The 121896-nt window shown below is 35.4% G+C and overlaps 11 protein-coding genes across 16 annotated transcripts; 5 read left to right on the top strand and 6 right to left on the bottom strand.

The window, feature by feature from the left end:
- Positions 1-1087: 1087 nt before the first annotated feature.
- LOC133699370 (calpain-type cysteine protease DEK1-like) lies at positions 1088-16222 on the top strand. 2 transcript variants are annotated; one of them, XM_062122690.1, is made up of 32 exons: positions 1088-1386; positions 1661-1801; positions 2419-2669; positions 3968-4150; positions 4347-4482; positions 4803-4933; positions 5040-5154; positions 5251-6274; positions 6463-6573; positions 6796-6854; positions 7019-7181; positions 7368-7641; positions 7751-7901; positions 8031-8142; positions 8243-8408; positions 8536-8606; positions 8742-8833; positions 8983-9145; positions 9313-9384; positions 9845-10219; positions 10299-10414; positions 10509-10806; positions 11374-11693; positions 11897-12248; positions 12372-12692; positions 12772-12876; positions 12998-13126; positions 14035-14415; positions 14503-14640; positions 14823-15059; positions 15158-15609; positions 15792-16222. In XM_062122690.1, the coding sequence occupies exons 2-31, from the start codon at positions 1677-1679 to the stop codon at positions 15461-15463; spliced, it is 6477 nt and encodes a 2158-aa protein (XP_061978674.1). In that variant the 5' UTR covers positions 1088-1386; positions 1661-1676; the 3' UTR covers positions 15464-15609; positions 15792-16222. The 2 variants fall into 2 exon arrangements, with proteins under 2 accessions (XP_061978674.1, XP_061978617.1); XM_062122633.1 differs by having other exon boundaries at positions 1658-1801.
- Positions 16223-16849: 627 nt separating this feature from the next.
- On the bottom strand, positions 16850-19271 carry LOC133699504 (uncharacterized). 3 transcript variants are annotated; one of them, XM_062122886.1, is made up of 6 exons: positions 19000-19271; positions 18732-18785; positions 18223-18441; positions 17517-17784; positions 17324-17401; positions 16850-17127 (listed from the first exon to the last, which is right to left on the bottom strand). In XM_062122886.1, exons 3-6 carry the CDS (start codon positions 18423-18425, stop codon positions 17077-17079), a joined length of 600 nt encoding a protein of 199 aa, XP_061978870.1. In that variant the 5' UTR covers positions 18426-18441; positions 18732-18785; positions 19000-19271; the 3' UTR covers positions 16850-17076. The 3 variants fall into 3 exon arrangements, with proteins under 3 accessions (XP_061978870.1, XP_061978952.1, XP_061978792.1); XM_062122968.1 differs by having other exon boundaries at positions 19011-19271; XM_062122808.1 differs by having other exon boundaries at positions 18732-19271.
- A 7023-nt stretch (positions 19272-26294) lies between these two features.
- On the top strand, positions 26295-26934 carry LOC133683481 (arabinogalactan protein 13). The gene has a single exon (XM_062106776.1). The coding sequence runs from the start codon at positions 26443-26445 to the stop codon at positions 26620-26622; it is 180 nt and encodes a 59-aa protein (XP_061962760.1). The 5' UTR covers positions 26295-26442; the 3' UTR covers positions 26623-26934.
- Positions 26935-30100: 3166 nt separating this feature from the next.
- Positions 30101-46198, bottom strand: LOC133699068 (mediator of RNA polymerase II transcription subunit 13-like). The gene is made up of 23 exons (XM_062122237.1): positions 45993-46198; positions 45657-45698; positions 44194-44267; positions 43929-44068; positions 43688-43774; positions 43379-43466; positions 43222-43302; positions 42874-42951; positions 42696-42775; positions 41711-41789; positions 41286-41615; positions 41046-41105; positions 39666-39906; positions 37928-38179; positions 36155-37513; positions 35774-36038; positions 35553-35685; positions 34947-35034; positions 34727-34805; positions 33963-34258; positions 32413-33478; positions 31602-31973; positions 30101-31018 (listed from the first exon to the last, which is right to left on the bottom strand). Exons 2-23 carry the CDS (start codon positions 45678-45680, stop codon positions 30414-30416), a joined length of 5877 nt encoding a protein of 1958 aa, XP_061978221.1. The 5' UTR covers positions 45681-45698; positions 45993-46198; the 3' UTR covers positions 30101-30413.
- Positions 46199-46518: 320 nt separating this feature from the next.
- LOC133699158 (uncharacterized) lies at positions 46519-51030 on the top strand. Of its 2 annotated transcripts, XM_062122346.1 has the most exons (11): positions 46522-46813; positions 46906-46936; positions 47048-47061; positions 47147-47197; positions 47784-47853; positions 48394-48460; positions 48590-48657; positions 48999-49110; positions 49850-49889; positions 50317-50384; positions 50639-51030. In XM_062122346.1, the coding sequence occupies exons 1-11, from the start codon at positions 46601-46603 to the stop codon at positions 50649-50651; spliced, it is 747 nt and encodes a 248-aa protein (XP_061978330.1). In that variant the 5' UTR covers positions 46522-46600; the 3' UTR covers positions 50652-51030. The 2 variants fall into 2 exon arrangements, with proteins under 2 accessions (XP_061978403.1, XP_061978330.1); XM_062122419.1 differs by lacking the exon at positions 48999-49110 and having other exon boundaries at positions 46519-46813.
- Positions 51031-58823: 7793 nt separating this feature from the next.
- LOC133703647 (uncharacterized) lies at positions 58824-61536 on the bottom strand. 2 transcript variants are annotated; one of them, XR_009843915.1, is made up of 2 exons: positions 61074-61536; positions 58824-60318 (listed from the first exon to the last, which is right to left on the bottom strand). XR_009843915.1 is itself a non-coding variant. In XM_062128263.1 (2 exons), exons 1-2 carry the CDS (start codon positions 61320-61322, stop codon positions 59878-59880), a joined length of 384 nt encoding a protein of 127 aa, XP_061984247.1. In that variant the 5' UTR covers positions 61323-61536; the 3' UTR covers positions 58824-59877. The 2 variants fall into 2 exon arrangements, 1 of the variants encoding a protein (XP_061984247.1); XM_062128263.1 differs by having other exon boundaries at positions 58824-60012.
- A 2260-nt stretch (positions 61537-63796) lies between these two features.
- LOC133698978 (mitochondrial dicarboxylate/tricarboxylate transporter DTC-like) lies at positions 63797-66840 on the bottom strand. The gene is made up of 6 exons (XM_062122127.1): positions 66574-66840; positions 66265-66348; positions 65745-65806; positions 65282-65643; positions 64347-64561; positions 63797-64191 (listed from the first exon to the last, which is right to left on the bottom strand). Exons 1-6 carry the CDS (start codon positions 66691-66693, stop codon positions 64135-64137), a joined length of 900 nt encoding a protein of 299 aa, XP_061978111.1. The 5' UTR covers positions 66694-66840; the 3' UTR covers positions 63797-64134.
- Positions 66841-82618: 15778 nt separating this feature from the next.
- LOC133698664 (tubulin alpha-6 chain-like) lies at positions 82619-85345 on the top strand. Its single transcript, XM_062121712.1, has 5 exons — positions 82619-82922; positions 83481-83695; positions 83764-83963; positions 84102-84610; positions 84816-85345. The coding sequence occupies exons 1-5, from the start codon at positions 82810-82812 to the stop codon at positions 85129-85131; spliced, it is 1353 nt and encodes a 450-aa protein (XP_061977696.1). The 5' UTR covers positions 82619-82809; the 3' UTR covers positions 85132-85345.
- A 932-nt stretch (positions 85346-86277) lies between these two features.
- Positions 86278-87741, bottom strand: LOC133702237 (ethylene-responsive transcription factor ERN1-like). The gene has a single exon (XM_062126530.1). The coding sequence runs from the start codon at positions 87213-87215 to the stop codon at positions 86352-86354; it is 864 nt and encodes a 287-aa protein (XP_061982514.1). The 5' UTR covers positions 87216-87741; the 3' UTR covers positions 86278-86351.
- A 2408-nt stretch (positions 87742-90149) lies between these two features.
- Positions 90150-99938, bottom strand: LOC133698417 (uncharacterized). The gene is made up of 20 exons (XM_062121358.1): positions 98511-99938; positions 97725-97928; positions 96370-96474; positions 96192-96257; positions 95949-96113; positions 95615-95689; positions 95369-95523; positions 94968-95103; positions 94804-94873; positions 94579-94706; positions 94419-94475; positions 93994-94179; positions 93813-93905; positions 92717-92802; positions 92550-92616; positions 92404-92470; positions 92162-92298; positions 91766-91857; positions 91584-91650; positions 90150-90823 (listed from the first exon to the last, which is right to left on the bottom strand). The coding sequence occupies exons 1-20, from the start codon at positions 99735-99737 to the stop codon at positions 90662-90664; spliced, it is 3345 nt and encodes a 1114-aa protein (XP_061977342.1). The 5' UTR covers positions 99738-99938; the 3' UTR covers positions 90150-90661.
- Positions 99939-109847: 9909 nt separating this feature from the next.
- LOC133682838 (uncharacterized) lies at positions 109848-111341 on the top strand. The gene has a single exon (XM_062106374.1). It carries the CDS (start codon positions 109848-109850, stop codon positions 111339-111341), a length of 1494 nt encoding a protein of 497 aa, XP_061962358.1.
- Positions 111342-121896: the final 10555 nt, after the last annotated feature.

Raw genomic sequence — 121896 nt, 5'->3', positions numbered from 1 at the left:
ACAAAAAAATAGAAACAGCTTAACTTTTTACTGTGAATTGCTATAATGAAAGACTAAACAGTTTTAATATAATTCTAATTAAGTGGTGTGTACAACCAACTAATTAAGTAATGGAAGGAGAGTATAATAGAGATTTCATGAGATTCAAAAATTAAAATAGCTAAAACTATTGAAAACTATAGAATTTGCAGATTGATAGTTGCTGCAAAATCCTTTGTAATATCTTTGGAATAGTCAGTTAATACTTTGACAATAAAAAAAAAAGAAAAAATTAAATAACAATAAAAAAATAAAAATTATATTTTAAAAATATATATCAAGAAACATATAATAATAAAATAATATAATTAATAAAAAGTAAATAGAATATATAAGAATAATAGAGATTATGATGATGAAGAGAGAACACTTTTATTTCATATAAATTTATAGTTATATATATGATTATTATATTCTTTCGATAATGTTTCTATTTATAGATATATGTACATAAATACTTGTAAACTTAAAGGTCATAAGAAGACGTAGATTCAAATGAATTTTATGAAATTCAAATAAATTTGATGATGATGAATGAACATAATAATAAAGAGGTGCAAGAAAACACCTAAATATTCATATACAATGTATTATAATAGACTAAAATTAGTATAAAAATCAAATTAAATTGAATTTTAAGGGATTAAATTAAAAAAATTCAAATAAAATATATAACAATTAAAAAATGAAGAATCAAATTTGATATGATTAATATATAATAAGATATTTTTGAATATTTTACAACTCCTGAAAAGTTATTTATTATTCAAATAAAATATAGTTTTGAATATTTTTCACTTAAAAATAAAAAGTTATTTTTCCAAGAAACTAAGATAATTTTTTTTTAAATGAAAATATTTTGTTGATTAATGTTTTAAATAATAAATAAATACAAAAAAATTTAAAAAGTAATTGAAAAAAAAACCTTTCGAAACGAACGGGGACAAGGAAATATTCAGACAGAAACAAAGCTGTTAGTTTTTTAACCATCCCCCATCTTTACTCATGTTTTCCAGTCTTCTTGTCTCGTTCCTCTCTCTCTCTCTCTCTCTAAGAAAAGACCATCTTTTTTACTTCACAGTTCACACATAGCAATAGTTTTTTATTTTTTTGAACTTTACTCTTTCTCTCTGTTCTTCTCTGAAGCTGAAAATCCTCAAAGAAGATAAAACCTAACCAATCAAACACCAAACAAAACAAAACAAAGTCTAAAGTAGCTAACTTTTCCACCTTTTATCTTCTTTACTTGTATAGAAGCAACAAAACCCTAGATAAAGCTCAATTATTAGATGGCCCTTTTGAATTAAGGCTATGGTGCTGTTTCCCATCAAGTTCACTTCACTCTAGGTAAAAATCATATTTTTCTGTACCCTACATTGCTATTCTTTATGTGGATTTCAATTCTTTTCAGTAAGTGTCAGATGGATTTTTTCTTGTTCTTGTAATTTCTTTATGTTTTCACGTTTGTAGTTAAAACCCACTAAATTGCCCCTTTCATTACTGTTAATTTTGGACAATGTGTTTTAGTTTTAAATTTTAGTTTTTGGCTTTACAGTTCACTTTTGTTTGTATGTATTGTGAAAAATTGGTGTTGGTATTGATGCACGTGGGTGTGCAGTAGGTGGGATAGTGGAGCCATGGAAGGCGACCAGCATGGGATTGTACTGGCCTGTGCTATTTCAGGGACCCTTTTCGCGGTTTTGGGTTCCGCTTCGTACTCGATTCTATGGGCAGTGAATTGGAGGCCATGGAGGATTTATAGGTAATTCTGGATAAGCAACTTTGGAAATTTCTATTTATCTTGTTACCATACTTGCCAGAGTGATTGAAAGTACATAGATTTCATGTGGGGGTTTATAGCATGTGATAATTGATGGTTAATTATTAGGATTTGAGGTTGCATTGTCCTATATAGTAATATTCCTAAGTTTGTTAAATGTGTCATTAATTAATCATTAAGGCTTCATTTGTTGTGTGATTGAAAAACAGTTGGTTGTTTCCGATTATGCAGAGATGTATTATGGAACTGAAAGCTGGTTTAGCAGGTTATTTTAGTACAAGGTTTTTCTTTCATTTAAAAAATAGATTGTTTTTATAGGTTTTGGACAATATAAAAATAGAGAACTTCCCAGAGCTTTTCGCACCTTTTTCTTTTCTTTCTTTGACGTGATCAGTAAACTCTACATGTTCCTCTGTTATCCAGATTCTTTTTCCTTGTCTCCATGTTTAGGCTTAGCTTGTGTACTTTATTGGTTTCCCTACTTTCAGCATTCTTAATTATGAAGTCCATGTGTTATACTGTAAAACTATGTGTATTCTGATAATTGGATTCAGTCCTTTTCTCATCCTCTTGTTCTCGGTTGGCATTTCTCATTTCAGCTGGATCTTTGCCAGAAAATGGCCACATATCTTACAAGGTCCTCAGCTGGGCATATTGTGTCATTTTCTCTCTCTATCTGCATGGATGATTGTTGTATCTCCAGTTCTAATGCTTGTCATGTGGGGAAGCTGGTTAATTGTAATATTGAATCGGGATATAATTGGTCTGGCTGTAATCATGGCTGGAACTGCTCTTCTATTGGCATTCTATTCAATCATGCTCTGGTGGAGAACACAATGGCAAAGTTCAAGTATGTGTTTCCTTACCCTCTTTGTCTTCATTGTTTACCTAGAAAATGAACTCTTTTCTGTCTTATTATTTAATTTTTGTATGTCCATTGTGATATTTGTATAGCAAATCTGTCTTTGGTGCTAGAGATGTAACTTATTTTATTTGGCATTTAATTTCATGTTAAACATGCTATTCAGCATGCATTCCTCTATTTTACAAGTTTCCAAGTGGTTAAGAACTTCCTCAAGTCAATAACAAAGTCGTTCCTTTCTGTTTCTCATTGAAAACAACTAATTGGAGGATAGATCGTCCTATTGAGAATGGGTCCTGTTCCACTCTCCTAAATCTGAATTTAATATTCACGTTGAGATAAATCAATTCATGTTAGACAATGCAGATGCTTTGTTGGTGAGATTGAGGCGTGCGTGATAGAAATTGTGTAGTAATATAGAACGGGTTAGTGACAACAAGTTATAGGAATGAGGGATTGTCTGGTCAGCTAAGTTTTGTTAGACTGGGAGATGAGTTGCAATGCATTCACAAGACATTTTGGGAAAAATTCAACGATTGATTATCTTGCTGGAATTTGTGGAAAAAAGAAAAAAGAAAACCTTAAACTGTCATGAATGAGCCAAGGATTTGGTTTTAAGCAACTTGGCATCTATAAAAGTCGAAAACACAACTATTGACTATTTTGCCAAATTAGGAAAACTTTATTCCGGACCTCTAAAATGTCACTCGGTTAAACAGATTAATAATGAGATATAGAGGGAATGTGACGGTAAACTTGGTAAAGCATCAAAGAGTTGGGACTAAAGTAAATATGATTAAGTGGCAGAGGAAGCTACTTATGAAATGGGGAAAAAGAAAGATGTAAGAAGCTCAATAACAAACAGGAACATTATTATGACCAGCTAAGCTGCATACATTTACAGTATTCATGTTAAAGGTGCTGTAATAAAAAAACAAGTGGATGATAAATTAGAGCTGGTTTCATTACACTTGAACTCCATATATAGATGTAACTGTAGGCTGCTTTCTGGTCCATATGAATCTATTTGTGACGATCCCTCACTAAAGAGGGGCATTAAGACTGGGAAGCCTAACATGATAAAATTTCATTTTCATCATTTGTTAAATATCATGTTCTCATTGTCTTAATCTTGTTTATCTGGCACTGGTTTTGTCTTGTGCATGGTAATAATTGAAGTTTGCTTTTATCATTGCGTAACTTTGCCATTCATAATATTCATTGAGTTTTTCGTTGTTTTCTCTTGCTTTTGGTTTTGACCTAATTTCTTTGTTTTGGCTCTACAGGAGCAGTTGCTATTCTTCTTCTGCTGGCTGTTGCCTTGCTCTGTGCATATGAACTATGTGCTGTGTATGTTACTGCTGGTAAAAATGCATCTGAGCGATATTCACCCTCTGGTTTCTTTTTTGGTGTATCAGCAATTGCTTTGGCAATTAACATGCTCTTTATTTGCCGAATGGTCTTTAATGGTGAGTTTTGCTTTATCTTTTCATGTCAAGCGTTATTTTGCTTCATTATTTGTTCCAGAGATGTATTGCACTGTGATGATATGATTTCATGTTTTCCAGGCATGAGTCTTGATGATGCAATAAACTTTTGTTGCTGTTATCTGTTTTTGACGTAATAAATATTTTATTTTGTTTCCTGTTCCTTCAATGCCTGAAGGGAATGGCTTAGATGTGGATGAGTATGTGCGGAGGGCATACAAATTTGCTTATAGTGATTGTGTAGAAATGGGTCCAATTCCTTGCTCACCAGAGCCACCTGAACCCAATGAATTATACCCTCGGCAATCCAGTAGGTAAGCCATATGCTCAAGCTTTGTTTGTTTGGTATTTTGCATTATATCTTAGTGGTTAGTGTTGAATTGTCTTGTTTAGGCATAACTAGAGTGGGTGCAACCTTTTCAGGTGGTCCTGTTGATAACTGCATTTATTTTTTACTTGCTTAATGATAAGTAGGGAGTGTGTATGACTCTTGGTTATGAGGGTTAATTAAATCGGTTGAGCATCCTTTTGAGGTGTTAAATTATTAACTAGGCATTTTTTGCCTAGCCAGTCTAATTGTTTAGTTGCTTCTATAATAACTTCTTTTTCCTTTTTCTTCTCAATGTGTTTATAGGGCTTCACATCTTGGACTTCTATACTTTGGTTCGCTTGTGGTTCTGCTTGTGTATTCCATTTTATATGGTTTGACAGCAACAGAAGCACGCTGGCTTGGATTCATTACATCAGCTGCTGTCATTATTCTCGGTATCCTATTGATGACCATGGTTACTCATGTTTTGCATTTTTCATTGCCTTCTATGCAACCTTTGCTATACTTGGAGCTAATTTCATGTGATTAATTGTTATGCAGATTGGAACATGGGAGCATGCTTGTATGGGTTTCAGCTTCTTCAAAGCCGTGTGGGGGCACTTTTTGTTGCGGGCACATCCCGAGTTTTTCTTTTCTGCTTTGGGGTGCATTACTGGTTTGTTCTATAGACTTTTGCTCAAAATTATGTGTAAATTTGTTGGTTTCAGTCGCTGTCTTATGTCATAGTTAACATCCTTTTTCTTTGCTTCAGGTACTTGGGCCATTGCATTAGTTATGCTATTGTAGCATCTGTTCTGTTAGGTGCTGCTGTTTCTCGTCATTTGTCAGTCACAAATCCTTTAGCTGCTAGAAGAGATGCCTTACAGAGCACAGTGATTCGCCTTAGAGAGGGTTTTCGCAGAAAGGAACAGAACACTTCATCCAGCTCTTCTGAAGGTTGTGGCTCAAGTGTAAAACGTAGTAGTAGTATTGAACCAGGTCCACTTGGTAATATTGTTGACTCTGGTAACCAGTTGGCAGTGCAGTGCACAACTGATTCTAGTAACTGGAATAATGTTCTATGCCGAAATGCTAGTTGTCATGAGGGGATCAACAGTGATAAAAGCACAGACAGTGGAAGGCCGAGTTTAGCATTACATAGCAGTTCTTGTCGTTCAGTTGTCCAAGAGCCTGAAGCTGGGACATCTGGGGATAAAAAATTTGATCTGAATAGTTCCCCAGTGGTTTGCTCTAGCAGCGGTCTTGATAGCCAATGCTGTGAGTCTAGTGCATCGACTTCTGCAAATCAACAACTGTTAGATTTGAACCTTGCTCTTGCTTTTCAGGAAAGGTTGAATGATCCGAGGATTACCTCTATGCTGAAAAAGAGGGCAAGGCAAGGCAACAGAGAACTGGCTACTTTACTTCAGGATAAAGGACTGGATCCTAATTTTGCCATGATGTTGAAGGAGAAGAACTTGGACCACACTATTCTGGCGTTACTCCAGAGGAACAGTTTGGATGCAGATAGAGATCATCGTGACAATATTGACATCACAATTGTTGACTCAAATAGTGTTGACAATGTTATGCCCAATCAAATTTCTCTTTCAGAAGAACTAAGGCTTCAGGGGCGTGAAAAGTGGCTTCAGTTGTCTAGATTTGTTCTGCATCACATAGCAGGTACTCCTGAGCGAGCATGGGTTCTCTTTAGTTTCATCTTCATTGTGGAAACGACTATTCTGGCAATTGTTCGTCCCAAGATAATAAAAATTATAAATACTACACATCAACAGGTGAGTGGAGTTTGTAAGATTTTTCCTTAATTATATTGTTTTTGTTTTTGGTAAGATTTACGTCAGATTATTGATAGTAAACAAAAATAATGTTTAAATTTGGTGAAACAATTTATGTTGCAGTTTGAGCTTGACATTGCAGTGTTTCTACTATCTCTTGTTGTTTGCTGAAACAATTTATGTTGCAGTTTGAGCTTGGCATTGCAGTATTTCTTCTATCTCTTGTTGTTTGCTCAATCATGACTTTCCTTCGGTCACTTAAAGTAGAAGAAATGGCCATGACATCAAAACCTCGCAAGGTAGATACTGTTGAATGTTGTAATTTCTTTAATTTTTTTGTGTTGCATTAAAAATGGATTTTCTTTTTTGTTTATTTATGTGCATATGTACATAAATCCATATAAAATTTGCCTTTGCTTGTTCTTTCTGTTAGCCTATGTCTTTATACTATTTAAAGTTTGTGGGACTTCTATCTGAATGCTTGGCGTTCTTATGTCTCCTTGAACATCTTTGTTTTTCAGTATGGTGTTATTGCTTGGCTGCTCAGCACTGGTGTTGGATTGTTGCTTTCCTTCTTGAGGTATGGTGGATTTCATATTCATTTAATTACTTGTATCATTTTAGAATTTTCCAATCAAGGCAGTATTGTATGTAGCCTACTTCGTGGATGATTCTATGACATGTTATGGGTGACTCCGCACCACATTCCTCATTATGCATTAATTTCTATTTCCTCTTCTGCAGCAAATCGTCACTGCTTCTTGGATTGTCCTTGACTGTCCCACTCATGGTGGCTTGTCTTTCTGTTGCCATTCCTATTTGGATTCACAATGGCTACCAATTTTGGGTTCATCAAGTGCAGTCTGCAGGTCATACTGAAAACCATCGTCCTCCTGGGAGAAAGGAGGTTTGTTCCTTCTCGCTCTCCACCCTTCACCTTTGATTTTATGTAACTATTCAAGAATAAATCTATCATTTTGGAAGTCTATGGTTCAAAGGAGCTATCGCCTTTCCGCTTTTTGATATTTTTATATCATTTGGTTTGCTACATTAAACCTTTATTGATTCTAGTTGATTTTCTTGTCTTTTCTAGGGTATTGTTCTTATTGTTTGTGCAATAGTATTTATTGGATCTGTGTTAGCTCTGGGTGCAATTGTGTCTGCAAAGCCTCTGGATGATTTAGGATACAGGGCATTGACCAGTGGCCAAAAAAGCTTTAGTTCTCCTTATGCATCACCAGCATACCTTGGTTGGGTGATGGCATCTGCAATTGCCTTAATAGTCACTGGTGTGTTACCAATTATTTCATGGTTTGCTACATATCGGTTTTCCCTGTCTTCTGCTGTATGTGTTGGGATATTTGCAGGTAACTTGTCTATACCTGCATGGTCTTTAATATTTGCATTTTTGGTCTATCATAAATTGGCCGGGTCAGCATGTGGATTTATCTTACTTCATGTTGCCCGTTTTGGTAGTTGTTCTCGTGGCATTTTGTGGCACATCCTATTTGGAAGTAGTCCAATCCAGGGATGACCAGGTTCCAACAAAGGGTGATTTTCTTGCGGCCCTACTTCCTCTTGTGTGCATTCCAGCATTGCTATCACTTTGCTGTGGATTGCTTAAATGGTGAGAGTTATTGTACTAAACATTACTCCATGACAGAAGTTTACTTCTCAAACCATGACTGGATATTTGTGTACTGCTGCAAGTGGGTGTTTGTTCGGCCATTTAATGTGCTGTAAATTTTTTTTGCAGGAAAGATGATGACTGGAAACTTTCTCGAGGTGTATATATATTTGTTATTATTGGTCTTCTGCTGCTGCTTGGTGCAATATCTGCTGTTATAGTTGTGGTTAAGCCATGGACTGTAAGTGGGGTTTTTTATTCATCCCTGAATTTTCTTATCCTTGAGATTTTTGTGCAAAATCTGTTGACTTGTTTTTCTTTTGTCCTCTCAATTGCAACAGATAGGGGTGGCATTCCTCTTAATTCTTCTCCTGATCGTACTAGCTATTGGTGTTATCCATCACTGGGCTTCAAACAATTTCTATTTGACCAGGACACAGATGCTCTTTGTTTGTTTCCTCGCTTTTCTTTTGGGCTTGGCTGCATTTCTTGTTGGATGGTTTGAAGGTGAAAACAAATATCATAATTGACCCATACTACTTCCTAAGCACCCTAGTCTTGGACAGACTCTCTTCATGACTTTGTTGCATAATGACAACCAGCCAGTGACTTTAAATTTCACCTTTCTTTTCAGGCAAGCCTTTTGTGGGAGCATCTGTTGGTTATTTTTCATTTCTGTTTCTTCTTGCTGGACGAGCATTGACTGTAAGTTTCATCACATTAACTCCATTCAAGTTTTGATTGTAATATTTATTCTCTGTTTTTCATTTTACAAAATGGATTTTATTTTCTCATTTATTCTTGTCCTTTCCTTCTCTGCACACACGTGTGTCCCTGTAGGTCCTTCTGTCACCACCCATTGTAGTTTATTCACCACGAGTACTGCCTGTTTATGTTTATGATGCCCATGCAGATTGTGGAAAGAATGTCAGGTTTGTTTATCTAATCTATGTTCTTTTCTCTTATATAGTCATGGATTTCTAATTCTTTTGTCATTTATTTTCTATTATAATTTTTTATATCTATACTAGAGCTTCATTCTTTTTTCACATCTAATGCTTGTGCATCACCTCTCAAACAGCGGTGCATTTCTCATGCTTTATGGGATTGCTTTGGCAACCGAAGGATGGGGTGTTGTTGCCAGTTTGAATATTTATCCACCATTTGCTGGTGCTGCTGTATCTGCAATTACTCTTGTTGTATCCTTTGGGTTTGCAGTCTCTCGTCCATGCCTGACTCTAAAGGTCAGCATACTAATCATATCTGATTTCCTATGATTTGATTTGACTTGATGCCAGTCTGCAACTATTTTTTCTTATGCTGGTTTTAATATTATCTGAAAGGAGTTGCTTTGTATCTCCCTTTGCAATGCTTATCGGCTTCAGTTGATAACATTTGGTTGCATTTCCAGATGATGGAAGATGCAGTTCAATTTCTCAGCAAGGATATGATTGTTCAAGCAATTACACGATCTGCTACTAAGGTGTGTTTGATTTTGAATTTAAAATTGAACTTGAAGTTGATTCATTATCCAATTTATCTTGCATTGATGCCATAAGATCCCCCCTGCAAATAGTTAAATATGCAATATAAATGTTGATTGGTTTCTTGAATTTGGCATCAATGATGTGCGTGGTTAAGTATTTTGCTAAATCTAAATGAAAATTTGGGGCGGTGAAGTGCAGCAATCCTTGCACCTTCTTACAACTAAATTGAGTCCATGTGGTATATGATTTTCACTGGGTCATGCCCAAACTACTGTCTAAATATTTGTGAATGTATGTATGTGCACATGCTCCTACTGTAATGTGTTTATAGAGCATAATAAATCCACAATAGTTTTTAATTCCCTATATATTGCATGGTGAAAGGTTGTCCAAACTTATGCTCATATACTACTGCACTGCAACTAATGTGTTGCATTTTATTATGTTATCATGCAGACAAGAAATGCTTTGTCCGGAACATATTCAGCTCCTCAGCGGTCTGCTAGTTCAACAGCCCTTTTGGTTGGGGACCCTACTGCTACACGTGATAAGGCAGGAAAACTTGTGCTTCCTAGAGATGATGTCATGAAATTGCGAGATCGTCTAAGAAATGAGGAATTAGTAGTAGGATCTTTCCTCTGCAGGATGAGATACCAGACATTTCGCCATGAATCAGTCAGTGGTGTAGATTACAGAAGGGAAATGTGTGCACATGCTCGGATTTTGGCTTTAGAAGAGGCAATTGATACTGAATGGGTGTACATGTGGGATAGATTTGGTGGTTACCTGCTTCTTCTGCTTGGCTTGACTGCTCAGGCAGAAAGAGTACAGGTAAATCAGGGTTTTGTGATGATTACTATACTTGTTTTATCATTACTTAGAGTTCCTGACTATACTTCTGCCATGATAGGATGAGGTACGCTTGAGGCTTTTTCTTGACAGCATAGGTTTCTCTGACCTAAGTGCCAAGAAAATTAAAAAGTGGATGCCAGAGGACCATAGGCAATTTGAAATTATTCAGGAGAGGTGACAACTTTCTGACTCTTTTTTTTAATCCTTTTTCTACCATGCTAGGAATTACTCTTTCCATGTTTCTAAATCTTCATTCTGGATTTTGTAGCTATCTGAGAGAAAAGGAGATGGAAGAGGAAATCTTAATGCAAAGACGTGAAGAGGAGGGGAGAGGTAAAGAAAGAAGGAAGGCCCTTTTGGAGAAGGAAGAGCGCAAATGGAAGGAGATTGAAGCTTCTCTCATTTCCACTATTCCTAATGCTGGCAGCAGGGAGGCAGCAGCTATGACAGCTGCAGTGCGTGCTGTGGGAGGTGATTCTGTTCTCAGCGATTCCTTTGCACGAGAAAGGGTTTCAAGCATTGCACGTAGGATACGCACAGCTCAATTAGCTCGCCGAGCATTGCAGGTTGATAACCTTGTTCTGTAAATCAGTTCTCCTATGTTTCCATTTTGCTTTTTTTTCTTTTAATATCATATGATATGAAATGCTGGCATTTCTTCCATATTTGGATGATTTGCCTTCCCATAGATGATTAACGCTTATAGGTTAGCTGCAGTGCTTCAGCTGAAATAGGCGCGGGGATGGTGAAATGCATGGAATCTGGGTTGTGAAACCAAGACTGGTAAAGGAAAGACTGTATCTTTAACAACTGATGCAGCAGAAGATGTTCTGAAAATATTGTGCAGTTTTATGGGCTAGTTTTAATAACCTGATTGGTAGCCAGATAAGTAATATCCCAAATTGTATAAAGTAAGTCGGCACTCCAGCTCCTGGAATTTGTGGACTTTTCAGGTCTGGTTTTGCAGGGAGCAGGGACTGCACCTTTAAGAAACTATCCCAAACTGCCTTAAGCTTTCCTAGAATCACTTTGCTACTTCATGATCTATAATGCTAATATCTGAATTTGTGTGTAAAGATGTCACCAATTTTGTTGTGAAATATGAATCTATTAAATCTTAATGTTGTTGGCAGACCGGAGTTACAGGTGCTGTATGTCTTCTTGATGATGAACCAACCACAAGTGGCAGGCACTGTGGCGAGATCGATTCCAGTGTATGTCAAAGTCGAAAGGTCAGCTTTTCCATTGCAGTTTTGATCCAACCCGAGTCTGGACCAGTTTGCCTTTTGGGCACTGAATTTCAGAAGAAAGAATGCTGGGAAATTCTGGTGGCTGGTGCTGAGCAAGGTATTGAGGCTGGACAGGTTGGGCTTAGATTAATTACTAAAGGTGATAGGCAGACAACTGTTGCCAAGGAGTGGAGTATCAGTGCAACAAGTATTGCTGATGGAAGGTTAGGAAATTTTTTGCTGCAACTTCAAATCATAGTGCTTCCTTTGTAACTTTCCATGTATTCTTGCACTTGCTGTGGTATTTAATCTTTAATGAAGGATTGGAACTCCGAAATGTGTTATACTTGTATTTTACTTTTATTTTCAGCATATATCATTTCTATCTACAGTTTCAAGTTACTCGGGTCTTACAATTACTTTGCAGATGGCATATTGTGACAATGACAGTTGATGCTGATTTGGGTGAAGCAACTTGCTATTTGGATGGTGGCTTTGATGGCTTCCAAACTGGGCTACCATTGTCTGTGGGCAGTAGCATCTGGGAACAGGGGACAGAAGTTTGGGTCGGTGTTAGGCCACCAATAGATGTGGATGCATTTGGAAGATCAGATAGCGAAGGAGCTGAGTCTAAGATGCATATAATGGATGTTTTCTTATGGGGAAGGTGCTTAACTGAAGATGAGATTGCCTCTCTTCACACTGCTATAGGCTCAACGGAGTTTGGTATGATTGACTACCCTGAAGATAACTGGCAATGGGCAGATTCACCCCCCAGAGTATGTTTCTGCTGTCAAAATTTCTTATTATGGTGAACTGTGTGAAATTTCAAATAACAGAAACAACATTTTATATTTGAGGTTGAAGTCCTTGACTAATCTTTGTTTCTTGTGTTTACTTAGGTTGATGAGTGGGATAGTGATCCTGCAGATGTAGATCTTTATGATAGGGATGATGTAGACTGGGACGGGCAATATTCAAGTGGGAGGAAAAGGAGGTCAGATCGTGAAGGAGTTGCGATAGATGTTGATTCTTTTGCTAGGAGGTTTAGGAAACCTAGGATAGAAACACAAGAAGAAATTAATCAACGGATGCTTTCAGTTGAATTGGCTGTTAAGGAAGCCTTGTGTGCTAGAGGAGAAGCACATTTTACTGACCAGGAGTTTCCTCCAAATGATCAATCGTTATACATGGATCCTAGAAATCCCCCTTCAAAGTTGCAGGTTGTTTCTTATCTGTAATTACATGCAGCTTGGTGTATTTTATTGGTTTTTCTAACTTTGTCTTGGAGTTCAAACCTAGGTTGTCTCTGAGTGGATGCGGCCCGTGGAAATAGTCAAGGAAAGCCATCTAGACTCCCACCCGTGTTTGTTTTCTGGGGCAGCAAATCCCTCTGATGTTTGTCAGGTCTGGTCTCTCCTGGCTGCGTGACATGCAATTTTTCTTTACTGTACTGATCATGATATATTTTGAATCACCTTAATTTAATGGTTCAGAAATCTTAAAAATTGTCTTGCTCATGTTATAGGGTCATTTAGGTGATTGTTGGTTTCTAAGTGCTGTTGCTGTTCTAACGGAGGTATCACGAATATCAGAAGTGATTATTACCCCAGAGTATAATGAGGAAGGAATTTACACAGTTCGCTTTTGTATTCAGGTAACAGCTCATAATTTTTTTTTGGTATTAAGTACATCTTTCAATGTTTAATTCGTGTAAGGAAGCAAAAAGTTGGCCATTTGTCCTTTAATATATGATATATGGTTCAGCTGTGCTTTTGAAGGGGAAATTGAGACATTGTGATGTATTCTGGACTTTTTATCATCACTGTTGTATGGAAATAATTAGAAATAGTCCTCTGATGTTTGCAAGTTAAAAACCCCGAAGTTGTTGAAAGCACTCGATCTGCTGATGTGAATTTAATCTTTGATGGGTTAGGCTTGCCTTCCATATTCTGATGATTTGAGTGTGAGAAAACTTTTATCCAAAGCTATTCTTTTATAGACTTGGCTGTTGAAATAAGAAATTAGTCTGGAGAAAATTCCATTGTTTAGTGATAAAGTAACTCTAGTGCACCATTTAGCAGACAATTTTCGTGCTAGCGTCTTGGAAGTAGGAGAGGTGGCAACTTTCTTCTTCTTTAGATGATTTAGATGCCAACGCTACCAGACTTTTGTTGGAGCTATCTCCCTTTGATGTGACTATATCAAAGCAGTTGCCATTCTATTAGATATAGCCTCCCTGGGCTTCCCTTAAGAATTGGCAATGCTTTCCCTGGGACTTGGCCCAGGTGCGCTAGGGGTGAGGTGGTTCTGGGGATGGTCTTGGGAATCTTTATGGTCATGAACACTGGCGTTCGTTATGTACTCCATGAGTAGTGTACTATAATTACCTGATCTCTTAACTGGGTTGTGCTTTTCATTTCTGAATAAAATGTATGACCCTGTTTTTGCTCTATTGGTGCTTCATTTCATGTTAAATTAGCTAACAGATATAATTAGTAAGACCTCTTCCTGTTTGGTTATCATGTTCATAACAGTATTCTCTGTTTTGTGATCTCCTTGCAGGGTGACTGGGTCCCGGTTGTTGTTGATGATTGGATTCCATGTGAATCACCAGGTAAACCCGCATTTGCTACCAGCCGGAAGGGTAATGAACTCTGGGTTTCTATATTGGAGAAAGCATACGCCAAATTGCATGGTTCTTATGAGGCATTGGAAGGTGGGCTTGTTCAGGATGCTCTTGTGGATCTCACTGGAGGTGCTGGCGAGGAGATTGACATGAGGAGTGCTCAGGCCCAGATTGATCTGGCAAGTGGTAGACTGTGGTCTCAATTGTTGCGCTTTAAACAAGAAGGCTTTCTATTGGGTGCAGGGAGTCCATCAGGTTCTGATGTCCAGGTTTCCTCAAGTGGTATTGTGCAGGGCCATGCGTACTCTTTGCTGCAGGTAAGACCAACTTGTATCTTTCTACATTAATCGTGTACCAGCTGAAGAAATCTTGGTGGAAGTTTACACTCTTGTTAAATTATTCAGGTAAGAGAGGTGGATGGCCATAAGCTTGTTCAAATTCGAAATCCATGGGCTAATGAAGTTGAGTGGAATGGACCTTGGTCTGACTCATCTCCTGAATGGACTGATAGGATGAAGCACAAATTAAAGCATGTTCCACAGGTACTTGAGTACTATTTGTTAAGGCATGTTTTCCTTTTCTTCTCTTGGTGAGTAAAAAGTTATGCAACATGGTCCTTGAGTACTATTTGTTAAGGCATGCGTGATCAGATGATTTCATTTGTTCTGATTGCCATCTTGCAATGGGATATTATTTTCAAAAACTTAACAGTCTTGTTGAACAGTCCAAGGATGGTATATTCTGGATGTCCTGGCAAGACTTTCAAATCCACTTCCGGTCAATATATATATGCCGTGTCTACCCCCCTGAGATGCGGTATTCTGTCCATGGCCAATGGCGAGGCTACAGTGCTGGTGGATGCCAGGATTATGCTTCCTGGAATCAAAATCCACAGTTCCGATTGAGGGCCACTGGTCCAGATGCATCATTACCAATTCATGTGTTCATCACTTTAACTCAGGTATGCTTCCAGTGAAGGACATACAAGATTTTTTTTTTAATCCCTTGCACTTCACATCTTTACTGAGTTTATGAACTCAACTAATTTTCTGTGTTTAGGGTGTGAGTTTCTCTAGAACAGCAGCTGGTTTCAGAAATTACCAATCTAGTCATGATTCAATGATGTTCTACATTGGAATGAGGATTCTGAAAACACGTGGTCGTCGTGCTTCCTACAACATTTACCTACATGAATCAGTTGGCGGGACAGATTATGTCAATTCTCGAGAAATATCGTGTGAAATGGTTTTGGATCCTGATCCAAAAGGTTACACAATCGTACCTACAACTATACATCCCGGTGAAGAAGCACCATTTGTTCTCTCTGTTTTCACCAAAGCATCAGTTACCCTGGAAGCTTTGTAATAATCAGTGATAGCTTTCAGTTGTTTTCTTTGTCCTTTGGGCTGAGAGCTTACCTGCTAGATTTTGAGGTGCTTGGGTTGTTCATAGATCATGTACCACCCAAGGCAGATTTTGTTGAACCACAAATCAGTGTACAGAATCACAAGGTAAATTGTGTCACAAGTTTCTTCTATGTCTATCTTGCAATGCATCTTTCTACCCATCTGTTTCCCATTTGTTCTTCTCAAGGCATTTGGTAGAACTTTCTACATTCATCTTGTTTCGTTATTTTTTGTTTTGTATCTATGCTGAGCTACGAAGGACTGATCTAAACCTGTGAATTTGGCAGCCTGTGCACAATGTGGTTCTCAGCTGCCAGGATGGCCTGTGAAAAGCAAGCAAGCCATTCGACCAGTGCATTTTTTGACTTGATTCCTTGTACAAGATCCAGCACCAAATGAATTTGAGTGCACTTAGCTAGACATGAGAGCTTATTGCATGCTATCAGTGCTTCGGAGAGGGTTGTTGAGGTGGTTAATTGTACATGTGTAGGTATGTAATCTGTAGGAATTATAGGCCTAATCATGTAAATGAAGTGGCGAAAGAAAAAGGCTGAAAAGAAATAGGAAAATAACCACTAACGCTAGTTCTAGGTGAATACTGAAAAGCATGGTAGCTGGAGAAGGTTTCAGCTGCGGTTTTGTTGTGCTTTATATTCTGCACAATTTGTCACTTGTAAAAAAAGATTACCCTATTTTGCAATATAATCATCATTTGTCATTTGAGTTGGTAATTGTCAGTTTCTGTGTTTAATTTGTTTCCTTTGCATGTACGGCATGAACTACGATGGTAGTTCAAACTATAATCAGCAGGTCTTTTCTTCTCATCTTAACAGGAACATTCCTTTTCATATCTGAGATATAATGAGGTATGAAAAAAGATAAAACAATTGTATATAAATATAATAATAATCCTTTTTTTTATTAACATACCATTACCAACTGTCTCCCAAATTTTAAAAATGTGTCCATTTTGTTGTATTTGTATCCTGTATCCATATGCATATTTTCTCTGCAGAAACCCTAGACCTGGCCACATGTGGCCATGGAGAATATGGTTTTGTTTTGACCTTGTACTTGCCCGTCTATGGATAACTGCATGGAAAATCCATAAATAGAGTGAAACAATTCTGTGGTAACAGTCATCAGTTTCCTGACCAACTTGCAAGTCCTTGTATTCTTTTGATTGGTGTTCTTCGATCTTGTATAATCTACAAGCCTGAGGCCAGTATAAATGCAAAAGCAAATTACAACTGCAGAGAACCGATGAAATGAAAAAAAGAGAGCAAAAGAATCATAAAAGGCAGCCAAAAGCATCAATGAAGGAAGAAGAAAATATAACAAATGCTGAGATAAACATAATATTTTATTTTCCAAATATCAGGCTGGCGAAAGCCCCTTGCTACAAAAACAACAACGTGGAAAAAGACTCCAATACTGTTCCCTCCTCCTTTTCCTTTCTTTTTTCCTTTTCATAAAAGAAAGGAAAAGAAAAAAGAAAGGAAAAGAGAAAGGAGGGAAGTGGGAACTCTATATTTCTAGTTGTCTTTCCTAACTACCAATGGTCAAAATCACTCATTCTGAGTCACTTTCCATGCTTCCCATTGCCTTCAATCCTCTAGGTCTCTGCATCAAATAAAAACCAATCATGAATTTCAAGGAAAAGATGCTAAATCTTGATTATAGCTCATTCATTTTGAATTCAAAATTTAAACCAACTTCCTTAGCTTTTTCTGCATTTTCTGAGCAACCAGACAATCTGAAATAAATACCAGTAACTAAAAAACAAGGCATGGAAGGAAACGAAAGAACAAGTCAGTACCTTTTTGGAAGTCTTCTTCTCCCTCACTTCATACCTCTCTTGACACAAATCTGATAACCATGCACCTGGACTTACCAACTGCAAACACACGAGAATTAACAAAAGCTCCAATCAAAAGAAAAAGTTAAAGACTTCCTCCCTATTTTAACAGCCCCCAAATTCCCTTAATAGTGTATATATTGAGTTGACTTACAAGTAAGGTTCGTTGAATCAACTTGGCTCTTTTCTTAGGCCTTTGAGGAGGCTTGCACCCTTTCATAGCCATGAAATCCTCTTCCTTCTCTTTGTTTGACAGTGCTATGAACAGTCTAGGCCAAACAACCTTTTCTTCCTTGACACTATCCATTAAAATCTTGCTATTATCATCCAATCCCATTGATCCCCTTGTTGTGTAGTACCTATCTTCCTTATCCGGTGATAACACCGATGACTTCCTATTGTTCGATAACAAATCAGAATTCCTACATCCAACCACAACCCAAAAGTAAAATAAGAACTTTTTGACACATTTAGTCAAGAGATATTAATAATAAATGGGACAAGAAAGTAAAGAAAACTTGCAACAGCTAAAAATTCTTTCACAATTTTGATTTTCCCCCATATTCCTATATTTTCTTATCAACCAGGTCAGTCATATAGATCAAATAAAACTTCCTTCCTAATTCACATAAAACAAAAGATCCTAAAACAACAATGACTTATCATGCAAATGAAATATGCAAACAAGCTGCAGATTTGTTCACTTAAGCTGTTAAAGAATGAACACTTTCTTCAGTGCCTTGAATAGATACTCACTAGATACAACCAATAATAAATGTATTGAACTCAATTCATTCATGCATTCTCACAAATACGAAGCCTTTGGTAATTCAACTGTGGGAGATTTTTGGGGTTCTTACTTGATGGGGCGAGAAGGAAAGTTTTTCTCGGTAGCGACAGCACGAGAAGTGAGTTTCTTCTTGGGCAAAGAATCATTTAGTTTAGATTTGTTTCCCAAGTTTTGTGCTTTTTTCATTTTCACACATCTAAGCCTCTTTGTACTTCCCCATTGCAACACAAAATCTGTATCTCCAGCTGCTTCACTCTTCTTTTCCTCCTCCATTACTCTCGTCCTCTATCTAAACAGCAAAAGATTAACCCCACAAACTGTCAGAAGGGTATCACTCACTACAACTACAGAGACAAAAAAATAAAATAAAAAAAATCTTACAATCAAATAGACACCCTTAAAATCATAAACAATTTTTAGAGGAAATTTGGTTACACACAAGCACAACATTGTATAAAGAGCCAACCAAAAACCCATGCAGAGTTCTAAAACAGCAATTAAAGTGGAACCGAACAGAAAATACAGAAAACTCGGAGAAAATAAGCTCAACTTGTAGAGGAATTAAATAAGATGACTCACCTCGAGATCTCTAGTTAATGCAATGAAAACTGCTCAAAATTTTATCCTACTAACCTGCATTTCAAAACAGACAAAAATAATAACGCATCAATAAAATCAGAAAGCTAACACAACAAGAAAAAAACCATTTTTCTCAGTTTGTTTGCCGAGAAACCATAGAAACGAAACAATAGAAAAAAACTTTTGGAATCCTCCATCAAGAAATATCTTTTCACTTTCTAAGCAACCAAACAGACAGAGAAAGAGTGAAAGATAACAAGGCACTTAATTTCATTACACGGTTCCAGCAGCAGCAGGAGCAAAAACTTGAAGAGTCCTTTCGTTTGTTTGTGTGGTCACAGAGAGATGGGGAAAAAAAACCAAAATCTTCCGAGAAGATTGAGGAAGTGAAAGCTTTAAGGGTTTAGAATTGCGGGTCTGATTCAGATTTTCAATTTGATGGCCAACAAGTTCAAAGATCGGAGCTTTCTCTGTTATCTTCACCAAAAACTGATACTCTAGTTTACTTCTCTTTCACTCCGTGTTTCTGTTTCTCTGGCTCTTTATGTCTTTTAACATTTTTTTACTACTTCGTGTGGTTTCTTTTGGTTTGATCATGACCGTTGGATGTGAAATGGACGATCAGATGACTTTCCCTCCAATTGGGTGGCTTTGTTACTTGAAGATTGGTTAGGTCTTTTGTGGCACGTGGCATGGGCTTAAAGCAGGTGACCTGTAATGTGCATTATCTCTTCTCATAGTAAAACCCAACATGGATTTGGGCAATGACTTGTGATTCCCTATTCGAATCTATTCTAGCTTCTTGAGTTTGAAAAACAAGATGGATTAGGTATCATCTCTGATGTTTTTGAAAAAATTCAGTATAATAAAAGAAATTAAAATAGGCAAGAATTTATAAAACATGGCGAGAATCAAGGATTTTCATGATGTGTCAAAATTGAATTTGAAGTCAGAATCAGATAGGATTAGGATATTTTATTATTTCAAGGGTTTTGAGTTTTAAGAGAGTTGCTGTTGTTCATCTTAAATCATGTATTATGATTGTTTTTATCAGTGTTCCAATTTTCTTTTTATTAGAACTATTATATTAATGGAAGGCGTGATGAACTTTCAACGAGCAATAAGAAAATATCAAACACTTTTAGAAACTTTTCTAAATTATCCGAGTTTTTATCATCGAGAGGGCCAAGCATGGCGAAATGAAGCATTAGAGGCTACGTCTTCACCCTCCAAACTAGGACTCTTAGTTTGGATATGCAAGCTGGTTTTCAACCACAAGAAACACATGGATTGTCTAGAGGAGATGATCATGAAGGCCATGAAACGGGGCAACAAAAGCACGAATTCTCGTTCCAATTCGAGCTTTGAGGAATCTGATCGTGCAACGGTGTACTGTTCATGGAATACCTTACGACTCTCCAGAGAATACAGATTCATCTGTGGAGGCTTTGGCAGCAGCTATGCACTCCAAAGCTGTAATTGAAGCCAACAGAGCAGCAGCAACACTTCTCGTTCATCAGCTAACCAGCGGTTCACAAGGTGCAAAGACAGTAGCTGCTCGTGGGATACGTTTGTTAGCCCGTGCTTTCAACGCAGACGCTCGTGCAATTCCCTACCTTCGTAAACTGCTGTCTTGTACAAACTCCTTCGCACAAAAGATTCTGTACAGCAATACTCAATTTATCCGTTCATGACAAGAATAAAAGCCGAATTGTTGATGAAAAAAAATGGTGTCTGGGATCGGTTCTTGAAGTATTGAGAGATTTGGACTCACAACAGAGAGGCAAGGGAAAATGCAGCAGCGACATTAAAGCCTATCAGCAACTCATCTCTACCAGAAGAGTAGCAGGTGGCCATGCTGGCTACAAGGAGAAAATTTGGGATCATGCTCCCGGTGCTATTATCATTCAAGAAACTGCAGGGTAGGATGAGAATCAAGAGTTTTCATGACGTGGCATAATTCAATTTGAAATCAGAAGCTGACAGGATTAGGATATCTGACTTAAAAGAGTTTTGAGTTCCGGTTTTAATTATCTATCTTAGATTATGATCGGTTTAATTAGCGTTGCAATTATTTTTTTATTAGAACTCTAATTAATTAGATTATATTATAATGTAAGGCTATAAATAACGAAGATGTGATGAACTTTTAGTAAGCAATAAGAAAATATCGAAGAAACTTTTCTAAACCATCTTTCTTGAGTTTCCATCGAAATCATAACACTCTGGTGGCAGGCAAAACGGGTAATATTAACAGTTGCTGTGGCTCTACTGTTATTTTGATATAGTTATGAAAGTGTTTGGTTAATCATTAATATACATTACAGCAGTTTTGTTTTGTATGGGTTTTACTAAAAACTCTCTTATAGTTGGTGATGCATACCAACACCCGTACGAATATCTTGTGCTGTATAAACAACTAAAGCCCTTGTATCTTAACTGATATGGGATAATGATATCATTATAGCCTCTTAAACGAGAGAGGCTTGGATGAGACAACATATTGACGTTTCCACGAATGGCGCTAATGATGATGTGTGCTCATGCATGTACATGATATGTCTCCTAGAAGGTATTGTATATATTACTGGAACTATATAGTAAGTTTTGTCATTGGAAAGACACCTCCTGAGAAAATAGGTGACTCTTGTGTTATATAAACAACTAAGACCCTCATCTCTTGATTGGTGTAGCATAGTGGTATCATCAATAGTTTTTTTAAAATCTAGTCTTTTAAACTACAATCACAAAAGCTAACGCAATACTAGAGATACAATAAATGCACACCTTCGCATTTATCCAATAAATAGCCATTTAACCCGCGCTTCGTCGCAGGTCATAATTTTTTATTTTAAAAAACACAAGCCATGTAGGCTACTTCAATGTATTTTTTAACATAAAAAAACTTAAAATATAAATTGAAAAGTCTATACAAGTATCTCATTAAATAAATTTATAATCATTTATGTAAATAAACGGGAAAAAAATTGTTAACAATAACCAAAAGAGAAATTCATAAAATTAAGAGATAAATGTAAATCAAGATATTCAACCATATAAAATAGGACACTCACTTGATTGTATTTACTGAACTTGTTTATTAAAATCAATAAAAGATAAATCCATAACTTAAAAAACTTATGACTTAAAAGATAAAACACAAATTAAACTGACTAAATAAACTCAAGTAAAAAAACAATATTATGCAAGGCCAAACATATTAGCAATATTATTTAAAAATGAATATTTTTTTATTTCTAAAAATAAACTTCATTTGTATAAAACCCAAAAAAATAATCTAAATGAATTAGCATAACATCTTGAAAAATCAAACACAAACAAAACAACTCTAAAAACATTTATATTAAAAAATGACATGCAAACCCTGTGACTTGGATTATGAGATCGAGACAAATTCATAGAAAAAAAATTAAACATAATTACAAAACGAATATTAAAAAAAAACAAATGCAGAGCGATAAAATCGTATGAAGTTGAATCTCTAACAAATCAAATGTCAAAAGATCAAATAAAAAAAATCAATTACACAAAAAGATCTAAAAAATAAAAGTGAAAAAAAAACATTAATTAGAGGGCAAATAAAAATTTTATTTGACATGCGCTCCGTAGCGGATCGTAATTTTTCTTTCTTAAAAAAAAACTTGAATATAGACTATTTTGATATGTTTTTTTTTACATAATATAAATTATAAGTGTAAATCAAAAGGTTTATCCAAACATTTAATAATCATCTATTAATATTAAAAGAAAGAGCAAGGACGCCACCAACGTGCTGGCGCGTGAAAAACATGCACTAACAACTTTTCAGAATTTAATATTAAAAATAAATATTAAATCTGAAAATAATAAATAAATCAATGCAAAAATACCAAAATACCTATATTCAATCTTTTAATGACCATTAAATTAATATAAAAAGATCAAAATACCCTCGTAACCTTCCAACTTTTCCATCAAGCTATAACAATCTACAGTAAACTGCATCTATTGTTATAATGATTTCACCACGCGTTTGAGAGTTTTGTTTAAATTTCCTACTGCCCGGCTGATTGAAGTGAAATATTGTCATTGAAGGTTGTGGGGAGAAAGTGCATGAACAGCAGATGAGCACTCATCATCATTCACTTCATTTTATTCCTCACAATGGTTACTTGAAAGCTCAGACTGTAACTTATTCTATATATATATATATATATATATATATATATATATATATATTGATTCTTAGAGTTTGATCAGAAGCTCTCTTTTCGTTCGGGAGAAGTTAATTAAAGTGGGCTGTTCAGAAGTCTTCGACTAATAATTATTGTTTGCGCAATTAGATCACTTTCCTTCTTTCAAAGGAGCCCATCGAGTCTAATATTGGGTGACCTGCCTTGCTCTAACAACCACCACCTTAATTTCAAGACACAGATGATGCCCATTCTTTACATTACCGTAGTAGAGAAAGAAAATTAGAAAGTGAAGTGTGATTCATGCATAGGGTTTTAACTTGTGATGAAATTCACGGGTTTAAATCCTCTATATATTTCAAGCATAATTATAAAGCTCCTCAAACCGAGTTTTATTTTGTTTTAATCGGATCGACCGAGCTAACTTTTATTGTTAGGTTACACTGGAATACCAAACAGGTATTGATGGTGGGAATTACCAGAACCCTTCCTATCTACGATGAAGGAAAAGGAAAAGGAAAAGGAAAAGGAAAAGGAAAAGGTCTTTTGGCATTGCTTCTCATTGATTTAAAAGCAGAAAAGGGTCTCACCATCGTAACGTTACTCTTGCTCCAGTGCGCACTACTTTGATTGGTTTCTTGAGTCTTTTAAAATTTGAAAACGAACAGGTTGGTTTGGAAAGCAATACACCGAGAGGTTATGTGACCACCCACGCCTAGCTTCGATGATGTCGACGATGAATCATGAGCTCCATGCTGGAATTGACAATCACACACTGTCGACATTAATCCACTTGACTGGTTCTTTGTTGCTTTCTCTTTAGGGTGGCCAGCCAGCCAGCCAGCCAGCCACCTATTTGTTGATTCCGAGGTTGGGGCTAACAGCTTGTAGTATATTAATAGCATCCATGATTCCATCTCCTTCGAATTTAGGTCGCATCAACGAGCCCAAGCTTGGAAAGAAATTCATTAACACCCAATTAATTAAGCTTTATTAATTTCGAGTCGATCTCTAAGATGGTTATAAAAACTATATATAGTTATAACTACAAAGCATGCCATTGATCTCTTGCATTGCAGGACCAAACGTAACCTAAAGTACTACAGCCATACATCTAGCTAGAGAATTATTGTTCTCAAGTTTGAACCTGTAACATCATGGTTGCAACCAAAGATCCTTGAAGACTAGAGGTTTTGTATGGCCAGGCGAGCGATGCAAACTACGTTTTACATTTAGAAACATCTTTTTTTGTGCTTTTTTATTTCGAACGCAGTTTGCACCGTGTAGTCAACCTCGCTTTACAGCTTGATGTTCCATACTCCTCACGTTATTATTTCCAGTTGTTTGAATTTTATCATACAAATCGACCTGTTCCGGGCGATTAAAGGTAACAAAACACGAAGAAGGAGCTGTCAAGATGTGTAATAAGGAGGCATTGATCTTGACAAAGTACCTGCAAGTTAGGCAAGAAGTTGGTGCATATTTGAAGCATTCCCTCGTTTTTTCTCAACCTCATATATATAAATTGATGTACACATATCATAACAGTTAAGATATCCTTTTCTATTTGGAATTTAAGCAGAAACTTCTTTAGTGTTTGGCTTTTTCCAAAGTTGAATCTGACACATGAATTTCCTCAATTCCACTCATTTGAACAAGAACAACTTGCTATCATCATTCCTGGTGGGCATGGCACGGGATAATGAAAATGAAATCAACTCAAACTAATTACATTCATTGTTCTTTTGAAAAAAAAAAGATAGAAAATATAGCAGTCTTGTTAAGCCTTTATTAGCCCACGGGTAAATCTGATGGCCTGTTAATCCAAGATCTAGATAGATTTTAAAATTAAACTAGAATTAACTTGGTTAAATTTAAATTTAATAGACTTGCACCTCGATATATATTGTTTTGGATTCATCAATTAACCTAAGTTAACCCTTTTAACGTATAATACATGTCCTAGACGGAGTCGTGATTAATAATTTTGAAAACAAAAATTATATACTTTTCATTCAATATCTTTTATTTCCCTTCATATATATTTGTCGTAATTAAGTATTGTTGTTGTTGTTATACTGTCTATTGGGCTCTCAATTGCATATAATTTCCAATAGCTTCCAAAATGGTCCTAATGTATGAGGACAAATTATTTATTTTTTGATAAAAAAAATGTTAGGAAATTATGTTTTTTAGTTTTTATTTTAAATAGTTCATTCTTAACATGCAAAGCGGGATCATAATATATTTTATTTTTTCATGAAAATAGATTTTTTTGGAATAATAAATCAGTTTCAATTGTAATACGTATAAATAAAAATGGTAATATATACAAAGACGCAAAGAGAAGGGATATTTCACCCAACAACTTAGAATTTGAACTAATTTTTCTAGACAATTGGTGCTTAAACTTGAAACTTAATTATTGTATTTGTCAAAACTTGACAACCTAGACATGTTCATAACAATGTTTGTTTTTGCGGTGGTAGCATGTTTTAAAAAAATATTATTTTTTTAATTTTAAATTAAATTTTTAAATTTTTTTGAATTATTTTGATATGCTGATACTAAAAATAATAAAAAATATATATATTATTTTGATGCATTTTCAAGAAAAAAACACATTGAAAAGTAATTACTGCTACAATGCCAAACATTAACTTTGTACATTTGATATTGTGGTGGAGTATGCTTTTTTAAAAATATTTTTTTAATAGAAAATATATTAAAATAATATTTTTAGATTTTTTTATTTTTGACATCAACATATCAAAATTATCATAAAATACTAAAAAAAACATTAATTTGATTTTTTTTTCAAGCCAAATAAGCCAAATACACCCTGAAATAGTTTCAAGTGCAAAAACAACTATGATAATTTTTTTAAAAAAACAATACTCTTCAATTAAATATAAACTAATTAATTATTTGGGTTGTATCTTTTGTAAATTTATCTTAATTTTACCCTCTTCTTTTCATTTTTTCCCCTTTCTAGGAATCAAATACTTCCAATCAATGCTCTATTGTATAGCAATTTTCTTAACCTTTCCCCCATCTATAACTAAAAAAACAATGATTTAAGACCATGCAATGATTAAAACCATTCTAGCAAGCACATGACATGCTTCCAAACAACCAATGTACATACATTTCCACAAAGTAGTTGAAATAATTCACAACCCAACAAAAAAATTCTAGTTTTAAAATCCTTAAAATAGTGTAAAGAAAAAAAAGGGGAAAATTCTAATGGTAGGTAGAGGAAAGATGGTGGAGCCACAAAAGACCATTGGACAGCAGTATGGCAACCCTGTCTTCGCCACCCTGTTCTCACTCACCTTCCTCTTTACCCCTTTATATATACCCACCATCCACATTCCTACAATTCATTGTCTCCATTGTTTTTGTGCTTGCTTTGCTTGTTGCCTTGCCTCTCTACAATTTCTCTCTAAAGAAAACCCTTTTCAAAGAGGGATTTGTAGAGCCTTTCTTCTTTCTTTCTATATCTGTTGATCAAGAAAATGGAGGCAATGAAAATGAAGATCTTTGTTGTGTTGATGGTGGTCTTGATGGCCTTCTCAACCATGCAAAAGGCTGCAGCTGCCGATGCACCAGCACCAAGCCCAACATCTGATGCCACTATCTTTGTTCCCACGTTCTTGGCATCTCTTGTTGCTCTTGCTTTCGGGTTGCTCTTTTGAGCCAACTTATTAGGTGTTATAGCATGGTTTCTCTCATTTCTTTCCCTTCCCATTTTTCTTTCTTTCTCCCCTTAGGATCACTTTTCCATAGTCTTTTGTAATGTTGGATCTTTCATGCTTACAATATGGGAGTGACACAAGAAAGAAGGAGAGGAAATGGGTTGGGATTTCTCCCTTTCTTTTTTGTATTTATTTTATGTATTGATGTACTTGGGGTGTGATCGATATCTTTTGATGGCACTTGTGTTGTATTTTCTTGTATAATTCCTTTTCATTTATTCATGTATCTTACTCTGGCTTGAGCTTCTCTCACTTGTATTTGTGATTTTCTCTAGTAATAAATCCTTTCTCACCTTTTTTTTTTATAAAAAAAGTCTTGCTCTTTGTTTATGAATTTGATGTTTTTTTTTTATGAGAATAATCGATGTCCTTAACCATTTGATCACCTCATAACAAATTCTCTCGTTGAGGTTTAGAAGGGTCACTGAGAATAGATTCTTGTTAAACAAGTGAAGGACCAGGTTGAAAGCTTTTGCTGGAAGGATGGTAATGAGCTGTAGTTTGGCAGATTCCATCGGAGTTTATGTGGTGATTGGTGAAGGTGATGATTGTATACAGTAGTTGATGGGGCCTCCAATTATGATTGTGTTAGGCACAATGGCCAGGCCATTGAATTTGAAGGCATGGCATTGGCCTACCATGTGAAGGTAAAAAAGTGGTTACTATTTCCTGACATGTGAAGAAATATGGTCCAGAATCAAATGGCCTGGCAATGAAATGGAAGCCTAGAAGTTTTAGGAATTGTATTGCTACACGAATCTGGTAAAAGCATTTCCATGAAAAAACCAATGCTAATGAAGCACCGACCCATTGAAATGAAGCATGAGGCTTCCAAAATCAAATCAAACTTCCCCTTTTTTTAATGGGAAAACCAAACCCTAATCTCAAGCATTAGTGATGCTCTGATTCTATGGGCCAAATGTATCTCAAAACTTGGCCGGCACACCCCCATTCGGAATGCTGAACGGCTTGAAAAATAGTGCCTACTGCCCTGATGTGCCATAGCCACACAAGATGATATTTTTCCATTTGATAGTGACACCTGATTCTTCCTTTGTTCTCTTGAACTAATACCACCGCTAAAGTGATGGTCACCAAACTTTAAGGATGCCCTACAATGACATGCCATCAAAATCCTGCTTCGTGTTAAAAGAAACCTAGTACTAATTTTACTAACAAGGGCAGGCCATGGTCGTTGATGGAAGAACTGTGGTTAATGGAAAGAGCACTCAAATTCTGTCACAAAAAGGTTCCATTGTCATTAAACTTTGCCATCCTAGTGTTCCCCTTCGATTTCACCTCTAATTTTTATTATTTTTTTTAAACAAAATCACTCTTTGGGCCATCCAATCCCTAAACCACACCAACAATGTAATGAATTGTTAGACTTTGGACATTTTATGAATCAATATTATTAGAATTATGGGTGAGCAGCCAGGGTAGGAGTTAAGACCAGTTGATGATGTGAACATGTTAACAAATGGCACATGCTTGTTGGGACATAGAATGTAAGATTGCAGCCCCTTGTACAGCAGTTTTTGTTTAAAAGGAATCCATTTTATATTAAGCTTTCTTGGCCTAACTAGTGGCCTTAATCATAGAGAATTATGCTTGCTAATACATTGTTTAGTAAGGTGGCATCCAAGCACCTGCAGCCCAATTAAACACAAGGATAACCAAATTAGCACTGTCATTAAACTCGGCTCGGCCCGGCAGGTCGATCACGAACCCGGTCGACCCGGTGGCTGGACCGGTCTGAATTTAGTAAAAAACCGGCTGTGGCAACAGCCCGGCCAAATTCGGGCAACCCGGGACTCGGGCTACCCGGGTGAACCCGGACAAGACCTGATTTTTTTTTTCAAATGTGAAATTTGAAACCCATTGGTATATATACTCTATGTTCCCAAGAAAAAAGTCATGTTTTTTCAATGTGGGATAAAAAACCTTTTGGTTTAAATACTTCAACTTAAAAAGATAATATAGTATCTTTTCAATGTGGGATTTGAAGCCCTTTCATATATATACTCTATGTTCCCATGAAAAAAGTTATGTTTTTTCGATGTGGGATTTGAAACCCATTAATATATATACTCTATGTTCCCAAGAAAAAAATCATGTTTTTTCGATGTGGGATAAAAAAATCTTTTGGTTTAAATACTTCAACTTAAAATGATAATATAGTATCTTTTCAACGTGGGATTTAAAGCCCTTTCATATATATATATACTCCATGTTCCCATGAAAAAAGTTATGTTTTTTTAATGTGGGATTTGAAACCTATTAGTATATGTACTCTATGTTTTCAAGGAAGAAGTTATGTTTTTTCAATGTAGGATAAAAAAAACTTTTTAAAATATTCTTTTAAACTTCATAATATGTATAATCTATATTTATATGGATTTTTTATATTAAATATTAAAATTTTAATTTTTTTTAATTTTTCTGGGTTAATCCGGGTTGACCCGAATTGATCCGGGTTGACCCATAAAACTCGGGATCCGATCCCTTAACCGGATCAACCCTGAACCGCGTTTAATAACTATCCAAATTAGAACTCAAAAAAAGAAGAAGAAGTAGTTTGATAGCTACGGAGATTTGTCATTAATTTTGATTAACTCACTGATCATCTATTAATTAATGAGAAGATGAGAATAGAAAGCTTGCAAAGGTGACATGTGGAATCTCACATCATATGTGCTATGCACACGAGGCCTGTGAAAGTGACCAAATGCAGTGGTCACCAGGCAGAAGTGGTGGGTTGGGGTCAGCTTTGTCTGGACGCTAAGACTTTGCATAAAAAAACATGGGTTTCTAGCATTTAGTGCCATCCATGTCCTTTCTTTTCTTACTTTTTGGCTTGTTGAGAATCCATTTGGTTTAATCATCAGGTATTTTCACGCCAGTTTTCAGGCATTGAAATAAAATCCTGATCTGGTCAGGTTTTCTTCCATATCTGCACTAAAAATTTGTGTTTCGTTGTTTTTTATTGGATTCAAACCAAGATAGCAGACAGACCTCCAAGGATAAAGAGTTCACCAACGCTGATCGTAGCTGCTCATGCCATCGTGTTCCTCTTTATTTTATTTTCTTGTGTTCTGGGATAGAAAAAACAAGATAGTTGTAACATTCTATACATGTCTCATTTGCATTTCTTGTTTTGAAAAGATAAGAATTTACTTCAAAGTTATCCTATAAATATTTATTTTTGTGTCTCTGTCTTTCTATACATTCTTTATCCATCTTATTTATTCTTATACACTAACCAAACACAACTTGATAACTTGACAACCTTTCACTCTCTGTATTCTTGAATCTGCTCCAATAACCAATCAACTATAATGAAATTTTTTTCAGAAAGTGCTATACGTGCACATGCACATAAACGAAGAAAAACTTCCATCTCAGAGGCAAAAATCGATAAAGAAATTTGAAATGTGAGATAAATAAAAAGGGCATCTATTACAAGGGTGGTGGTTATGTTTCACATCAACAAAATCTACAAACATGTTGTGCCTAGAGAAACAATGAACTGCCTATTCATTTACATTTTTGGCACCTGCTGTCAAAACCTATATCTGTTAGATCTAACTATTTCTTCCCAAACATTTCATTTCTTTCTAGGACTTCAAAAAGGAGGGCTATGCATCAGCAGGCTACAGTTACATTTACACGTTACAGTTTATTGTACATAGGAGCAACAACGCAGGGGGCAGGTCATTGTTGCTTGTGTCTTATACCTGTGACCGACCAGGCTGTGAAGAGAGCTCTTTATCAGCAAAATGAAGCAGTCTTCTGAGTCTTAAAACCATGTCACAATGAAATGGAAGTGCGGTTCGTCGCTCCAAATATGCTGGGCTCACAGTCATCCATGATAGGGCTTGAAGTTCTGCTGCGACACTCTCAAGAATTACCTGGGTCCTGATTTCAAAATCTTTACCATCTACACCTAAAGTCCGTCCCCCTTGCTTCATAATCCTTCGAAACATTTTATCTTGGGTCATATTATTGCCTCCATAATAATCAATGAGACTCACAGAAAGAACAGAAGGCCATTCTTCTCTTGAATTGCTCTTATAATCTCTCCTCACGGAAGGTACAGCCTTTGAAACCACGAAACCAGTGGAGAGCGGAATTGCAGATCCCTTACTATGAAGGAGATGTGCAAGTGGTGGGGATTCAGCAGTGAGGCATGTGGGGTGCTGCAGGGGTGTTGACGGAAGGAAGCGCATGCTGGGTGATGGAATTAAAATGTAAGATGCTGATGTTGAACCGAGAGACTTTACAGGAGTGATACCTTCCAGATACATTGACGTCCCAACACCACTGCCACTTCCTCCTACACAACTTTTGCTATTAGAACTCAAGGCAATAAAGTTATGAACTCCAACCCTAATTAGTGGAGGAAACGATGTTCCAAGAAATCTCAACATAAACCTGATTACATGGATATGATCTTATGTGCCAAAATATTTCCAACTCCTCTAAACAGGCCACACCAAAACTATTTCACATGTTCCTAAAGGTTACAAAGTATGCTTGCTTGTGTTAATTGTACATGCATGTCCAGGAAAGGAAAACCATGCCCAATGAGTGAGCAAAGTGGCAACATAACGTGTGCTTTTAATATGTTTATTGTTGTGTATCTTCATCATCACACCAACATAACAATATTGTCTGAAGTCATTTGAAAGATTTCCCAAAAGGATACCAAGTCTATGCCAAGGTTACAGTCCATCTACATCCAAGAAAATGAGACTGGTGGTAAAACGTAGCTACTGTGGCATCACCACAGAAAACCAGGTGCAGCGAACAATAGATGAAGAATGTGACCTTTCTTTAACAAGAGTATCAAATGTTTTTAATATGAATGCACTGAGGGGAAATAAAGAATGAGAGTGGAGGAGAGAACATCAACTTACCAGGAGATGGTGTATCAGCCTGAAGCAATAGATGTAAAGAATGGTCAATTGAAATTGTGACAAAACTGATGCTCTGCATCCACTGAAGCATCCCCCTTGAGTTGTCAACTGCTGCGTGCCCACCCATAAGCTGTTTTCTTGAAGAAGTTTGCCCCAAACCACCCTTCATATAGCCAGATGCTTTTGAGTGAGGGCTATACAACGGACTAGGTGAGGAAGGCAAGGTTCTTTCTTGAATTAAACCCATCTCCTGTTGCTGCAAGGAAGCCCCATTAGCGCTTCCAGCCATCCCATCAGGCATGGATCGCCGTAGTTGCAGTGGCCATTTCTTCACCTCAGAACCCCCAACTGAATAAATGGCTTTCTGCCACTCTGTTTAATCACACAGTAGAAGAGAAATAACAAAGTTAATGCCAAAAGAATAGAACAAAAATAGAGGTCAAAAGTCATAATCACAACACCAAAAATCCTTCAATCCACAGGCTAAATGGGTAATAGTTGCAGGCAACTGATAAATTACTGGCAACTTAGCAAAAGGTTCCAAACACACTAAACCATATAAAGGCACCCCAAGACTGCAGCAAAACTTCCGTTACTGGTAATTGGTAAGAGAATCACAATGGAAGACATCTTCTTTTATTTAAACTGAATTCATAAACCATTTACTTGTTGCACATAAACAATAAAATAGTTGTGAAGCAGCCAATCTAAATAATGACAGCAGACAGGAAAACCTTAGACATGACAAGGCAATTGATTGTAACATCAAACAGAGAACAATGGAGGACTTTCATGAAAGAAACTTGTATACCTATGTACTCAAGCTCAAAGAAGTTTCCAATTCGAGTAATCACAAAATCTCTAGGCTTTACACCACCAGTGTCAGGAGAGGAGCAAGCCTGAAGTATCTGACATCCTTGCTGCAAAACTTGTACAAAAAGGCATTGCAAACCTTTTGTATCCTGGCGACTACTAATTCCACCAAAAGGGAATATATGGCTGTCAAGCAATTCTCCTCTTGCATCTGTCCAGATGCAAACAAGCCAACGCCAGTCCTCTGTCCATCCATAGCAGCAATGCAGGCTTGGAAGAGTCTTTTGATAACTAGATCCATAGCCATCGGGCTCAGATCCATCATGTTGTGAGCTAGATCCAGAATCCACACTCCCTGCTGAGCTTGCACTTTGCATGAAGCTTCCACCAGTATCATCAGATTGCAGTTTTGAAGATTCAGAGACCATATTACCAATAATTGTAGGTGCAACTGCGTGGTCCAGAGATCCGGGCTCTGAAAGAATAAAAAGTGGTTCAAACATGTAGCGGATCTCATCTTGAAGAGAAAAATCTCCATTTCGGTTTGGATCACAGGTCGAGCCTCCAGCCCTTGCTGTTTGCCAGGAGTTATCCCAAGTGCCAGATCTCAATCTAGAATCAATGTCGGTCTCTCTTGGTAACGAATTCCACATTGCTGGAACAGAACTCATTTGTGTTAAATGAGATCTACTTGATGTTGATGGCTGAACATCATTTGAAGAGCCTTTTGAAATTCGCCGGGCCTTATTGTATACAGTGAAAGCAGTCTCCTTAAGAATGATGAGCTCATTAAGAGCTGGACTAGTGACCCTAAAAATGGCATCAACTGTCACAATTTGCAATACCAATTTAGGAATGCTAAACCCAGAAAGTACTAGAACATTTGATGCTGACGCTTCATCCACAGCTGCCAAGCTGCTTAATGCTTTGCCAACCTGAGCCAGCAACATAGACCTCCTCTCTCTATTTGCTGGGGGAATGATTGACCCAATAGAAACAGAGGATTCAATGACAGTTTGTAGAACTGCAGCAGGTTCAGGAAAGGGGCACACTACATAGATAACCTAGATACCAAGAATCATCACAGATGTATTCAGTTACACAACAATAAACTAATACAACGTTATATGCTTGACACAAGATGCAGGCATGCAAACTTTGGTCGCTAAAAAAAATATATCATTGCCTGCTCAAGAAACAAGAGCACAGCATAAACACTACACAGCATGGATTGAGTTCAACAGATTCTGGAATTCAAAACTAGCAGATAGCAACAACAAACTCATCCAGATTACCCGCAAGCACATAAAGAAAATGATTTTAAGAAGTAATTCCCAAATATAACAGAGTTCACAAGTAAAATCAAAATCAAAAGATACTGATATCATCCATTAAACATGGAGAACATGTCATTAATAGTGGTGGATAAAAGTGAAAGAAAAAAACGCCACAATACTAATGCCATTTTGGGATACAAGAAGCAAACCAGTTGGAGAAAAAAACTCAAACTACGTTCTTCATTTAAGGAAAATAGAACTCGCTACTTACCATACAAGGGCTGCTATTGCCTTCTTTTGGGTTTGTTGATAAGGATGGACCAATTTTCAAAGCCTTGACAGCCTTCGAAAGAGACTTAAGATAGCTTGCCAGGTCCCAACCATTGGAGAGCGAGAGAAAATAATCGCTTATCGATCCCACAAGGGAAGCATTACTGCTTTCTATCTTCATTGACTGAGGGCAATCAAGTAGTACAAAACCAGAAGACAAAGATTTCCCTGCATCCATCTCCATTTGGTTTCCCAAACTCTGAGGTGAATGAGTTCCCAGTTTGCACGTTTCATAGACTGAAAGATGAAAAAGCATTCATAAGACTGAACCAATTTACATAATGACATGGAGCCATAGAACTCAAATAGATTACTCAAACAGCACATGCATGCGAAAAACACATGATTGCACACACATTGATTAGCCTAGGAAAATTTCATGAAGAATGCGCTTTACAAATTAAAAATAGAAACATGAGTGAAATGAATAAGTCAATAGCAGAGGCTTTTTCCCCTCAGGGCTAGGAATTCTTAAACAAAAGAAAAATCACTTCCCTAAAAGACTGGGATCACAGAATTTTATCCAGCACAATACTCATCTGGTTGTTAGCAAATCTTGAACAAAACCTAGAAATTACTTTTTTCCTCCAAGAGAAAAGTATGTAGGATCCTTTCCCTAAAATTGGAATGGTTGGGTAAATTTTTTGAACATGACCACAGTTTTATAGACACATTACCAGGGCAAGAATATAAAATCACACTCACCAGTTCCAAGTTGTTGGAAAAAATCTGCAGCTGCAGAAGTAAGGGGATCAATGTCTGGACATACAACACAATAAGTTATCTGCAAAAGTTAACGAACAATAAAGCTTCAGTATCATAAAAAATGGACACAACAAAAAATCTCATCAAGAAACAAACAAAACAGGGATGCAAAACAGACAGCAAGAGTATCCAAAGAAGGCACTGGTTTCCAGGATCTTACTGGTTTTGGTGAAGCATATGGTTCCAAAGGAGCCTTTTCCCAGAGTTGTAAAGAGCTTGCCGATGTCTTAAGCCAATCGTCCTGGTACCTATTTCATAAACAATTCATTTGCACATTTCATACACAATGATACCAAATAATAAAGGTAACGGAAAAACTGAAATTATAGAGTTATCAAATAATGGGGGTAAGGCTTGGTCTACTTGAGTTATCTACACAAAAAGAGCAAGTAACATTATGTCTGGAAGTCTCTGAAGTTATAAATAGCAATGAGATCTGCAGGATATCCTCTTAAAAACTCTGTATAAAGTGTTACAAACATTGCAACAAATTCTCTGATTTGTTTGATACACAGATCCATAGACCAACCAGCCAGAGAAAAACAACATGCAATTTGATGAACTCAAAAAGTTTTGAGATCCACATATTCTTTCCTAGATCTGATTTTTGAATAAAGTGCATTCTCTAGATGTCTTGTGCATTTTCTTAGCAATCAGCTTTGCATTCACCACAAAAGAGAAAATGCAATGCTCATCTACATACGTTAAATTTCTTTCTTAATTTATCAACTGTTGACATGAAAACAAAACCAATTATGATACATACCCAACAAGAATTGCAGGCAAAGGAAGAACAAAAGCCGTTGGCTTTATCCTGGGAAGTAGCTCTGGCTCTATTTCTTGATTTGATTTCCTTTGGGATGTCTCATCCACTTTAGCTCCATCTGGTGTGCTGGATGCTGCAGCAATTGAGAAACTGTAAAGTAACCGTAAATTCAAGAACCCAACATGCACCTGGATGTGCATGTGAACACAGCATTACCATACCTTTGAGGGAAGATGATCCAGCAGCTGAAGAGAGGGCTGGGCTCATTGGTTCTCCAACAGACAGTGTCACAGTACTTGAATCTTTGCATTCGCTTAAAGTGGACTCCCCAGAGGATCCATCGCATGTGGTTGCTCCATCACCTGACTGAATGTGGCCTTTGCACCAATCAGTGACACATAAAGGACCTTCCAAATTCCCAAAAGCAGATTTTAAGGCTATTTTGATTTCAGACTGCAGCAAGGTGGTCACTGCAGAAGAATGAATCTGAGGAAGAGGAAGAGGTTCCCATCACAATACAGTAAAGATGCATAGATGCAGAATTATGTTAAGTTTGAATATTATCCCACAATAAATCGTACTCATGAAAAACAAATGCTTACATCAGCAGAAAGTGGGTCTACTAGTTCCACGCCAGCAATGTCCAGAAAATGACAAGAAGCCAAAGTCCCTCCACAACCTGCATGGATCATGGAAGGCCCGCAAGAAAATCCACGCCTCCAATGTTCTTGTAATGCAAGCCAACCATAAGGACCATCACCACAATCAGCATCCAGAGCCACATCAACAAATGAAGTAGCTTGTTGGACAAGCAATGCCATGCCATCCAAAAGCTCCTGCAGTGGCTGCTGCCTTTGCCTATATGAGAGCACTCCTTCCTCGCTGAATGAATGGTGTGGCAAGGACACACTAACTTCAATATTCGATGAACTAGTATGTTTTGTTAATTTAGGAACTCCAACAGAGCGCCAAACACCTACAGGTGAATGAAGATGCCCATCTAGTACTCCACCATCCAGATCCCCAGCTATTCTAACTGGTATAGATTCTTTTTTCTTCACTTCATGCCTGCCAGATATGTTGTCTGTCATGGTACTTGCATCACCATGCACCTGATTCAAACCAGTGCTTCCACTTAACCTATGCAAATTTACAGATGTAGGGTTACCAGGAGACAACAGTGTGTGTCGCATTCTACACATGGAAGCTTGAAACATAATGCATTCTACTTCAGTTGCCAGAACAGTCTTCATAGAAAATAAGAAACTTTCTGCTCCTAGTGTGCCATCATTCATTTTCCTCTGGGCAGATTTGACAGTATTTGATGAATTAGAATTCAATAATGGAGATGGCATCATCGCCTCACTTGTAGGACGGCTTTCATTAGATGTTAATGTTCTTCTATCAAGTGGTACTTTCCCACCTTCCACAAGAGTGTAATATTTCTTTGTGTCATTCCTTCCAGGACCTGTTTTCAGATTCACCTGTATGCCAGTTTTCTCATTTGATCCTTCAAAGCAAGGAGAAGATGGCGGTGTTGCACCATATGCATAATTATTTGAACTCGAATTTGAGCTCTCCACTTGGCGAGATTTTGGACAATATGGACTCCTGAAAATCGACGAGGAGAATTCGCTTGTAGGGGTTTCAACTGCCCCATATTCTGGGGCAAAGGTCATCAAAGCTTCGGCTTTGATTAAATGATCAAACTCGCCTGAAGAAGATGATGGAGTGCAGTTCACTGGAATTAATGCCAGAGTACCATGTGTGTCTTCTTGGCTTTTGCTGGCACTTTCATCTATGACTACTGCAGGAGACGGATTAAAACTTTCAAATGATGGAAAAGCTACTGGCGGAAGCATCTGATCCACAACATCCATTACCCCAATAGGACTGTTAGCAACTTCACCACAATCAGGACCAGAAAACATAAGAGCCTGTGACTCTGCTGTTCCAGGAGGCTTCACAAAACAAAGGGAAAAACTTAAAACTTAATTTTGTTTAATTATAAAAAGACTATAAAGCAATTATAGACCTTCCAAGCTCCTAAGGGGAAACAATTGTTAAGAAACATCAACAAAACATCTAGATTCTAGTGCTATTCCGCAATTGATGAGAGTTTCTACATCAGGGTCTATCAGATGAAAGAGATGTCTTCCAGGTTCATAAAGAAAAAATAATAATAATAATAATTATCGAGTGTCAAATTTTCCCATGTCACAGAATGTTTTCCCATTGACAAATATGCAAATCTTATACATTCCTTTTCATCAAATAAACAATCAAAATCTGCATGCACTAGCACAAGCATGCATACAAATGAGTATCTCCCATATCGTGCACTGTGTTACGCTTGCAGTTGTATAGGAGATTACCTCTCCAAAAGGCAGATCATCATTCTCAAAGAAGTCCCCAAAATCACCAAATTCAGAGAGAAGAGCTTGGATATCCATGCCCGCACCTCTGTCATCGTCCCAATCCCAACGAGATCCAATCTGCTCATTTGCAATTCCTGTGATAGCTGAATCATTAACTTCTACTGAACCAAAATCTTGCATGTGAACATTTTTAACCATGCCCGCTTGACCAAATGGCTCAGTCATCCCTGTTCTAGGACGCTTAGAACCCTGCATAAGAAATACCAGCAAAGTCATCAGTCTGAATCCCACAAAATGCCTAAAATGAACATATACAAAGACAGGTTCAAGCGCTGTTCCCATTCATCATCCATAAAGACAATTTTCCAGTATCCCTTAATAAATGACAACCCATTTGAACTAAGTCCAGAAAATCATGAAAAAGAAACTCATCCTACATAATAAAAATTGTAAAGCAACAGCATCAAAGGCTCATACCTAGATCATATTGATGGGGCATCTATGAATGAAATGAACATAATCACCAAGAACTTCCGGTGAGGAGTCATTAAGTGCAGTTATAGTCAACAAAAAGAAGCTGGCTTCTTTACCTTTACATTCCTTCTTTGCAGGATAAAACTCAGTCAAGAACGTATATTGTACAAGAGGAGATCACATGAGAGTCAATTATAAGAGCAATCTAGCAAGCAGACCATGGAATTGCACTAAGAACCCTCGGTTCAGGTAATTTATAGTTTAGTTGTAGGGGGAAATGAGGCAACAATATCAAATGTTCACACCTAGATCATATTCAGGGGACCTTTAGGAATGGAAGTCTTTAATATTAATCAAAACAGTATAAATCATACAGAAATCCCTGCTAGAGGCCACAGGCAACATAACAGCAGTAACATGTCTAGTCTTCCCTAGTCTCTTATCACTTTGGAACTGGTTTGACATTGGGCAGACATGCATTTAGGCAGAATCATGGATTATTAGGATTGCTCAAGTACCATAAAGGTCCTAGACATCCCTTTTGGAAATCACAAAAGAAGAATAAGATCAAGAATCAAGGATTTTGCGATCAGAATGACTAGTAGTTTGCAATAAGTATAATTTTGCTGGATTGCTGTATATGTGCACGTGTGTACCAATACATTCCTGCTTACAGTATGCCTGCTGGACAGTTTCTAACATGAACTGACAATTAATCTACTTTGCTAAATTCAGCAATGTAAAGAATACACTGATCTATGTAGTGGCTCTTTCTCTACAATAAATGATTGCCATATAAGAGTTACTAAAAAGCATTATGTTGTAAGATATTAGGCCAACAAAGTCTAGTACTTGAGGCTTCTACAAGATTTCTATATTCTAAATTGTTTATTCTATCTAGTTTATGTAACAAGAAAGTCTCGATCCCAAACTACATAGGGTCACTTTAATGGATCTTCTAGCGACATTCCTCACGATCATATACCATTCCATCTAGTGTATGCACACTTATTTTAAAAATTCAAGCCACCAAGATAAACTCAAAAAAGGTAAAAGATGCTTGTCCCTTGGATAAACTCAAAAAAAAGGCAAAAGATGCTTGTCCCTTGTGAGCATGTCATTATATTTAGACTTTCGTAAACTTTAGTGTCTACAGCACCATCTCCATCTTCAGCTCAAACATTGGTATCCTTGTCTACAGATAATGAATAATTCAAGGATTGTAAGAGTCAAAACTATGAATGTGGATAAAATGGAGTACCAATTTGAGGCCATCATTTTCCATCTGATCATTGGAAGATAAACCAGATTGTCTGCATGACAATGAATCAGCATCAGCCTCAAGCTCACCAGTGGTCATCTTGTAATCACTGTCACTAGAGCCGCTGCTTATGGAGCTGATGCTGCTACTATTACTATTGCTACTGCTGTTATATCCGTGCTGCATACGTACTCCATTAGATTCAATCCAAGATCCTTCCAGAAAATCTGTATCACCACCACTGAAGAAAGAAGAAAAATGCAAGAGCCAAAATGAAGATTCAAGACCAACTCTCAACATTGATAGTTAATTATGACACTTAGCATGACCATTAAAAGATCTCATGCATACTCCCTCTGCCCCATAATTCCTGTGAGTTTTCTTTTCTTTTCCAAAACTATTTTATCAGTTATTGAAGCAGAGAAATTCAAAAGAAAGTACATGCAAAACTAAAAGAAAAAATGAGAAGACAATATAATTTTTTAAAGATTATTCACATTGATGACAAGAACTTAAGAATAATGGTGTGCTCAGTCCATAATATGAGATAGGCAGTATCTATCCAAGTCTTGCTTGTTCTACTAAACCATATTAAACCTAATCACCTTTTGCCAAAGGGAATTTGCTTCCATGGGAATTACCATAACCATTTCCCACCACTACAGTAAGTTTAGAACAATTTCTCATTCACATTTCCAACCTCAAACAACCTTCAAACAAGCAACATGAAATTTAGTTAATGACTGTTTTGTACATAATGGGATTTTCACTTCCCGTTACTGTTTTTCACTGTTATAACGGTGTTTTCTCAGATGACAACCAGAAATTACATACTGTTGGCGACTGCTAACAGTTTTAAAAAAAGTCTACCAACAGTTCAATTTCATTTTCCCCCCATCATTTTCACCTAGATCAAGCATTAAACTCCAAACATTTGCTTCAATATTCAAGATCCAACTATCTTTTTTTGAAGATTTGAGGTAAATACCTCAATAAAAGGAATGTTTTGTAGATGGATATTTTATGACATCAAGGCAAATAGCATTTTTTATGATATGTAAACAGTCAAAGTGTTGCTCGTGTTCATTAAGACACAATATTAAAATACTTGTGTTACTAAAAATTTGCTAAAAGTTGCTAATGATGCACAACGAAGGTGGCCAAGATAGTCATGGTGTCACTGGGACCGTGATTTGAAAGCATGGCAAACACAAGCTAAGGTGGCACATGCATGACTAAAAATACCTGAGTACATGGATAATTAGATAAAGCATGTGATGGACTAGATTTATAAGCTTACTAAAAAATTGAGATCTTTAACAGCATAATTTCTCAAGTAATATCAGCAATTTTCATTCGAAAAGCATGAGCATAACTAACCAATGCATAAAGAATGATGAACCAGGCAGTGATGGCCCTATCCAGTTTTGCAGCCAAAATCTGCAAGTACAAAACCGATGTTAGCTTAAGCCACATATAACAATATTTATGAACAAAGAGAAATAAGCTTATTGATCATCCCAACTCTGAAACTAGTGAATAAAAAAGTATACCCAGAACCTTGAAAAGTATAACCCTCCCTCCAAACCTAGAAAATAATTAGCACAGAATTCAATTTACCTTTTCAAAGAAGACCTAGCAAAAGATTTTTGTAAGACTGGAACAACAACTGCTTCAGCAGGATAAATAAATGCTTTCTCATGAGCTGATAAGTGATCTGGCGATACCTTCTGATCACCTCTCCTTGCTGCAATAGACTCTGCAATATAATTCTTGGATGAATTCTTAGTTGACTGTGAGTTTGTTTGCAATGCCTTGTCACTATCAGACCTTGGGCAGCCTAGTGTAATTTCAACATAGCAATTTTGCCCCCTCAGCTGACAGCCAGGTCCTTGAGAAACATGATATGGCAGGTCAATATATCCATTTAATGTCCTAAACTTGCCAGAGCTGTTGAGGAAAGCATAAGTTGGCAATGGAAAATATTAACCCGAACTCCAAAAGAAAAAGAACTGTGAACATACAGATTTCTACAAAAAAACTACCTCAAATACACTTGCTTGACAAGATCACTTGGACAACATCCTGTCAGCGAACCACGAATTCCATGAGGAGAAGCAATCACTACAAGATGAAAACATAAAACACAAATTAGAGATCCTGATACAGAAAATACACGCATAATTGTCATTGTCACATGACAAGCAATCCAGCTATTCATAAAGAAAGTGAAAAAACAGTCCATGGATCGACCTTGCCACCACCAATGGTAGGCGGTTTGTGGGATGTGGAACATTTTACAGGTTAAGCAAATGTAGAAATGCTGGATAAACAAATGCCCAGACAAATCAGAACCATATATTTGCAAATACATGTTGCTCTCTAGAATTCGAGAAAAGATATTGCCCAGTAATATGGCAAAGATATTTTTAGTTGACCATGTGGCGCAACCCCGAATACAAAGAACAAAGTTTGCTTGAATGCTGAAATGGGCATCCAATGTACCAATATGCTCATGCATCAACAAACTACCTTCTCTACACTCTACAATGAAAAGTGATATCAGCTTGAGTCAGAGTCAATTGCACCTTATTTTTATTTACATTTTCTTCCAGTGATAACCTTGTCTTATAACAATCATAAATAGTCATTCAAGTTCAAACTCAGACAAAACATTTTTTCTTTTATGTTTCTCAAAACACATCCACATGTTAAGACACTCTTTTTCATAGATGTCCAGATTCTGACACCATCCAGAAGCTATGATTCAAGATTGAAAAACACAACTAGATGGGGGTGTTTCTTATGTTATTATACTCATGTTAACTAGCAAAACCCTCGAGTGTATCCCTGAAACAAGGGTAAATTCAAAGAGACTACAACATAATGCGGAAAAAATGCAGCTTAAAGCTCAAATCCTAAACAATAGAGAGGGGGGGGGGGGTTTGTGAATTCGAGAAGTCCTAATATTCTTGTAAAATATGTGATGAGATCATTCCTAAGAAATCCCAACATATAACATTCACCAACCTGGAAGCCTATAACTGGAATTTGTAGAAGAATGTTTTAACACTCTTTCCACATCACCATTTGAAAGTGCTCGGATATGCCTGAAAACAAATAAAGACAGGTTATTTAAACACGTACATTAGGGAAAGTTATTGATGCAATAATCATAACTAGAAACAAACTATGAAATTTCACCAACTTTGCAGATATTATCACGTGCACAAAGATCGTCTCTTCAGAGGCAGAAAAGATGAACTCAACTGTGGGCTGTCCTTTACTGCAAAACACCCACCAAAAAAAAAACTACTGAATACAAGCAAATTATGTTATCAAAAAGAAACATAAGTTCGACTGTGTAACACAATATTACAGCTTTTTACTTGGTCAAGAACTGGATTGAAAATGAATGACTATTAGGAAACAGAAACATCAAGGACCAAAAGAATGCAGAAGCCATAAAATCATTGTTTGATATCATGATTTTGGTGATGAAAATTGTCAACATTATAATATCATTACAAGTAATCAAGAAATAATTATGTTCGACCTGGAAAGTCCTTCACTTTGAGATGGATGGTACTTTAAAAACACATCTCCAAACCGCATGTATGAATGCCTGGCCAATGCTCTGTAAATATCAATAATTTTAGTTAAAATAATTCAAAGAGAAAATATGATGAATGGGAAAAGTAGGATAAGTTTACCTCTCTATGTAATTCCTCAAAGATTGAGAAAGGGCTGCTGCAACCTCTTCAGAGTCCCCAGGAGCCACCCAAATTCCAGATGCAACAACTACAAAAGAAAGATACATAGGAATAAGACATAACAATTTAATTATACACCATTAGTGCAAATTCCATAAAAATGTTGCAAAAAGCAAACAACAAAGAGGGAGAAAGAACAATTGGGTAAAGAAGATAGCAGACATTCATAATCTACCAGAATCATAAAATATGAATTTCAGAAAAAAAAAATAGGAACAGCAGTAGCAGAGACTCAAAAACAAATTTTACCTCTTAATCTAGACACTGCAGCTTGAGCCTTATCAACAACAGATGAATAACGTCCAGGAAGAAAAAGCCAGAGCTTTATTTTCTCATCTGTTAAACAGTTATGCAGTCAACATGGTCAGAACTCGAACACAGCATATCCCATGCATGATCACACGATCAAATTCATTTATTTGTTCTTCTCCTTCCTACATGGGAGTAAGGACCACGTGGTTGGTAGATGACCACAGATTGTAATTCTTACCAGGATTATGTAGACCTTGTGATGGATCCCAAGGTCCAACAAAGGAATTGGTCCAAGTGCTTAGAAATCCCTCTTTCTGCAACTGCAAATGAGCCAAAATCACGAGACATGTAGCAACATCTTTCTGCTCTACCTTCACACTGTCCACCATAAAAAAAATCTATTGGTGATTTTTAAGCACATAACTGTGAGTACGATTCCCAATATTTTAGATGGCCTTGAGTTCAAATCACAGGCAATGATAAGGGATGCAAATGATTCTTGCCTCTTATCAGGTAAAGAGTTCAAATCAGATTCATTTGGGAGAAACTGGAACCATGATATATGATGAAGACCAGCCTGTAGAAATGGTTGATAAAGTTAAAAAAAAGAGAAATGGAGCAAAAGTATGATAGATATTAATAAAAGACTCAAAGATGACATGCATAAAAACTAAATATTCAGTTCAAGGTGTTATATTATGGAACTCAAATACTGTGGGAAACTTCATCAGGCATTCAGGCAGAATAAAAATCTTATATGAATAAGAACATTACATGTAAGAGAAAATGTGACCACAGCTAAAAAGAAAAGCAATAACAAAGATCGAAACCAATAAGAACAAAAAAGCCACTTTAAAATAGTTGTTAGCCAAACATGTGCCAAGATTTTCTGATATTTTACTACCATTTAGGGAAAATGAGCCTTCCATAAAAGAATCGACGCAAAGTTAAGAGCAGAAGGGAAAATGGAGAATCTATTCTCTTGCACTACTCTGTGGCATGAAGCTGTAGAATAGCTAGGTAGGGTATTTTTCATCTCCAAAAAGCATTAAGTTTGTCCCACTAACCGAGAAGAGTTGTTATTAATGCATGAAGAGGATTTTGAGAGAGTTGAGTGAAGTAAGATACTTTGGAATTGCTTGATAGGCGCAAAGGTTTAGCATATTTGAATGGAGTTTAATTTTGGATCTTTGAGTACCAGCGCTTGCTTATAGATAAAAAGGTTTGGTTGGCATCACTTTAACACTCCGCCTCGTGCATCATTACAGGAGTATCTTTAGTGGACATGCAATTCTTGTTTTACGTTGTTAAGTTTTTTAATCTCCAAAAGGATGCCTCATTTTCCACCTTGCATCGCATTTTTCTCTCTTGACAAAATCCCTCTTGATCACTAACCAGAAAAAAAATCACATCCCGAAGAACATAATTCTACCTTCCTAAACCGGTCGCTAAACCAGTAAAATTTAACATCCACCACAAAACCTAACACCCATTAACCAAACACCACCACGATCTTAATAGCCAACTCCATATTCAGCAATCCTTTCATGCAAAGCAGTTTCCTTTTAAACTAAGAGAATAATACACCACGACCGACACAAATCCGTACTAAATACAATGCCACATGACTTTTCAGTTAGTTCTGTCAGAAACTTTAAATCCTCAATCTGATCATACTATACGCTTAAAAAAAAACAACCTACAGCAAACAATCAAAGTCGAAAGTCCAATACATAAACTAACACACAAATCTTCAATAACATCAACCCCAGCATTTCCCTAAATAAACTTCAAATTCAATCACTCATCCTCGCATAAATTCCGAACAACCGCATCACCAACAATGTTTATACCACTATAATAACAAAGAATTCATTAGCTAACTACGACTAGACAATAAAGTATTCAATAATAAATAAATAAATAGTAACAGAACTGAAGTAAAAAAGAAGAGAAAAATACATACAATTTTGAATACATTAGTCCACATCTTTTCTCTTTCTTCAACCTGTTAAAGCTCCCAAAAAATAAAAATTAAAAAGCTTTACGCTACAAAGCACGCGCGCACGCGCATATATCTCCATGCAAGAATCAAAGAGCAACACTTAAGCAGTGAAGTGCTTGATATCGATAGCTATAACAATTCGCACAAATCGACGCCGTTTAGTGAAATTTGAAAAGGAAAAACCCTAATTGACAGATTCGGAAGAAAGAAACATAAGGGAGTTTGACTTGTCTACGTAAATCACCAAACAGAAAATAAAAAAGAGGAATGAGACATAGAGAGATTTGGTTGGCTTACCCTGTAAGGAAGAAGAAGAAGAAGAAGAAGAAGAAGAAGAGGAAGCTGAAGCTGACGAGATAATTAATTAATAATAATAATTCAGTAAATGAATAAAAATTGAAGCTTTTATGGAAGTTTTTGAAGAGGTTGGATTGCTTTCCAGGCCCAGCCAAAGCCAGCAAGCCAGGTGTGTACTCTCTGGGTGAAACCACTGTTGGGGACTCTCTCACGAGGAGATGCTGACTATTATGACGGTTTTCAGGGACTAAATACACACCAGTCCTACAATTATCATTAATGTCTCAATCGAGTTAACTTACTATCAATTCTTGCAATTTAGGCATTATCATTTATCAATGATTAAGTACTTCACCATTGCCTTGCCTGTTGCATCACGGTCCTTGCCCTTCCACTTTTATTTGTCGATTACTTTTTCATACATCAAGTTATAATATTTTTCTATTTAGGACCAAACTGAAACTTGGGTAATACATTAAGGATTGCTTACTTGGGATTTCACATTTTTTGTCTTCCTAGCATCAATCAAAGTCCATCATCAGCTTTCAGTTTCGAAAAACAAAAACAAGGATCTATAGAGCTTAAAAGATCAGAGAAAAACAAAAAAGATGCGAGCTTTACTGCAACTTAGCAAGAGACTCTCTCGCACTTTTGTCTTCTCTTCCTCCTCCTACTCCTCTCTTACTTCTTCTAGAACTTTCGCTACACTCACTCTATTCTCACCTGACTGCCACGGTGCTGCCATCACCACCAACGGCAATGTTTACGCCAGGCCTTGGTTCGCAATCCAACACCGCGGCGTTAAAGTCAATGCTATTCATGTAAAGCTTCAGTCTTTTTATATTTAAATTGAAATTATTAGTGATTTTATGAGATAATATAAGAAAAATAAAAACTTGATTTTGTATTGCAGTTAAGACCTGGAAATGTAATTGAAAAATCAGGTAAGTTTTGTGGTTTTTATATGAATTTGTTTTTTTTTTTATTGTTGTTTTTGGATGTGACTTGCTAAAGGTTTTGCCTTTGTTACTGTGAATCTGGTGAATACATATCAGGAAGAATTTTCGAGGTAATTGAATTTTAATATGTTTACTATAATGGATTATTGTGTGATTTGAATTGGAGTTTATGATAATGGAAGTTGATTAATGTAGGTGGTGGATGCGGAGCATAAACAGCGAGGAAGAGGAGGAGCGATTTTGACGGTGTTATTATTGTTTTTTTTTTTATCAATTTTTAACCCCAATTATCATAAATTTTTTCATTGTTTGATAATGTGCGAAGTGACTGTAAATAGTGAGTGCTGCTTTTGAAGTATCTGCTTTTTGGATTGTTTTAGGGTTTAGTAAAGGTGGTATTTTGTCGGATTCACGCTATAGCATGGAGTTGAGTTTGAACGTTTGGTTCATGCTCTATATTTGATGTTTACTATGTGTTTAAATTTGTTGACGGGAATTTAAACATTGTTTAGTTTTATTTGCATGCTATTGTGATCACCCTTGCAGTGATAAGATACATTTCTATGTTAGTTATGTCAGCGAATTGTTGCTTATTTTTGGTCTATCTGACTTACAGAGTGGCTGGCTTCGTTGGCAATTTTTCTTCTGCACGTAGCGACTTTATTGTTAAATAACTAATTGTCATTTGAATTTATTTTGCTCATATTTGTGAATGTGAAATAATTGGATTGCAAATAAAAGGCATTGTCATTCTCTGACATGGCTGACCTTATCTTGGTTGAATTGTCTGAATCAGTTGCATTTGTTTTTTATTTGCTATTTTATGCCATAGTTGGAGCTTCGAGATGTTGACAGTGGAAACAAGCAAACCTTTCGCTTTGGTGCAGAGGAGGCTGTTGAAAGTATGTTTATCAACTTTAAATTCTTGATCCCTATGTTGTTTGATGATGCATTTTTGTACATATTGAAATATAAGGCATTGACATCCACTCTTTTATGTAATCAAAATCTTGGTCGTTTTGGATGGCAAATATCTTTTTTTTTTCCTTCCTGCCTAAATTGCTAGTAGCGGGTTGGTGCTCTGTATCAGGCATTGTTTGCTTCAGCTATTTTAGGGGTTGCAAGTTCAGAAATTAATGTTTAACACCCTAGAACAGTGATGGCAGTTGAAATAACCTCATGGATATTCTGGGAAAAGTATCAGTTTTGAATGAAACTTGAACACGTAGACTTGGTGTTTTCTCATTTGTATTTCATAACTGTATGACACGTCAATTTATTCAACAAATGTATTGTTAATGTAGGCTATTTTTTTTTCTGTAAGCATAAAATCATATGGAATCATTTTATTTTGAAAGGTCAAAAGTTTATTCAACAGTTTTCCATTTCAAGGTGTTATTCATATATTGAAATCTAGATTAATCCTATTTAACTTGCTTTAGGGGTTTTTGTTGAGGAGAGGTCTTTCACATGTTTGTACACAGAACATGAATCAGTATATCTAATGGAGTAAGTAATATCATCACTTCTCCCTGCTCCCAAGACAGGCTATTCCTTTCTTTTGAAATATCTTTTGTTTTAGTCACGGATATGTATCTATTATAAATTGCAAAATGATGTCTGTTTTTATAATGTTAGCCTTGAGAAATTTGAGCAACTTGAAGTGCCGCTGATCTTGTTTGGCCAAGCTGCTGCATATCTAAAAGGTTGGTAAAATTCCAAATTTGATATTTCAAAAAGCATCCTGCCTTTTTTAAGATTTCCAGTTATATGTGCAGATCTTCTATGATTTTCCTTACTTTCGCATGCACTTTGTTTAAGGTTTTGAGGGATTTTCTGCTTCTTGTAACTCTTAAAGATGATGTTTATGGATGCTGTTAATTGTCATTTCTGCTTCATTCTTTTAAAGTTGCTCCTATGGGAAAATCTTGCCTTTTCTTAATTGCACTGCTCATCATCAACTGCTGCAATTAATAATCTACTTGACCATTAAGGAATTGCATGGTGAACTTTCTTTCTAACTATTACAAAATTTCATGATGAACAGAGGAAATGAAAGTTAAAATGCAGTTATTTGATGGAAGACCTTTGTCTGGATCAATTCCAAAACAAGTAACATGTGTTATTAAGGAGACACAAGATCATGCAGCTACACCTCGGTTTGCTCCACAACTTGCCAGATACTCATTCATGTGTTCTCATAAGTTCTTGTCATGTGCCTGATCTTACTTGTGTGGCTTTTACATGCTTTTGATTGCCATCTTACATGTTTGAATTTTTTTATTATTGATTTGTTCCCACTACAATGAAGTATACTTGCTTCAAATATAGTAAGGCAAAATGCATGAACTAATTTACCCTTTGGGGATATCTTTCATGAAGCAGATAGATAATTCTGGCCAAATGACACATTTCATGGTGGATAACAATTATAAAACCTTGCTCTGCCTTTTCTTCAGTCTGTAGTTTGGTCATCATTTTGGTTTAAGTTACTCACAAATAGGCCCGGATCTATCCATGTAGTGATTTTTACAAGTTGTAATTGGCAATATATTTTAGTGATTAGTGAATGCTGTTTATAATGGTAATGAGGTACTTATCCCACATAGATGTAGCCTGCCAATTGGGTAGTCACTAGCACTATAGATTGTATGAATTAATTTGGCATTTCAGCTTTCTGCGGTCCATGTGTTTTCCATGATCAGTTTTCTCCCCATCTTATATCTCTTCATTATTAATTATGACTGCACACCAGAATTCAATTAAAAAATATTTATGTAATTGATAACTGAACTTCATATTCATGTATTATGTTTCATAAAAAGCTTTTCACCTACTTGATTATTTGTATGCTTGTCACTGTAAACTCTGTTGTCAACACTTCCCCCTTTGATGTAGGTACAAAAAGGCTGTGCTGGACAATGGTCTCATTGTTCAAGTAAGACTTTTTTTTTCCTGGTTCAGGTTATTGTAAACTAATTCTGTACTATGAGCAAGTAGAAACCTGCAATTAAGGGTTACAGTGTGTCTAAACAGATAATGGTTTAGGTGCAAACATTTATCGAGTAAAATGGACGCTTAAGGCTATAAAATTTTGAATTAATGTAGCCATTCGGATAGAAGTGCTTGCTTGTTAATTGATTTAACATTTACTTTTTCCTGGAAGTAAATAATTGTATTTTGGATTATCAAAAAGGAAAATGTACTTTGGATTTATTTTGAAGTTTAAGGGTGCATTGGATCTCGTGTGTGTATGTCTTGAGTCTTTGAATACACTCAAGTGCCGATTCTTAAACAGCCACAATAGGTTTGGTAAGAACTTTTAAAAGCTTCATTATTATCTTATCTATCTTCTGAAACACCAGGTGCCTACATACATTGAGACTGGAGAAGCAGTTGTTGTCAATACTGAAGATGGCTCGTTTGTTACCAGGTAAATTAACATCTCTTTCAAATTTGGGAATTGCTAGTTCTGGTCTTTGTTTCTTTTAATTACTTGGCATGTCTAAGGTCTTTTAAGTTTTCTCATTTCTTTTACACGCACCCAATAATAATGTACAGATAAACATGCTTGCCCTTTCCTAATTTGGCTGGCCCTGCTTGCTTAAATACTTAGAAACGATTTGTAAAAGATTGTTATTAGTATCATTTTGTTGCGTTGTTGATTTATTTTGTTCTTTTACTCAGGGCCAACAGATAACCTTAGCCCACGGCTACTTTCCGGAGGGGAAAATTGAAAATACAAAATCTTTTATTTCGCATTGGAGCCAGGCACTGCAGCTTACTGCATACCGTTCTGCTTGGTTCTTTTCTATCAATGCATGCTTTTTTTGGTACTTTTCACTAGATCTTAAAGTACGAGGGTCTCTTTAGAAATTATGAGGCATATGGTATTCTTTTCAACTTCTTTCCTAAACAAGAGGATATGTTTTGCATGCAGAATTGGAAAATGTAGGGCTAGCTTTTAGAGCCGTCGAAACCTACCATCAGTCTAGAAATTTTGTCAACAAGAGTACTTCAACATTGTATTGAAGCATTTTCCTTTCAATGTCAGACCTAATCTCCAAAATTCTTGAACAGATTACCATTTTCTTATTAACTGGTTGTTTTATAGTAAAATGACTAAAATAATCCAAATGCTGCACCATTGCTGCTAGATCCAAGGCTAAATTTGATGTTATTCCGTTATAAATGAAATCAAATTGTTGAAGCAGACGTGAAATAGTGTGATTGCCATCATGATGTGTTGTGGAAAAGTAAGTGAAGTACTGATTTATAGAAATCAAAACAAAAACTGATGTCACCCTGCTAACAACAGCCTTGAATTTTTCATGGATGGATACCAAGCATTTGGAGTGCTTCGCTACGAAATCCTTGCTATATTCTGCAACCACCAAGAAACACCCGATGATGAAGCAATATTTATAGCACGGTGCTTCACCTCCTCTTCTTAGTTATAAAACCTGGCTATTCAATGATTGCATCAACCCCACCAGAACAATCACTTGGCAGAGACTGATCATTCTTCAGGCTACCTTCCCTCTTACTCAACTATATAGCCAGCCTCCTCAAGAAAACCTCAACGATGACCGTGTTTATATATATATAAACAAATAAAAGTTTGAGAAGTCAATTTCTTAGCAAGGTTGCTTTCATGTATGAAGTAGGTAGGTACTGTGTGTATTGTGATGCAGACACACTTCAATCTTCATGTTTGAGTCCTGATGGGAGGGCAAGAATGGCGTGTCTGGGTTTTGGTATAATTATGGTCCCATGCAAATTGAAATGGGTTGGTTGGTGACCCCCAAGTTTCTTCTCCATTTCTTTTTCGTCATGTAGATTTTCGTTTCTGGTTTTTCCATAAGATTTTAGAGTACAGTAATTTTGAATGTATGCTACCACATCCTAGTGCAAGCTCAGTTCATTGATTGCAATTTGTTACCCTTCTAGCTTATTTCTTTTTAATCTGCAAGAAACTTTACCTGCCCTCTACCATTACCAATCTGTGTAGCTTCTGCTAACATAAAGTGGTTAAGTAACTTATTTACCTTGAGTGTATGTAATTTATATTTGCATAAAATTATGTTAGTACTCGAGGCCAAGGAAACATTACCTAAAGGATTCAAATTGTAGTTTCTGCAAGGTAGCATTTGTTATTTTCTCGAGATAATAAAAAAAAAAACAGAAATAATAGATATAGAAATCTGTTTTATATTTTTTTTCTAACCATACATGTTTTTATTTTTTTATGTATATATTATTTTAATCGCTGGACACTGACCAAACAAACATGAATACACGCTTTGTTTTCATTTTCATGTACTAACGACACAAAACTAACCTTAAAGCAAGCCTTGATTCTTAGAAAAAAAAAACAAAAAAAAATTTTCACTTCCGTCCAAGATGTAAGCTTTCATCTATATATAAAGCTTTATTGCGCCGCTAAAGCAAGGTACAAAAGCTGCCATGCCCGTAAGCTTTGACTAGTCATTTAACAAGGCAACAAGAGGAAATGTAAAATAGTAGGACAGGGTAGTCATATTGGTATATGAAGTCAATGTGATTTTTGAGGAATAAAAAAGAGAAAAAGAAGTAGTTTCCACAGGTGGAAACTCTCGGCTTTCAAACCTCTAATCTTTTGTATTTCTTGAGATAAAGGGATGCTTTAATTAAATTTTTTAGGGAGGCAGCTAAATTGTTGAGAATATGATAATGATCGGTTGCACTAGTTCTTAGCTTTTATTCTATAGTTTAATTTATTTTAAATTTTTTAAATTTTGTGGATGGTAAATAACTTATTTGAAGCTAACAATTAAACACTTAAACCAATATCTTATTAGCTTTTATTATATGTGAACAAAATATATACTTATCAATCACAAAATCTATAGCCATCCAACATTTTTTAGTATGTTTTTAGTGTTTATCTTTCCAAAAAATTTCTCTACTCAATTGATGTCATTTTACATTTTGCAGTTTAGTGTTTATCTTTCCAAAACTAACACCAAGTTGACTATTTTAACTATCATATGTGCAGTCGAAGACTCGAAGGCTGGAGGAAGCTTCTGCAAGGCATAGTGTTTGTCAGACTGGATAGTGGATAAATGTATGAGTTGCACAGTTCTCTGTTGTCTTTATGATATATAAGTATATTTGTCAAAGTAAAAAGATGGATGGAGCTTGCTAGCAGCTTATCACGAAGATAGAGGAGCTTCATATGGACATCAATGTGAATTCTAATCTGTATGCAATGCAGCTTCTATTATTTTATATTAGATTTTGTTTTTTAACATTTAAGAATTCTATTTTTATCAAGTTACATATTTTGACTTGTTTCCTTCCTGTGAGCTGCCTGCTAGCCATAGTCCGAAAAGTGTAATCACAGTATGAAATAAGAATGGATGGAGGGGATGAAGAAGTGAGGAGGTAGTTCTATTTCCGCGGTTCGGCTGGGCATGGCATGAGGCGGTTAGAGTTGGTTCACATAAGTTCTGATTTGAGTCATTATATTTCATGTAAATTAGTTAGCATACAAACAATGTTTGGTTGAGATTAAAAAGAAAAACTTCATTGTTAACCATCTTATGTTGGCCCAAGGCATCACAGTTATAGTGCTTTCAGCTACTAGAACAATGTGTTTTCTTGACAAGTTAAAACCTTGCTTGCAAATACTACAATTATGAGTAGGATCAAGGGAGCAGCTCCTCCTTGGATACTCTTGAGCTACTACAATCCAGCAAATTCCTCGAAGTTCCGGATATCTTCTAACATCATCCATGTGATTTGCAGCCATGCCCAACCCAATCGGCAAAGTTTGAATGAAGAAATTAAAAGATGACTTCCCATATGAACAAATACATCCAACAACTTGTTAGGAAAACTAGGGACAAATAACCGGATCAATTCAGTGGAATACAATTCACAATTATCAAGTCCTAATCCTTTTCCCTCTTTGTGCAGTAAAAAAACAGAATTAAACAATGAACAAATATAATGCAACAATCACACAAATCAACACCAAGATTTTTACGTGGAAAACCCGATGCGGGAAAAACCACGGGACCGAAGTCCACCTAAAAACTTCCACTATCAACAAATAATGGGTTCACAATTGTTCTTCCTCAGATTCAACTAAGGGCTACAACATATATATCATCAAGAACTACTTATTTTCGGATTACAACAAGATTAAAGGAGAATTATTTGAGAAAAACTCACAATACTGATAGCCCCGTTTTTTGTCAAAACGGCCAGCTTCCACACCACCAATCTTTGATCCAACCGTCCAGAATAAAGAGGAACGTGTCTAGAAGCTGCTGTCAAAATCTCAGCCCGATCCAACGGTGAACGAGCTGGAAATCAAAGAAAGAACGCAGGCTGCTCTGCTGCCTCTTCTTCTCTTTTCTCTCGTTTTTCTCTGCTCTCTTTTCTCCCATTTTTGCTACTGTCATCTACAGTGGCAGCTCATTTAATTTAAAGAGACAGCAAGGATGTCTCTTACTAATTAATGTGATGGTCCCCCCATCACATGGTGCGGGACCACACAACAAATCTCCCCCTCACACACCATGTGAGGAATTCGCTATACTGGCGATCAACATGTAAGCTTCAATTTAGGAGGCTCTGACAAGCCTGCTTCCCTTCTGCAAAACTCAAACTTCTCTCTCGATAAAGGTTTGGTCATTATGTCTGACACGTTGTCATCGGTATGGATCTTCTCAACAACAAATGACTTCATCACCATAGCATCTCGAATCCATTGATATTTAACCTCAATGTGCTTTGACCGAGAGTGAAAAGTAGGATGCTTACTGAGATGGATTGCACTTTGACTATCACAGTGCAACACAAAGTTCTCTTGAACTAGACCAAGTTCATGTAAGAACTTCTTCATCCATAACAACTCTTTTCCCCCTTCAATAAGAGCAATATATTCAGCCTCTGTAGTGGATAATGCCACACATTTTTGCAACCTTGATTGCCATGAGACTGCTCCCCCTGCAAACTTCATCAAGTATCATGATGTGGACTTTCTAGAATCAACATCACCAGTCATATCTGCATCTGTGTATCCATCCAACACAGGTTTATCATTACCAAAATATAAGCTGAAACTAGAAATACCTTTGAGATACTTGAGTATCCATTTTACTGCTGACCAGTGTTCTTTACCAGGATTAGAGAGGAACCGACTAACCACACCAACTGCATGAGCTATATCCGGCCTTGTGCAAACCATGGCATACATCAAGCTACCAACTGCGGATGCATAAGGAACCTTTTTCATCTCATCTCTTTCTTCATCACTTGAAGGACACTGCTTAGAACTTAGTTTAAAATGGCTTGCAAGTGGAGAACAAACCGGTTTGGAGTTGCTCATGTTGAATCTCTCAAGTATCTTTTGAACATATCTCTCTTGAGATAGCCAAAGTTTCTCCTTCTTCCTGTCACATGTGATCTTCATGCCAAGAATCTGTTTTGTTGGTCCTAAGTCTTTCATTGCAAAAGACTTGCTTAACTCTTCCTTCAACATCTGAATCTTCTTAGCATCATGACCAATAATCAACATATCATCCACATACAACAAGAGAATAATAAAGTTTCCATCTGGAAACCTTTTCATAAATACACAATGATCAGAAGTGGTCCTGTCATAACCATGATCCATCATGAAAGAATCAAACTTCTTGTACCATTGTCTTGGAGCTTGCTTTAACCCATATAGGCTCTTTTTCAACTTGCAAACTAACTACTCTTTACCTTTTGCTTCAAACCCTTCAGGTTGTTCCATGTAGATCTCCTCATCTAAATCACCATGGAGAAAGGCAGTTTTCACATCAAGTTGCTCAACTTCAAGGTTCAAACTAGCAGCTAAGCCAAGCACAACTCGGATTGAAGACATCTTGACCACTGGTGAAAAGATTTCTTCAAAATCAATACCCTTCTTCTGACCGAAACCTTTCACAACCAATCTTGCCTTGTACCTTGGTTGTGAGCAATGTTCATCAATTTTCAAACTAAACACCCATTTGTTCTTGAGTGCTCTCTTACCTTTAGGAAGCTTCACTAACTCAAAGGTATGGTTTTCATGCAAGGATTTCATCTCTTCTTGCATTGATTTCAACCACTCACTTTTCTTCTCATGTGACATAGCTTCATCAAAGCATTCTGGCTCTCCCCTGTCAGTAACCAGCACATACTCATGAGGTGAGTATTTGGTGGAAGGTTGGCGAGGTCTAGTTGACCTCCTCAATTGTGGCTCATCTGGAGCTTCCTCCATAACCTGTTCAGGAATAACATCAATATCATCATTAGCTGATACAGGATCACCAACTAATGGCTCATTAAGAAAACCACCATTTTCATTATTTTGCAAGTCTCCCCCATGATTAGCAGGCATCAAAGATAACTGTGGAGTAGGTGCTGGATTTGAATTAGATGGAATAAAAGTAGTAGACTCTGTTTTCTTCTTCAGTTCAAAGTCTTCAATGGTTTGATCTTCAAAGAAGATAACATCTCTGCTTCTCACAATTTTCTTCTCCTTTGGATCCCACAACCTATAACCAAACTCATCATCTTCAGAGCCCAAGAAAATACAGTGTTTTGTCTTGCTGTCAAGCTTAGACCTTTCATCCCTTGGAACATGTACAAATGCTCTGCATCCAAACACTCTTAAGTGTGCATAGGAAACATCCTTTCCTTTCCAAACTCTATCTGGAACATCAAACTCAAGAGGAACTGATGGAGAAAGGTTGATCATGGTAACTGTAGTCTTCATTGCCTCACCCCAAAAGGACTTAGGCAGCTTTGCATGAGAGAGCATACATCTAATTCTTTCAACAATGGTTCTATTCATTCTCTCAGCCACTTCATTCTGCTGTGGAGTCTTAGGAACTGTCTTCTCCAACTTGATGCCATGTTCCCTGCAGTACTTCTCAAAATGACCCCTGTATTCACCACCATTGTCTGCTCGAACACATTTCAGCTTTCTACCAGTTTCTCTTTCAACTCTGGTATGGAAATCCTTAAAGACATCAAGCACCTGATCTTTGGATTTCAAACAAATGGCCCAAATCTTCCTGGAGTGATCATCAATAAAACTAACAAAGTACAATGCACCTCTAAGAGACTTATCAATCATAGAGCAAACATCAGTATGAACTAAATCAAGAACATGTGACCTTCTATGTGAAGGTGATCTTTGAAATGCAACTCTATGTTGTTTACCAACTAAACAATGAGTACATGTGTTCAAGTTCATACCTTTTAAAGGAAGGTAATTCTTCTTGGCAAGGATGTTAAGGCCTTTCTCACTCAAATGTCTAAGCCGCTTATGCCATAAATTAGTAGAGCAATCTTCAATTGCATTTACCTCCCCTTTGATCACCTTGGCTTGTGACATGTAAAGACCCATCTTCTTCCCTTTAGCAATAATTAGGGAATTTCTGGAGAGCTTCCATTTACCATCTCTAAAGTAACTATGATAGCCTTCTTCATCAAGAGTACCAGTAGAGATCAAATGTAGGCGTATATCAGGTACATGCCTAACATCTTTGAGTAGCAACTTGCACCCAGTATTGGTTTCCAACCAAATGTCTCCAATGCCCACAACACTGGCCATCCCTTGATTTCCCATCCTAACTTGACCAAAGTCACCAGCAGTGTAGGATGTGTAAAAAACACGTCAAGGTGTAACATGGTAAGAAGCTGCTGAATCTGCAACCCAGGTGGTATCTTGACATGCAAAATTAACACAGCCATCATCACACACAATGGCAACATCACCATCAGATACAACTGCAGTTGTACCATTCTCTTCATTCTTATCTTCATCTCTACCCTTTTTATCTCTCTTATACTTTCTGCAATCTTTTTGCATATGCCCAGGCTTGTCACAATAATAACACTTGAAACCCTTCATTGACTGAGATCTTTCTCTTGGCTTCCATTTGCCTTTTCTATTGCTGGATTCTCCATCTTGCTTGCCGTGAGAGAACCTATTTTGACTTCTCCCTCGACTTTCTGTAACAAGTGCATAAGACTCGGAAGTGCTTGTCCCTTTCCTCCTCTTCTCTTCATTGAGGATACAATCCTTCACTGTTTTCAAAGTGAGCTTTCCATTCGGAGTAGAATTGCTAAGTGACACTACCAAAGTCTCCCAACTATCCGGCAATGAACTCAATAGGATTAAGCTTGCATTTCATCGGCTAACTCAAGGTTCATCAATGACAGCTGATTCAAGAACCCTTGAAATACATTTATATGTACTGAAGCATCTTCACCATCTCTATACTTCAAATTCACAAGGTCTCTAATTACAAAAACCTTGTTTTGTGCACTCTCCTTGGCAAATGTTTCTTCCAACATCTTCCAAACTTTATAGCAATCATGTTCTTGAGAAATATGATTAATGGACTTAGAAGATACCCATTTTCTAACATTAGCGGTAGCCTTTCTATTAAGTCCATTTCATTTTGCATCATCCATATCATCGGGCTTTATTCCTTTACATTCAATCGGCAAAGCCAAATCATTGCAATATAAGTGATCATCCATCATTGTTTTTCATAGAAAATAATTTGAGGAAGTGAGCTTTATCATACCCGAATCTTCCTTTTCCATTTTAACTGCACAAGAATTCAATCTACACAACCAAATGCTCTGATACCACTTTGTTGGGAAAACTAGGGACAAATAACCGGATCAATTCAGCGGAATACAATTCACAATTCACAAGTCCCAATCCTTTTCCCTCTTTGTGCAGTAAAAAAACAGAATTAAACAATGAACAAATATAATGCAACAATCACACAAATCAACACCAAGATTTTTACGTGGAAAACCCGATGAGGGAAAAACCACAGGACCGAAGTCCACCTAAAAACTTCCACTATCAACAAATAATGGGTTCACAATTGTTCTTCCTCAGATTCAACTAAGGGCTACAACATATATATCATCAAGAACTACTTATTTTCGGATTACAACAAGATTAAAGGAGAATTATTTGAGAAAAACTCACAATACTGACAGCCCCGTTTTTTGTCAAAACGGCCAGCTTTCACACCACCAATCTTCGATCCAACCGTCCAGAATGAAGAGGAACGTGTCTAGAAGCTACTGTCAAAATCTCAGCCCGATCCAACGGTGAACGAGCTGGAAATCGAAGAAAGAACGCAGGCTGCTCTGCTGCCTCTTCTTCTCTTTTCTCTCGTTTTTCTCTGCTCTCTTTTCTCCCGTTTTTGCTACTGCCATCTACAGTGGCAGCTCATTTAATTTAAAGAGATAGAAAGGCTGTCTCTTACTAATTAATGTGACGGTCCCCCATCATATGGTGCGGGACCACACAACACAACTCTTAGAATTGAAATGTGGACATGAATGCGTGGATGAGCTTGTGTGCGGAGAAAGAGGGAGTACCGTGGTAGCAGGTAAACTCCTGCAAAGAAACAGTGGAAATCCTTTGTAGAGCCCCACAAGCTCTCTAGCTTTCAGGACTTTCCATCAGCATTGGGTCTCATAGCTTACATATATGATCGAACATTCTTGACCGGTACACAACAGGCTGAGGCAGCAAATGCTGAAACAGCACCTGCACCTGAAACAAAAGATATCAAATGTGTGTGATGAAATTTGCTATATGATCTTACACGCACACAACCAATCCTAGTCATCAAACAAACCACAAATTCTTTCTGAAAGAAGAGAACTTGCTCATTTGAGTTTGAAATTCACCAAAACCACGGGAACCTTGAAATAATGGTAACTTTGATTATATGGAGCGAGCATGCCTGCATAAAATGCTGTGAAATTCCAAAATAATCCATGTTTCCATAATGCTGAAAGCCCTTGATTTGTACTGATACGGTATAAATTAAGCTCTGAAGACATCCCCACAAGTCAGCTTTTTTGCCCCTGGTACTATCTTAGTCCCCGCATGATAGAAGGCTGTAGCTATTGGAGCAGCCACGCATGCTCCAACAGTTCCGGCAAATACAGGCTTCCTGATGAATGCTTGAGGTATACCATGATTGGCAGCAATGGCCTTTCTGGTCAAAATCCTAGTAAAACCAAAGACATCATTGACTGTTAACAGAAAGTTCCAGTTCAACACCATGCATAAACATATGAGAGAAAAGAAGCAATTGATGATTGTATCTATTTGCTTATATTCTCAAAAACCCTTTCTAACCAACCAAATCACTACAAACATTTATATTGTGGTCATGTAGCCAATACTAATCATTTTCTTTTCCTGCAGGTTGCATAGATTGGTACTCGTGGAACAAAGACTCTTAGTCACTTGCTCGACTGATCCGAATGTCATAGCACCGATGGTAGCTCCAAGGGAATGTAAACTTCCTTTTCTGTAAGTTTGAAGTAATGTTAGATCAATGCTGTTGTATGTTCATCCAAGCTAATGCTAATTAATCCAATGGAAACGGTAGAGTTTGACATTTTGATGAGCGCTTTTGATTAAGGAAAGCAGTGATGTGTAAAGGGCTTTGGATGGAAAAACCCTCCTCTTAAACAATGGAATATAGTGAACAAGATCAAAGTTACTAAGAAATAAGTTTGCAGAGGAAAACCAGATCAAATTCCTAGTTCAACCCCTAGAGAACTGATGAAAAACTTTCCGGTCTAGCATAGCAATGTGTATAGATATCATACACTTCATTATCTACGGTCAAGTGAAAATCAGATGATATATGTGAATCTAGAAATGAAATGATAAAATCTAGGATAGGTCCTGCTATGTAAGGCAAATCCATTAATGACTACATGATTAGCACAAATTAATTAATGAAAATCCCAACTAGAAAGAAGATCCCCATGGAAGAATGGTAATGGTTTTCCTTAATGTACTTTTTTTTCTCAAGAAAATGAAAGTGAAAATCTCAACTCAATAATACACAAATGCTTGCCTTCCTACACATTCACTGATTTTCAATGTAAAGTTAGAGCCTTGCTTGTCTTCCTCTCTTTGAAACCAACCATAAATTTTAAACAATATGCCTACTCTACATAAAGGAAGTTCCTTTCCTCTCTTTTCCTTCACACACACACACACACATATATAAAGGAGAAAACTTGGATAAATGAAAGGAAAACACAGGCCAACCTTGAGATTTTGAAGGTGAGGCAGCTGCTTAAAGGCCTTTGCCGCAGATTCCTTTTCATAACTTCGAAGGTAATAGATAGCAGATTCCACCAAGAGAAACTGTAGTTCTGTTAGTAATGCTGCTGATCCACCACTCACAAATGGCTTCACATTTTGCCACCACCAAGAACCACCCATTAAAGAAGCTTTGGTATTGCTTCCCATGGATAGAGAGTGATTCTCTTCTTCCTTCTCTGAAACAAAACCCATTTCTTGATTCTTTTCACTTGAATAACCACTTGGTATTGACTGGCTCTCCTTATTTCTAAGACAAAAGATTAGTCTCTCTCAAAAAAAAATCTCTTTCTCTCAAAGAAATCTCTTTCGTACAAAAGATTGGAGAGAAAGCAGAGAGTTTCCACCTAAGGTAGCTCCAAAGTGAGCATTATGTAAGAGAGAAAAATTAGAATGACAGTTGATGAGGAAAGACTTTGGTTTTGTTTTTCTCGGATAAAATTTATTTTTATTAATATGAATGTTTGGGTTAGTTTGCACGTATCTCGATTAATTTTACGGGTCTTTAAGTTAATGACCATGTAAATCTTCAGTAGCTCTGAAAGAACTCAAACTTCTAACCATTAAAAAACATGAACAAATTTAAAATCTAACTAGTTAAGTTATTCTTCAGGTTATTACATTGCTTGTTATATAAATAAAACGAGTAATTATTGACTTTCCATAGCTATAGGATTCAAAATATCCTTCCATAGTTACAGAATTCTTTATTTATGGAGGCTGATTTGTCTTGATCTGCATCCTGCATCCAGCTATAGTTTCCATGTATAGTGAGTTACCATCTTGAAGTGAAGTAGCTGTTGGACTCTCTGGAGTAGCCGTTGGGGTGTTTTCCCTACAATCTTAGATGTTGGCGTAATAGGTGTTGATGAAGATTGCTGGCGGGGATGAAGAAGCTGTGATGTCTCCTGCTGCTGCTGCATAGGTTTTGCTTGTTGCTGTGGAGCTGCGGCTGGAGTCTGCTGAAGCTGCTGTATAATTGCTAATAGTAAGAAGGTGAATACTATCTATTTTTGGATATAAATACTTTAACTTCTGTGTTTTGCATGATGGTTTGCAAAAATGGTGCCACTGACTCATGGTTGAGTGAATGATAGGCTCATGAAGGAGGTGAATGATAGGCTCCCAGGACTATGATCTGGTCCAAGACTGGGGTTAAGGATTAAACATGTTAAAATTACATGGTTTTGATATTTTAAAAAAATAAATTAAAATTGTGTCATTTTAATTTTTTTAAAAAAATAATTAAAGTAGATTGTTTTCTTTAAATTTTAACCAAATCAACTACATTTAACCAAATTAATTTTTATAAACTCAACTCAAATCGAATTAAATTCTGAATTGACAACTTAGTGGATTGACTCATCGTACTAGATTATATTCAAAACAATATAAAAATAAATTATTTTTAGATGTTTTTGTTATCTATAATAGTCTCTCTCATTTTTAAGTGTTGATGCCCTGAAAAAGATATGCTAATAATTGATGATTCTTACTTCTTTCATTTTCTTATAACTCATTGATTTTAATGTATTATTAGCACAAATAAGATATGTCACATATTCTGCACTTTTTGTTATCTAAAATATTTGTCATTCAATGTTAATTATAGTTTAATAAATTTATTTGTGATGATTAGCCTGCAACATTCTTTTTTATATATATAATATAATGTATAAGAATTATCTAAACATAGTTAAGAGAAATTGACATGCTTAAATTGAGATATTGAAGAATATTAAAATTTATTTTTAAAAAAAATGTTAAGGAAATAATCAGGTAAATATTATTAATTATTTTATAATTAATAATAATGAAAAAAATAAGGATTTAATGATAAACAAGGTAGATATTATTAATTAAGGGAAGGATGTAAGAAGCTTTTTTTCTGGAGGTGATCCATAGCATTTTGTATAATTCATTTCATTATATTTTTTGAAAATCTATCAATAACAATACCTTTATCTTTCTAAAAACATCATAATAAGTAGAATTATGTGAATTAAGTTTAAATAGATGAGGGTTTGAAATGTTGGTATGAATTTGAAGATGTACAAGTAACTAATTATTGTTAAGTGATTATACTCTATTAGGTTAAGAAAAGCCATTGCAAGTGACTGCTCTTTGGCTTAATGATTTGGCTCCTGATTTTTTAAGATTTTAATTTAAGTATGGATAAGGAACTGTCATTTATCAGAAAACTTGTCACTTTTTTTCAACTTTCTTCATCTCCACAAGCCATTACTTTCATCCTCAGTCTCCATCAACAATGCAATGCTGAGCGGCCTCAACCTCACCCTAAAAGCATTCTTTTGTAGCAATCCAGTTAAGTTACTGAAAGCAGCACTCCATGGTTTACAACAACAGTGAAACTGTGGAAGGGACTGCTATCCAGTATCCAGTTACTGAATGGCAGCACTCCATGATTTACAACAACAGTGAAACTGTGAAAGAGACGTGAAAAAGCACCAAGGCATTGCCAATTTGGAGAGCTGGCAACAATAATAATGCCAAATTGCAGCAAGAACTTTATCCACACCCAATTCATATCATGGCTTGTGACAGCAACATGCTTCCTAATTGGTAGATTCTAACCACCACCCTTAAACACCCCTCACCCTCTCTAAAAAGAAAGAAAATTCCGAGTGAAAACAAATACAAGGCCAGCATGGAAAACCTTCAGAGCACAGACAGGGGTCAATCTTATTCTGAGATTTATGTTTCATGAAAGGTATAAAAATTTATCCAAAATACTTGTTTATCAAGTAAACAATTTATTTTACTCTCTCTTGCCGAACTCTATTGAATTCAAAAGGGGTTTATGTAAAATCCAAATCCTTCTCCACCCTAAAAGGTGCTAATAAGCATAAAATTCGGAAATCCTACTTAAAATTGACTTAAAGTCTAACAGAGTGTGAACTGCCAAAAACCAGACAGAAACTACAACTCAACCAAATTCTGTTATTTTGATTGCCTGACTTGACACCAATCCCATCTCCACAGAAAACTACAACCCAGCAGATTTCTCCAGCTTTTGAATCTGGTTAAGGAATATCCAGGTCATCTGCACATGCAAACATTCAGCAATAAGAACTCTATGCATAGATCTAAAAACATTAAACTAATACGCCCGTATCTAATCAGACAAGATGCACTGAAAGAAAGACAAACACACACATGGAGGGAGGGAGGGAGGGAGGGAGGGGTAGAGAGATGTACCATAACATGAGGCGCAATTCTAACACAATAGACAGGGAATCCAGAGTAAAACTTGAATGGTCCTCCTAACTTGAGTGTCTTAAGGGCACAATCCATGGAGCCAGTGTATGGATACTTTCCTTGGGCATCAGGTTGCATTTTCTGAATTTGAGTTTTGACATAATCAAATGGAAGACTACAAGCTGCAGCGAAAAATCCTGAAACAGTACTTGCACCTGGGAATAGAGAGGATAAAAGAAGCTGTTAGTCATTGTAACACATCATGCTTGATGGTTAAGACAAAATATTTGCCACATGGTGTTAGGAATGTCAGAATTCAATCAATCAACATGCCTAACTTATACAGCAGAAAACAAAATCCACATGTTATCAACAAAAAGGAAAAAACATGCTTGAATAAGACCAACTTTTCAAAGCTTTGACTAACTCAATGCAAGGCCTGAACTACAGCATAGCTGGGGCATGCACCTCCAAAGTCTGACAAAGTTTAAATTTTAGTTACAAAATTTTAATATATTTTAAATATACAATTGAATTTAAGGCTTATTTCCTAAGAAACATGCATTTTGTCCCCCCCCCCCAAAAAAAAAAAAAAAGAATTAAATTCTATAGCCCTTATTTGTTTATATTATTTTCAAGTTTATTCTAATATATTTTGTTTTGACACTTCCATACCTAAAATCCTAGCTCTGCCCTTGTATCTATGTAATATGCACACCAGATGATTGTTTATGCCATACTCATGTTACGAAAATGAATGCGTGCATAACTAGAAAAAGGATCTCGTTACATAAAAAAAGTTGAGTTCAACAGAATAGTTATGAAGTAACAATATTTCTAACTAAACGAGACAATGTACAAAATCACCATAAAAAACATAAAAATAACATACTAATTAATACAAGTACAAAAATCATGCACGCAAAGAATATTACCTATCACAGTGGACATTTCACCAAAACCAAGTGAATCCTTGCAAAACTCAACACTTTGATCATAAGAAGCAAGCATCCCCATGTTCAATGCCATTGCTCTTACAACAGTAGGGCCTGCACCTTTCCATAGTGCCAAAACCCCTTCATCGGAAACAATGCGGAAGAGGGCATTGAAAGCATTTGAATAATTTCTGCGCTGAGCAGCTGGTAAAGTGGCATCAGCCTGCATACGGATAAGTGCTAAATCTGCTGGGCTGCCAACAGATGCTCCAATCGCACCAGCAGTTAGCCCACACAAAGCCTTCTGATATAGAGGTAAGGGCTTCCCATCATTGGCTTCAATTGCTTTGCTGGTCAAAATCCTAACAAAAACAGAGAATAGAATTCAAAAGCTTGATAACAATAGAAGTTAAAAGATGCAAACCATATTATAGTTTGATAACAAATATTTTCAAACACTCACTTGAATGTTCCAAGTCGGGCAGTTGTATAAGTGGCTTGCCTCAGTAATCCAGCAGAGAGCCCCTGATTATTGACATTAAATATGGTAATGAGATACAGTGCACGCGTAACACGCACTGTATTTATATTCAATAACAACAAAACACATTTGAATTCAAAAGACACTAAGAATTTCATTGGTCAAGTTAAATGCTTCTCATTGATGCCATTTCTGTAGCGATCTCCTAAATTAAGACACGAACAAGTGGCCAGTATCAAATCTTACAAATTTGTTTTAATCTCAAAATTAAAGGTCAGATTAGATCAAATTTATCAATGTACTATCAAAATAGCACAAACCACACCTCATTTCAAAGCATTCAAATTGGCAACCTTCAATTGTTTCCCAGCGAGATTAATGCTGAACTTCAAATTAAACAGCAATAAAGTTCCATACTGTAGCACGGATTTTAAAACCAGAAACTAAATCAACATTACACACAACTACAAATCCAGAATTTAACAAGTTAACAGAATCGAACCTTGTACAAAGCACCAAAACCCTCATTCTTTAACATATTCTTCGTCACCTCAGTAGCTGATCCTTGACCCAATTGAATCCTCACCTACACCAAACACCAAAACCCATCAAAACACAGACATCAATAAACCACTTTACACCACGAAAGCAAACAAGATATTTCTAAAAACCCATCAAATCCCAGATCTAAAAGACCCATTTTAGCTCAAAAGATTCAAACTTTACCTCACAAATAATACAAAACCCAGAAATTGATAAACATCAAGCCTCAGCAAATCTCCAAAAGCCAAAAACACAAACATTTATGTACCTTAATCATATCAATAGGCTGGATAACACAGGTGGCAAGCATACCCGAGGCACCACCATTAACAAAAGGTTTGACAGTAGGCCATACACCACGTGATTGAGGTTTCTTCACCTCTCCCATTCCTTCCCTTCTTTTTTGTGGATTCAAAAAAGCCTCAAGGTAGACAGGAATCTGGGATTTGCCAGAGAGAAGCAACGAGAGAGAGAGGGAGAATACACACGTGAAGGAGGCGATATAAATATACCACAGCTAACACAGTAATAAGCGAAAGAAACCAATAGGTGTTCGCGAGTGTGTTTAAAATTGGTTTTGAAAGTTTTTTAAAAATACATTTAGTATAAGAAAATATTAAATATTTTTGTTTAAAAATATTAATATTTTTTACATGTGTTTTTTAATGTTTTTATGAACTGATATTAAAATTAAAAAAATATAAAAAAATTAATATATTTAAAAAAAAAACAAAACCTATTTTAAAAATCACAGTATACCAATCTTGAATATTCACCAGAAAAACCTTCACTTTCCTTTTTCTATTATTATATTATTTTTCTTTCAATTTTTTATGATGTATTTTTTTCATATCTTAGCCATTTACTTTCTTTTATTATTGGGTGCGCGTGTGACACGAGGGGTGGAGTTTTGAGTTTGGTGGAATTGATATATATTGACTATACTGCCATTTTTGTAATTAAATATGACACGTCGAAGTATACTTGTAATCAAATAGAGAGATAATGATACCTAGAATTCACCGCTGCATGAGGTTGACTTGAGGGTGAATTCATAAATATTATTTTAAAATATTTATTCGATAAAATCTAATTTAATTCTTAAATATTATTTTTACTTTTAAAAAAATAAATTAATAAACTCAGGTTAATTTATAATCATATATATGAACCAGCTCAAATGTAGTTTAATTGTGATGCACGAGAACCTCAGGTCGCCCAGCTACTCGGTTTGCCCAACCACCTAGGATCGGCAGATTCTTAAATATTCGAATTACGGTCGATGATGTCCTTCCATTTTTTTTTTTTTTTTTCTTTAAATGCAGGAATGCTTGGACAGAGAAACTCAAAAAGAAAATGGTTGCAAAATTGTTTTTATTCACGAGATACTATTTATTTAGTGTTTGTTTTTATATTATAATATGTTTTTTAAATTATTTTTAATCTAAAAACTAAATGAATGATCTTCCAAGCGAAACACAATTTAAAAATAAATAAATTAATATTCTTTTAGATAAACAATTTAAAAACAAGGTTATAACGTAAAGACAAACACTCACCGGTCTTCTATAAATCATGAACTGATTTTTTCAAGTTTTTTTATAATTTTAATGTATTAATGTTAAAAATATAAAAAAAATTCAAAAAACTTATTTTAATATATTTTCAATTAAAATACATATTTAAAAAGCACTCTGTATTATAATATCAAACTAAAATATATAATTACTTATACAATGAAATGAGGAAGCCACCCATGAGTGCAGACTACGACTGTGTTTGGTATTGCGGTAACTGTTGTGGTTGTGGTTTGAAAAAAGTTGTTTTAAAAAAAGTACTTTTAAGTGTGGTTGGTTTGAAAAAATAGATGTTTGGTTCAAACTGTGGTTGAAATTGAGGCTAAATAAAAAGTAGTTTAATGTGTTTGGTTAAGAATGATTTTAAAATTAAGGTTATAAAATAATTTTAAAAAATATATATTAATATTGATGGTTTTAAATTTAAATATTGTAGAATTAATTACTCCTATTACATCATGAAATAAATAATACTTTATATAAAATATTTTTTATTATTCCATTGAATTATTTATAATTCCATTACGTACAAAATTTATCAGATAAGAACTACAGTTTTCATAATATTTTGAGTGTGTAATAAAATTAGATAAAATATTACCAGGTATAAAATTGATATTATAGTGCGAGTGAATTTAATTCACTATATACTAGTATTTCAGGAAAAAAAATATTGTTCACATAGTGCGAATGAATTTAATTTACTCTAAAACTAATTTCTTTTTTAAATGTAAATGTAAATGTAAATGTTAAATAAAAAAAAAGTGTGTGAACAGTGCAAGTGAATTGCACTGTTCCGTATTTTTCAAGTGAACAGTGCAAATCTCTTGCACTGTTCACTGAACAGTGTGTTCTACACTGTTCATGCTAATTAAATTTAGCGTGAACAGTGTCCACAAAAGCAGCAATTTGCTGCTTCTTCTTTTCCTGCGTCTCGGACGCGAAAAAACGTGGGGCCCATACACAGTAAAATGTGTTTTTTTTTTTACCAAACGAGTTGCATCTGCGTTTTAAACAAAACGCAGACGCAACCTCGTTAACAAACGGGTTCTACATTTCAAGTTGCATGTTAGAGATTTTTTAAGAAAATAAAGGAGTCGTTTTGTATAAAAACAACACAACATTCTTAAGAAATTCATTTACCTCTATCGAGGGACATTATTTTAATAATTTTGAAAGCAAAAACCCTAATGTAGAAAAACATACATGTTAGTTTATAATAGTTAAAGCGGTTATTTAGTTTTTTAATCTTTTTGAATCCAAGATTTAAGATCAAATTTTATATAAAAAAAAGATATTTTATTAAATTTATTAGATTGATGTGCATATTATTATTATTTTCATGTAAAAGGGTTATTAATTAGATCAACTCTTTTTCATTTTTCATGTCTACATATATATATATATATATATATATATATATATATATATATATGACTTGTTCAAATTGCTAAGAAACACTATTGTATACCTTAGATCACATGCAATTGTATATATCTCATCAAGGGGGGTCTTTGCACCTCATCGTAAATCAAAGAACAAAAAATAAAGATCGTGGCATGCTGCATGCCCATGCATGCAGGAGCTGTCGCGATACGTAAAAGGAGAAGAAATCAAAAAAAAAAAGAGTTCCAAAACACACATCATTTCTTTCATTCTGATGGATCTCCTTTTTAGCTAGTCAAACTAACTAATATTGTCATGTGTGTGTGTGTGTGTGTGGGGGGGTGGTATTTCCTTGTAATTAAGAGAGAGAAAAGACCCTATAGAACTACGCACTAGCAAAGGATTTTAGCTTTGATAAAGGGAGTGAGGTCGAGGGAAATAGAGATGGTGATTGGTGGAGGTAGAGCAGGATATTGATGACACTAGTTAAAAAAATATTAAAAAAAAGTTAAGATCTAAAAATATTAGATTTTTTTGCAAAGCTATATTCAAGAGTTTTAGATTTGACTGCAACACCTGATCCAATAGTAATATTTATAATAACAATAAACTTGAAAGATTCAAGTTTAGGTGGGTCTGACTGCAATACTACACCGAATAGTTTTGGATATGAGTCTGGTTACAAGGTTGTGTCATAAAAGTGTGATACTTAAATAAATAAATTAAAAAAAACAAAGAAAAAAAACCAACATTAAGAAAAAAAAAAACTAATGAAGAAAAAGAAAAAAAAATCTAAATTAACTGGGTTAACCCGTCAAACCTGAGATCCGTGTCATGAAAGTCTAAAAACTAAATAGAAAAGAAATTAATATCAACAAATTAAATAAAAAAAAGTTAATTAAAAAAAGACATTAATCTTTTCACCGTGAACTGGACTGCGCAGTTCACAGTGAAAGGCATAAAAAGAAAAAAAAAGCAAAAAAAAAACTAAAAGCATCAGCCTGGACTGTGCAGTTCACAGTGAAATGCATAAAAAGAAAAAAAACTAAAGGCATCAGCCTTTTCACCGTAGACTGCATACAATTTAAAAGATGAAATCGGAAGAACAAAACTAACTAGGAAAAAGAAAAACAATTTGAATCAACTGGGTTAACCCGTCAAACCTGGCATCCGTGTTATGAAAGTCTAATAATTAAACATAAAAAATTTAATATTAAGAAACTAAAATAAAAGAATAATTACAAAAGAAGAAAAAAAGACAAAAAAAAAACTAAAGGCAACAGCTTTTTCATTGTGGACTGCACTGTGCAGTCCACAGTAAAGGGCTTAAAAAAGAAAAGAAAAAAAAACAAAGGCATACACCACGGGTTTTTTTTCTTGCATAAAAAATATCAAAAAAGGCTAAGATCTAAGAATGTTATGTCTTTCTGCAAAGATATACCCAAGAGCCTTTGGTCTAACTACAACACTTGACCCAATAGTAATATTTATAATAATATTAAACTTACATGACTCAAGTTTAAGTGAGTCTGGTTGCAACACCGGACCCAAGAGCCTTAGATGTGGGTCTGGCTATAAGGTCGTGTCATAAAAATATGATAATTAAATAGATTAATAAAAAGAAAAAAACAAAGAAAAAAATCAACGGGAAGAAAAGAACTAATGAAGAAAAAGAAAAAGAAATCTGAATTAACTGGGTTAACTCTTCAAACCAGGTTAACTCATCAAACCTTTGATTCATGTCATGAAAGTTTGATAACTAAATAGAAAAAAAAAATTTAACGGGTTAACCCATAATTAACTGGGTTAACCTGTCAAGCTCGGGATACGTGTCATGAAAGTCTGATAATTAAATAAAAAAAAATTTAACATTAACAAACTAAACTAAATGAAAAAAATTAATTCAAAAGAAAAAAAATAAAAATCCAAGACTCGTCAAACCAAGTTAACCCGTCAAACTCGAGATCTGTATCATAAAAGTCTAATAATTAAATAAAAAAAATTACCATTAACAAACTAAATTAAACAAAAACATTCATTAAAAGAAAAAAACACAAAAAAAAAGCAAAAAAAAAACCTATAAAGGAATAAAAAACAAAAAAAAAATGAAAACGAATATATATATATATATATATATATATATATATATATATTATAATATAATTATAATTATAATTGTAATTGTAATTGTAATTATAATAATTATTATATATAAGTATAATTAAAAGGCGTGGGGAAGCTACAATGCTTTCCCCACGCCTTTTAGTATATTGTTAATTGTCAGACAAACAAAATGAGTCTCTTTTCGAGCAAAGGCATTTGGCAAAGCAAGTACTTCAGGTGATGACGAGGCGAGTTGATATTGGAGTAGCTTGCGACTGAAGATTCGAAAAGTTGTGTATTAACTGGGCATGCGATAAAATGATAGATTATCGTATATATATTGAAGAAAAAACTTTATAATATTAAAACTATAAGTATCATTTATTGTAGAAAGATTGATGAATAAAACAAAAATCACTATAAGATTTCATAGTTTTACTGACGGACAGATTCTATCGGTATGAGATTCAGAGTTCATCGGTAATTTTTTTACCGATTAAATCGCCGACGGAAAACGTCCGTCTGCATGGCGTTCGTCGGTAATACCGAATTCTTTCTCTAAATCTGTCGGAAAAAAAAAAATTATCGATGGTTTTACAGACGAAAATTGCGCGCAAAAAAAAAAAATCTCGCTTGAAATATACCGACAGATTTATTCCGTTAGTGATAGTGGTATATCCAGTAAATATTTTTCATCTCCTGGTTAAATGCCGATGAACGGTATCCCTCTATAAATTTATCGGTGAGTGTGGCATTTCCACCACTCTGTGAAATGCCGACAGACTTTATCTGTCTATAAATTCGTCGATAATTGTGGCATTTGCATTAAGCTATTGTGAAATGCCAACGGACGTTATCCGTATGTAAATTCATTGGTGATGGTGGCATTTTCTGCTCTCTGTCATATGCTGACGGATACATTCCGTCTGTAAATACCTCGCTGGGTATTTTTAAATTTTTTTTTAAAAAAACTTATTTAGAATAAATAATATAACAAAAATAAAATTTTATTAAACATCAAAAACCAAAAAATAAAGTTAAATAATATTCATTACAAATTGAATGTGTTTCAAAAAAAATATTAAATTAGCACAATGACGGAGCTAGAGGAGGAGGCTGGTTGTTATACGGCAAAAAAGGGGACGCACATGTATCACCACTCTGTGATGCCATGTTCATGACCATTTGGCGAAGTTGTTCATAATTCGTCGAGAGTTGCTTGTATTTTTCGGTGAGATGAACCGTGTGTTGTTCATAATTCGCCGATAGTTGCTCGTATTTTTCGATGAGATGAGTCGTGTGTTGCTGCAAGGCCACGAGCTCCTTAGTTTGGGTGTTCGATACTGATTGGGAGCTCCCAACGGTTGAGACACTACGAGCCGCCCGCAAGTTCTCGGCCGCAGTGTTGGAGAGCCCGTACACCCGATTTTTATCGGGACCACCGGACAATCCAACCTCCATCCACAAATCCAGATCGAAATCTGGATGGGTCGAAGGATCATCCCCATATCTCTCCCTCAACCTGTTATTATAGGTCTCCTGAAAATGAAAAAAGAAATCATCATATTTAATTCAATAAAAATAATAACTTACGAAATAAAATGGTTGAACGAACATACCACAAAGTGTTGAGCGCGATTGTCAACGAACTATTGCGCCTTCTTTTGGGGGTCTTCACTCCGCACGTGCGTCTCAACAAACAGCTCCATTGGGCTTGGCTCACGTCCAAGAGACGTAGCCTGTAAGGAAAAAAATTAATTAAGTAACAACAATATATTTCATTTAAATTAATCTTACCATCCGTTTCGCATGTGTAGCAAACGAAATGGAGTCGTCGGTATGCGTTGTCACCGAACCATGAATTGGCCGATTCCAGTTGCCAGCACCAGACTGTGAGCATCGTGTGAACCGCTCAAACATCACGTGCTCAAGATATTGCGGCCATATATCTGCCCGGATGTATAGCGGTTTGAAATCCCTTCAAACCGCCACGTCGCTCCAGCCTTAAAGACCGTTATCTCTCGCGTTTGTTTTTTTTGCTTTTTTTTGTGCTTCATACCAAAAATCACGCAGCCTGCTTCCATAGCGATAAATTAGATTTTGAAACATAATTTTTTAAAAAAAATATATTATTTTTTATATGCCACTAGAGTATTTTCCTTGTTAGTTCTGGGTTTGTAATGAGAATGCCCACATGTCATACACTCGGTCAGCTCAGCATTTTCAAGGTAGTATAACATACAGAAGTTAGGGCAAATGTCAATTTTCTGGTATCCTAAACTGAGGGGTTTCATCATGGACTTCGCAACATAGAAGTTCTCTTTCAGCTTGTTCCCTTTAGGTAAAATACTTCTCGCCCATTTAATAAATTTGTCATACCCAGTCTCATTCAACCTGTGATCTAACTTGATGGTGAACACATGTGCTACGCCCGATAATTTACTGTGGTTCGTGCGGCCATCCTATAATGGTTCGTCAGAATCTTTCAACAAATCAAAAAACTTAGCTGCATCTGCATTAGGTTCTTCTTCTATGATTGGACATTGACTGACATTAACTTAATTCATTCTCATTACATCCATAACCATATTCATATAATGATTAATATTGTCATTTGCAACTTTATGCACGTTGCTAGCGCTAGAAGTTGACCCAACCACCCTTTCTCCCATGCTCTTATTATGAATAAATACTTCTCCGTGTGCATACCAACACCGGTAATTCTTCATAAACCATTTGTGTAGAAGATGCATCATTACAACATCTAGATGCAGATACTCTTTTTTTTTACACTTCCTGCATGGACACCTAATACCGCCTCCAGTAAAATTTCTGGGAATAGATGTTGTGAAATTAATAAAACCCTGAACCCCGTTACAATAATCCATCCTCCGTAATCCTTGAGGTGAATCTCGATACATCCATGAACGATCATCCATAACTTCTATCGAATCTCTATAAAATTATGATGTTAGGTAAATAAATTTGCAAAAATATTGGTTTACCTCGAGATTATCCAACAAACTAATTACAACTTTTCATAAATATTAAATATTCATTATTAATTATCAATGTCCATACAAATTTATACATATAAATTTAAGGAAATTACAACTCCGCAATAGCATTGATAAAAATTAAAACAGACCCGTTAAACAAGCTATTAATTATTTCACCACAACACATGTAATTCAGTAATTCAACAAAGTTTCAACAATTTACAAACAAATACAATTTTATAAAATCTAAAACAAACCATAACAAGTAAAAAATTATACATTCATATACTACAAGTTTGTTTGAGAAATAACAATAAAACATGTACATATACTAACAAAATACATACACTAAAAAAATAATAAAATTGACATTAAATGTTAAAATTAAAAAAAATAGAATTACTTACAAAAGATGATAAAATCCATAATAAATCAGAACACGGATGTCGTGACCACAAAACTTAAAGAAATATGACTTGTGCTGAGAAGAGGGAGTTTGTTTTTTGGGGGGCTGGTTGTTTGCAATTTGGAAGGGAAGAGTTGGGATGGGGAAGAAGAAGGAGAAATGGGGAGGAGAGGATTGGCAAAGTGGTGATATATAAACTTTTACAGATAGAATCACTGACAGAATCATTCTGTCGATGATTTCATCGGCAATTCTGACGATGAATCGGTCACGTCACTGTACGGAGATCCCAGTTTGAATTCCTCGGTAATTCTGTTGGTAAAATCGCCCGCAAAAACTTCCGCGTTAGCGAACCAGCTTTTTTTTTTTAATTCTGAATATTCCGTCGGTATATACTGACCGAAGTATTATGTCGGTATATACCAACTGAATTACATACAGAAAAGATTCCGTCGGTAATTATGACCGCAAATTACCGACAGAATTATCCCGCTTGTAATTTCATTTGTATTAAGCGAAATCCTAGAAGTGAATCATATTAATTCACTCTCGCTAAAAAAGTATAAGAATTCTTATTTTTTATTTCTCTTTCCCGTGTCGACAAATAATGAATTAAGATGATGAAAGATGAAGCAAACAGAAAATTTATTTACATCGATGGTATATTTTCTCAGTGTAAAAACTGTATTTTTTTTTTTTTTGTATAAAAATCACCAAGATATTTACTCATTGAAATGTGTTGCTAGCGAGTGTCTAATCGGGAGTTTTAGATTTATCAATAATTCAATTAGCAATTTAAAAGCGGATGGATAAATCAATATAATAATTACATTGATGATAAAAATAGACTCTAACTATTTTTTGTCAGCCTATTCATCGTTGAAATTTATCATAGATATTTTTCTTTGTTATTTTAATCATTGATATTTTTCATTGTTATTTTTATTGGAAATTAATGACTTTCCAGTAGCATGGAAAGATGCGTTTCTTTCTCCAGTATTTTTTATATGTAACGTGCATCATATTAACTATCTAGATAACAATTAATAAAATAATCCTTTTAATTATCTATCGTCGTAATCATAAGAATTAATCTTTAATTTAACTAGTAATCTCACTATTTTTCTTCCAATATTGATTCGTTTCATATTTTATAATTACTGACGTCCAACAAAATGATATTTAAATATAGGTTAATTCCCAGCAGGTTGTCTGTATCAAGCTTTTCTGCAAGAGTAAGGTTTTGAATAAAACTTACAATATGTTAATTAGGCCTATATATGCTCCATTTTCTTTTCATGCTTTATTTTTTATATATAGTTTTCTGCTCCATTATATAGTTTGATATATATATATAGTGTATTTAAAAAATTACCTTATAACTACTCTAAAAGACTTGGCTGCACACACCTTCAATTCTTCATCCTTCGTATCAACAGTGAAGGGCTGTTATTCTTTTTATATTTTTTTTCATCTTATTTTCTTCATTTCTTTTAAAAAAAATTTGTATTTTCTTAACAAATACCCTACTATTTAGTTTATATTTGATTTTACAAGTATTTATTTTTTATTATCGTATAATTAAGTAAAAAATAATTTTAAAAAAATGGAATGGAGTCCATCATCCGAACCGTGGATTTGATGGATTAAGCCGCGAAGCTTACGTCAATCAAGAATTTGCACTGTCTTAATTTAAAAAAATTATCATCTTATTTTTTAAAAAAAAATCAAATTAATTATATTTTATATCGGTCATCTAGATTACTTTCAAATCCCAAATTAATTAAATTATATTGGAATAATTATCTCATCATTTAATTTTAAACTTAAACTACATAAAAAGTTATATCAGAAAATTTTATAGATATATTTTTTTTTTAATTCAAGCGGCAGAGAATAGCTCGACGCTATAATTAATTGTGGAGTTTGCAGGCACTCGGATCTGTCTCTGGGCCTTAATGTTGGTGAACAGTGAACACCCAAAAAGAATGTTGCCAGGAGGCCCAGCCTGTTGTGTGCACCGCAATGTTTTTGTTGATGGTCCCAGCAGCCTGTTGTCTGCGGAATGGGCTCTGTAATAAAGCCCTCGATGACCGTTCCAGATAGATTTTCACGTCAAGGAGTTGGTTTCTTGGTTAAAAGGAGTTTGCTTTTCTTTTCTTTTTCTTTTTTTAATTTCTCGGGTCCAAATCTTGAAGTTAATATTCCAAAAACAAAAATATTTGATTTTTTAAATGTACCATGTGGATGTGAGGCGTCTTCTTAAGATAATTCGAGAGAAACTCGATCTTAATTAATACATAAATTCTATCCAAAAATGCAAATGATATGTTCAAAGAAGTTTATGAGACGTGTTTGTTTGATAATTTCTTATTGCTTATTGTTTGCTGAAACTTCAATGTATTTATAGCATTACAGTAGGGCTTTAAAATGTGTTCTAATTGTTTAAACACACATTATTAGACCTTTTATTTCTTTACTTTCACTTTCCTTTTCCTTTTCTTTGTTGGGGTACTTCCTATTCCAAGAAAAACATATGTGATATAAGATTAAAAAAATACAGTAAGATTAAAAAAATACAGTAATGCAGAGTTAAAAACTTGAGAACAAGAAGAAAGTTGGGAGTAAAGTGTGCTTTTATCAAGTATTTCTCTCTAAACTCTCTTAGACTATGTTTGTTTTCTGGAATTTATTTTCTGGAAAATCACTTTTCAAACTTTCCTGTGTTTGTTTGCCATTAGAAAAGTTGGTCAACGAAAAACACTTTTCAGTCAAAGAAAATTTTGGCTTGATTTCCAAGAAAGTATTTTCTTGGAAAATTTGAGCGGAAAACACTTTCCGGAAATTGTGAAAAATTTAGAAATGTCATATTATTTGCTGATTATATCAAATTTGATCCTCAAACTTTTGATTGATATATATATTTTGTTTTGAATATTTATTTTTCAATTTCATCTTTTAAAATTTAATTTTTATATTAACTTTGGTCCTTATTTTTATAATTGTTATTTGTCTTTTCCTAATCATTTTTTTATTGAAATTTTTTATCTATCAAATTTGGTCCTCATTCTTTTGATTGTTACTTATTTTATTTGAAATAATTTATGAAATGTTAATTATTATTACTATTTTAATTTCTTCATCTTTTTTTTTACTTTTTAGATTTGATCTCTATTATTTTGATTATTATTTATTTTATTTGAGATAATTTATGAAATTATATTTTTTTTCAATTTCATTCTCATTCAATTTTTTAATTTGTAAGATTTGTTCCTCAATATTTTAATAAACTTGAGAAAAATAAAACATTAATAAGTTATTTTCCATCTCATTTTCCATGACATAACTAAACACTGGAAAGTGTTTTCCAACTTATTTTCCATCACACTACCAAACATTAGAAAATAATTCACTTTCCCGGAATTCACTTTCTAACCATGTTTGTTTTCCAGAAAGTAGTTTCCGGGAAATCACTTTCAAAACTTTCCTGTGTTTGTTTGCCTTTAGAAAAGTTGGTCAACGGAAAACACTTTCCAGTCAAAGAAAAATTTGGCTTGGTTTTCAGGAAAGTGTTTTCCTAGAAAATTTGGGCGGAAAACACTTTCCGGAAGCTGTGAAAAAATTAGAAATGTCATTATTTGCTGATTATATCAAATTTGATCTTCAAACTTTTGATTGCTATATATAATTTGTTTTAAATATTTATTTTTCAATTTCATCTCTTAATTTCATTTTTATATTAACTTTGATCCTTATTTTTATAATTGCTATTTGCTTTTTCCTTATCATTTTTTTATTGAAATTTTTTATCTATCAAATTTGGTCCTCATTCTTTTGATTGTTACTTATTTTATTTGAAATAATTTATGAAATGTTAATTATTATTATTTTAATTTCTTCATCTTTCATTTTTTTTTTAATTTTTTAGATTTGATCTTTATTATTTTGATTATTATTTATTTTTATATTAACTTTGGTCCTTATTTTTATAATTGCTATTTGCTTTTTCCTTATCATTTTTTTATTGAAATTTTTTATCTATCAAATTTGGTCTTCATTCTTTTGATTGTTACTTATTTTATTTGAAATAATTTATGAAATGTTTATTATTATTTTTTTAATTTCTTCATCTCTCATTTTTTTTTAATTTTTTAGATTTGATCTTTATTATTTTGATTATTATTTATTTTATTTGAGATAATTTATGAAATTATATTTTTTTTCAATTTCATTCTCATTCAACGTTTTAATTTGTAATATTTGTTCCTCATTATTTTAATAAACTTGAGAAAAATAAAATATTAATTAGTTATTTTCCAGCTCATTTTCCATGACATAACCAAACACTAGAAAGTGTTTTTCAACTTATTTTCTATTACACTACCAAATATCGAAAAATACTTTCCCGGAATTCACTTTCCAAAAGAAAACTACTTTCCAGCAAACAAACGGGACCTAAAAGAAAACTACTTTCCAACAAATAAATAGGACCTTAGTTATTCTTTCTCCTTTTGTACTGCTTAATAATACTAAATTACAAGTCTTTTTATATAAATAAAGTCCTAAATAATCAAAGAATTAAACTAATACAAAAAAATCCAATGAAATAAGAGATTATAATTAATGAGTGAAATATTTTTTATGAGTCAAAATATTTGGTTAAGATTTTTATAAATAGAAAAAGTCTTAACCAAATAAAATTGGTCTGGTAAACACGCCAAGCTCAAAAACTTGGGCTTAACAATCAGTTAAGTCTAAGGTATCATGGGTTTGAAAAACATACTAGACTTAAAGAACTTTAACTTGTCAGTCAACCAAATCCAAGATAGTGTAGATTTAACAAACACGCTGGACCCAAATGACTTGGGCTTAATAGTCAATCAAACCCAAGATAACACGAGTCTGGAAAACATACTAAACCTAAAAAACTTTAATTTGATAGTCGACCAAGCCCAAGATAGCATGAGTCTAACAAACACGTCAGACCCAAAGAACTTAGGCTTGACAGTAAGCCAAGGTCGGGGTAGCGCAAGTTTGACAAACATGCCAAATCCAAAGAATTTGGACTTAACAGTCAGCCAAGTCTAGAGTAACGTGGATCTGACAAACATGTTGCATTGGGAATAAGTTGGAAAAAAAACATTAAAAGCTTGTTGAATTTGGGGGGGGCACAATGGTACAATAAAGAAAATATATTATATCTTAAATAACTTATGTAATTAGTTTTTATAGGCATGTAAGAGGTTTTTGAGGTATATTTTATCTGCATCCATAAGAAACACAATCTATACTTTAAATAAGAAAGAGAATCATAATACTCAGACAGTGAACAGTGAAGACAAATGATATATGGATACAAGAGGGGACAAATTACATACATGTCCATGTTCTGCTTGTCCTCATCCGCCATGTACTGCACTGGATATACACACACTTGTTGTTGCTGATTAATGCCAGCAAATTTATGGGACCTTGATGATGCCCTGCTGTCTTCTTCTTTTTTCATCTTTTTCTGGTCGAAACCAATTTAATTTCCATTTACAACAAATTTAAAAGCATGTTTCTACTCTCTGTCGTGGAATGTTGTCATTCTATATATAAATGAGAGTGGGAGAAGAACAGCATTCTCTCTGTAAACTTGCCAAACCCTCATAACTTAAGTAGCCAGCCTCTTCCTTTACTGCTATATATATGAACTCAGTAAAGCATGCAAAAAATTGATTAATTATTATGGTGAAAATTACCTATATTAGATTTTGATAATTGAGGTTGAGTTTTATTTTAAAGATCTAAGGCTTGAATTGATTATGTGAGTGCTGCTATGGTATGGTTGCACCTGCATTTCTAAACTAAAAACATTTAACTGCGCACATGTTTTCAAATGTATACTAAATCTAATAGTGAAAAACTTATTTTCAACCTTTTATGTTCTTGTAATTTAATTAATGCATATTGCACTGGTGTTTATTAATGGTAATTAGCTATGAGTTATTGCACAAGCTACTAATTAGGTGAGAAAAGATGGAGACGAGATGGTGATAAGAAGAACACTTGATTAGATGCATCTTTGATTTTGTGGCAGAAATGATAGTTTTTAAATAGAGTTGAATTTTTTTTATTAAAATTATTTGTTTATATTGATTTCACGTGATCATATTAAAAATAAATTTTAAAAAATAAAAAAGATATTATTTATAAAAAAAAAAAAACAATTTAAATGCCAAGCAGACAATAATTACACTCCCTCTCTCTGGTGGCTATTCTTGAAGGGACTGTTAGAAGGAATATTGTAGCCATGTGAAGGCCACCTGAGTAAAGGCATTAATAAATGTGGTAAGCAACTCTGTTGGTCCAACGCCCGGCAAGAAAACAGAGCCACCTCTGGACTTCGAAGCTTCATCTCAAGACTTGCATATGATTGATCATCTCGGTGATTAATTGATCTGAAATCTGATCTGAATTTTTAGTTAAATCCGATTGAAATTAACTCCATTTTAATTAAATAAAAATTAAAATAATATTGTTTTGTTTTTATTTTTTTTTAAATCTTGAAACAACACCGTCTTGAATTGGCTTTAATTAATCTATCAAACTAATAACTCTCTTCTCTTCCTGGGCCGAGCGGGTGATGACCTGAGTAGCATGTGGGAACTTAGTTTTATACAATAGCAAGTGGAATTAAGAGAGAGAATGAGTTCTTTGTGCAAGAAGAATACAGCAGTTTTGGGTCAGTCCCCAAGAGAGTGTTTTTTTTTATTGTATATTGAAAGCAGACAACATCAAAAAAAAAAAAAAAAACAAGGGATCCATGTTAATTAGAGGGAAAAGAACAATGTTGAAATCGTCAAAGGGTGAACCTAGCTAGGTCACAATTCCTAGGCTATGATATTAAAATCCAGGCCATCAAATATACCAATTAACTCAAATCAATTAAAATCATTTTATAAGTTAAAATAATATTCATTTGAAATTAACTTTGAATTGTTTTTCTTTTTTACTCCGTCTTCTGTCAAAAACTAGATCTTGAATCCATCAAATATACCCGATCTGATTTAGACAATGTTCCAGAATGATGTTGAAATTGTATTTTTTAAAAATTAAATTTTTTTCATATTTTCGGATTATTTTGATGTGCTGAGGTTAAAAATAATTTTTTTAAATTTTTTTTTATTATTTTAATATATTTTAAATAATAATCAATATTATAATTTTGAACACTGTATTAATCGATAAATGTGTCACAAACATCTTAGCAATAAATATTTGTATATGGTATTTTACAACCACAGCTCACAACATCTGCAAATGCACATGACACCCACCTCCCGAGCGGTCCTCAATTTTCCACCTATGTCCAATATTACCCCAAGGAACTTCTCTTATCTCCCATTTTCTCCATTAATCCCAACAAAATCCACGGTCAATAAGACAGCAAGTTTGAAGTGGGCCCCAAGCAAGGCTGGCGCCAAATTGTGGGGACCGTTTTTATTTTTTTTTATCGGATTCCAAATCTTCTATCGAATTTCATTTATGTCTCCTTCAAATCTTGCTGTCCAATTAAAAAAAAAAAATAAACGGAAAGAAAAGTGGATGGCTATAATTGTAGTCCCTATAAATTCAAAAATGTTTCATTCTTGACCCTTTGTTTTAGATTCTCCAACATTAACCATAGTTTGTTCTTGTTTTCTGTGTACATAATGCAAAGTTACTTACTGTTGATTTCCATTAGCTATTAGCAGCCAGGGACTACATTGAAACATTTTGGAAACAATGAGACTAACATCATCTATATGTTTTTTAAAGTACATAAACCGGAATGAAATGTTCTGAATCTATAGAGGTGGAAATATAGTTTACCCAAGAAGGCAACTTTGTATAGAGATAGAGAGAGACTGAGATCCAAGAAAAAATCTTGCATCCTTCTCTCGATCTATAACAACGTCAAAGAAACACAGATAGGGAGACTTTGAGTGTCTAAACAGAGAGAGAGAGAGAGACAAGAGACTGTGAGTGCTTAGAGTCAAGGAAAAAAGATGAGAGAAATAATAAGCATTCACATAGGACAAGCGGGGATTCAAGTAGGCAATGCTTGTTGGGAGCTTTATTGTCTTGAACATGACATCCAACCTGATGGAATGATGCCTAGGTATCTTTCTTTTCTGGGTTTTCAATTTTGTTTATCAAGTTTTAAGCTTTTTAGTGATCGATGATCAAGCAGCCAAGTGTTTCGCTCTTTCTTTCTTTACTGTTCTATTCTTGTTTCTGTTTTCTTTGATCTTTTGCTGTTTTTTCTGTATGTTTATGCTAATAGAATTTAGTGGGGTAGTTTTTATATATATGCTTTTTTGTAATGGCGTATTGAAGTATGCTTTTTGATGGGATCAAGATTGTTTATTTTGAGTGTTCAAATCACCAGATCAAGCATCTTTTTTTTGTTGAACAATTACATGGTTGGTCTTCATAGATTTTGATTCCAACTTTTTTGCACTTATCATCTGTAGATAAACCATTTTTTCTCAAGAATCTGTGATGATTTGACACTTTAAGAAGGTGCATTGAAAGCTATGGTCTTTTGATAAATGGGTGAATCTTTAGACATCCATAGTTGTACTTAGAGTATTACGTGTGTTTTTGCCCTGTTTGTGGTCTTGATTAGAGTCGTGGCGTGGTGTGCTAACAAAAAAAAGCTAATATCTTTTGGCAGTGATACTTCACCGGGTGCTGCACATGATGCATTCAATACCTTCTTCAGTGAGACTAGCTCTGGAAAACATGTGCCTAGAGCTATTTTTGTTGACTTGGAACCAACTGTTATTGACGAAGTTAGGACTGGAACTTATCGGCAACTTTTCCACCCTGAGCAACTTATGTCTGGAAAGGAAGATGCTGCTAATAATTTTGCTAGAGGACACTATACAGGTAAAGTAATTAACTCTTTTGCCTTGTAAATGGTTGCGGGATTAAACTGATGTAGTTGTGGTTTGTAGTTGGGAAGGAAATTGTGGATCTCTGTGTTGATCGAGTGAGGAAGTTGGCTGATAACTGCACTGGCTTACAAGGGTTTTTGGTGTTTAATGCTGTTGGTGGTGGAACGGGGTCTGGTTTGGGGTCTTTGTTGTTAGAACGCTTGTCTGTAGATTATGGAAAGAAGTCAAAGCTTGGATTCACCATTTATCCTTCTCCTCAGGTACTTACTGTTTAAAGAAGTTAAAAGCTTGGCTTCCTTTTTCATTACGAGGGATTGCCACAGGAAGCATGATTCCAATAATGGCTAGGTTGTAACTCTTATGGAACTCGGTTATAATGTGTCTCTCTTTGGTTGCAGGTCTCAACAGCAGTTGTGGAGCCTTACAACAGTGTACTCTCTACTCATTCCCTTCTTGAGCACACAGATGTGGCAGTACTCTTGGACAATGAAGCTATTTATGACATTTGTCGAAGATCCTTGGATATTGAAAGACCAACATACACAAATTTGAACCGATTGATATCTCAAACCATATCATCCTTGACAACTTCATTAAGGTTTGATGGGGCCATAAACGTGGATGTTACAGAGTTTCAGACCAACCTTGTGCCATATCCCCGTATCCATTTCATGCTTTCTTCATACGCCCCTGTTATATCAGCTGAAAAGGCGTACCATGAGCAATTGTCAATTCCAGAGATCACAAATGCTGTCTTTGAGCCTGCAAGCATGATGGCTAAGTGTGATCCTAGACATGGGAAATACATGGCCTGCTGTTTGATGTACCGAGGAGATGTTGTTCCAAAGGATGTCAATGCTGCTGTGGCTACTATCAAAAGCAAAAGGACTGTTCAGTTTGTTGACTGGTGAGAAAATACACAACTGGAAGGAAAAAAAAACAACGAATGGTCGTTTTAAAGATACACGAGCATCATTTTCACTATTAGTCTTGAATTTTTCACTTCTATTTTTGTTTTTTCAGTGCCTGATAGTATAAAATCTTAAGCTGACATTTTCCCACTGCTTAACTTATCATTAATCTTGAAATGTTGTTTTACTTGTAATCCGCAGGTGTCCAACTGGCTTCAAATGTGGGATCAACTATCAGCCACCTACTGTAGTACCTGGGGGTGATCTTGCCAAGGTTCAGCGTGCTGTATGCATGATCAGCAACAACACAGCTGTGGCCGAGGTGTTTTCTCGCATTGACCACAAATTTGATCTCATGTACTCCAAGAGGGCTTTTGTCCACTGGTATGTTGGTGAAGGCATGGAAGAAGGGGAATTCTCAGAAGCTCGTGAAGATCTGGCTGCCCTTGAGAAGGATTACGAGGAAGTTGGTGCTGAAGGTGTAGATGATGAAGAGGAAGGTGATGACTATCAATAAGTTATTGCCACTTGCAATAGAATTCATCTGGGAAATGGTTAAGCGTGTGAGGGTTTGGCCACCAACCCGCCCGTCTTACGTTGCCGTTGTTATGTTTGTGATGTGTCGCACCACTATCCTTCTTCTGTAAAATAGTCAAGACTATGTCTGTCTTCGTATTTGAAGTGTATTTTATTGTTTCCAGTTTGATATTTCAGAATTAAGTTTCTCATCATTTCTATGTTTCCCTTCTCGTATTTCTGCCTCCTCTATTCTTTTCATACCGCCGTATGCCATGCAAATTGGCATCTGATAAAATCGTAGGTTCTTTTCCAAGCAGTTACTAAATTGGTTCTGGCAGATCAACTTAGTGGATCATTTTTTGAATCAGTTTAAACATTGACATGATCAAATTACCTGGTTGATTTCTTTCAAATCAGTTCACATTGATCTAATCAACATTAAGTGATATTCTAAGTTAACTTCCAACCTGGTTTATTAGCCAAACGATACGTGAATGAGTTAATTTTAAGGAAATGTTTTTTTTTTTTGTCTAAAACTATGTTGTTTCATTAAAAAAAACCCTGAATTAATTGTAATTTCAGTAACATGTGTCTTAAATCGGATCAAATCATGGACCAGATTTGACAAGTATTCTTTCCCATTGTCCATGCCTGCTGCAACATCCCTTCGAAAGGAAGGGTGTGAAAGTACAGGCCATCTGTGATTACGGAATGCCTAGCTCCCGTTTGCTTGTTAAGTGAATAAATTTGCTTATTGGGTCTCGCTAGATGTTCTGGAAGCATCGAACAAGTGCTCAAATATATGAAGAACTGACAGCCACATAAAACTTAGATAAAACCACAGCTCGCTGTAAGGTGTTAGCTATGTTGTGCAAGTAGGGTTTTTTTTTCTCTTGATCGGAAAAGAATGTAAGCACTTGAATTTTAATCATCACGAGGTTTAGACTTGATAGAAAAGCAAAATGTACAGCAGGCAAGGCAGGCTGAAAGAATTTCCAATCTCTGACTCAAACCTAGGTTTCCTAAAGCCCTAGTGTAAACAAATTGTTGGGAGTAATGAGAAGAAGATGGTGAGAAATGCACGACACTAATTGTATGACAAGCTGTGTCAATGCCTTGTAATAACAAAGGATAACATTCATCGTTGAATGGATCAAAACTTAAATAATATTTGATATCAAAACATAGTTGCTGCCTACATTCATGAAATTGAGAGAATCAACTAGAACAGAACAATTGGCAGAGTGCAGGGAGATCCCAGAGAGCATCACTTGAATCATTAGCATTCTCAAGGTACTCATTCCCTCCATTCATGGCATATAATGATGCTGATATCTGCCTTTCCACCTTCATGCGTTCGAATTCGGCCAACTCTGGACCAGATGATGTATCAGACAACAAACCAACATTCTTCGGCAGCCACATTCCTTCTTGAACAAATTGAAGTTGAGGATCAAACCCAGACGGGAGTAAGCACGAGGGATGGAATTGGGATGTAACCGGTTCAAGCCCTCCAATGCAGCAGCCACTCAAGTCTGGCCTATATGCATTATCAAACACTTGGTTTTCTTGTTTGATGCCATTAAAACAACTACTATGGTTATCGATGGATGATGAAAAACTATCAATGTTGCTATCATTAGGTTGAAAACTATTAATGCTTCTATTGAAACTACTCTTACTGCTAACTATTGTGCTGGTTTTAATGGTAGATTTTGTGGTGGAAGTCGCGGAAGAGTTCTGTTTCAAACTCTTTTTGTGTTTGAGAAGGTTTCTAATTTTCATAGAAACAGGAGAGTTGGAGGGGACATGAGTGTTAAAGTTGGTTCGAGTATTCGAACCACGAAGAAGACAGGCAGCTTCATCATAAGCTCGCGCAGCTTCTTCAGCTGTCGCAAAGGTCCCAAGCCACATTCTGATCTTCTGTGACTGTGTGGTGTCTTTGATCTCTGCCACCCATTTTCCAGAAGGCCTTTGTCTAACTCCAACAAACTTGTTCTTGGAGGTGTTGCTTAAGCATCTCTCCTTGAATTTACTGTGTGAGACTCCTCTTGGCTGCTTTTGGAATTGATGGTATTCCATTTTGCTTTGCAAGTGTTGGGAGAGGAATGGGTGAGAAAAACTAGAGAGAGGGTGGATTTATACAGAGAGAAGGAGTGGTTTAATCTTAGTGGGTGTCTCGTCTTTTTTTACTTGCCAGCATTTTCCATTGAATTTGTTCTGTTTTAAGCATGACTCAGATATCAAAGTTGAAGTTAAGACCCACTTGTCAACACATCTCTGAGGGACTTGCAAGCCATGTCTAGAAGAGAACACCTGAGAAACAATAGTCAGCATTTTCTTATTGGTTTAAGGTTCAAGTTGCCGTCCTCTCCTTCATCTGGTCAACGAAAGAACAAAGCAGGAATCGTGCAAGGCACCAAGGCAAGACACCTGGAGCCCTAGCCTTCAAAGAAGAGCATGATTGGGCCCTTGCATCGCAGATTTTGGTGGCATCTGATTTTGCCTCCCCTCGGAGGAATCTTCACTCACATTATCAGACAAACAAGTGACAAGAGGAACTCGTGAAATGCAATGGTCGTCTACCAGTGATTGCAAGTGCCGCCACTCCTTTGCCCACCTAGGCACCTAGAGTCATCATAGAGACAAGACAGCAGTGACCACCACCCACTTTCCTTCAAGCCCACAACATAACTAGAGATAGTATTAGACTATTCCATTAAACCTAGAATAGATTGCGCTTGTAGAACCACCACAAATTACCATAGCTATAAATCCCCATCCGGCAGTCGACTCATGGCATAGTTAAAAGGCATGGTTAGTCAATTGAGGAAAAAATAAAAGTAATCTAGATGAAAAACTACTCATTCAATTCAAGGTAAAACTTAAAAAATTATAAATCCAGGTTGATTATCCCAACATATAACCTAAATAGTTCAGGATCAAAACCGAATCCGGTTTTATAAGCATGGCTTCTAGTTAAAGGTTTGATGGTATCATTGGGATATTGGTGAGGGTTATTATTGACAATTGATGCATTTCCATCAGTCAAAAATATCTAATAAAACATCAGCAAAGTGCCAAAAATATTTGTATTCGCAGAGTAGCCATTGTCCCATTCAAGTACGGTTCAAAGTTGTGTTTGTTAATTCTCAAAACAAAAAGAACAATTTTGTGTAGTAAGCGACTCCATACACGCTGCAGAGTTTTGTCTCCCTTCCTTTCTTTCTACACATGATAAATTACTACTCTTTTCAAATAATATATTTAAAAAATTCAAAAGAATTACCTAGAAAAAAAAAAAACAAGTTCAACAAAAAAACACTTTAAAAAAAACTTGAGTTAACCTGAGTTAATTTTAATAACTCATCATCATAATAATAAAAAAAAAAACTCAAGAAAAAATTATTCCATGCAAAATGATGAAATTGAAAAGAAAAAACTCATAAAAAAACCTACGAAAAAAAATCATACTTCCAAAAGAAACACTTGGTAAAAAATATCAAAGTTAAATAAAAAAACTTAATATGAAAATGCAAGCTAATTCGGGTTAGATTTACCACCTCACACTTGGGATAACCCATCACATGCTGACACATGCATTTGTTTTTAAATAATATTTAATAAAACCAGCTCAAGGGTCAATAATTAAATGACAAGCATGAAAAAAAATTCAACCCATAAAAAAATTAAAATAATAAAAATTAAAACAATAAGGACTACAAAATGCACAAAAATAATTGAAATGAACTAATTAGAAACAAAATTGAAAAACAAAATAAATAAAAAAAAAGAGCAATAAGAAAATAAGAAACAAAATTGAAAACCAAATAAAATTAAATTAAACTTCCAAGGACAAAATAAAAGGTAAAAAAAGAAATTAATAATCAAAATAATAATAACTAAACCCAAAATAAAATACAAACTCAAGGACACAATTGTATTTGTTAAAGCTCTACATGTATACCAAGTTTAGAAGAAAAAAAAAATCAGATAGTTGCTCAAATGACAAAACACGCCATCTTAAAAGATGTGCTATCACTTTCTATATCGGGTGAGTAGATGATTAGTTTTTTGTAGCTACTATATGTGCCCCTACACGCCATTATAATGACATGATTACACATGTGGTATGCATAGGCCGGCCTATTTTATTGATTTTTAATACTATAATAATACAAATTACTAAAAAAGCAGCATACAAATATTATGAAAAAAATTTGATGCAAATTAAAAAATACACTCCCCAGACTGCCTTTAATTTTTCAAAGTTCAATGGTAAATATAAAATTTTACCATACATAAAATATACGAAAGCTAATTGTTTGAGCTCTGGGCAATGTAATATTTTTTCTGCACATAAAATACATAAAACAACAACCTTACCCTAATCATTTGTCAAGTAACATTTCAATTTCATAAAAAATACAATTTTACTCTCAATATCAAGGCAATTGTTAAGAATAATAAAAGACAAAATTATCATTACACTGATTAAATTACCAAGGCAATTGTTAAGAATAATAAAAGAAAATCATTATTACTGTTTAAATCCACAATAATTCTCCTCATGCTAAAGTTATTGACTGGGTCCTTTTAGTTTTTTTTTTTTTTTTGTTAAAGAGATTCCCTTTGAAAATAAATTATAAATCTATATTCTTACGAGAGAAAATAGTACAATTCTTTTTGAATATAATAATAATAACTTATAACTTTGTCTGGAAAAAAAAACACAAAAGGGCAGACATGAGAATTCTTCTTTCCGATCGCCACAAACACGAAGTACTGTCCAGGTTCCGAAGTTTCCACTTTCAAAAAAGTAATATACGAGAGAAAAGGTAAAAAAGAAAAAAAAGGAAAAAACGAGAGGCACTGCTCGCTAAATTATGAGGCCATGCACAGTATCTATCATGAGCTAATTAAGAAAAGGGTGTAAAATCTACTAGTAACTTACCTTAGCAGTCTTCCAGCACGAGATCTCATTGAGTAGAGTGTAGTATCAAGACTTCAAAGAACTTAAAACAATTAATCCACTATTGCAATTATAATGAAAGAATCACCATTTCAAAATTTCAGTGCATACAACTGATCAAAATCTCAGATGTTATTTGTATGAAACCCAGAAATAGCATCACAATGGGGGACAAAACTGTGACAAGAATTGCCTCACTGACAACCCTCAGACTGGACGGACGCACCAACCAACAAAAAAAGAAGAAAAACAGGCAAACAAAAACATTACCTACACTCTTTTGTTTTTCTTTTTCCTCCTTGACTCGATCTTGATGGATGCAGTATAAAATAGTACTTATAAATCATATACACATTCTACAAAAAAAAAAATTCAATGGCAGTGACTTTCACACTCAATCAAACTGACGCCAGGTGGTTGTAGAGCGCCATGCAAAAAACAAATGATGGGAACCGATACCATCTTATCTAAAGAATGGGTAATGAATAATATTCCAACAACAGACCGGGGTTTGATTGCATCTTCCCCAGAGCCATCGCTTCCACAGCTCAAGAGACTAAGTTGAGAGGATGGATTGCAATGCCAACTGTTGTTGTGGATGCAACAGTGATAAGGTTGAGGCCAAGGTAGCTGGTGGTAGGGTTTGTTGAAGGTGTCTCAGCAGATTAACCATTCGGCTTAGAGTTTGTTCAGTCGCTAGATCCTTACCACATAAAACCTACAGGAACAGTAGCATTCCCTCCATGAGAAAAACTAAAATTGCAAACATAACCCACATCAACCAAGCAAGATGTATTTGATCATTTCCATCATTGCTCATCTAACTATACAAATTCCTTTTAAAATCAGAGGGGGATTTTAAACCAAAATCTAATTTATGTGTTGAGTTCATATCAAATTTCAAGCATAGCTGTAGGTGTATGTGTTGAGTTTCCATCATTGCTTATCTAACCATACAAATTCCTTTTAAAATCAAAGGGAAATTATAAACCAAAATCTAATGTATGTGTTAAGTTCGTATCAAACTCAAGCACAGCTGTAAGTGTTAGCATGCTGGGTAAAGGGAGGGACTTAACTTGGAGTATAGAGACAGATGAGAGAATCAATTACTAATTAGCATGTACTTGAATCAATGACAATATAGGTAATCACTAATCAGGAGTTGGTTCAGGATACACATCTATATTGCAATAAAATACATAACCATAAAGTCAATGTTGCCAGATGTCAGACACTGGTGTTCAAGAAGGATACAGCTCCCAAGTTAAGTTGGAAGCAAAGTTGGGAGGGAGTTCTAACATGTCATTGTTTCACTTCATTACGATGCTTGTCAAAGGGATACAAAAATTGACTATTAGATCAGATCAACCAAGCACAAAAAAAATCTAGACTTTTGAGTAATAAAAACGAGTTCAAAACAAAATATTAGAAATTTAATCGAGTTGTAAGTTAGGTGGAAGCATAAATTATAAACTAACCTCAGCAAATACTGAAACAATCTTAGGAAGATACTGATTGTTGGGTCCCAAAAGTTCAATGTCTGACCTGTAAATGAATGATAGGTACAAGTTCATTATTAATGGATGGTAATTGGTCAAAGCAAGGCATACTAAAGTTTGAGTAAACCAAAACAAGAAATGAGGGGGATGCTACTCCTAACCTCTCCACCATTGAACAAAGTTGTTCGTGAACAACTTTTGCCTCAATCAAATCGCCTGTTATTGGCAAACAGTTTAACCATGCAGGAACAACCTGCCAAACAAGACAAGTGTCAACCAACAAGAATGCTGAAAGAAATACCAAACTCAGTAGCAAATCAAATCATGGAAAACCTCTACAGTTATTTTTAATAATTCATAAAAATGAGCCCTACACCTACAAGATGCAGCCATAAATTTTTCAGTGAGCTCTCTTTGAAAAGACAATTTCCAAGTGCAGACTATCCTTCACTTTCTACTAGAAAGCATACAGCACCCTCAGAAGCTCATCACACATAAAAGGATGGGAAGAGGCTTGAACAATGCAATATACTTAATGACAGACAGAGATCAAATACCTGAGCTGAATCAATACTGTCACGATGAAACTGGCAAATTTTCCCTAAAGCAGAAACAGCATTATCATATGCCATGACATTGTCTGGTTGCTTAGCATTAGGATGCCTTATGACAACATTAAGTCTTGATAGAGCCTCTGGAAAGAACTAATAAATGTTACTTGCAAGTACAAAAAAAAATCAATGCTTTTACTCCCACTAGAGTAAAAAATCAACTCCTTTAGGACATGGACAAAAATTACCTCCAATTAAGGATTTAAACACGGACCCACCAAATTCTGCACAAACACCAAGTCCATATACAGCTGCCTGAAAAATAAACACACAACTTGGATGGGAATATTGCAAAATTGAGTCAAACAACTACCAGAGCATAAATAGCACAGACCTGCCGAACATCTGGGTTTTCATCGTTGCATGCCTCCAGTAAGAAAGGAAGATATGTGTCATAATATCTGGCCATCCACATTGTAAAAGTAGCATCAAACAATGGTTCTAGATAATGAAAACCAGTACGTAAGAATGTGTGTGTGTGTGTGTTCTCTAGAAGCTTACTTAAGAGCTGCCTCACGACACTGCTCTGCAACATCATCAAAAATGCAAATTGCAATCCTTCTCTCTTCAGCAGTCTTATCCTTGCCCTACATTCATGAAACATGTCAGGCAAATAACACGAATAAAACTAGCAAAACTATTCATAGCATTGTTGTCCATCAATGGCTAAGGATCAGAATTGTGCTTTCAATGCATTGAACTTTTTAGTTGATGATCTTGTCCACTCTTTCTCACAAATGAGAAATTCTATTTCTGAATATTGGTCGCAACCCTTGGTGCTCTTTGGTAAAAAAATTTGCTCATAGGGATGGAAACAATTTAGCATACACCAAGAGAAAACAACTATCTTTAGAATGTATGCTAATGTGAAATGGAAATGTCAAAATCAATTATATGCACAGATTTCAACAAGTTCATGCCACCTTAAATCATGCAGTGTGGATGTTAATTAGTACCAATTAGTTTTAGACACGTAAATAGTCTGCAATTTACACCATAAAATACAAAAAAGTTAAAGCCAATTTATTAGAGCATTTCTCTACCCCATTATCATCCATTAAACAGCTACAGTGGCCACCATAACTGGCATATTTGCAAATAAACACCACCATTCCAATCCCTAGATGGAATGCAAAAATATTATCTACATAAAATTAGCCTTTCTATATTTTCTAAACTATAGTTGCTGGAAATAAATATTTAAACCAACAAATCCATGTTAACACCAGTTACAGCCTTGCATAAGAGCAATGTAAACAACACATTTAAGATAGGAGCTCAAACAGAACTCAGATACCAGAAATTTGATAGCTTTCAGGCAACATTAACACATCAAAACGAACCAAAAGAGAAGTTACACTGTATCATCCATTAAGATGACTGAGACAGAAAATAAGTACAACAGCAATAAAAACTTAATGATATACAAAAATCAAATAGGTAACAAGGAAACTAAAAAAAAATCCAGAATCAGGAGCTACTAACACACAATCAACCTTCTCATTGAAAAAAACAATGAAAAAATATAATAGTAACTATAAGATTCCTCAAGGTGACAAAGCTCAGAAAAGACTTGTAATCGTGGATGAAGACTTACCCACATAGGAGTCAGGTAGGATGATAGTTCCTCAAATAAAGGCAAGAAAGAGGCTTTGAATGTTTTAATCAGAGTTCCCAAGATTTCACCGACCTGAAACCAGAAATTATACAACTATGGAACATGAACTTCAAAGTTTATGAAGAAGAAATCAGTCCATGTTATTGTGATATATACTGACTTGGTCAAAAACATCCTCCTCTTGCTCATTTTCCTCCTTGATCAACTCGCTCTCCTCCGCATCAAAGTCTTCAGCTTTGGCTCTATCCGCTCTCTCTCTTTTTCGACTGGAGCTGGCAGTGATGACCAGTTTTATCTCATCTACAATGGATCGCACTTGGTTTTCATCAACAAATGTCCCAGATATCTGAAAGAAGAAACAGAAGATTGCAAAAAACATTCAGGGATTTCACATTGATTGCAGCACAGATTGGGCAAGAACACAAGATTCCAAAAAAAAAAAAATCAATTCCTAGTTTTCTCTTCACATGTAAGATGAATTCCAACTTTTATCCAGAATTTGATGCAGGATGAATTACAAACACAAAACACAGTGGGAAAGCAAAGAAATTGACATAAATAAGTTCATTAAGGAATACAACAAACCTGTAAGCATTCATTTAATGCATCCAACATGTTTGCACAGATCTCAGTATCAGGTTCCTGCAATCAATTTAATAGTCAAGAATTTCATCACTTCAAAGGGACATTAAATTAAAAGTAAGATTATACCAACACAGGAAAAAAGAAAAGAAACGCAGGTGACCTTGTGCAATGCTTCAACCAGAGCGGGAATAATATAATCAGACAGCTGCTTTATATAAGACTCATTGCGACCTTGCGCAAGTCCTTTCTCTACAGCTAATTTTGCAGAGCGCAGAAGTTCTGGCATGGCTGGAGAAGAAAGTAAATGACTCCAGTGAGTATTGTCGAATTTCAAATAAGGACCGGGAAACCAAAGGAAAAGAGATCCACATTATCAATTCAATACCTGAAACAGCTGCTTTCCTAACCTCTTCATGGAAATAAAATTTAAGAAGAGGTACTAAAGTTGGAGCAACCTGTGTGTAAAATGTCATTATATCAGCATCATGGAACTGAAAAGTTACGACGAGTATAAATTATAACAGTTGTTAATATGTTTCACTGACAAACCTGATCGATCCATGGAAAGAATCCTTCCTTCAACTCATCAGCATAGCAACATAACATATTACAAGCAGTAGCTTTTTCTTCCAGAACACTAGTCTTGATCCCTATTCTTTTGTCACCAAGGGTGATGGTTTCCATACTGTAACAGAAATACACATCTTAGCAAGACACAAGACACCAAACATGAGTTCATCTGTGTCTAGATGCATGTGATCACAAGCAATCATGCACATGTGTGTCCGAGAGAGAGGGAGGGGGTGCCCTAGTTACAGTCATATAAATATAGTAACTTACATATGCGTTCATCTTGAACTATTGCTCTAGGTAAATGAACTTGACAAAGTGTTCTGCCAATAAATTACATAAAAAATTGATGAAATCAGGTTCAAGGAAAATATATACACCTTTCATCATCAGTATCATCAATGTCATTATCTGAATCTGCAGATGTAATAGTTACATCAGGCTTGAGTTGAGCAGACTGAAGCAAAGGTGGCATGACAACACTCATATAAGGAAGAAAATCTTGTCCCAAACATTTGCAAAGTCTGGCCCATGCCTATGACAGCAAAGAATAAAAGATCATGAGACAAGAAAATAACAAAATGATTTTAAGATTTTCTGCACATTTTTTAGTGATCAAAGTATACTTGGAGCATGTAACTTGTTGTTGGATCATCCGACTCCATCTGAGATCCTTGCAATGACATAAGTACATCCATAACCTGGACAAAAACAGGAAAGATAAAAAGACATGCCAAAATATAAGAACCAGACTTCTCAATTTATGGGTGAGTATTTTAGTACATAGTGATAAGAATAAGGATGTCAAAAGAAACCAAGGGCAGATCATTGATAAATTCTCCCCTATCCCAGGGTCAAAAAAAGTTTCCACATTTTAAAGGTATTCCATGAAAGACGTGATAAACTCAAGGAACCACTCCTTAAAAAAGAAAAGGAGTTGTGTTATGCAATGAAACCTACCTGCTTGGCATCATCCCTGAACTTATCCTTCCCCACAGCCATCCCAACTAGACTAATGCACTCCATAGATTTGGCACGAAGCATGCAGTTAGCCTTGTCATTTGCATTCACCAAGATGGTCTTCAAGTAAGGCATAACTGCATCATAGTATTTTTGGAAGTGCTCCTATGAAACTAGAGACTGTTAGACCAAATCTTCCATAAGACGAACTAAATAAGAAACCAAGCAGATATTATACATTACCTGAGAGGAATCAGCAACTGATGCCAAAGCAGTCAATGCTCCCTCTTGCACCATTTGTTTTCCATTCTGCAACACATATATGCCATATAATGACATAATAAGAAATTTGTGTCTGTGCTAAAAGGTGTAATCAGAAAAATTATTTAAAATTTTATTTCCTACTCTCTTGTGAATATACCTGTAGAAGAACAAGCAATTTGCTCACTACTCCATCCAAGTAAGGTGTCAAAATTTCTGGAGTGCAGTTCTCACTGAAGTTAAGAACTGCTGAAGCAGCATGTGCCTGTCACAAAAGAATACGATGACTAATCAGTTACTGGATAGAACAGCAGCATAATCTTTGACTGCGTCTCTGCCATATAAACACTAACCCCACCCATTAAAAAAAAAGTAATAATATAGAATAATGCAAATTGATAGTGGGAACGAACATGAAAATAGGTACCAAATAAGTGAAATGAGCTGTGATCCCTGCATGATCACTTTCCAGATTCTCATCCCGTCATATAAGAAATCCAACACCAGCATAAAAGAGGAAAAAAAAATGAAGAGCATGCCATAACATCATTTAAGTAATCTAAAACCAATGCTAGATACATATTGTTATTTCTGACACTTTTTGTGTGCATGTCTGCATGACAGAAATTTATTGACAATCAACATTTGTTCTTGATTTCTATCCCCTCAAAATTAACTGAAAAGGTGAAAGAAAAAACATCAACAAACCCATTAATGTTTTCCAACAGATTCAGGGGAAATGCTTCATATAGCTGACCATTGTTTAGACACAACTTCTTTTATGCAGACCACCCATTCCCAACAAAAGACTTAATTCAGTCATCACTGCAGTGAGCTAGAATAGATGCAACAGGAGATAATCATATAATCCATGCCAGTTAGAGCAGTCAACACCAGCCCCCTGTCTTCTAGCAATAAAAATAAAATGTCTCAACCACAAAAACTTAGGGCCACAAAAAGCAATTTACATTCTAGCTCAAAACAATCAAATGGCCATGAAAGTTACCCTCTTACTCTACCATTGTGAGGGTGTTTATTTCAAAATCAGATACTGACATCAAATACTTGCTAACATCATTAGCTATTCTTGGGCAACTTAGAGATTCCAAGTATTCTCTACTCCTAATCAATTGAGACAGTCATCAAATCAGATGAATAGATAATAAACGGGTAAAATCCCATTCTATTAACAAATCTTTCAAGTCCAATAAACAAGTCAAATGGTTTGGGTACAAACAGATGCAATGTATGAAAGGAAGCAATCAATATAGGTGCTGGAAAGTGACATGAGATTTACTTGATCATAAGTCCACAATTAGAAGCTTATTGCAAGTGTTTTATATAGTTACTATTCACCAAACTGAAAGAATCAAGATCAATCACAACAAGAGCTACTTTAACAAACAATCAGCTTTAATCAAAATCACATGAAGCAAATATATTCTAATCGAGATACTGTCTACCAAATTTAGAATTGGTAACTTGAAAAAACACAAAGCAATGAGCACGGCTAACCTGAACTCGAGGATTCTGAAAATCATCCATGGCAGCTGCTAATGCAGGCAAAACCCTTTGATGGTATTGGTTTTGCAAATCTGGACCCAAATCCGTGGACAACTGCCCAATTGCATTAATAGCTGCCCATCTCACACGGGGATGTGGATCATAAAATGAATTTAGGACCATTGTAACTACTTGTTCCAGATTTTTTAGCATTACCTATATCAGCAAAACAATAAGAGCATAAATAACAAGAGAAATCAAAACCTTTCTAAAAACAATTCCTGGATATGTTATGGTACAAACCAATACAATTCCATTTCAAACTTTTCCACAACAAATCACTTCAAGACTTTGAAGATTGAAACAACAATAGTCAGAATATTCAGTGACATTAACTGAGTGGTTCTCACCAACATCCAATACATTCTGACATAAAGAAAGCAAACGCATGCAAACAGCATTACAGAATAGCATAATGAAACTTAAAACAGCTTATTATTAACGATATGACTACACATTACTGAGAAACAAAAAACCTGGACATCATTTGTAAATGCAATTCATTCCAAAATGACAATCAAATGCATAATGCAATAGTTAACATTAAAAATATAACTTCACAGCAACTGTCTATATAACTAGGCATTACAACTATACGAAAAAACAACATATTTCTATATCTTGGAGTACCCTTCAAAAGCATATATACATAACCAAACTTGAACAGCATATCATCAAGACATTAATCACAACCCGCAAAAAAAAAAGAGAATATAGTCGTCGGTTATTTCTATATACCTTAGAGCAACCTTCAGCAATCTGAGCTAATGCAATAAGAGCAGCATGATGTTTCTGCCACTCAGGAGCCGCCAAATAGGCAGGCAATTGTTCCGAAGCAACTGGAACAATAGTATTCCCACCCAAAGAAATCGCCAACCTATCCAAACACTCTTGTCCCATGCTATAATTACTCGATTCCCCTGCATCTTCATCCTCGTTCTCTGCACTGTGCCATGCTGGATCATCCTCAATATCCAACAGCATGCTCATCAATATCGCAAACAATCTACTAATAAACTGAGGTAACTTTCTCATCATCCCTGGTGCCCTCTCCCTAGCTTCCGCCAACGTGATCACAAACTCGATAGCCAAATGCCTAGTCCCTTCCTCCAAACCCTCTGCCTCGGCAATCTGCAACATTGACCCCACAACATCCACCAGCTGCCTCCGCAAGAACCTGGGCTCCGCCCCTGCCAATTCAATCAACAACTCCAACGCCTCCTGTGCTGTCGCCTCATTCCCATTATTCAACGCCTCCGTTAAAGTCCTAATCATGGACGGCAACAAATCCTGAAACCGGTCCCTCTCAGACGTATTATTCAAACACTGGATAAAGTTAATCACAGCATTCAAAGCCGCGATTTTCACATCGAAGTTCGTGCTGGATCCCAAACACTGTAGAAAAACCCCGTGCAGCTCCTTGATATAGGGAACCAAACTCTCTCCAATATACTGCGACAGCTGTGCGAAAATCAAAAAAGCAGATTCCTGCAACTTAACAGAATCTGACGTCACACACTGAAACATAAACGGCAAAAGCTCTGGCCATCCATTATCAGGCAAAATCCCGGAAGCAAGCTCCGAAACGGTGTCGCACAACTTCTTGGTGATCGATTTAACAGATTCCTGCTGGAGACAGGCAAGCAGGATCGATTTGAGAGAGGACTGAGTTTGTAACGAGAGGCGCGGCCAGAGGTAGGAGTCGTCTCGAGTGAGGAGTTTACGGAGGAGGACGGCTGACATGGCACGAGCATCAAGGTGAGGAGAGAATTGAAGGAGCTGAGCGAGTTTGAGAGAGAGTGAGTTAGGATCGTGTTGTTTGGCGAGGTTGAACAGAAGCTCGGCTTGAGATCGGGTTTCATTAGAGGAAGACATAAGGGAAGAGATTAAGATTTCGAATTGAGAAGGATCGCCGGCGAGGATGGCAGCGAGTTGAGATTGCTGGAATTGAGTTGACTCGTCCATGGTGGTGAAGAATTAGAGATTGTGGTGGTGGTGGTGGTGGTGGTGGCGGTGGCGGTGGCGGTGGCGGTGGAGGCAGCTAGGTTTCTTTTGGGGGGGTTTAGGGATTAGAGGGAGTGAGAAAGCGAGAGAGAGAGATTTTTTTTTTTTTTTTCCTCTCTTAGGGTATTATTGGGGGAGAGAGGGAAATAAGGAGGAAGGGGGGGAGTGTGGAAGGAAGGGGAGGGGATTAGGGCAAAGTAAGAAAGAGAGAAGGGTAAGATTGGATTAGCTGGAATCTGTGTGTTATGATTAAAGAGTTTTTTTTTTCCAAATATATGTTTGTTTGCTGAATATTAGTTATTTTTAAAGTAATTTTTAAAATTAAATTAATTTCTGTATTTTATAGAATTATAAAAAATAACATGAAAAATACTTTTTAGTACTTTGATACATTATATAAAATAAATTGAAAAATAACTTATTAATATTTTATTTTTTAAAATTTACATAATATATATAACATTAAATATAAATATTTGACCACATAGATAATGAAACATAAAAAGTGTAATAGTAAATTTTTTAATTATATTATATATTTATGTATATTTTATTTTATAAAATATAACTATATATATAATGTAAATATTGTAAATATAATATAATAAATATATAACCTTGTTAAATATAATAAGATATAAAAAGTGTATTTTTAATTATATTATATATTTATACATGTCTTATTTTATAAAATATAATTATATATATAATATAAATATTGTAAATATAATATAATAGATATATAACCTTGTTAAATATAATAAGATATAAAAAGTGCATTTTTAATTATATTATATATTTATACATATCTTATTTTATAAAATATAATTATATATATAATATAAATATTGTAAATATAATATAATAGATATATAACCTTGTTAAATATAATAAGATATAAAAAGTGTATTTTTTATTATATCAAATATTTATAAATAGCTTCTTTTGTAAAATATAATTATATATATAACATAAATATTGTAAATATAATATAATAGATATATAACCTTGTTAAATATATGTTTACAAGAACTACAATTTTTTTTATGAGGTGTTTTTTTAAAAGAAAATTAAGTGTTTTTCAAAGAAAAAAAACACTTTTCTAGAATAAAAGGCTAATTGTTTTTTATTATAAAATCATTTCCTTCTACTAACTTTCTATAAATTCATAAAATATGTAAAAAAAAAAGGAGTTTTTTGTGTTTCTTTTTGAATGAAAAAATAAAGATATTCCATTTTTATCAGGATTTGAAATACTTTTATCTCGATACATGTAAATTATTTCAATGATACATTCGTATAAATCTAAATGTCTATTATATTTTTTAATTAATATATGTATTCGGGTCGGTTTGTATATATCTCAACTAATCTCACGGGGTTTGAAGTTAACGACTATATAAACTTCCAATGGTTCTGAAGTTTATGAGACTCGAATTAGTGATCTCTGGAAAGCAAATTTAATATCTAATCAGTTGAACTATACCTCTCATAATTAGAACCTAAATGTCTATTAATCTCAAGAGTGAATGTATTCTATGATAAAATTTCTAAACGAAGATAAAGTATCTTCTCATTGATTTTTAACAAATATTTCACACTTGCTAAATTTGTTTCAAAAGTAGGGATGATTATTTTTTGTTCGGTTTGGTTTTTATAAAAAAAAAGCAACCAAATCGAATATTTTTTTTAAAAAACCGAAACTAGTTCAAACCGACCGGTTTCTGTATGTTTTTTAGAACAAAAACCGGTTTGGCTCGGGTTTTCCGGTCTAGCTCGGTTTTTTTTGTTTGGCTCGATTTTTTATTTTGTTTTTTTTAGTTTCGGTTCGATTCGGCTTTTTCGGTTTTAAGTTTATAAAACCAAACCGATCGGTTTTTTCAAAATTATAATCGATTTAATCGGTTTTTTTCATGATTCGATTTTTCCAATTATTTTTTTATAATTTTCTCAGTTTAATTAGTTTTTTAGTTTTTTACTCACTCAACCTATCTAAAAGCATCGGATAAAATACTTACCTTTAATCTAAACTTTAATTTATAGACCGTAATGATAATCATCCAACTCAATTATTTGTATGGGAGTCCACGTAGAACAGTATGATAATGTAGACCTAGCCTGCCTCAATTATTTGCTGAGTCTTTTGTCTTCAGAGAGTTTATGAGTTATGACGTGTGAAGATGATGGTAGCACCATGACATAGAGAGATGGTGACCCACCATGGATTTCAAAATCATCCAGCTCATTTCATTCCCTTGTTGTTAGGGTTCATATATAGATTGAAGAGGGTGCTTATTGATATTATTACATTACAATAATTATTACCAGAAGGTAAAAAGAAATATTGACTCGTAATTAAACTACCATGAAAGTCAAGTAATTTCACTATTAACACAACTTTTCTGCCATTCCTAGGGTTTGGCTTCCTAAGCTACGTAACTTTACCATAATCCATATAGTTTGAGATTTGACTTGTACTTCAATCTGTAAATGGATTTATTCATCACATTATTATTTTTTATTTAGTAGCATATGCTTCGATTTGTTCCCGTGCTTGTTCGTGGGTCAGAAAAAAAAAATTGACGCAAAATAATACCAGGTTAAAAAAAATATAAGATCCAAGACATTGGATAAAGTGATAATTTAAATATTATAAACAAAAAAACATAGCAACAATAAATAAACTCACCAAAAAAATAACAAAAAAAGTAAAAAGAACAAGATCTTAGCCCATTTAGATTGGCTCCGCAAACTTAATATTAAAGGGTGAAACTGTAAAATAACATTTTTTTTTATTAAAAAACCATATCAAATCAGGTAAACTCGCAAACTCCGCGACCATAAATATAAGATTTGGATAATATCATAGAAAGAATAACAGAAAAAAAAAGTTTAAATGATAAAATTAAAATAAATTTATTAAAAAAAAAGATAAAAAACAAAAATGAACTCGTGTTAACTTTTGAAATCAGTGATCCTAGGAATGAACTTGTAGCTACTTTCATAGAAGGCAAACCTTAAAAAATAACAAAGCAAAACTTAAAAAAATAAAAAATTATTAAAACACCAGCTTAAAAAAAAAAGGGCAAAATCGAGTGAACCTTCTAAATATGGTCTAATTCCTAGAACTTGTAATCCTTAAAATTCTAAACCCGAGTTCAATAAAGAAACTTAATTTTTAAGCAATTTCATTTTGAAGTAGGAAGCCATGGAAAAATATTAAGAAAAAAAACTTGTAAAAGCAAAAAAGATAGCAACAAAAAAGAATGTGGATAAAATTTGATAGAAAAGAATCCGAGGAGGATGAAATTGTAAAAATTAAAAAATAATCCCAAACAAAAAATAAATAGCAATTACTTTTTTTTTTATAACTCCTGAAAAATTAATTAATTTTTATTTCTCATAATTTTATAATAAAATGTAAATTAAATATATATATATATATATATATAGCACAGTTCACGGAATTAATACATGTTTTTCCTCCTCTTGATATATATATATATATATATATATATATATATATCAACTGCAATGTGAATTCAATACTCTCTCCCTCAATTTCTAATAAACTGCTGCTGCTGCTGCTGCTGAGGATCTACATATGGTGTAAAATGAAAATGACACATATATATATAATTGAGGGAGAGAGTATTGAATTCACATTGCAGTTGATATATATATATATATATATATATATATATATATATAAAATCGTGAATGGGCTGGTATGGTGGCAATTAAAAGAAGCTCCTACACTCCAGTCTCCATTGCCATTTCTTTATGTGGATAAAACACGCTTTACTCATCTTATTTTATACAACAGTACTGATCCAGTCCCTCGACAATGTAAGTTGCCATGCAGGCATGCACATCAATCAATTACTGTTTTTTTTTTGTCATGATCAACGTAATCCCTTAATTAGCTTAAGGTCAGTACTTTTAGTAATTAATATTCCAATCTGTTTTCTATTCCTTTCCTTTGATTATAAGAAAATTATACCCTCTAATATTGATTAGAAGCAATGAAGTGGCAATTGCATGTATAAATAACTACCAGAAAATTGATAAATATAAACAGAAATATCGAGAAAATTACCATGGAAAAAAAATTAAAATAAAACAAAAAAATTGATGACTTGTCATTTTTACCAACAAAATTACCAATAGAATTTATTCCATCGGTAAATTTGTTGGTAAACTGTGAGCATTGTTCATCATGTCAATTACAAAGGGAATCATCGACGGAATTTTCCGTTGGTATTTTCCAGAGAGCTCCAGAACTGCTCACTTTCCACTTGCACTGTTAATTGTTGTTCTTTACGGACAAAATCACCGACGGATTGAAAAGTCGTTGGTGTTATTTGGCGGTTTTCTGAAAAAATTCAATTAATTTAAAATTTTCATTTAAATATTACAGACGGAATCACCGATGGATTGAAAAATCGTCGGTAATTTTTTGACAGTTTCTGAAAAAATTTTACGAAATTAAAAATTTAAATTAAATATTACTGATAAAGTGTCCCAATAAAAAGCCCGAATGCCCTTATTTCACAAAAGACAGACCCGTTTCTTCTTATTCTTCTTCTTCTTCACTATACGTAAAAAAACATCATTAAGGTATGTCTTCTTCTTCTTCTTCATTATATGTAAAAAACATCATTTCTTATCTATTTCTTTCTCTTCTTTTCTCTCCTCATCTCCTTCTCTTTTCCTCCATGCTTGGGTTTGTCTTCTTCTTCTTTCTTCTTTTATCCTCTTAGTTTTTTTTTTTAATTAATATGCCTGGCGAAATTTATTTTCTCTCCTTAGCTTCACTTGCAACTACATTAAGGTAATATTTTTCTTTTTTCTTCTTTTTTCATGATTTTTTTCACTATATTTATTTTTTATTTTATTTTTAATTGTTTTTGTTCTTAATAATTGTATAAATATTGTTGTGAGATTTTTTTTTCATATGAGATCAATTTTTAGTAGATTTATTTATAGGATTTTTAAATTTTTAGCAATTGGAACTTCATTTTTTTCATATGAATTTTTTTAGTTGAATTTATTTTTTTGTTTTATTTTTTTGTTGCAAATTTGTTTGAGTTGATTTTCTTATTCTTTTTTCCAAGCATTTTGAGTATATATTATACAATGTTAATTTATGTTAATTTAATTATTTTATAATTTTATAAAATGAATTTTTTTTAAATGTTTTTCAATAATTACCGACGAAAATTCTATCGGTAATTCCGTCGGTAAATCCGTTGGTAATAAAAAATTATTACCGAGGGATATGCCGACGAAATAAAGTGGATAAATTTATTTTTTTATTACCAATGGATTTACCGACGGAAAAAAATTACTGATGAAAGATTCACCGACGAACCATTTCCGTCGGTGATTCCATCGGTAATTAATTTATCGATGGAATATGTATCTTATGCCGATGGAAAAATTCTGTCGGTAAAACTATTAAATTTTGTAGTGAATGAGTTAGTTGCTGCATGGTAGTTTCGGGGAAAAACTTCAAAGAAGAAGAAGAAGAAGAAGAGTAGAGTACTTAAATATTTTTATACATGTTAATTTATTTAATTCCCTTGTCATTGCGTTTTAAATGATATATATGCCAATGGAAATATATGTAATTTGTCAATGAAATTATTGAAATATATTAAATTTAATAAAAAGATTGAATATCCTCCCATGCACTAAGCTGTTTTATAATATAAAAAATATATATTAAAATGGATAGCTTATTCTCAATTTTATATATTATATTATAATTTTATATTTATTTGCGTGAGATATATATGTTGCTGTGGACAGCCTCCCACTAAGCTGCACAAACGATTGGCCCAATACATACATACATACATACATACATTCATGTCCACCCCTACCAGCAAATTGTACCACCTACATGATTACTTGTAGCACAGTCCAGTTATTATTATATACATACAACTTACAAGAAATCCCATTTGAACGTACAGGCCTTGTGATCATGTTGTCTGTCAGCCCTGCGGTGATTGGCTCCTTGTGTTCTATTGTTCTTTTCAAATCTTCATTTCTTTCAGAGCCTTAACCATGTTTCAGATGTTAAGGGTGTTGGGATCATTCAATAAGCACTCGGTGAGTTCATTTTCAGTCCTCACGCATTCGATTTCTTGCTCCAGCTCAGTATATATGGTCTCGAACTGCCCAAAAAAAAACGAAGGAGAATTAAAACAAGGAGGCTGCAGGGTTTATGCATGGGCTTAGTTCCTTGTTAATCAGGCAAAAAAAAAAAGAAAAAGTTACCCTTTGGTAAATCAATTTTAGCTGGCTTGTAAGATGGAATTTTTCTTGACGGAATTTTCCGACAGCGCTCTTCAGGTTTTCATTTTCAATGATGGTCATGGCCAGCTTGTTCTCGGTTTCTTGCACTGCTTTCTGCTTGAATAATTAATAAAAGAAAAGGAGTAGGTTGATGGGGGAGAAGAAAACAGTGAATACAGATAGCAGAGCTGAAATGTTAGCTTCCATTGTGAAATTATGCACAGCATAAGCCAAAATAATTCACACAAAGAGGAAGACTCTTTCTTCCTTTGGATTTCTTAACCTCATGATGAGCAGTGCTCGTGAGACTGGCATTTACCTTCTTGTTCTTTCGATAACGTCTATCAGTTTCCCGCTTCTTTTGCTTCTGCATCTCCTTGGTGACAGTTCCGTTCGAGTAGTACACATGAGGCGGGAGATGGAGATCGGTAGCACTCGAGGGAGTGGGAACAGTGAGGAAGGAGATGATCAGTGGGTCTAGCAATAACACCAACAAAGGGATCAGAGAGATCAAAGTTAAGCTCTCCATAATAATCAACGATGAACAACTTTGTTAAATGACACAAGATTTAGCACTAACTCTCCTCCTCCTCCTCCGCCTCCTCCAGCCCCGCAGGGGCAGGGGCAGGGGCAGCAAACAAAGGTATTGTTGAAGTTGAAGGCATTGTATTTATAGTTAGGTGTAATCTGTGACCAAGATTATTCACATGGAGGAAGACAATGCTTTTCTTCTTCTCTCTGGAGAGGCAAGTGCGACCGAAAGCGAACGAGCACACATATATAGTGATTTATTTATTTTTATTTTAATATAAAATTAGGAATACAGACTTTGCAAAATGTTGGGCAATAAATTTGTCATCACCCAATTTTTGGGTGATTCCCCAAAATTCGTTTTTTTTCCAAAAAAATCATAATAAAAAAATAAAATAAAGGCTGCAAAAATAGGCGAAAATCAAGCTGCAATTTTCGGAAGAATTTCAAGGGCCAAGTGTACGCTGTTATGCGCAAAAATAGAAAAATGCAAATTCAAAGGTCAAATTAAATGAGTATTGGACGAATTTGCATAAAAATTAAGTCTAATGACATAATTAAATTTTTAATGGGCCAATTTGATTTAATCATAGGCCAAATTGAATGTTAATTATGTTTAAGAATTAATTTGGGTCCAATTGAAGGATTTAATTAAGTGCAAGGACTTAATTACACTTTAAGTGGGTCAAAATTAATTTGAGGTCTTAATCGGTGAAAAATTAAGTTTGGGGGCCTAATTTGAACTTAATTGAAAGATTGGAATTTTGAAAGACCTAATTTAATTTTTACCAAGTTTTTGCAAAAAAAAAAAAAAAAAAAAAAAAAAAAAAAAAAAAAAAAAAAAAAAGGGTCACTGTTCATCATCTTCCCCGCGAAACTGCCCGAGTGGCAGACTTCAAGGAGCATTTTCGGCCTCGTTTCTTCCTCCAAATCCGACAACCCGTGCACCAAAATGTCCACAGGAAACCCCTTTATCCTCGAGAATGGTCCGGTCGGGTCGAAAAACTTTGAAACGGCTTCGTTTATTGGCCCAAAGTGGCCACCTCGTTCAGTCTGCAGCCTTGGATTGCCAAAATTTGGCAGCTCGAGGTGCACACTTTGAACCAACGGCTTGGATTACTCGAGTCGAATCAAGGGCTGAGACTTTTTCCCCGTTGAAGACAAGATTACCCTCTTTCCAGCCCTATAAATAGGAGCCAATTCCACGCTCAGGCGACGGGGAAAATCGAGCTCAAAGTTGGCCGAAAACCAGCCTTCTGTATTCATTTTTCCTGCAAACAATCCTTTTTCTGCTTCCTCTCTCCACCGTGGCCTTCAGCCACCACCACCTTCATCACCTGGCTTCTCACCATCATCCCCACCTCCAGTAGCCATAAAACCATCTCACGTGACAGTTGCACCACTTCTCTCCCTCTCTCCTCTGTAAAAATCTTCTCCTCTGCCACCGTGACTCCAGCAGCGGCGGCGACAGCAGAGGTAGCATCCACCACCTTGCCCAGAAGCTCTCTTCCTTCCCAAAGGCAGCCGGGGTAGCAGTTCTCTCCTCAGCCACACCAACAGCTCCAGCCGTGAGCTTTCCTTCTCCTCTGCAGGACTCGTTTCCTTCTTCTTCCAGCCGTGACCAGTGCACGCCGCCGGCCTCACCACCTCCAGTTGCACCGCGCTCCACCAGCCAGGCCGCCAACTCCCTCCACGCCAGGTAATTCTCTCCTCCCCTTCCCCTTCTTCTTCGTCGTCTCAGTTCTCTGTTCACTGAGTGAACAGTGGACGTGAATTATAATTCACGTCCTACTGTTCACGCATGAACAGTAGACGTGAATTATAATTCATGTCTACTGTTCATGCAGTGTATTATATCTTTTTTTTTCAAAAAAAAAACAATTTCAAAAATTAAAAAAAAATCCAAAAAAATTCAAAAATCATTTTTAAAAAAACTTGTGACTCTTTTAAATATTTTTCTGCCAAGTTTGCTTAATATTGGATTGTATACTTACATTGTAAGATACAAGTCCGGTATTAAAATACTCGGTTTTCTCCGAAATATTTTTTTTAAAAAAAAAATTTCAAAAAAAAGAAAAAATATTTTATAGCATACGGCCAAGTCCTAAAGAATTTTCCAAGCATGTTTTCAAAAGAAATTCTATCTTTCTCACATTTTAAAAATCCAAAAAAAATGGATATCATAACTAGTTATGATCATCCATTAGGGTTTGGCCAAAATATCAAAAACCTTTTTCCAACCTTTTTTTTAGGATCCAGATGTAGGCTTTAATATTTGTGGGGTGTAAAATTACACGATAAAGTACACCCTCAGGTATTAAAGATACAAGGTGTAAATAAATGCAATCCTAAAATTTAGATTTTAGAACGGTTAGGATTTAACCCAATAAGATAGAGACTCCCTCACGAAGGGAGATCTATCTTGAACCTTAGAAAAGACCAACGAATAGAAACTCGACCTAGAAAAAAATAATCAAACAACAATGCAGCTTACCTTAGGTAGGGTGCACTGGGGGTGATGCGTCTTCCCCTTGCACAACCAGTCCCTTACTCAGACTCTCGCAGACCATAGGTTCCTAGTGACCATAATACTAGGTGGCGACTCCAAAGAACCAAGCAAAACACAAATAATAGAAAAAATCGCCAGCGGACGCCGCGCGGATTTCCGACGTGCGACAGAATGGCGACTCCACTGGGGAAAGCCATGTCTGGTCGGACTAAGCATTGATTGTTTGATTGTTTTCCTTTTGTTGGTCTTTAATTTTAGCTCGCATTTTTACCGCTTTAGCATGCATTTTAATTTTGCGAATAAACCCAATTTTAGGATTAGGTGGGGAGTAGCGGTCTGCCTCATGACTTTCAGTCGGGGTTCAGATTCGTGAAACATCCAACTATGAACTAAGTGTTTACTCAGTAATGGCGGTCACAATGTGTCCCAACCATTCTTTGTAAACCCTTATACTGCCTTCACGTGAGGTGGTCACTGGGCAGTTCATAGACCCTTTTGAAGACTAGGTAGAAAGCCTACCCATCATGTAATGACCTAAAATATTCATTTAGAGCGTGAACCCCTTTACATATTCATTTTGCATGGGTTTTTGCCAATCATACCCAATGTACATACATTTGCATCCACACACATACATCCATCCATTGTAAATAACATACATACATGCAACAGGTTGAAATATAGGTCCCCAAATAGCCTATAACACCCGACTCTGAACACAAAACATGGAAGGTGAAGAGCATGCTCACCGTGACGCCCATTTCCAAGAAGAGTTAGAATCTCTGAAAGCAAGCGTGGCTCGCCTCACTAGCTTACTCGAGCAAACACTTAGAAATGCCTCTGGTGAAGGTCCTTCCAACCGGCCTGCTATTTTTGTTAAGCCTCCAGCAACAACTCAACCCGAAGAAACAATGAGTGAACATGGTCATGAACCTCCACACAATCCAGCTTTTGTACACTCAATGCCACCAGCACCAACCCCCGCAGTCATAGATGCATTTGCCAATGAGTCCCACAAGACCAAGTCATCTGATAAGATGGCAGCGCTAGAAGCCCGAATCAGAGCCATTGAGAGGGTAGACTTGTACGATCCAGTACGAGCAGTAGAAATGTGCTTGGTCCCAAATGTGGTTGTTCCGAAGAAATTTCGTGTTCCTGAATTTATCAAATATACTGGGACACAATGCCCCACAACTCATCTCAAATCCTACTGTAACAAAATGGCAGAAGTAGTACATGATGAAAAACTACTGATGCATTTTTTCCAAGATAGCTTAAGTGGGGCAGCATTAAACTGGTACATAAGATTGGACAACACCAAGATCCAAAGATGGAAAGACTTGGTGGATGCTTTTGTCAAGCAATACAAGTATAATATGGACATCACTCCTGACAGAACCAGTTTGTCCAACTTAGAGAAAAGGGACATGGAAAGCATAAGGGAATATGCTCAAAGGTGGAGAGACCTAGCTGCTCAAGTACATCCTCCACTCCTGGATAAAGAGATGGTCACTCTATTTGCCAACACGCTCAAGGACCCATACTACGAGCATGTGATTGGTAGTTCGGCCCAACAATTTACTGACGTTGTGGCAGTAGCTGAACGCATAGAGCAAGGAGTAAAGAGTGGTAGAATCTCTGCATCTGTGGAGAAAAGAGGCTTTGAGGATAAAAAGGAAGAGGTTGACTATGTTGAAAGTGGATATAGGGGTAGGAAGAACCCATTCCATAACTATCACACTCCATCCCCTTCACCCCAAATTTCTAACATCAATCTCAGCCCTACATTCCTCACAAGAAAACCTGAGCCTCAAACCAAACACCAAAGAGTCCAAGAGCAACTACCTCCATTACCGTTGCCCTTAAATGAGATGTACCAAAAGCTACTGAGCATCGGGCGTATAGCTCCAGAACCTTTGACACCTTTGCAACCACCTTACCCCAACTGGTACAAGCCTGACCTCACTTGCGAGTACCATGCTGGTGCTATGGGACACAATATTCATACTTGCAGTGCCTTCAAGAAGAGGCTCATGCATTTGATTAAAGTTGGATGGATAACCTTCGAAGGAACTCCAAACATGAGTTCGAACCGTTTACCCAATCATGCTTCAGGTACTGGATCGGTGAATGCATTGGAGGTGGAATGCTCTGAAAACCTCAAAGCACTGATGGCAAGAGCAAGGTGTGAAAAAGGAAATGTGCACTCTCAAGGATAGAGGACCAAGTTCTGCTATAGAATGGGAAGATGGAGCCTACCCAATTATTTCCTTTTGTTTGATCATGTCTGTTTCAACCTGTTTAAGTCTTATTAGCAATTTAGCTCATAATGCCATAAGACTTTCTCTCTCAAATGAGCCTTTCCTGTTAATAAAATCATGTGTTTTCCTGTGTTCATGACATGCCTTCATTTTTTTGTTGTTTCATGCAAATAACACATTGAACATAACCTTTAAACATGAAACCATTGCGCCAAGAATCTTTGGGCGTGTTTCCCCTTTCTTCCAAAACTATGCATGTTTTCACAAGGATTTTTGGGAAATCAAAGTTTAGTAAAAAAACAGAAATCATGTTGGTGTCTGTTCAAATAAACAAGTTCTGAAAATTCGGGTGATTCCTTAGAGAGGTAACCATACACCTAAAAAACCCAAAAAAACAAAAACACCATGAAGTGACTCTAAAGCTGAGTTTTATTTGCATGAATAATGAGAAATCACTCTGCATACTCGCATGAAAGCAAGGCTTACCGATCCTAAATGCATGCATTTGAGATGAAGAAAGGTCATCTTTGATAATCCTTTCGCAAGGCTGAAAAATATCTTTTGCAGTCCCCTATTGAGCCTAATAGATTTTTCTTGAAATAACCTTGGCTAGGATCACACCCCACATTGGGGGGCAAGTGCAAAAAATCATTAATGATTGAAAGTGCCCAAATAACTCTTGAAGGGCACAGAAAAGTCCTCAATGATTGAAAGTGCCCAAACAATACTGGGGGGCATAAAAGAAAATTCTCAATCATCAAAGATGCCCATACAAAGCTGGGGGGCATGAAAAAAATCCAAATGATCCAAAAATTCGGAGCAAAAAAAAGCCAATGCAATGACGCTCAAAATCAAATGAAGAAAAAAAAGAGAAAGAGCCCAAGCCCAACACTGGGGGGCACCGTGGACCATTTTACAAATCAATTCCAAGGTCCACAAATGTATGAACAAAAGAGTTTGGGATATAAGCACTAGTGATCCTTAGTCTTAAAGTCCCTTAAACACCTTTTGAGCCTACAAATATCCTTTTCTTCATAGCCAAGAGCCAAAGCCTACGTTACGTGCCTAATCAAGTCCTTTCTGATCAAAGGCAAGCAATCTGGATCGGTAGGCAGTGCTTTCTCATGCGAAGCAAAATCATTATTCATGCAAACAAAATAAATGCTTTGAAAAGACGGTTCTCAATAATCCTCAAATTGAAATTTAAACCTTTTATGACCAACCAGATGTCACCTCGTGTTCTTCACATTTTCGTCGAAACACGGTTCTCAATAACCCCCAAATTGAAATTTAAACCTTTTGTGACTAACCAGATGTCACTTCATGTTTCACATTTTCACCAAAAGCAAAACAAAAGGTTTCCATCATTTCTGAAAACCTCTCCATAGGAATCACTTGAATTTTATCAGAATGAGTTCTGCTTTGAATCGATGTCAAAATGATTTCTGTGTCTGGAATAACTTTGAAATTCCAAAAATTCTGCATGAAAACAACTCCTTGTAAATAACCAAACCTTCTTTCACATAGCCTCATCCCCAAACCCGAATTGAATACTGGGGGGCATGATCAAGCTGGAGGGCAATTCACCAAAACACATAGGGTTGGCTCCATGATTCCCCTTCCAAGAAAATAGAAAATGTTGGGTTGAGCTAGAGCTCTTCAGATAAAGGTTTGAGGGATAAGATGTATGTTGATGTCATATCCTGCCCGAGGGTCAAGATCACAATACGGGACTCGAGTAAGCAAGAGTGAAAAGAGCCATCAAAGCTTACTATCAGAGACTCAAACTTTTGAGAAAATCAGAACTCCATGAAAAAAGGAGGACACCATGAAGAAAAGGGGACCTACATTTCTCAGGTAAGTATACATGCATATTGATCATGATGCATAACCTTCATCTTGATAGATTAGTGTCTCACAATCACCCATTTTTGAGTGGGCTTTCGAGCCCTCACATCTTAGGTAGTGTGTTTTCTAACCATATCTCCTTTTTAGTGCGCCTTAGAGCCAACAAACACCTTAGGTAGTGTGTTTTCCAAACCTGCCTCCTTTTTAACGGGCTTTCGAGCCCTCACATCTTAGGTAGTGTGTTTTCCAACCATACCTCCTTTTAATGTGCCTTCGAGCCATCACACCTTAGGTAGTGTGTTTTCCAAACCTGCCTCCTTTTTAACGGGCTTTCGAGCCCTCACATCTTAGGTAGTGTGTTTTCTAACCATACCTCCTTTTTAGTGCGCCTTAGAGCCAACAAACACCTTAGATAGCGTGTTTTCCAAACCTGCCTCCTTTTTAGTGGGCTTTCAAGCCTTCACATCTTAGGTAGTGTGTTTTCCAACCCTGCCTCCTTTTTAATGTGCCTTAGAGCCATCACACCTTAGGTAGTGTGTTTTCCAAACCTGCCTCCTTTTTAACGGGCTTTCGAGCCCTCACATCTTAGGTAGTGTGTTTTCTAACCATACCTCCTTTTTAGTGCGCCTTAGAGCCAACAAACACCTTAGGTAGCGTGTTTTCCAAACCTGCCTCCTTTTTAGTGAGCTTTCAAGCCTTCACATCTTAGGTAGTGTGTTTTCCAACCCTGCCTCCTTTTTAATGTGCCTTAGAGCCATCAACCACCTTAGGTAGCGTGTTTTCCAACCCTGCCTCCTTTATTAATGTGCTTTCGAGCCCTCACATCTTAGGTAGTGTGTTTTCCAACCATACCTCCTTTTAATGTGCATTCGAGCCACCAACCACCTTAGGTAGGGTGCTTTCCAACCCTGCCTCCTTTTTAATGTGCCTTCGAGCCATCACACCTTAGGTAGCGTGTTTTCCTAACCCTGTCTCCTTTTTAATGTGCCTTCGAGCCCTCACATCTTAGGTAGTGTGCTTTCCAACCGTACCTCCTTTTTAAATGTGCCTTCGAGCCATCACACCTTAGGTAGTGTGTTTTCCAACCATACCTCCTTTTTAATGTGCCTTCGAGCCATCACACCTTAGGTAGTGTGTTTTCCAACCATACCTCCTTTTTAATGTGCCTTCGAGCCATCACACCTTAGGTAGCGTGTCTTCCAACCGTACCTTCTTTTTAGTGGGCTTTCGAGCCCTCACATCCTAGGTAGCGTGTTTTCCAACCATACCTCCTTTTTAATGTGCTTTCGAGCCCTCACATCTTAGGTAGTGTGTTTTCCAACCCTGCCTCCTTTTTAATGCGCCTTAGAGCCTTCAACCACCTTAGGTAGTGTGTTTTCTAACCATACCTCCTTTTTAGTGCGCCTTAGAGCCCTTACCTCTTAGGTAGTGTGTTTTCTAACCCTGCCTCCTCTTTTTAGTGTGCCTTCGAGCCACCAACCATTTTAGGTAGTGCGTTGTCCAACCCTGCCTCTTTTTAAGAGCTCCTTCGAGTCCTAACCTTTTAGGTAATGTGTTTTTCTAACCCTCAAGAGGATTCATCATGACTCAACAAGATGAGTCAATCAAATCTCATCCTTGTTTTTCTTCTTTACAATGCTTACTATCTAAAGTCTCTTACGAGACTTTCTACCATAAGCATTGTAAAGAGGGGGGCAACTGTCATCACCCAATTTTTGGGTGATTCCCCAAAATTCGTTTTTTTTCCAAAAAAATCATAATAAAAAAATAAAATAAAGGCTACAAAAATAGGCGAAAATCAAGCTGCAATTTTCGGAAGAATTTCAAGGGCCAAGTGTACGCTGTTATGCGCAAAAATAGAAAAATGCAAATTCAAAGGTCAAATTAAATGAGTATTGGACGAATTTGCATAAAAATTAAGTCTAATGACATAATTAAATTTTTAATGGGCCAATTTGATTTAATCATAGGCCAAATTGAATGTTAATTATGTTTAAGAATTAATTTGGGTCCAATTGAAGGATTTAATTAAGTGCAAGGACTTAATTACACTTTAAGTGGGTCAAAATTAATTTGAGGTCTTAATCGGTGAAAAATTAAGTTTGGGGGCCTAATTTGAACTTAATTGAAAGATTGGAATTTTGAAAGACCTAATTTAATTTTTACCAAGTTTTTGCAAAAAAAAAAAAAAAAAAAAAAAAAAAAAAACGGGTCACTGTTCATCATCTTCCCCGCGAAACTGCCCGAGTGGCAGACTTCAAGGAGCATTTTCGGCCTCGTTTCTTCCTCCAAATCCGACAACCCGTGCACCAAAATGTCCACAGGAAACCCCTTTATCCTCGAGAATGGTCCGGTCGGGTCGAAAAACTTTGAAACGGCTTCGTTTATTGGCCCAAAGTGGCCACCTCGTTCAGTCTGCAGCCTTGGATTGCCAAAATTTGGCAGCTCGAGGTGCACACTTTGAACCAACGGCTTGGATTACTCGAGTCGAATCAAGGGCTGAGACTTTTTCCCCGTTGAAGACAAGATTACCCTCTTTCCAGCCCTATAAATAGGAGCCAATTCCACGCTCAGGCGACGGGGAAAATCGAGCTCAAAGTTGGCCGAAAACCAGCCTTCTGTATTCATTTTTCCTGCAAACAATCCTTTTTCTGCTTCCTCTCTCCACCGTGGCCTTCAGCCACCACCACCTTCATCACCTGGCTTCTCACCATCATCCCCACCTCCAGTAGCCATAAAACCATCTCACGTGACAGTTGCACCACTTCTCTCCCTCTCTCCTCTGTAAAAATCTTCTCCTCTGCCACCGTGACTCCAGCAGCGGCGGCGACAGCAGAGGTAGCATCCACCACCTTGCCCAGAAGCTCTCTTCCTTCCCAAAGGCAGCCGGGGTAGCAGTTCTCTCCTCAGCCACACCAACAGCTCCAGCCGTGAGCTTTCCTTCTCCTCTGCAGGACTCGTTTCCTTCTTCTTCCAGCCGTGACCAGTGCACGCCGCCGGCCTCACCACCTCCAGTTGCACCGCGCTCCACCAGCCAGGCCGCCAACTCCCTCCACGCCAGGTAATTCTCTCCTCCCCTTCCCCTTCTTCTTCGTCGTCTCAGTTCTCTGTTCACTGAGTGAACAGTGGACGTGAATTATAATTCACGTCCTACTGTTCACGCATGAACAGTAGACGTGAATTATAATTCATGTCTACTGTTCATGCAGTGTATTATATCTTTTTTTTTCAAAAAAAAAACAATTTCAAAAATTAAAAAAAAATCCAAAAAAATTCAAAAATCATTTTTAAAAAAACTTGTGACTCTTTTAAATATTTTTCTGCCAAGTTTGCTTAATATTGGATTGTATACTTACATTGTAAGATACAAGTCCGGTATTAAAATACTCGGTTTTCTCCGAAATATTTTTTTTAAAAAAAAAATTTCAAAAAAAAGAAAAAATATTTTATAGCATACGGCCAAGTCCTAAAGAATTTTCCAAGCATGTTTTCAAAAGAAATTCTATCTTTCTCACATTTTAAAAATCCAAAAAAAATGGATATCATAACTAGTTATGATCATCCATTAGGGTTTGGCCAAAATATCAAAAACCTTTTTCCAACCTCTTTTTTAGGATCCAGATGTAGGCTTTAATATTTGTGGGGTGTAAAATTACACGATAAAGTACACCCTCAGGTATTAAAGATACAAGGTGTAAATAAATGCAATCCTAAAATTTAGATTTTAGAACGGTTAGGATTTAACCCAATAAGATAGAGACTCCCTCACGAAGGGAGATCTATCTTGAACCTTAGAAAAGACCAACGAATAGAAACTCGACCTAGAAAAAAATAATCAAACAACAATGCAGCTTACCTTAGGTAGGGTGCACTGGGGGTGATGCGTCTTCCCCTTGCACAACCAGTCCCTTACTCAGACTCTCGCAGACCATAGGTTCCTAGTGACCATAATACTAGGTGGCGACTCCAAAGAACCAAGCAAAACACAAATAATAGAAAAAATCGCCAGCGGACGCCGCGCGGATTTCCGACGTGCGACAAAATTAATTAAGGATATCTTTGTTTCGTGGGGAGTGACTTCTAAAAAATTATTTTTTAAAGTTTTTTTTTGTATTTATTTGTTATTAGAAAAATTGTTCAATAAAAAATATTTCCCGGTCAACAGAAAACACTTTCCAGTTAAAGGAAAATTTGGCTTGGTTTCTAGAAAAGTGCTTTCCTTTTATTTTGGGCGGAAAACACTTTTTAAAAATTGTGAAAAATTTAGAAATATCATACTATTTACTGATTATATCAAATTTGGTTCATGAACTTTTGATTGCTGTGTATATTTTGTTTTGAATATTTATTTTTCAATTTTATCCATTAGAATTTAATTTTTATGTTAATTTTGGTCCTTATTTTTATAATTGTTATTTGCTTTTTCCTTATTATTTTTAATTAAAAATTTTTATCTATCAAATTTGATCCTCATTCTTTTGATTGTTACTTATTTTATTTGAAATAATTTATGAAATGTTTATTATTATTATTATTTTAATTTCTTCATCTTTCAATTTTTTTTATTTTTTAGATTTGATCTCTATTATTTTTATTATTATTTGAGATAATTTATAAAATTATATTTTTTTTCAATTTTATTCTTATTCAACTTTTTAATTTGTAAGTTTTGTTTCTCATTATTTTAATAAACTTGAAAAAAATATAAAACATTAATAAGTTATTTTCCAACTCATTTTACATGATATAACCAAACACTAGAAAGTATTTTTCAATTTATTTTTCATTATACTATTAAACATCAAAAAATAATTCACTTTTTGAAAATTTATTTTTTAAAAAATTTATTTTTTTTAAAAATATTTTCTAATAAATAAACGGGCTAAATACTTCGCACGTGAGATCAGTACGCTTGGAAGAGCTGACGGGCGACACCATGGAGGTGGTAATTTTATTGTATACGTGGCCTGCAAGAAAACAAAGTTGTTCGTTAATTCCGCTTCGAGGACCTGGCACGGGGTTGTCTTATCTTTGTGCTGACCCCACCGGTGATTTGACCACTGCATGCCTTCGTATAATATTCAGATATCTATTATTATATTTAAAGTATTAGAAAATGAAAATAAAAGAATAAAATTGAAGATCTTAATTAGAGTTCGTTCGATGAAAGGAACCATTTCCTGAAGAAAGAAAAGGGACCAATTTTTGCGTATATAAAAACTAAATTATTCCATGCCATGAAATGTTGCTTAAGAATGTGTGCGTAGGTGTGTAAACCCTTTACAAAGATAGATGATTGCTCACTTGGTTTGTGTTCTACTTTTGTTTAATTGCTCGGTTTTTCATTTCCTCTCTGCAGGACGACCTTAATCAATAATCATGTTTGAGACTTTGCTGGCGTTCGGATCTTCGAATATATAGATACTCAGCTCAGGCATTTCATTTTCAATCCTAGCTCGGGCATTTGAAATCTTGCCTCGGCTCAGCATGTATGGTCTCGATCGGCCTGCCACAACAACAAAAAATGAAGAAGAAGAAGAAGAATTAATAGCACAGCACCATCTCTTTGATGAAATCCAGCTTAAGAAGAAGAACATAAAAAGAACGAAAAGAGACAATTACTCCATTTAGCTGCTTTTGTACTAAAGTTTCTGAATGAATAGACTAACACTGACCAACACCACGAGAGATTAAATTAATAAATTTATATTATTAGTAGGAGTCAGAATAACTTACAGGCTGCCTTTCAAAACCAATCACAGTGTCTCTATCTCTCTACTCTTTGTAAATTAATGTTAAATATTGGCGTAGGATTTTTTCAAAGAGCTCTGTTTAACAGTGTTTTTAGGTATTTTTTTGAAAATTTATTGGTATTATTTGATGATTTTCTAAAAAAAATCAATTAATTTAAATTTTTTATTTAAATATTATATACAGAATCACCGACGGATTGAAAAATCATCGGTAATTGTTGGCAGTTTCTGAAAACTTTTTATGAAATTAAAAATTTGAATTAAATATTATTGATGGAATTATCGATAGAATAATTTAAAAATATTAATATTTAATTATCCATCTGTAAATCCATTGCTAATGCGTCCCAATAAAAAGCCTGAATCTCTTATTTCACAAGAGATAGACTCATTTCTTTTTCTTCTTCTTCTTCACTATATGTAAAAAACATTAATATCTATTTCTCTCTCTTCTTTTCTCTCCTCATCTCCTTCTCTTTCCCTCCATGCTCGGGTATGTCTTCTTCTTCTTTCTTCTTTTACCCTCTTTGTTTTTTTTAATTAATATGCTTTACGAAAAAATTTCTCTCCTTAGCTTCACTTGTAACTACATTAAGGTAAGATTTTTCTTTTTTCTTCCTTTTTCATGATTTTTTTCATTATATTTGTTTTTATTTTATTTTTAATTGTTTTGTTCTTAATAATTGTATAAATGTTGTTGTGAGATTTTTTTTTTCATATGAGATCAATTTTTAGTTGATTTATTTATAGGATTTTTAAATTTTTAGCAATTGCAACTTCATTTTTTCATATGAAATTTTTTAGTTGAATTTATTTTTTCATTTTAATTATTTGTTGCAAATTTGTTTGAGTTGATTTTCTTATTATTTTTTCCAAGCATTTTGAGTATATATTATAGTGTTGATTTATGTTAATTTAATTATTTTATAATTTTATAAAATGAACTTTTTTAAAATGTTTTTAAATAATTATCGAGGGAATTACCGATGAAATTTCCGTCAGTCATTCCATTGGTAAATCCATTGGTAATAAAAGAATATTATTACCGACGCGTTTGCTCCGTCAGTAAATCCATCGGTAATAATATTTTTTTATTACCAACGGATTTACCGACGGACAAAAAATTACCGATGAAAGATTCACTGACAGAGCATTTCTGTTGGTGATTTCGTTATTAAATTAATTACCGACGAAATATGTGTCTTACGCCGACGAAAAAATTTCATCGGTAAAATTATTAAATGTTGTAGCGTAGGAATCTCACCTAAAAGTTTAAGTTTTTGAATACCTAAAAAGATATGTTATAATATAAATTATATCTTGAGACCTCACCGTCAAGAGAATCGTGCCCACAACATTAAAAAGCAACCAAATACAATAATCTGTCAATATATATATAAGCGTTAACGGGTGGGTTTAATATGGTGGCTAAATTCGCCATTAAGCTCCATGTCGAATTTTTTTGTGATAAAATACGCTTTACTTACTTATCGTATTTTATATAACAGTCCAGTCCCTTAACAGTGTGAGTTGCCATGCACAACAAATCAATTACAGATTACTCGAAATTCTTATTATGATCAATGTATTAATTCCCTTAATTAGCTTAAGTGCAGGCAATCCAATCTGTTCTGATCATCCTTTTATTATAAACATTTTTATAGACCCTGGTGTTCAGAAGCTATCCAATGGCAATTGATTGCATGGATGAGGTATAAACGTACGTACGTGCTGCTGAATGCGTTGTATTTATATATGGGGTATAATCCGTTAACCAAAACAATTCACACTAATTAAGAAGACAGTACTGTTCCTCTTCTTTCTTTTTCTTTCTTCTTGGAGAGGAAAGTGCAGGACCTGATGCATATAATAATCAACGGTGAACAACTTACGAAAACCACACCAGCAGAGAGAGAGAGAGAGAGAGAGAGAGAGAGAGAGAGAGATTAAAGTTATGCTATACATATAATAATCAACGGTGAAAAACGTAACTTAGTTGAATGCATTGTATTTATTAGGTATAACCTGTAAACCAATACAGCTAGCTCACGCCGAGGAAGAAGACACCGATCTTATAAAGTGATTATTATTATATATGTATTGGTTTTTTTAATACAAAGCCAAAGCCAAAGCCAAAGCCAGAAAAGACGTGAAGATTATTTTTGGAGTTATATTAGCGAAATTTTTTACTTAGGGTTTATTTATTAAGATGAACCCATGATGTAAAATAAAAGGTCAGCAAAGCTGATCATCAGTCGCACGAGACGTCCAGTTTGGTAGTTTTGTAATGAAATTATAAAAAATTAAGGCATTCATGTGCTGGAGACAAGCACCACAGCTGGACACGTCAATTCTTTCCTCTTATTAAATTAACAATACATAGTGTGTGACTGTGTGTCTATATATATATATATATATTCATTGTACTATATTTGATGCTAGTGGATTTGATGATATGCAGGAGGGCATTACTTGGCTTCTCCAAAGGTATCTTGATCGAGTACAGTCATCCATGATTAATTCTCAATGTTTTCTTCAGTTTTTCATGATCATTAATTAGAACCTCAACTCGATCAATCTGCCTTAGTCTTTATCTTCTGCAGGATCTTGATCTTAAAATTGCTCAATATTACTAACTCATTTGCTGGGGCTATATATGAGGAGATCGATCAGCCTAACTACATAGATCAACAAGATTATTAGTTCATGGTAAATGCAGTTTAAAGTCTCGGGCCTACTTACATATTATCATGTCGCATGTAGCTAGCTCAACTTACGCATTCATGTCTCTTTGATTTATCGACGGGTCTTGTGATTTACATGTGTGTGTGTGTGTATATAAATACTTAATTGAATTATAATTAATCTAGTAAAGTGTCTTCTATTCACTAAGAGATTTTATGTCTCTTTGG

This window comes from Populus nigra, chromosome 1, assembly GCF_951802175.1.
Source record: "Populus nigra chromosome 1, ddPopNigr1.1, whole genome shotgun sequence".
Lineage (NCBI taxonomy): Eukaryota > Viridiplantae > Streptophyta > Magnoliopsida > Malpighiales > Salicaceae > Populus > Populus nigra.
This window is presented reverse-complemented; position numbering and strand designations above follow the sequence as displayed.

Bases quoted from the DNA above. Each gene is read 5' to 3' on its own strand.
- LOC133698417 (XM_062121358.1), bottom strand. From the start codon at position 99,737: ATGGACGAGTCAACTCAATTCCAGCAATCTCAACTCGCTGCCATCCTC. The intron at 96,475-97,724 runs GTTAGCCGTGCT...CTTTTGTGACAG, and splicing joins TTCAGAATCCTCGAGTTCAG to GCACATGCTGCTTCAGCAGT. The intron at 94,180-94,418 runs GTTTGTTGTATT...TTCTTCTTTCAG, and splicing joins CATTAAATGAATGCTTACAG to ATATCTGGGACATTTGTTGA.
- LOC133698978 (XM_062122127.1), bottom strand. From the start codon at position 66,693: ATGGGAGAGGTGAAGAAACCTCAATCACGTGGTGTATGGCCTACTGTC. The intron at 66,349-66,573 runs GTACATAAATGT...TGTTTGGTGTAG, and splicing joins AGCCTATTGATATGATTAAG to GTGAGGATTCAATTGGGTCA. The intron at 65,807-66,264 runs GTTCGATTCTGT...GTCAATAATCAG, and splicing joins GTTTTGGTGCTTTGTACAAG to GGGCTCTCTGCTGGATTACT.
- LOC133702237 (XM_062126530.1), bottom strand. From the start codon at position 87,215: ATGGAATACCATCAATTCCAAAAGCAGCCAAGAGGAGTCTCACACAGT.
- LOC133698664 (XM_062121712.1), top strand. From the start codon at position 82,810: ATGAGAGAAATAATAAGCATTCACATAGGACAAGCGGGGATTCAAGTA. The intron at 83,696-83,763 runs GTAAAGTAATTA...TGTGGTTTGTAG, and splicing joins TGCTAGAGGACACTATACAG to TTGGGAAGGAAATTGTGGAT. The intron at 84,611-84,815 runs GTGAGAAAATAC...TGTAATCCGCAG, and splicing joins ACTGTTCAGTTTGTTGACTG to GTGTCCAACTGGCTTCAAAT.
- LOC133699158 (XM_062122346.1), top strand. From the start codon at position 46,601: ATGCGAGCTTTACTGCAACTTAGCAAGAGACTCTCTCGCACTTTTGTC. The intron at 48,658-48,998 runs GTTGGTAAAATT...CATGATGAACAG, and splicing joins AGCTGCTGCATATCTAAAAG to AGGAAATGAAAGTTAAAATG. The intron at 49,890-50,316 runs GTAAGACTTTTT...CTGAAACACCAG, and splicing joins ACAATGGTCTCATTGTTCAA to GTGCCTACATACATTGAGAC.
- LOC133683481 (XM_062106776.1), top strand. From the start codon at position 26,443: ATGGAGGCAATGAAAATGAAGATCTTTGTTGTGTTGATGGTGGTCTTG.
- LOC133699370 (XM_062122690.1), top strand. From the start codon at position 1,677: ATGGAAGGCGACCAGCATGGGATTGTACTGGCCTGTGCTATTTCAGGG. The intron at 1,802-2,418 runs GTAATTCTGGAT...TTCTCATTTCAG, and splicing joins AGGCCATGGAGGATTTATAG to CTGGATCTTTGCCAGAAAAT. The intron at 14,641-14,822 runs GTACTTGAGTAC...CTTGTTGAACAG, and splicing joins AATTAAAGCATGTTCCACAG to TCCAAGGATGGTATATTCTG.
- LOC133699504 (XM_062122808.1), bottom strand. From the start codon at position 18,425: ATGGAGGAGGAAAAGAAGAGTGAAGCAGCTGGAGATACAGATTTTGTG. The intron at 17,402-17,516 runs GTAAGTCAACTC...GTGTGTTTGCAG, and splicing joins TGATTCAACGAACCTTACTT to TTGGTAAGTCCAGGTGCATG. The intron at 17,128-17,323 runs GTACTGACTTGT...TATTTGATGCAG, and splicing joins AGAAGAAGACTTCCAAAAAG to AGACCTAGAGGATTGAAGGC.
- LOC133682838 (XM_062106374.1), top strand. From the start codon at position 109,848: ATGGAAGGTGAAGAGCATGCTCACCGTGACGCCCATTTCCAAGAAGAG.
- LOC133699068 (XM_062122237.1), bottom strand. From the start codon at position 45,680: ATGTGGACTAATGTATTCAAAATT. The intron at 44,069-44,193 runs GCAAGAATCATT...TATGGTGGACAG, and splicing joins AACTCTTTACCTGATAAGAG to TGTGAAGGTAGAGCAGAAAG. The intron at 39,907-41,045 runs GTTAGTTATGCT...TTCTTTCTTCAG, and splicing joins TCATCATTCTTTATGCATTG to TGGTGGTGATACAGATTTTC.
- LOC133703647 (XM_062128263.1), bottom strand. From the start codon at position 61,322: ATGGGTTTTGTTTCAGAGAAGGAAGAAGAGAATCACTCTCTATCCATG. The intron at 60,013-61,073 runs GTTGGCCTGTGT...TGGTTTTACTAG, and splicing joins CTCACCTTCAAAATCTCAAG to GATTTTGACCAGAAAGGCCA.